Source organism: Odontesthes bonariensis, chromosome 13 (assembly GCF_027942865.1).
Source record: "Odontesthes bonariensis isolate fOdoBon6 chromosome 13, fOdoBon6.hap1, whole genome shotgun sequence".
In the NCBI taxonomy this organism is placed as follows: domain Eukaryota; kingdom Metazoa; phylum Chordata; class Actinopteri; order Atheriniformes; family Atherinopsidae; genus Odontesthes; species Odontesthes bonariensis.
In genome coordinates, this window is record NC_134518.1 from 36,519,898 (window position 1) to 36,639,837 (window position 119,940).

At 41.3% G+C, this 119,940-nt stretch overlaps 5 protein-coding genes across 6 annotated transcripts in view; 2 read left to right on the forward strand and 3 right to left on the reverse strand.

The window, feature by feature from the left end:
• The window catches only part of LOC142398124 (tripartite motif-containing protein 16-like), a 29,980-nt gene extending 26,241 nt beyond the window's left edge, over positions 1 to 3,739 (reverse strand). The window contains exon 1 of the mRNA XM_075482105.1: positions 2,482 to 3,739. Within this exon, the coding sequence (XP_075338220.1) occupies positions 2,482 to 3,739 (1,258 nt within the window). The remainder of the gene's footprint in view (positions 1 to 2,481) is intronic.
• The window catches only part of mtnr1al (melatonin receptor type 1A like), a 56,589-nt gene extending 41,846 nt beyond the window's left edge, over positions 1 to 14,743 (forward strand). The window contains 1 exon segment of the mRNA XM_075482016.1: positions 13,820 to 14,743. Within this exon segment, the coding sequence (XP_075338131.1) occupies positions 13,820 to 14,589 (770 nt within the window). The 3' untranslated portion in view covers positions 14,590 to 14,743.
• LOC142398125 (E3 ubiquitin/ISG15 ligase TRIM25-like) lies at positions 4,032 to 7,227 on the reverse strand. The gene is made up of 2 exons (XM_075482106.1): positions 5,766 to 7,227; positions 4,032 to 4,069 (listed from the first exon to the last, which is right to left on the reverse strand). The coding sequence occupies exons 1-2, from the start codon at positions 7,225 to 7,227 to the stop codon at positions 4,032 to 4,034; spliced, it is 1,500 nt and encodes a 499-aa protein (XP_075338221.1).
• A 5,648-nt stretch (positions 14,744 to 20,391) lies between the features above and the next one.
• On the forward strand, positions 20,392 to 92,803 carry atox1 (antioxidant 1 copper chaperone). The gene is made up of 5 exons (XM_075482017.1): positions 20,392 to 20,396; positions 87,571 to 87,660; positions 88,829 to 88,904; positions 90,337 to 90,485; positions 92,032 to 92,803. The coding sequence occupies exons 2-4, from the start codon at positions 87,655 to 87,657 to the stop codon at positions 90,459 to 90,461; spliced, it is 207 nt and encodes a 68-aa protein (XP_075338132.1). The 5' UTR covers positions 20,392 to 20,396; positions 87,571 to 87,654; the 3' UTR covers positions 90,462 to 90,485; positions 92,032 to 92,803.
• On the reverse strand, positions 31,641 to 86,047 carry slc36a1 (solute carrier family 36 member 1). 2 transcript variants are annotated; one of them, XM_075482015.1, is made up of 12 exons: positions 85,815 to 86,047; positions 81,219 to 81,360; positions 76,920 to 77,034; positions 76,745 to 76,835; positions 75,562 to 75,650; positions 69,811 to 69,900; positions 66,930 to 67,014; positions 64,083 to 64,310; positions 61,705 to 61,803; positions 59,171 to 59,337; positions 55,820 to 55,989; positions 31,641 to 32,935 (listed from the first exon to the last, which is right to left on the reverse strand). In XM_075482015.1, the coding sequence occupies exons 2-12, from the start codon at positions 81,250 to 81,252 to the stop codon at positions 32,661 to 32,663; spliced, it is 1,443 nt and encodes a 480-aa protein (XP_075338130.1). In that variant the 5' UTR covers positions 81,253 to 81,360; positions 85,815 to 86,047; the 3' UTR covers positions 31,641 to 32,660. The 2 variants fall into 2 exon arrangements, with proteins under 2 accessions (XP_075338130.1, XP_075338129.1); XM_075482014.1 differs by lacking the exon at positions 85,815 to 86,047 and adding an exon at positions 85,455 to 85,561.
• Positions 92,804 to 119,940: the final 27,137 nt, after the last annotated feature.

Genomic DNA, 119,940 nt, shown 5'->3' on the forward strand with positions numbered 1-119,940 from the left:
CCTGGTCTCATTCTCACCTGTTTCCTGGTCTCAGTTTCACCTGTTTCCTGGTCTCATTCTCACCTGTTTCCTGGTCTCATTCTCACCTGTTTCCTGGTCTCATTCTCACATGTTTCCTGGTTTCAGTCTCACCTGTTTCCTGGTTTCAGTCTCACCTGTTTCCTGGTCTCATTCTCACCTGTTTCCTGGTCTCATTCTCACATGTTTCCTGGTCTCGTTCTCACCTGTTTCCTGGTCTTATTTTCACCTGTTTCCTGGTCTCATTCTCACCTGTTTCCTGGTCTCAGTCTCACCTGTTTCCTGTTCTCATTCTCACCTGTTTCCTGGTCTCATTCTCACCTGTTTCCTGGTCTCATTCTCACCTGTTTTTTGGTCTCATTCTCACCTGTTTCCTGGTCTCATTCTCACCTGTTTCCTGTTCTCTGTCTCACCTGTTTCCTGGTCTTATTCTCACCTGTTTCCTGGTCTCATTCTCACCTGTTTCCTGGTCTCATTCTCACCTGTTTCCTGGTCTCATTCTCACCTGTTTCCTGGTCTCAGTGTCACCTGTTTCCTGGTCTCATTCTCACCTGTTTCCTGTTCTCAGTCTCACCTGTTTCCTGGTCTCATTCTCACCTGTTTCCTGGTCTCAGTCTCACCTGTTTCCTGGTCTTATTCTCACCTGTTTCCTGGTCTTATTCTCACCTGTTTCCTGGTCTCAGTCTCACCTGTTTCCTGGTCTCAATTTCACCTGTTTCCTGGTCTTATTCTCATCTGTTTCCTGGTCTCATTCTCACCTGTTTCCTGGTCTCATTCTCACCTGTTTCCTGGTCTCATTCTCACCTGTTTCCTGGTCTCAGTGTCACCTGTTTCCTGGTCTCATTCTCACCTGTTTCCTGTTCTCAGTCTCACCTGTTTCCTGGTCTCATTCTCACCTGTTTCCTGGTCTCAGTCTCACCTGTTTCCTGGTCTTATTCTCACCTCTTTCCTGTTCTCATTCTCACCTGTTTCCTGGTCTCAGTCTCACCTGTTTCCTGGTCTTATTCTCACCTGTTTCCTGGTCCTATTCTTACCTGTTTCCTGGTCTCATTCTCACCTGTTTCCTGGTCTCATTCTCACCTGTTTCCTGGTCTCAGTGTCACCTGTTTCCTGGTCTCATTCTCACCTGTTTCCTGTTCTCAGTCTCACCTGTTTCCTGGTCTCATTCTCACCTGTTTCCTGGTCTCATTCTCACCTGTTTCCTGGTCCTATTCTTACCTGTTTCCTGGTCTCATTCTCACCTGTTTCCTGGTCTCATTCTCACCTGTTTCCTGGTCTCAGTGTCACCTGTTTCCTGGTCTCATTCTCACCTGTTTCCTGTTCTCAGTCTCACCTGTTTCCTGGTCTCATTCTCACCTGTTTCCTGGTCTCAGTCTCACCTGTTTCCTGGTCTTATTCTCACCTGTTTCCTGGTCTTATTCTCACCTGTTTCCTGGTCTCATTTTCACCTGTTTCCTGATAATAATGTTTCTTGTTAAAGAAGAAATATCCGAACAACAGAGCTCCCAGAATAATAACTGATCATCTGAAGCTTGTTGATCAGATCCAATCAAAGAAAACTGGACTCGTTTCTCTGTGATGAAGCTGTTTTATTAAAGGAAGTCAAAAGGACAAATACTTTTGCTCTGAACACAAACTCTGGACTTTGTGCTGTTACAGGAAAACTGCGTATCTGAAAAGAGTCTGTGATAAAGGAAGGTCTGCTGATTCCTCTGCTGGGCTCTATGAAGTGGAAGAGAAACAACAACATACAGACACGTCAACACCAGGATCCGACTGATATTTAGAGCTCAGAGAAGTTTAGATTTTAATATTTCTGTGAATCAAACTCCTCATCAGCAGTGATATCCTCCATGGCTGCACAGACACAGGAAACAGCAGCAAATAAACAGCAGAACAGCAGAGACATCACAGCAACCAGCTGACTAAATACATTTATTCCACTTTACACAAACTCAGCTGAGGATCCATAATTATAAATCCTGATCCCAGCACAGAGCGGCTGAGTGAATGTGGTCTGGACTCTGCGGAGGAGAGTCATGGTTCCAGAGACGCTGTAGAAGGACAGAATACCTGCTCTGTGATCCAGGTACACTCCCACTCTGGAGGCCCGAGGACCTGAGATGGAGGTTAAGATGCTGTTGTATATAAATGTATAACTGTCTGAGAAACAATATAATGCCCAAGATTTGTCATTAAATCCAAATGCACATTCAGTTGCTCTTCCTGCTCTGCTGATGTTCTTGTATGCGACTGCTACAGCACCAACTCCTTCTCCTCCCATCTCCACCTCCCAGTAACAACGTCCAGTCAGACTCTCTCTGCTCAGGACCTGAAACCTGTTAGTGAATCTGTCTGGATGACCAGAATAAGGCTGATGTTTTCTCATAAATGTCACTTTTCTGTTCCCCTCTGACAGTAACAGCTGTCTGTGTGCTGTGTTTGGATCCAGTGTGATTTCACCTGAATATCTTAAGAATCCAGCTCTGCTCGTTGGTTCTTGTTCTGGTTCTGTTTCTGGTTCTGGTTCTGGTTCTGGTTCAGGTTCAGGTTCAGGTTCAGGTTCAGGTTCTGGTTCAGGTTCTGGTTCTGGTTCTGGTTCTGGTTCTGGCTGTGACAGTAAAACATCCACTTCAGCGACTCTCAGTGAGATGTTGGCCCATTCCTCTCTCAGGATGTCCTGTAGTTTCTCTCTGAGCTCTGACACAGCTGCTGTCACATCCTCAAAGTGCCTCAGAGGACGGATCTGGATGCTGGATGAGTGTGTAGCCCCCCTGAGTGCTGCCACTGAGGGGCAGCTGTGCAGAAACTGGCTGTGATCCTCTGTGTGTGAGAGCTGCTTCAGCTCAGCATCTTTCCTCTTCAGCTCAGTGATCTCCTGCTCCAGCTTCTCCTGAAGCTCTTTGACTCGACTCCCTTCGGCTTCCTGCTGGGATCTGATCTGCTGCTTCACATCAGAGCTTCTTTTCTGGAGGAGACGGATCAGCTGGCTGAAGATCTTCTGGCTGTGCTCCTCTGTTTTATCAGCAGAGCGATGGATGGCCTCCAGCTGCTGCTGAAGCAGCTTCACATCTTTCTCTGCGTCCTGGATTCTCTGCTGGATCTGCTGCCGACTCCCCTCCAGCTCTCTCTGCCTCTCAGTCCTTTCTGCTGCAGCTGACACTGTGTCGTGGCCTTTATGTTCCTCCACAGAGCAGAGATAACAGATGCACTTCTGATCGGTACGGCAGAACATCTTCATCACCTCATCGTGATCAGAGCAGATGTTCTCCTGGAGCTTGTTGGAGGGCTCCACCAGCTTGTGTTTCCTGAGTGGAGCTGAATCATAATGAGGCTGAAGGTGTTCCTCACAGTAAGAGGCCAGGCAGGATAAACAGGACTTGGTGGCTTTCAGCTTCCTCCCAGAGCAGACATCACAGGCCACATCTTCAGCTCCAGCATAGCAGTGATCAGCAGGAGCAGCACGGAGTCCAGTCTTCTTCAGCTGCTCCACTAAATCAGCTAACATGGTGCTTTTCCCCAGGACAGGCCTCGGTTTGAAGGTTTTCCTGCACTGAGGGCAGCTGTGGATCCCCTTCTGATCCTCTCCATCCCAGTGGGCTTTAATACAGCTCCTGCAGTAGCTGTGTCCACAGGCGATAGTCACCGGATCCTTCAGCAGATCCAGGCAGATCGAACAGGAGAAGCTTTCTCCGTCCAGCTGAACTCCTTTCTGAGCCATTTCTCCTCTCAGATCAGCCACTGAGTCGTCTGTTCCTGCTATAAAGGACTCCTCACAGCTAGTACTCTGAACACTTTGGACTTTAACTGGTGTCATCAGGCTCTAATCTTTCCAGGAGGAGAAACTTGAGATAATATCCAGTAAGTAATAAAAACTGGGTGGTTTTATTCATCATGAAGACATTAAAACAGCACAAAGTCCAGCTTAATGTGTCGTTTGGATCTGATTTCAGAGAATGAACTGATAAACTTCTCTGAGATGATTAACAGGGCAGAAAACAGAGCCGGCAGGTTCACTTCCTGTTGGTTACACCCATCATGAGCTGCAGATCTGAAGGGGAGGGAACCAGGAAACATGTGGGCCGAGCGGAGCTGCTGTGAGTGAGCAGGAAGTGAGTCCAAGCTGTTTCCCAGCAGGTTCATGGTTAAAACACGGGTCGGTTCTTCTTTTAATCCCTTTGGAAAGAAGCTTCACTTATACAGTGAATGCAGCAGAGTTTTGAGCCTGAAAAATCAGGAAGAACATTTAGAAACTAGGGCTGGGCAACGATTAAAATGTTTAATCTCATTAATCACATGATTTCCCTGATTAATCGCATTTGTACGCAGAATCCAAAAATGAATCCAAAAGTAGCGTATAGCTTTTAGCATTTAGCTTTATTTTAAATGTGCTGCCATATGAATGAAAGTGCCATAACATTTGTTGTGCAAACACACTTTTAACATCAGCATCTTTCTGTAGTTTTTATGTAGAAGCCTCGCTCCACTGTCTGTTTCCTTGAATGACTTGCTGCTATCAGTTGTGTGTTTTGCCTTTAAGTGATATTTTAGACTGGAACTACTACACTGAGAAGACAATTCAACTTGGCAGAGTTTACAGATGACTTTGGTTCTGTCGACTCCGCCGTCTGGAAGAACTTTAACATGAAAATGGCCGAGTAAAAGTTCCGTACCCTTCTCCATGTTTGGTGGATCCGCCGATTACTTTCTTTTCCTGTTCCACAGCAGACAGCAGCAGACTTTTTCAAAATAAAAGCCTGTGAGCAACAGACTTTTACACAATAAAAGCATGTGAGCAACAGACTTTTACAATAATAAAATAAATAATAAGCTGCAGCTGGCCCCGGTTCCAGTCCCACATCGGACGGCCCTGTGCTGCATGTTGTTCCCCCTCTCTCTGAACTTTCCATTAAAGGCACAATAGCCACCCAAATTTTTTTTTTTAAATGCGTTAATGTGCGATAAAATATTTATCGGCGTTAAATAACTAACGCGTTAACGCGATAATAACGAGTTAACAGCTGCACTGATTCACTGAAACATGGTCAAACATGAATATAAACACAGAATATGAGACAGAAACGGAGCTTTAAAGTGAATATTTGGCCTGAGCGCCTTTATTCTCAAACACAGCCTGAACAAAATCAAAGTCAGCGTAACTCCAGGATTATTTTCCCATTTCCAAAGTGATGAGATCTGAAAAGAGTCTGTGATAAAGGAAGGTCTGCTGACTCCTCTGCTGGGCTCCATGAAGTGGAAGAGAAACAACAACATACAGACACGTCAACACCAGGATCCGGCTGATATTTAGAGCTCAGAGAAGTTTAGATTTTCATATTTCTGTGAATCAAACTCCTCATCAGCAGTGATATCCTCCATGGCTGCACAGACACAGGAAACAGCAGCAAATAAACAGCAGAACAGCAGCAGAGACATCACAGCAACCAGCTGACTAAATACATTTATTCCACTTTACACAAACTCTGCTGTGGATCCATAAGGATAACACATCCTGATCCCAGCACAGAGCGGCTGAGTGAATGTGGTCTGGACTCTGTGGAGGAGAGTCATGGTTCCAGAGACGCTGTAGAAGGACAGAATACCTGCTCTGTGATCCAGGTACACTCCCACTCTGGAGGGCACAGGACCTGAGATGGAGGTTTCCATGCTGTTGTATATAAATGTATAACTGTCTGGGTAATTATATAATGCCCAAGATTTGTCATTAAATCCAAATAAACATTCACTCCCATCTCCTGCTCTCCTGATGTTCTTGTATGCGACTGCTACAGCACCAACTCCTTCTCCTCCCATCTCCACCTCCCAGTAACAACGTCCAGTCAGACTCTCTCTGCTCAGGACCTGAAACCTGTTAGTGAATCTGTCTGGATGACCAGAATAAGGCTGATGTTTTCTCATAAATGTCACTTTTCTGTTCCTCTCTGACAGTAACAGCTGTGTTTGTGCTGTGTTTGGATCCAGTGTGATTTCACCTGAATATCTTAATAATCCAGCTCTGCTCTCAGGTTCAGGTTCAGGTTCTGGTTCTGGTCCTGGTTCTGGTTCTGGTTCCGGTTCAGGTTCTGGTTCTGGTCCTGGCTGTGACAGTAAAACATCCACTTCAGCGACTCTCAGTGAGATGTTGGCCCATTCCTCTCTCAGGATGTCCTGTAGTTTCTCTCTGAGCTCTGACACAGCTGCTGTCACATCCTCAAAGTGCCTCAGAGGACGGATCTGGATGCTGGATGAGTGTGTAGCCCCCCTGAGTGCTGCCACTGAGGGGCAGCTGTGCAGAAACTGGCTGTGATCCTCTGTGTGTGAGAGCTGCTGCAGCTCAGCATCTTTCCTCTTCAGCTCAGTGATCTCCTGCTCCAGCTTCTCCTGAAGCTCTTTGACTCGACTCCCTTCGGCTTCCTGCTGGGATCTGATCTGCTGCTTCACATCAGAGCTTCTTTTCTGGAGGAGACGGATCAGCTGGCTGAAGATCTTCTGGCTGTGCTCCTCTGTTTTATCAGCAGACTGATGGATGGCCTCCAGCTGCTGCTGAAGCAGCTTCACATCTTTCTCTGCGTCCTGGATTCTCTGCTGGATCTGCTGCCGACTCCCCTCCAGCTCTCTCTGCCTCTCAGTCCTTTCTGCTGCAGCTGACACTGTGTCGTGGCCTTTATGTTCCTCCACAGAGCAGAGATAACAGATGCACTTCTGATCGGTACGGCAGAACATCTTCATCACCTCATCGTGATCAGAGCAGATGTTCTCCTGGAGCTTCTTGGAGGGCTCCACCAGCTTGTGTTTCCTGAATGGAGCTGAATCATAATGAGGCTGAAGGTGTTCCTCACAGTAAGAGGCCAGGCAGACTAAACAGGACTTGGTGGCTTTCAGCTTCCTCCCAGAGCAGAAATCACAGGCCACATCTTCAGCTCCAGCATAGCAGTGATCAGCAGGAGCAGCACGGAGTCCAGTCTTCTTCAGCTGCTCCACTAAAGCAGCTAACATGGTGCTTTTCCCCAGGACAGGCCTCGGTATGAAGGTTTTCCTGCACTGAGGGCAGCTGTGGATTCCCTTCTGATCCTCTCCATCCCAGTGGGCTTTAATACAGTTCATGCAGTAGCTGTGTCCACAGGAAATAGCCACCGGATCCTTCAGCAGATCCAAACAGATCGAACAGGAGAAGCTTTCTCCGTCCAGCTGAACTCCTTTCTGCGCCATTTCTCCTCTCAGAACAGCGACTCAGTGAGTTTCTCTTCCTGAAAACTGAAACCAGTCTGAGCTCTGATCTACAAATCATGTGTCTGTGCAGAGAACAGAGCCGGCCGGTTCACTTTCTGTTGGTTACACCCATCATGAGCTGCAGATCTGAAGGGGAGGGAACCAGGAAATAGAGCCCTGCACTCCCGCGAATGTGAGATGTGAACTCCGAGGTACTTGAAACTCTCTGCTCTGTCCAGGTGTGAGAGGGTTATTTCCAGGGTTATTTGTGGGAGGAGCAATAACTAGCACATGCACACAGACTGCAGCTTGTCCACACGACACTTAGAAGTTTTTATTTTCTTTCTTTCTCCTCTGTCTGCCAGAGAATTTTTTTAATTCATTTTTATTTTTTATTTTTTTAAAAACAACCGTTTTGGATTTCAGGACTTCAGGAATATTTCTGGAATTCAAAACAGAGTAAAGAAACATTTTGGACAATCTGTTCTGATACTTCAAAAGGAGAAAACCCAGAAAAATGTGAATTAAGACTGACAATAAAAACACATTTTCCCCAAAGATGAGAAATAGTCATTAAAAGAAGGAGCAACTTCTCTTAAAATGTTGTTTCTATTCACTCAATGTTGTGGGAAGATGATTAAAACATCCAATTATGAACAATTCATCTTTAAATTGTACATCAAACAGGAAGTATTTTAGCTGGCAATATGAATAGATTTTAATGAATGAAAGAGGTTTTTATGGGATTCTAAGATGTATGATATGGTTGATTTCCCACACAATACGATGTTATTAAGGTGTACAATGTGGTAATTGCCTCTACTTGTATATGACTCTAACACTTACAGTTGAATATGAGTTTCAGCTGGTACCTTGAGAGCTAAGCAGTAGTATTATAGAGAATACAGAGGCGACAGAAAGGGTTGTGTGGAGCGGGTGGGTGACGGCATCGTCTGTAGACCGGTTGGGGCGGTACGCAAACTGGAGTGGGTCCATGGATGCAGGCAGTGCAGAAGTGATGAAGTCTCTCACCGGTGTTTCAAAGCACTTCATCACCACTGATGTGAGGGCTACTGGGCGATAGTCCTTAGCCCCTTTCACACTGAGGAAGAACCCGCGTTTAATCCGCGAATTTAGCGTGTCCGCTGTTCCTTTCACACTGACGACCCGGGCTGGCGTGTCAACTCGACTCGCCTTTCGACCCGCGTCGGACCCTAGTCTTTTTGCCGAGCCGAGTTTGGTGTGAAAGCAATTGACGTGGGGTGGACGTGGGCGTGGCGTGACGTGAGGGGAGGAGTTTAAAAGACAGAATGGACAGCTGATTCAGAACAACAGCGACAGCATACCACCACAAAGCAATTGCAAGTTTGAGACGTGGTTCCAGTGGTTGTCGAAAGTTTGTTACCTTGCGCATCACATGTGACTCAACAAGTTCCACAACAAAGTCAAAGGTTTGCCGCGACATCCGAAAATGCTTTCTCCACTCGTCGTCGTCAAAACTGTTCAGAGCATTGGACCGAAACACCAACCCTTGTGGTCTTGCCATCTTCCACACTCTTCTTGCAGACACACGTGTGTTCAGAGCCATGACAGCTAAATGTCTTCGTCGATTGCGTTAACGCTGTTCGCGTTCTTCTGCTTCAAATTGTCGATGGATTTCCTCAACTTGGACACTATAGTGCTCTTGTATTCTCCGCATATGTTCTTCGGCGGCATCCCACGTTGTGACCACCCATACCCCGTAAAATAACATCTCCATGAACTGCATACACACTTGCAAAAACAAGTCCTCAAGGTGTCCCGCCATCGTTGGTTTAAAAAATTTGATGCAGACAGTTGTATTTAACCCTACCTCCGACGCATGGCTTGTGCCTACGTCATTGTACACGCCCAGCATTTTATGTGTTTCGTGTGACGCTCTGCCACTAGGTCCTGCTGCCTTCCTGGTATTCACTCCCTTAAACACTCTCCGTACATCTCTTTCTGTGATGGTGAAGGGCAGGGCCGGCCCAAGCCTTTATGGGGCCTTAAGCAGAATTTCATTTGGGGCCCCCCTACCACCACCTCAGCTCCAGATGCCTCATTATTCCATAGGCTACACTGTTATGTGTGTAACGGACCCACAATCATTAGCATTATTTGTAATCATCTAACATTATACAGGTGTCATTCTTGTTTTTAACCTTAAAGGGATAGCAAACTCATAAATATGGTTTAATTAACTCCTACATAAAGAGTGATGTATAAGTATGGCTCATTAATTTAACTATTTGAAAGTAACATCAGCAGGCTGGAGACTGCATTTATAGTAAACACGTTAAATAGTTTAATTTCTTTCAGATGTGCAATGCTGTGCAAAATGTTCAAAATACAAATACAAAATAGAATCAAATGACATTCACATTATCTTACAGAAAAATAAAGTTGTAGTCAAAATTAAATACTTAAATAATAAATACAATACTTAAATAATTTTGCCCAACGGTGGCAGCAGCCAACAGGAGGCATAAATTAACCAAGTATTAGTATTTTGTCAAAATTATTATTATTTTTTTTCTGGTGCAATACAATTTCGTTTAAATTATTCAATGTTATTTTAATTTCATGTATATATTTACTTTTTTATCACAACGTCTCGGTGCTCTCTGGGGCCCCCTGGTGGCGTGGGGGCCCTAAGCGACCGCATAGTTGGCATATGCCTTGAGCCGGCTCTGGTGAAGGGACTCTCCTCCTCAGCAGCACCATTAGCACCGTTAGTGTGATTAACGCTGTTAGCGCCATTAGCACTGCTAACCGCAGCCTCGAAACGAGCATAGAAGGTGTTTAGCTCGTTCGCCAGAGATGAGTCCGCACTCTCCGGTCTGCAGGGTGGGCTCTTGTAATCTGTTATTGTTCTTAGTCCTTGCCACAGGTCCCTAGAATCACCGTGCTGGAATTGTGACTCTAGTTTCCTTCCGTAGCGCCGCTTCGCCTCTTTTACCGCTTTGCCTCTTTTACCGCTTTGCGCACTCTGTATGACGCAGCCTCGTAGTCGTCCATGTTCCCGCTGATAAGATGACTTTGGTTCTGTCGACTCCGCCGTCTGGAAGAACTTTAAAATGAAAATGGCCGAGTAAAAGTTCCGTACCCTTCTCCATGTTTGGTGGATCCGCCGATTACTTTCTTTTCCTGTTCCACAGCAGACAGCAGCAGACTTTTACAAAATAAAAGCCTGTGAGCAGCAGACTTTTACAAAATAAAAGCCTGTGAGCAGCAGACTTTTTACAGAATAAAATAAATAATAAAACAGGGGGGGTCCGTGGCGTAGTGGGCTGAGCAGCCGCCCCATGTACAGAGGCTATAGTCCTCGCTGCCTCATCGGACGGCCCTGTGCTGCGTGTCGTTCCCCCTCTCTCTGCCCCCTGCTTCCTGTCTCTCTGAACTTTCATATCCATTAAAGGCACAAAAGCCCTAAAAAAATGTTTTTGTTTTTAATTTAAATTATTATTTTTTTAAAATAAAATAATAAAACATGCGTTAATGCGCGATAAAATATTTATCGGCGTTAAATAATGAATGCGTAAACGCGATAATAACGAGTTAACTCGCCCAGCCCTATTAGAAACACTTTGTCCCTCTGATTAATATCCTTTTACTTTGGTGTTGATGCACCGAGTGGCAGCACATTCTTAACATGAACTTGTAGGTTTTCCTCCTGAGAATGAAGATTAAAATCATATCCTGAGCAAACACTTTCAGATCCTGTTCATCTGCTGTAGATAGTTCTTTAGGCCTGACACTTCTTCTTTTGTCCTCCACTTCTAGACTTCCGCTTCTAGATTATTCATTTCTGGTGGCATAAAACAGTTTAATCATTTCATTTATATGAATTGTTCCATAATTAGTCATTAGATTATATCTTATATTCCTTTTTTAAGCTTTAAAATTAATCTTATTTACATTTTCTTGATGTTGAATAACATATAATTCTTATTATTGTCTGTTTTTTTCCTACTTTTCTACTTTTAGACGTGATAACGTTAATTTTTTTGGGATTAGGATTTTTTTAAACTGAATTTCTTATATTAATTTGACTCTTTTGGTAACTGAAAGCAGTTTTAACATAAATGTACAAAAAAGTTGAAACTATGAAGCTGTTTTTCAGATGCAGCTAAAGAAATGGGAACAGATGGTGTGTCTTTTGGACGAGTGCATGACAACACAATTACATATGGTCTGTTGTTTGTCATATGCATAGCAATGGTTCTTCCCTGGAGTTAGGAGCCTTTTATAAGCTGAGATGCTAAAAACAAAAGAACTACTCAGGTGGTGAACCCACAGCTCTCAGTAGCAGGCAGTGAAGTGTCTATAACTATTCCCATCAAATTTCCAAGAAAATCTCTTTCATGTATTTGTTTCTCTTCAATAAACTGGAAAAAAAATAAAAGATTTATAATTACATACAGTCCCACACTGGAAAAATCTGAGACGTTTGATGTTTTTGCACAATAAAGATTAAAACATTTACTAAATTTTCAGCTTACTTCACAAGTGTTTGATGGTGATATTATTCAAACTGCTTTCTGAGAGAAAGTGAAGTGAGAGCGATTTCAAGCAGCTTTCAGTTCTTTTAATCATTTCACCGGTGAAAATCCTTCTGCAGAGGCGTGAAATGTTTTTCAAAGAAGGAACTCTTTTGTGTTTCTGCCGTGTCCAGAAGCTGAAGCTCATCTCACTGACGGCAGCTTTCTGTAAACTGAGTTTCATGAGCAAAAACAAGCAGACACTAGGGGTGGGTATTGGCAAAGAAGTCACGATTCGATTTGAATCACGATTCACATGCCACGATGCGATACTATCACGATGCATCATGATACTTGAATTATTGCGATGCATTGCGATATTTTCACTGAACATACTTTAAAAAAAAATACAGCCATTACCAGTCATCACAAAAACTGCATAGGATTTATAAAACTTAAAATAACAAAATAAGGATGATCAGTACAGACAAAAAAAAAGTGCATAGGCTTTATAAAACTATAAAAAATATATACATATATTGCAAACATCCCTTGCAGCAAAATGCATCAATTGCATGGGTCCTATCATTGAAGGCATAAAAAAAAAATAATAATAATTTATTTATTTTTTTTTTTTTAAATAATCGATACTTGCCATCAAGAATCGATGCAGTAGATCGCGAAAATTAGAATCTCGATACATCGTCATGACGATTATTTTGCTCACCCCTAGCAGACACGTTCACACATTCTCCCCTAATCTGCAGATTTATCTTTGATTGACTTCTTTTCTTCATATAATTACTAATAATGTGAAAAAAGAACATGATGAAGCTGACATTCAGCCGACAGCTCATTATTTTCTCCTGTTGAGTAAGTGATTTGCGGGCGGTTTTAAAAAAAGATTCTGTAAAACTTATTTTCTTTCTTGTATAATAATTCATCTGATAATTTACACTTTATTTCTTTTTGTTTTGTGGATATGAAACGCTTATTTTAAAGTTACACCAATCTGGCTCATTTCTTCTGCTCGTCGGCTCCCCCTACAGTTGTGGGGTGGAACGCCACTTTCATTTAAACTAGGGCTGGGCAACGATTAAAATGTTTAATCTAATTAATCACATGATTTCCCTGATTAATCACGATTAATCTCATTTGTACGCAGAATCCAAACATGAATCCAAAAGTAGCGTATAGCTTTTAGCATTTAGCTTTATTTTAAATGTGCTGCCATATGAATGAAAGTGCCATAACATTTGTTGTGCAAACACACTTTTAACATCAGCATCTTTCTGTAGTTTTTATGTAGAAGCCTCGCTCCACTGTCTGTTTCCTTGAATGACTTGCTGCTATCAGTTGTGTGTTTTGCCTTTAAGTGATATTTTAGACTGGAACTACTACGCTGAGAAGACAATTCAACTTGGCAGTGTTTACAGATGACTTTGGTTCTGTCGACTCCGCCGTCTGGAAGAACTTTAACATGAAAATGGCCGAGTAAAAGTTCCGTACCCTTCTCCATGTTTGGTGGATCCGCCGATTACTTTCTTTTCCTGTTCCACAGCAGACAGCAGCAGACTTTTACAAAATAAAAGCCTGTGAGCAGCAGACTTTTACAAAATAAAAGCCTGTGAGCGACAGACTTTTACAATAATAAAATAAATAATAAAACCTGCGTTAATGCGCAATAAAATATTTGTCGGCGTTAAATAATTAACGAGTTAACGTGATAATAACGAGTTAACTCGCCCGGCCCTAATTTAAACAAATCTTTGATGCAGGGCTGGAAACCAAAGCAGTGAACTTCTGTATCTCAGCCAATTTCCAAAGTAAGTGTACTGCAAAACAAGGCAGAAGCGCAAAGTTTTAAGGTTCAAAAACTTCTCGTGTTACTATTTCAAACTGATAAACATCTGTCTCAGTTTTCTAAATGTCGGTGGTGAGCATGTAGTTCGCATCTTTTTTAATGGGGTTGTTGATCTAAGTTAACCGAATGTGGTTCTTGCAGGAAGATGTTTGGATTATATATGATTATATGCATATGTGACATATACATGTCCACTGTGCTCACAGCTTCTCCTCTTGATCTGCAGGAAACGCCTTCGTGGTCAGCCTGGCCTTCGCTGACTTGGTGGTTGCCATCTACCCGTACCCGCTGGTCCTCACCGCCATCTTTAACGACGGCTGGATTGCAGGTTACATCCACTGCCAGATCAGCGGCTTCCTCATGGGCCTCAGCGTCATCGGCTCCATTTTCAACATAACCGGCATCGCCATCAACCGCTACTGCTACATCTGCCACAACCTCAAGTACGACAAGGTGTTCTCCAGCAGCAACACCATGTGCTACGTCGTGCTGGTGTGGGCGCTCACCGTCCTCGCCATCGTGCCCAACTGGTTCGTGGAGTCCCTGCAGTACGACCCGCGGGTTTACTCCTGTACCTTCGCGCAGTCCGTCAGCTCGCTGTACACCATCACGGTGGTGGTGGTTCACTTCATCCTGCCGATCGGCATCGTCAGCTATTGCTACCTGCGCATCTGGGTTCTGGTGATCCAGGTGAGGCGGAGGGTCAAACCGGACTCGCGGCCCAAAATCAAACCGCACGATCTCCGCAACTTCCTCACCATGTTCGTGGTGTTCGTGCTCTTCGCCGTCTGCTGGGCGCCGCTGAACCTGATCGGCCTGGCGGTGGCGCTGGACTCCAGGCTGAGCCGGGCCATACCGGAGTGGCTGTTCACGGCCAGCTACTTCATGGCGTACTTCAACAGCTGCCTCAACGCCGTCGTCTACGGTGCGCTGAACCACAACTTCAGGAAGGAGTACAAGAGGATCGTCTTGATCGTCTTCAAGTTCCACTGCTGAGATGAAACACTGGGAGCCGGCGCAAAGTATAAGGGTTAAAAAACCATCAAAAAGCCATGAGGAAAAGGAAAAAGAAGAGCCCAGCGAAATGAAAAAAGCAGGACTAATGAGGGGGAAAGAAAAGAAACAAGGTGCTGTGGAAGGAAAAAGCATGAACACTTAGCGGAGAAAAATGGCTGAACTTTAATAGCCTGAGGAGGTGAAGTGGAGGGGGGTGATGAAGTAAAATAAATGATGCCACACAGAGAGTTATCAGGGACACTGATAGACTTTGAAAATGTGGAGAAGCAGAGTTTAGAAGTAGCTCCTGACTTAGTAATGTTTCCTCATGAGTGTCTTTGGTAAATGACTCATGAACTGAACTAAATGTTGAAAGTAAAAAAAAAAAAAAACTTTTTAAGAGGTTCATGCTTAATGTTGATGCCGACATGAGAAAATAATGTGATCATTTTAACAGTCTGTAGTAAAAAAAATGCGAGCTTATGGTTGGAATAACAGCAAAACGAGATTGTTCTCCACACCGTCCGTGTTTTTGGTGGATTTTCTGCTTCAGCTTTGGAACCTGCTCACGTCTTTACTGTCGCTATTCCACCGTTTCCTTTCATAGTGCTGATTTATAGAAACACTTTCGATGTGCCACACTCTCAGCAGGGACGCCTTTGGGAAAGCAACAGATCTGCTTCATGCCCACTCCGATAACCCCATCTCCTCCTGACCACCTTTGGAAAAGCCTCGATTTATCCATAAAAACAAGCAAATTACTCTCAAACAAATCATTACAGTCTGAATTACTGATTCTAGCATCTCTGTTATGTCTGCTGGAGGTTAATCTGGAGATAATTGCTTTAAATACTTGGATAAAAACCTCTGTTTGGCTGATAATTGGCAACTGTACACAACGAAAGCCCAGTTTACATGACGAATTTTAAGGGGATATTTTATGTTTAAGAGACACAGGACCAATTAACTATTTGTTATTAGTCTGACCAACACCAAACTTAACTAAATCAAAGCTCTAAAAGCAGACTAAGACTCCCAGATAATGTGTTTGGGGCTGAATCACTCCTGTAAATCAAATCAAATTTATTTGTAGCACATTTCATGTACAAAACAGTTCAAAGTGCTTCACCTGAAATAAAAGCATTGCAGCAGGGAGTGGAAGAAGCATTAAAAGTACATAAAAGAACATAAAGAGAAACAAATAGAATTATTTAAATGATTAAAAACCAGCAACAGTCCAGATAAGTTCAAAGATAGCGTGCAGATTTCATGCATAGACACATGAGAACAGAAATGTTTTTAACCTGGATTTAAAAATGTCTCCATTTGGTGAAAGTTTAATCTCCACTGGCAGTTTGTTCCACTTGTTTGCAGCATAACAGCTAAATGCTGCTTCTCCATGTTTAGTCTGGACTCTGGACTGGACCAGCTGACCTGAGTCCTTGGATCTCAGAGCTCTGCTGGCTTTATATTCTCTGAACACATCACAGATGTAAACCATCAGCAGGCTTTTAAAATCTATTCTGTGACTGACTGGAAGCCAGAGTAAAGATTTTAAAGCTGCTGTGATGTGTTCAGATCTCTATTTTCTCTCCCTTCGTATCACTGCCTGCTGTGCAGACCGAGCAGCAAACAGCGTAACAGGCGCGGCTGTCGGCAGGCGGCAGTGATACGAAGGGAGAGAAAATAGGGCCAAGAGATTGTGAGGTCTGACTTTTTCCTGGAGAACCATTTTGTGATGCAAATGTATTACTCTGTTGAACGCATATTGTTCTGAGAAGCAAAACGCTTTATTTTTTAAACCCCAGCCAACTAGCCGGACTACCTTCATCAGCACCAAAACGAGGCTGGAACTCTGCTCACAGGACGCAGCAGGGGGTAAGAAGATGTTCAGAAATGATGTTGCTGATATGGGATGTTACACAGCTTCATGTTAAAAGAGGCGAACTATCCCTTTAAAGAGGCAAACTGTCCCTTTAAGTCTGGTGGAAACTCTGTGTGACCTCCTGTAGTCTAACGTGAACCCACAATGACTTCCAAACCTCCACTGACGCGGGACAGCGTGTCGTTTTAAAAAGCCCAAACTGGTCCTTACATTTACCCATTTACCTCTGCCACTGAACTGCATCATTTCCCACATTGATCAGACATGTCGTCAGTAACAGGGTGTCTCTGTTGTTTGGGACAACAATGAATACTTAAACTGTGGAAAACAACATTTAGCCTCTTACGACGGGTGCAATGAAAGAACATCTCCAGCTGTTTGGATTTGACACACAGACATTTTTATAGTCTTAACTTTTATAAGCACTGAAAATGGTCTAATTTAATATAAACATCGCTGCTTAACCCTCATACCTGATTTAAAACACAACTTAATTTATGAAAAGGGACATTTTTGTCCCCCTTTAAAACAACTTAAAAACATCATATGTTAATATTTGTTCCGCTTTTTTCCCGTAGATCTTTTATTCCACTTCAGTTCGGATCATAACTACCAAGTTTTCAATTTTTTACAAAAAATTAACCCTTCCAATATTGGTTTATATGATGTAAATGACAATTTCTGTAAAAAAAAAACTAAAAAAACACAAAAACTGCTATATTTTCAATATATAGAATGCAAAGTGGAATTGTTGAGTTGGAATAATTATGGTCTGGGATATGTCAATGTTCAGCAACAACATTGATTTTTAGGGATTTTTTATTTTTTTGCTATGTCTGATTTAAAAAAAAAACTGCTTAATTTCTGCAAAGGGACATTTTTGTCCCCTTTTAAAACGACCTAAAAACATCATATATTAATATTTTTTTCCACTTTTTTTTCATAAATTCCACTTCAGTTCTGATCATAACCAGCAAGTTTTCAATTGTTTTAAAAAAATTAACTGAACTTCAGAACTGAAGTGGAAGAAAATATTTATGAAAAAAACATATAGTATTTTGGGGATCATTTTAGAAGGGGACAAAAATGTTTTTTTTTTTTTAAATCAGGCATAACAAAAAAATTAAAAATCCCTAAAAATCAATGTTGTTGCTAATCATTGACATATCCCAGACCATAATTATTCCTACTAAATAATTCCACTTTACATTCCATATTTTGAAAATACTGGCACCTAAAGGCTTCAAATTTGGGCTAAAAAGTTCAAATTGGCATCTAAAGGATTAATTTTTTGAAAATAATTGCAAACTTATTATGATCAGAACTGAAGTGGAATAAAAGATTTATGGAAAAAAAATGGAAAAAAATATTAATATATGATGTTTTAAGGTCGTTTTTAAAGGGGACAAAAATGTCCCTTTTCAGAAATTAAGGAGGTTTTTTCTACACAATGAAAAATTGCATTGTATATGATGTGTGTTTGAAATTCCAAAAAATTGTCAAAAAATGCACAACTGGACCAAATATGATGAGTATCACTATCTACAGTGTAAAATTAGAGGAGAAAGTTCACCCCAAGTTGAGAAAAATGTCGCCTATCAGGGATTAGGGTTAAAGTTTTTGTTTTAACTAGTTAATTTAAACTAGTCTGCACACATTAAACTGATCATTAAACCACTCAAACACACGCGCTGTGCTCAGCGTCCACATCAACTCTCCCAACAGTAAGAACATTTGTTCCACACTAGAAATCTGAGTGTTAGATGTGATAATTAATTAGAAACATGAGTAATTAAACTGTGGTTGTTCTGTATTCTGACCACATCACTGTGTTCCACACAAAGAGGAGGATGAATGTTGCATATGTATGAAGCTGAGCAGTGTTTCTGCCGTGCTAATCCGCCTGCTTCAGTCCCATTTTAATGAGCTCGCTGTGTGGGTGGATCCAGCTGCTCTGGGACCAGTTCTTCCCAAACTTAAAGGTCCGATAAGGATGCTGAAATTCGGCAAACTGGTGTGTTTTACGCATGCTGCCTGAGTCTAAAATTAAACTAATCAAACCAGCTGTTTGCTGTTGACAGCGGTATCAATCTTCTCCTTTATGTCGGCAACAAGTTGTTCATTTTTCCTGATGGACTGAGTTATCAACATGGAAATTCCATCGGGTCTTAATGTTTGTCTTGTTATGTTTTTAAAGTGAAGTGTCGTGGCTTTTTGATGAGTGGCTTAGTGAAGCTTGAGGCTGAAGGTGATTAGCTTGAAGGAAACCTCGAAAATCTGACAAAATACCGGCTATTTACCGGCTTTTATCATAGGGAAAGCCATTACCATACAATTGGTGCTTTTGTTTTGAAAACAGGAAGTGAACCTACCCTCGTTGTAGCTAGCTTGAAACTGTCGTTTTGACAGGAAATGATGATCGGCGACGTCAAGTTACGTTGCATCTTGGGTAGTTTGAGTATGAGTAGTAACCTCATGATGCATACTCAACATTTAGGAGAATCTAGTATGCATCCAGGAACTTCTGCTTACTCAAACTCGCATACTAACTCAGAAAGTTAGTAGGAGAAGTATGCGGTTTGGAACACAGCCTGTGTGAAGCTCACGGAGCTAACCGGCGCTACTTCCTGTTTTACTCGTTTCAACATAAAAGCACGTATTTCAAAATAATTTTTTTTTTAAACTTCTGCATTTACAGCCAAGTTGAATTGTCTTCTCAGCGTAGTAGTTCCAGTCTAAAATATCACTTAAAGGCAAAACACACAACTGATAGCAGCAAGTCATTCAAGGAAACAGACAGTGGAGCGAGGCTTCTACATAAAAACTACAGAAAGATGCTGATGTTAAAAGTGTGTTTGCACAACAAATGTTATGGCACTTTCATTCATATGGCAGCACATTTAAAATAAAGCTAAATGCTAAAAGCTATACACTACTTTTGGATTCATTTTTGGATTCTGCATACAAATGCGATTAATCGTGATTAATTAGATTAAAAGAAATTTAATCGTTGCCCGGCCCTAACTAGAAAGAAAAGTGGCTTTCCAACCTGTTCTCAGTCTGGTGGGATCACAAACTGACATTTTGTCAGAGCCTCTTTATGTCAGTTTTCAACATGCTGGACAAAAGTAGCACATTTTTACATCATTATCAGATTCAGAATGATATAATTAAGCTATACAGGTGATTTAGTGCCTAAAACTAACTTGGGTTTATTGTTTCTAAGCTAACAGACTCACCAAAACAAAAAGCATAATATGTACATTTGTCCACGTGTCCAACATGTTGTAATGTCACAATCCATCCATGTAAACTGAGACGTGTAACATCTGCTGTCGTTTTCTGTCAGGCCGTGTTCACGTGACTCACGCGAGTCGTAAACATGTCGATTTTGTAACTGTTTAACCACACATATGCAGATCTAATCATGTAGATTAATCCTGCTTCTAACCATGTTCTGTTAAAGCTGAACCCAGACGATCCGAAGGGGAGAGTGCAGTAGAAATGTGAGCTAACATGAATGAATATATCGCATAAAACGGGTAACTGCATAGGGATCTCATGCACAAAAATCTAATCCAATCCACTTTATTTATAAAGCACAGTTTAAATAAACACAAAGGTTTCCATAGTGCTGTACAATAAAACATAATAAATATATAGACTGTCCACCCCACCCCAAATAAAATGTGAACATAAAATCAACAGTGTCAAAAATGACACAAAGGACCATAGTTTAGCACCTCCTGCTGTGTCCTCCTTCCTCATCTTCAGCATTTTGTGTTCAAGTAAAAGTGAATCAGATGTGGAAAGTGGGCGCCATCATGTTGCAGGATGTTGACGGGCTGACAAATCATAACTTAACCTGCAACTAAATATGGGAACAAGGGAAAGAAAACTTAGTAATTCTATCATTTTTAGCATTTATTGACCAACTTTTGTCCAACATATGTAGCTATTTCATGTTTTGTCATGAGACCAGACACTTTTTCATGAGTCTCCACTCCAGAATGATGTTTTTTTGCATTTCCTGTTTGAGTCTGATGCTGCTCTGCCATTGCATCACCAAAGGTCACCTGGTGCACGCCTCTGTGAGACCACAGGCTGTGACAAAACGGCAGCATTTTACACCCTGGGAATGAGAACAGGTTGGATTCATTAAAGGAACTTAGATTAGAAAAGAAGGAGAAGAAGAAGCCTCATGAGTTCAGGCAGAAATAAAGTCAATGCCGTCCAAAACCACGTAGCTTTCATTAATTCTGCCAACGAAATGTAAGACAATATTGTTCCCTTCAGGCAAAGCCGGGTGAGCTGCATCCAGTGCTCGTGCTAAGCTAAGTTAAGCTAAGTTAAGCTAAGTTAAGCTAAGTTAAGCTACTGTAACAAGATGCAGGCTACAGCTTCATATTTGATCTCACAGAGCAAATACGCCTTTCCCAAAATGTCAGTTTCAATTGCATCTTATGAAGCTAAACATCGAACGAAGCAATATGTCGATGAAGGAGATATATTGATCCAAAGGATCAACCGTGCTATCCCTGAGGTCTGCAAAGCAGGAGCTCGTGCAGGTGGAAAACATTCCATGGCCGGCATGTTGGCTTAATCAGACCAAATAAAGGACTGAGCTCAACCTTCCTGCTGCACATAGATTTTTATTTTATCCGTGGATGCTGCAGTGAGTGAGTGGACCAGAGAAGCCTAATGAGGACGGAAGCTAGTTTAATTGGGCTGCTGAGGATGAAAAAGAAAAATGCAGAATCAGCATCTTATCAGCCATGTACAGAAGATCTATTATTTTATTTTCTTGTGCTAAAATCGATGCATTGAACTCTGCTTGATGTTATTTATGCGTTTGGAGCGGCTGAAAAAAAAAGAGGCTAAAGTCCCGCCGGCTGCTGTGGAAGCTAACAGTTAACCGTATGAGAATGTAGCCGTTTCCCTTTCATAACGCTGTCTTTGCACATCGCCGTGGAGAATGTTTCCTCTGAATGTCTGTGATGTGTGAGACAAAAGAAAACCCTCCAGCCCTGGAAAACATGTCTTAATAAAGGAACGTTCACTGTGAGATGCCTCCCTGGTGCTTTTTTTAACACTGTTTAATGTGGAAAAACAATATTTTCTGCATATTTCTGTGCCTAAAACCTCCATCATTAGAAGAACTGGACTTTTTTTTAAGAACTTTCACTTGTTTTCTCTCCATAAATGCAAAATCATCCACTCAGAATGAGCAGATTGGTTTGTCTACCCACCAAAACATGTCAAAGAGGTTGGAAACATGAGCAAGAACCCACCTCTCTTTTGTGTTTTCTGTTATTTTAGTCAACGGAGATGTGACAGCTGTCTGGTTTCTCTTCAGCTAAACACACACACCTGCACAGAGATACATCCCCTCTGTGTCTTCTGTGGTCTGAAGGTGGTTGCTGCGGTAACGGGAGGATCTGACAGGCGAGCCGTCGCCGGGAGCAACGCTGCCAGTCAACCACCGTCTCTGCCAGGAGGAGAGGGGAGGCAAAGACATCAGAAGGAAGACGAGGAGTGAGATAAAGAGAGGAGAGGAACCGATAGAACAAGCAAACGGGATTTTATGGAAGATTAAAATGTCTTTATGAAAGCTCCTCATCGGAAAGAAGACAAATAATCTGCTCTGTCACTTCTGAACATTAGAATCAGATCAGATCAAAGAGCAGACATTTATATCTTCAATTAAACAGGACAAAATCTCAATTTTACTCATTAACTAAGCAGTTTGTGTTGAAGTTTGGCTGAGGAGCAACGTTTCTCCAACAGTCAGAGACGTTTTTTATGATTTCAGAGCCCTGTTTGAAAGCCCTGATTAAAATGTTTAATCTAATTAATCCCATGATTTCCCTGATTAATCACGATTAATCGCATTTGTACACAGAATCCAAAAATGAATCCAAAAGTAGCGTATAGCTTTTAGCATTTAGCTTTATTTTAAATGTGCTGCCATACAAATGAAAGTGCCATAACATTTGTTGTCCAATCATAAAAAAACTAGGGCTGGTCGAGTTAACTCTTTATAATCGCATTAACTCGTTGATTTTTTCCTCTTTTTGGACCCGGGGCCAGCTGCAGCGAGGACTGTAGCCTCTGTACATGGGGCGCCTGCTCAGCCCACTACGCCACGGACCCCCCCTGTTTTATTATTTATTTTATTATTGTGAAAGTCTGCTGCTCACAGGCTTTTATTTTGTAAAAGTCTGCTGCTCACAGGCTTTTATTTTGTAAAAGTCTGCTGCTGTCTGCTGTGGAACAGGAAAAGAAAGTAATCGGCGGATCCACCAAACATGGAGAAGGGTACGGAACTTTTTCTCGGCCATTTTCATTTTAAAGTTCTTCCAGACGGCGGAGTGGACAGAACCAAAGTCATCTGTAAACACAGCCAAGTTGAATTGTCTTCTCAGCGTAGTAGTTCCAGTCTAAAATATCACTTAAAGGCAAAACACACAACTGATAGCAGCAAGTCATTCAAGGAAACAGACAGTGGAGCGAGGCTTCTACATAAAAACTACAGAAAGATGCTGATGTTAAAAGTGTGTTTGCACAACAAATGTTATGGCACTTTCATTCATATGGCAGCACATTTAAAATAAAGCTAAATGCTGAAAGCTATACACTACTTTTGGATTCATTTTTGGATTCTGCGTACAAATGCGATTAATCGTGATTAATCAGGGAAATCGTGTGATTAATTAGATTAAACATTTTAATCTTAATGTTTGTGAAACATTCTTTATGATCAGTTTGGCATTTTGAATGTGAGATTTCTCCTTTCCCACAGCTACTTTCTTTTTCTTTCTTTCATCTTCACCTTGCTCCTCGTTCCTTCACCGTTTCCTCACCTCGGTGCTCTGCTCCTCCTCCTCATTTCAGCGACTGCTGCTTTCATCTCTGTTGCAGCTCTGCTCTGTGCAGCGTTGCATCAAAAGCTGCCTGCTGGGACTCACAGTGTCCTGCAGCGTGATCTCTCTCAGGAGCTTTTCATCCCCCGACCGACATGCAGAACCCTGTTCCTGATGCTGTATTCATGCTTCTTCCCTTTGTGATGCTTGGCTGTCTTCAGGAGCCTGTTAAAGATCTGACAGCTGAATTTATCTCACATTTATCTCAGAATATGCATCTAAGATTAAAGTTTGGATCCTACATGTCAGGTACTCGCTGAGATGTCAGTCTGGATCTTTGTTATCTCGGGATAACGACACATTCAACCTGCTATGACTACAGAAAGATAATAATCTTTTTCACTTCCCCCGGCCGGTCTGTGGCCTGATGGTTGGAAATTAATATTAATAATATTAAGAGATAACAGTTCAAATAATGATTGACTTAATTATAATTCTAATATACAGATTTAGGGGTGCTTGGGCACCCTTGAGAGGCAGTTGTGTGTAACTCCACCAGGAAACTCTCTGACTCTGATATGATATTTTAGATGTTTTCACCTCTTAAACCTGCTAATCACTCAGTTAGTAGTGAGACTGTTCCCCTGCAGTTATTTCTGTTTCCATGTGCCCCCCCCCCCCCCCCCCCCCCCCCCAAAAAAAAAGCAGATTCAGGCCCCAGAACATGAATCGGTTGATAACATTTAGCGACAGTTTTAAAAAAATTTAAAAAAATGTTTATATATGTTTATTAAATTTTAAAAAGACAAAACAGAAATACACACATTTGGCTCACATACACATCCAAATTCAGATTTAAATTTATACAGGCGAGAGGTTCAGGAGTCATCCCGTGTAAATAAGATAAACCAGGTGTGCACTGCCATGCATGATACATTCACATGATCAAAGAAAGGTACACAGAAACAAAAACACATCAATTAAATGGTTGGGTGGCATTTAGCAGAGCATTCTCAGCTATGATACAATGAGATATTTAAACCAATATATGACAGAAAGAGTCCCCATGTTTTACAGAAAGCATCTTTGCTGTAATTTACACATCAGATAGTCCAAAGCAACATATTCCAGTATCACCCTGTGCCACTGAGCCTCAGATGGGGCTTTATCCATTATCCAAATTCAAAAGAATACACTTTCCAGCACAGAAAGCAAGTGTTTGGTGAAGTTTTCTCTTAAATCTGTCAGTAATGGACAAAGCAGCAGATATGAGGCGTCATTATTTCTATTAGTGGACAGAATCTAATTCATTTCTTGCTCAATGACCCACCAGAACTGCTGGACTTTTTCCACAGTGCCACAAACAATGTGTAAGACTACCGGTTTCTGTTTTCCACTCGGGGCACAGCGGAGATGAGTTAGGGTTGGACTTACTGTATGATGTTGAGAGGGAGATATGTGGGCCCTACACTGGAAAAAATCAAAGTCTTACCAAGTATATTTGTCTCATTTCAAGTCAAAATATCTCATTACACTTAATATCAGACACAACTGCCTAACAAGCACCATTTCAGCCAGATATAGGGACTTGTTTTAATACAATACATCTGGAATATCTTGTAAAATGAAAAAGTCTTGAAAACAAATTGTTTTGAGTCACATTTCACATGAAACAAGCTTTTTTTTACATTTGAAGAGGTTTTTAAGCTAATTTCAAGATCACTTTTATCTCAAAAGTCCTAAATATCACATTTTATTTCAAGAAATCTGGACAAGCTGATTTTCACTAGTTCCATTGGCAGATTTTTTTGCTTATTTCAAGCAAAAACATCTTTTATTTGTTGTTTTTCTTACTTATTTTTGGAGGGGCATTTTCTCCAGTGTATGCAGGAGCTTTAGTTGCACGGCTCTCACTTGATTGCATACACTCAACGTTTTGGCATTCTTCCACACATCGTTCCAGCCTTCATCCATTATCTTAACATTGAGTTATTTTTCCCAGAAGCTTTTCAGGGAAATAACAGCTCGACTTTCTTATAAAAGTGAACATTTTTTCAATGGAAACGGTTTCTTTAGTTATAAAAAACTAAAACTAAGAAATATATGGTGGGTGAGACTTTCTATCCATCCTTCTTCCCTTCCAAAGATCCGGGTCGACAATTTAGGTTGGAACAGCTCGACTTTCTTATAAAGTCACTCCCACAGTGCCGCAAACGATGTGTAAGACTTCCGGTTTCTGTTTTCCACTCGGGGCACAGCGGAGATGAGTTAGGGTTGGACTTATGACGTTCAGAGGGAGATATATGGAAGTTTTTCTGTGCCATCAGAGTTTGAATACGAATTTCTAATATTGAATTTTTACAGCATCAAAATCAGACTTTGAATTTGAAAAACCAAGAGTGTGAAAAAAAATTTAAATTCTAAAAACAAAAATCAGTATAAAAAAATTCAACATCTAAAAAAAAATTCAGTGGAAAAAAATTCAACTTCAAAAAATTCAGTGGAAAAAGAACCAGACTCAACATCCGGGTAAACAGGGAGAAGCAATCGATCCCGGTCCTCGATTCATCCAACAGCAGCCAATCAAGTTACGCTTGAAGTTGAATTTTTTTACACTCTTGGTTTTTCAAATTCAAAGTCTGATTTTGATGCTGTATTCAAACTGATGGCACAGAAAAACTTCCATAGAGATATGTGGGCCCTATGCACGGCTCTCACTCTGTTGCATACGCTCAACGTTTTGGCGTTCTTCCACACATCGTTCCAGTTTTGAGTCTTTAAGACTTTAAACATCCACTAACCGCTGCCCAGTGATCATGAAGCTCTGAGCAGCACCAGATCTCTGAGTGTTCAGGCAAACATCCCACCATCGATAACTAGATTCCCCACTCAGTGCCTTCCCAGTCAGCTGATTCTGATCTAATTCGTTTTTAATTAACAGTTGTTCGCTAACAGGTCTAATGGGAGTTCTTTTCAGAATTAATATGAATTTTCTGACTCATTGAATCCACTCGCTGCTTTACAGGGAGGCCTGAAAATAAAATTTAAATATGCATTTAAACATATATTACCTATTAAATGCTCCTTAAATATTCTCGGTGTGGCTCATGCTTATCAGTCAGAGAGAAACTGGCCCTCTGTTGGATCAAACCACCCAACAGTTCAGAAGAAAATGCTCATCCTGTTACACAGAATGAGTCTACGCTCATTTTGAAATAGGAAACAGCGTTCTGAAGACTGAAAATGAAACAGGATGGGAGTCTTTTAAGCCGAGTGTGCACAGGAAGCTCTCCTTATCGCCCTGTTCTCAGCGAACGCTCGTCCTGACAGAGCTGCTGCTCACCAAACTTCAAAATGTTGCAGCTCCGTCCCAAACACCGTCTTAGAGGAGTTCGGGCGAGCAGCAGGAGCCGCGCTCGTCCTCGTACGGTCAACCAAAAGCTCCTGGAGTGAGAACTTGTGCTTTTGCCAGGACTTTTTGAAGTGTGACACTGATGCTGGTAAACACTTCTCAGGACATGGATGAAAATATATTTTTGCTTTATTTGAAATTCAGTGTAAAGAAATTAATTTACAACACTTGGATTTACTGCCAGTTTCTACAGAGATGAGCTCCCTTTGATGCAAAAAGAAGAGTTTTAGAACCTTAAGACTTTAAGGGTTTCCTTACAGGATCTGCAGTTAACTCTGCAGTTAACTACAGTTAACTCTGCAGTTAACTTTACAGTTAACTTTGTAGTTAACTTTGTAGTTAACTATGCAGTTAACTTTACAGTTATCTTTGTAGTTAACTATGTAGTTAACTCTACAGTTAACTCTACAGTTAACTTTGCAGTTTATTCAGTAGTTAACTCTACAGTTAACTCTACAGTTAACTTTACAGTTAACTTTACAGTTAACTTTGCAGTTAACTGAGTAGTTAACTCGGTTAATGCAGTGTTCTGTGTCAGATTGTGTCTACAATCAGAGACGGACTGGACAGAGCTGATCCACACAGGAACCATGTTGGAAAAAGATTTGTACATTTAAAACCCAAACTGTGTGAAGGAGAAATGTGAACATTTGCACCTCGCTGAATCAGACTTTCCACTCCCTGAAAAACATGTGCATGTGTGGTCTGAAGTCTGTGTGAGTTACGCACATCTCACCGTTTATTTTAGGGTTTACAGCCTCCCTCTCCTCCGTCTGGCTCCACCTTCCAGGGGCTTTGGCACTGATGCTCTCCACCCGTGGCTCATTATCTGCTCACTTTTAAGCCTTGGGCTGCAGTCAGATAGTCTATTTTGCTGAGGAACTTTCCGAATTGAGTGAAATGAAGCATCTGTGTGGCAGCCAAGATGAGAGCCGTTCAAACTACTAAGGAAATAAGCTTCAGTGCTTCTTTAATTAAGTCCTTTAACACAGGATATTCTGGTCCTCCTAAATAAAGTATTTTTTCACTCCATTTTTATTTAATTTCATATGATGTATATCATATGAAATCATTTTCATGTAACAATGTGATGAGGTTGCAGTAGATGATGCATCTAATCCACTTCTTGTAGAATATTTACTGAACATTTGTAGTTTCAGTGTTTCAGAGGCACATCACAGCTCAGTGCACGTGAGGTTGAATTCATCTTTTCCAACCAAAAATTGTACTCAAGTAAAAGTACTGTTACTTCAGAATATAGCAATATAAAGCAATATAGAGACAACCGCGCAAGGGCTTGAGTTTTGTCTTGCGTTACCGACTATAAACCAGGCTTAAGACAATTCAAGGTAATTGAATTGTCTTAGGGTAAAGACAATAATATATTTTACTCAAGTAAAAGTAAAAAGTATTCATCCAAATAATTCCTTGAGTAAGAGTAAAAAAGTGCTCGGTGAAAAAACTACTCAAGTACTGAGTAAATGTTGAGTAACGTCTGATTTATTTGTTAACACAAGCATTCAATCAGACAGACAAAAATACTAAATAATCATCTTTAGGCAAATTAGAGTTCATCCAATTGATAAAATAAATTAAAATGAATGAATTAATTACAAAATAGCTTAAATTAAAATAATCCAGGTAAATGTGGCAGATCGGTGCTCAATTTAAAGTTTTCTTTTCTAGAAGAGGGACCTCCAGGAAGAGAGATCAGCGGCCTCTCCTGAAGGGATGTTTCTGAGGATTTTCCAACATCTCTAATCAGTGCGGGGGACCGTAAATAATGAGGCTTCAGTGCAGGGGTTGAGCAGTGATTTAAATTTGTGGGGGGGCACATGAGCGCCACTTCAAGCCCAGAGACACGACGCTGAAGTTGGCATCCGATTTGCCAATTAAATGGATGGGCATAAAGGGCATTTCACTGCATTTTTGCATTTTGATCACCCCAAACTAGGTCCTGTATGGAAACTACAATAGTTAGACTGCTCAAATCTGGATGGAATTATTCTAAAGAGGCTATAGATTCATTAAAACCTTGTTTGGGATTTGTGAAACCTTTTCCTGATTTGCGAAAATGCAGAACAGGGCCATTTTACTGCTTTTTTTTGTATTCTCATCACCCTAAACCAAATCCTGTATGGAATCAGGGTCATCGCTGTGTTCTCCATCTTGTTTTAATTGTCGACAGCGAGCTTAGAAACCGGTCAGTTCCAAAGGAAGAAGAGCAGTATCTGTGTCCATCACAAACACAAAAGACCATTTTCTGCACGAGGCTGAATGCAAACATGCGCAGGGTCCATATCACGGAGCTCATCTGAGATGCACGGCGCCGCTGCCTGAATACATCAGTCTGCATTAGTGAGTCCCCCCCGCTCCCACTCGGGTTAATGAAATTCCATTTCTGGCTGACCGTAAGTGCAACGTGGAAAACCCCAACAGACCTTTTCCTCCCCCAAACCAACCGGCCTTCCTCTCATTGGTATTAATTAAGTAGTGAGGATTACGTTGGCTGCTTATCGCCTCTGAGACACGGACCTACAGGAAAATGAAACAAGCAGCAAAGCTCACAAACTCAGCACCAAGGCCATTCATTTGGCCTGAATCATGTTCTGCAGATGGGAAGTTCTCACGTCTTATATTAACCCTTTGTACGGTCTTAACATTGTGTTTACTCCCCTTGTCCTATGGGTAAAAAATGACCAAAATAAAGCAACTTAATAGAATTTTAAATCCAAAATCTATTTAGTATGATGAAACCACCTGTTATTTATCTATTCAACTCAATTCAATACATTTTTCATCATGTATTTTTTGTTACACAATACAAAAAGACAATCACCAGTTTTCAGGATTACACTTTTTTTTTTTTTGGTCAGTTGGACCAACAGTTTTCTTGTTTTCTCAGTTTTCTTTTACATAATAAAGGTTTATTATTGCTATTATATAAATGCGAAGTAATTACTTCTGAATTAATTATATTGAAAGAGAAAAAAAAACAGTGAACTTTTTTCTGGTGTTTAAATGTTTTTATAATTCACGGGTCAAAAATGACCCATAAGACAATCTTTGTACCCTAGTGGTGTACAGCCCACATGGAAACATAAACAAAAATAAAGTGTGACTTTTTCTAATGATGGGGTCCCTTATTAAAAGAAAATGCCACATATGAATAACCCCTTCTACACATCCTGTTCATCTAAACGCAGTCTTACAAACTCCTGACGCACGGCTTTTTGTTCTGTGTGGACTCAGAAGTCTTTAAACTTCAATAACTTTAAAACTAGGCCTGGGCAACGATTAAAATGTTTAATCTAATTAATCACATGATTTCCCTGATTAATCACGATTAATCGCATTTGTACGCAGAATCCAAAAATGAATCCAAAAGTAGTGTATAGCTTTTAGCATTTAGCTTTATTTTAAATGTGCTGCCATATGAATGAAAGTGCCATAACATTTGTTGTGCAAACACACTTTTAACATCAGCATCTTTCTGTAGTTTTTATGTAGAAGCCTCGCTCCACTGTCTGTTTCCTTGAATGACTTGCTGCTATCAGTTGTGTGTTTTGCCTTTAAGTGATATTTTAGACTGGAACTACTACGCTGAGAAGACAATTCAACTTGGCAGTGTTTACAGATGACTTTGGTTCTGTCGACTCCGCCGTCTGGAAGAACTTTAACATGAAAATGGCCGAGTAAAAGTTCCGTACCCTTCTCCATGTTTGGTGGATCCGCCGATTACTTTCTTTTCCTGTTCCACAGCAGACAGCAGCAGACTTTTACAGAATAAAAGCCTGTGAGCAGCAGACTTTTACAAAATAAAAGCCTGTGAGCCACAGACTTTTACAAAATAAAAGCCTGTGAGCAACAGACTTTCACAATATTAAAACCTGCGTTAATGCGCGATAAAATATTTATCGGCGTTAAATAATTAACAAGTTAACTCGCCCAGCCCTATTTAAAACAAATAATTATCAGATCGTAGGTCCATGAAACAGGGAGTCTGAAGAAGATCATCTATGAGAGTGCAGCTGGGGAAAATAAGTGAGAAAACTGAAAAGAATTTGAGGAATTAGAGTGAGAGTAACCATCTCTGTGGGCTGTTGCCGGGCAGAAGAAGCTGCAGGAACGATCTTTAAAGGAACTTCCGTTTGAAAAAAAGGAACCAACACATTTCACACTTTCAATGTTATTTATTCTGAGAAAAGGAATGAAGTTTGATCAAATAAAAATGTGTTTTATCTGTTTTTTTACGTGAACAAAGAGCATCTAAAGGGTCCAGCCTGTACAGTCAGTTTGTCCCAATGAAACGGTTTATCATCAGTTTTTTTTCTTCTTCTTCTTCTCGGCCCGAACTGAACAAAACAGAATCTGTGAAGCACTACATGAAAGCATCTGTTTCTGGGAAGCTGCACGTGGACGTCCACGTGTGGGAATAATATCATTTAAAAAGTTTTTTTCTCAGTTAGTGTGCAAACATTTACATGTGCAACAGATTTAAACACACACACACAAAGAGCTTGAAATGCTGTGAAACACATAAGGCCCGCGGATTTCTCTCTTTCTCTCATTATTTCCACCTTAAAAGCGCTCGTCTGTCGGATGTTTCCACTCTGAAGATAGATGGAGTTCCATCCATAGCCGTTACATACATGTTACATGTGCTACGTTACATACATGTTACGTGTGTTAACCGACACGCAGCTGCAGAACTGTGCAGGTTTTTAAAAACGCATGCTGCTGTTTGAATAAAAAAAAGAGAAACGTATGTAAGAAAAAGCAGAGAACCGGTCATTCATGCAGCAAATAACACAAAGAAAGGCATTAAAAAATAAAGTTTAAAAAAAATAAAACTCTTCCAGATGTCGTTCAGAGGAACAGAAACACTCTGCCGGCTGCACGGCTTCTTCTCTGGTTTCATTCTTTGTGGCAGTTTTTAAAAAGCGGAGCATCTTGCCCTCTGGTCCCGCCGCCTTCTGCCCTCCGTACCTACGTTTATTTTACCCCACAACACGGGGGTAAATCACCAGGAGGGAAGCTGAAAGCGTGACGGGACACAGCGTTTCTGCTTCTGGAGATTCTGCTCAACAGAAGCAACGCGAGGACGGCAGAACCGGAGCTAAAGCGGGTCGCAGTGACGTCTGATTATATGCTGTCAGAGCAGATTTTATATTTTAAACAACAGATTCATGATCAAGAACGACCAAAGTTCTGAAGCCGTGACGGATGGAGTTTATACGGCCGTTAGGAGTCTGTCTCAGGACCGAGCCAGCTGCTATATGTGGAGAGAAATCACACCTGATCAGCCGATCAGTTTCTCCAATCAGCCGATCAGCGGATCAGTTTCTCCAATCAGCTCCTGGAACTGAACTTCTTAGTTTGATGGCAGCAGAATCTTTAACTCGTTCTCTCTACAGTTTGTAAATTGCGTCGCTCAAAGCTGCCGAAGCAGAGCGGCGCTTCTCTCAATAAGGCATAAATCAAAGTGCAAATTTTCTTTTTTTCCTTTTTTCTCAACGAGACGGCGGGCGGCTGTGAAGCTACTCAAAGCTGTTGGGGGTCGAGGGTCAAAAAGTCCATAAAATGTCAGCAACAACGTTGGATCTGGGTGTTAAAACCGATGCCAGTTATTGAGGTAGTAGCTTGATTTCTGACCGAAGCGTTCAGAAGACGAACGTTTCCAGCCTGTAAATATGATAAATTACCTCTAAAACTCCTCTAATCTCTCCATCGAGCCGTTACTACGGTTACTAAACTGCCGGACTTGATTAACTGTGACGGGACACAAAGTGTGACATAATGAAATGAGCATCCGTGTCCAAGAGCAGCAAATTAGAAGAACAGAAATACAAATGTGCCCTAAAACGGTTTCAAATGTCTCGGGTGGGCGGCCCCCCCCCGCCGGCCCCCCTCACTGCACCATGAAGGCGGAGAGCGTCTCTTCGTGTTTGAGCGCGTTCCGGGCGATGATCTCCCCGATGGCGACGTAGGTTCCCGTGAGGAAGCCCACCAGCCCCACCACGCTGATGATCACGTTCTTGGCGGTTACCAGCGGCGACAGGCCCTCCGTGTGGAACGCCAGGAGCTGCAGGATGGGCGGGAAGATGAGCGCCAGGAAGCTGCTGCTGACCGAGCCCACCAGCGAGATGACCAGGTCCAGCTCCGGGATCATGATGGCGAGGGCGCCTGGAAGAGAAAGAGAGGCGGCGTGAGATGGGGGAGGTCTCAGATCAACAGAACTACAGCTGATCCCGATACTGGATCCATATCAGACTTCACTTATGGATCAGAACTCCAGAGTTGGATATAAAAAGTGGAAGTTTGAGCTCACAGAGAAAATAAAATGCAACTTATATTTCTCACAGTCTGAACATGGAGGCAGAAAACCTGATTCCACTGAGTGAGAAGTCTGTGATTTAAGGTGAACAAAAATAAAATGGACCAGAGTGAATAATTCCCTTTAATATAGACCAGTGAGCAGAGCTGACCAACATGTCATCAGGCGGGAACCTCCTTTCATCAGAGTTTCGTCAAGTTGGGCCCACGACACCTCCAGGAGGCTAGAGAGTGGCTGCGTTCCAAACCGCATACTTCTCCTACTTCTCCTACTAACTTTCTGAGTTAGTATGTGAGTTTGAGTAAGCGAGTTCCCGGATGCATACTAGATTCTCCTAAATGTTGGGTATGCATCATGAGGTTACTACTCATACTCAAACTACCCAAGATGCAACGTAACGTGACGTCGCCGATCGTCATTTCCTGTCAAAACGGCAGTTTCAAGCTAGCTACAACGAGGGTAGGTTCACTTCCTGTTTTCAAAACAAAAGCACCAATTGTATGGTAATGGCTTTCCCTGTGATAAAAGGCAACGGGTATTTTATTTTGTGAAAATAACAGGAAGTGCGTTGAAAGCATGTTCTCATCAGTCCCCACAGTTTTTAGGCTCCTTGTTTTCTCACAGTCAGGGTGAGATCTTTGCACCTTAAGTGTTTTCATGTATTGCCAAGTCATGTTCTTTGTTTCGTTTAGGGTTAGTCATGTTTTGTTTTAGTTTTGTCATTCGGCTCAGCCGCGTTTTATGTTAACCTCGTTCTCTTTTTGAAAATAAATCAAGTTTTGTTTTGAAAGTCTGCATCCGTGTCCTTACGCCTCGCACCGCACGCATCATAACAAAATATCTGTGGAGCTGAAAATTCAGGATTTCCAGCCAAAGACGGCAAAGAACCTTTTCAACTACGGCGCTCTGTGGAGTTAATCACCTGCTCGTGATTAGAAACGGGTCAGTTTGCTGGCGGCCGCCCACTAATTCGTGGCGTCTTGATGAGCTCGTGTGGTCATTACTGAAACGAGCTGCATCTGTCCTCACCAACGAGTGCAAAGTGATTAGTTCTCCAGCAGAACCTGCGCCTCCGATCAGCTGTTTATGCGTCCCGGCCTCTCTGAGCGAATCAGAGCCTCGCTGCCGTTTCTAACTGGAAAAAAAGTGCAGGAAAATAAAAGAGCAGCACTTAGGTGGGCGGGGAGCCATGTTCAAACTCCAACATGTGTCACGCTTTAAGTGAACGTGTCACATCTGTCCAGAGGAAAAACCACCTTTTTGCATTTTGTCTGTCAGGTGTGATTTCAGAGTAGTTTCAAACGCTCACGCTGACAACCGCCTCTCAGTGTAAAAAGCTTCATAAGTGGTGGAGTTTGGTTTAACCCTTTGATGCGCAACATATGCACAGTAATATAAAAACTACTTTTGTTTATAAAGTATGAATGTAAACATGAAAATAATGATCAGCGGTAATCAAAAACAAGATATTTAAAGAATACTTGGAATATTCAATCATAAAATCAATTGATTTCAAAAGATGGAACAAAGAGAAACTCATGAAATAAACTCATTTTTGACCCATGTTGTGCATTAGAGGGGTAGTGATACCAAAAAGGGTTTTTATTCAAAAAGTAAGAAAGGAAAAAAATAAAATGAGGATGCATGATGATTAAAACAAGTTAATTGAGGAATACCTTGAATATTGAATGATTAAGTTAATTTATTGCAAAGATATGGAAAATGAAAAGTCAGCCGGTTCACTTTTGACCCATGTTGCGCATCAAAGGTTTAAGTTTAATTCGGTTTTTTTATGGACAAATGGCCACTACAGGAAGGTTAAAGGAGGAGTAAAGAAGCAGAAAAGAGGGTCTGACATGACTGTGGATGCTGGGATTATTTTCCATGAGACCACGCTGCTAAAATGCTAAAATCATCAGGAACGAACGCCGCCTCGCTCAGTTGCTACGGAGACGGGCACAACCGGCAAAGGCCAGCCTGCTTTCAGGCCTCAGGTGGGAGTTTCTGCTTCTGCTCACAGCATGAAATGTCTGAGTGTTTTACACGTGCACCTGGGAATAAAAGAGGCTTCTCCTCCACAAACGCACTCTGCCTGCTGCCATCCACGAGTCGGGTGTTCTCTGTACGTCAGCCACACATCACCGTCGTCTGATAAAAGCCTCTTTCAACCATAATCAATCGCTTTGCTACTGCATGTTCAAGTCTGTCAAATTAACCTCCAGGGACATGGGCAAGGTCGAACATTCCTGTGAGAAGTACGCTGAGAGCATCCCTGTGAAGGTAAACCTGTCACTGGTGGGGATGGGCGGGTGCAGAGTGCTCTTCCAACTGGATCTGAAGCTTTCCAAGCCATCAAACAGGGCCGGCGCTGCTGAGTTAGGGGGGGTGGGGGAGGCAGGACCAACTTAAAGAATATGCTGCACAGCAAATAAACCACGAGGCTGCAGCTGAAAGGCTCGCTGCCGTCCCCCCGAGAGAGAAGCAGAAGGCGGATCATTAATGGAGCTTCAAAGGGCTGAGGATGAAACGCTCCGAGCACGCTAATTTGGCCGAGCAACCTCCGATCTTACAGAAACAAAGCAAAAAAACGCTCAGTTTTCCTTCCGCTGGCTGCGGCGTTGGTATGCCGGGGAGCGTTCTGCACACTGCGCCTGTAAGACGGCGCAGAGGGAAAAGACGTGAGCGCCAAGATGAGGGTTTAAGGACGGGGGGTACAAGTCAGGAGCGAGGAGAATAATCTGTTATTTCAGAGCTTTAGATGGAGAGTAAAGACAAACAGAAACACTGAAAACAGTGGACTTAAAGGGACAGTTCGCCTCTTCTGACATGAAGCTGTGTAACATCCCATATCAGCAGCATCATTTCTGAACATCTTCTTACCCCCTGCTGCGTCCTGTGAGCAGAGTTCCAGCCTCGTTTTGGTGTTGATGAAGGTAGTCCGGCTAGTTGGCTGGGGTTTAAAAAATAAAGCGTTTTGCTTCTCAAAACAATATGCGTTCAACAGAGTAATACATTTGCATCACAAAATGGTTCTCCAGGAAAAAGTCAGACCTCACAATCGCTTGGCCCTATTTTCTCTCCCTTCGTATCACTGCCTACTGTGTAGACCGTGCAGACCGAGCAGTCAGGAGAGAAAATAGGGCCAAGAGATTGTGAGGTCTGACCATTTTGTGATGCAAATGTATTACTCTGTTGAACGCATATTGTTCTGAGAAGCAAGACGCTTTATTTTTTAAACCCCAGCCAACTAGCCGGACTACCTTCATCAACACCAAAACGAGGCTGGAACTCTGCTCACAGGACGCAGCCGGGGGTAAGTCACTCAGTGGGGTCACATGGCCCTGAAAGGATCGGATTATTGGCTAAATCACAATCAGACTGAGTTATTAAGTGCATGTAGACACCTTAATCTGACTAAGAACTGGATCGGATGGGATTCAGACCCGAGATAACTGGGTTGAAAGTCACTCTAAACCTGCTTGTAGACGCTGAAGCTCGTGGTGAATCAGACTTTGCGTTCTGCGCATGCTCCAGATGTTTTCCCGGGGTCGTGACCCAGAAGTCAAAGGAGACGATATTCCTGTTGTTGTCGCCGTCAGAAAGAAACAAACAACGCGATGGAGAATGCTCCGTTGGGCATCGAGTTTGTGCAACAAGCAGCTCATCACAGACCAAATGTAGAGGGACGTAGCTTCATCTGGCTCTGCGTTCTCCATCTTTCTCCAATGCCTGAGTTTGTTGTTGTTGTTGGTGGTGAAGAGGTCAACAGGAAGTGGCTCTATTAGCAACAGCTGGAATGGGTACAGCGCCACCTATCATACCGGGGTATGACACGCTTTGTGCCTCTGATCCCATTCATTCACCGCCAGATATCCAAGGAGAATTACCCTTAATAACTCATTTTTATTGTAATTTAGCCAATAATCTGATCCTTTCAGAGCCATGTGACCCCACTGACTGTTCATAAACGATATTGCTAGTATGGGATGTCATACAGCTTCATGTCAAAAGAGCCGAACTGTCCCTTTAAAGGGAGAAAATAAATCTAATTAATCAGATTAACACTGAGAGAAAGAAAGAAAGTGGCCCTAAACACACGTGTGGATGAGCTTCAGGTTGTAGGTGAAACACTTTGGCCTGATCGCTAACACACTCTGGCTTTAAGTGGCTGTGACAGCGACTTCATGGAGCCAATTAAGGACTTTACAACACCTTCAGCCCGATTCTAGGTATCTGAGTCAAATAAATCGCTTTCTCTTATTACAACCATGTGAGCAAAGCCTCTGAGAACAGAGAGCTCTGTGGAGCGAGCAGCCTGTCACCAAGACGCATCCTTGGTTCTCCTTTCTTCAGCTGGATCCATGAAGGATAGAAATCTACGGAAAAAGATGATGAATCCCAAACAGCTGCTGGCTGAATGTGTGTCCTCAAAACAAGGGAACAAAAGGCAGCCCACATCCAAAGAAGAGCTTTGGGATGTCCTTCAAGAAGTCTGGAGAACTATTCCTGAAGACCCCTTAAAGAGAGGACAGAAAGCTCGTCTGAGAGGGTTCAGGCTGTGCTGGAGGAGAAAGGAGCTCAGAGCAGATATTCACTTTAAAGCTGCTCAGAACTGAACTAACTCTGGTTCTGCCTCAGATTCTGGGTTTATGTTCATGTTGGAACATGTTTCAGTGAATCTCTGCAGCTGTTGCCATGGAAACATCTGCAGATATTCACTTTAAAGCTGCTCAGAACTGAACTAACTCTGGTTCTGCCTCAGATTCTGGGTTTATGTTCATGTTGGAACATGTTTCAGTGAATCTCTGCAGCTGTTACCATGGAAACATCTGCAGATATTCACTTTAAAGCTGCTCAGAACTGAACTAACTCTGGTTCTGCCTCAGATTCTGGGTTTATGTTCATGTTGGAACATGTTTCAGTGAATCTATGCAGCTGTTGCCATGGAAACATCTGCAGATATTCACTTTAAAGCTGCTCAGAACTGAACTAACTCTGGTTCTGCCTCAGATTCTGGGTTTATGTTCATGTTGGAACATGTTTCAGTGAATCTCTGCAGCTGTTGCCATGGAAACATCTGCAGATATTCACTTTAAAGCTGCTCAGAACTGAACTAACTCTGGTTCTGCCTCAGATTCTGGGTTTATGTTCATGTTGGAACATGTTTCAGTGAATCTCTGCAGCTGTTACCATGGAAACATCTGCAGATATTCACTTTAAAGCTGCTCAGAACTGAACTAACTCTGGTTCTGCCTCAGATTCTGGGTTTATGTTCATGTTGGAACATGTTTCAGTGAATCTCTGCAGCTGTTACCATGGAAACATCTGCAGATATTCACTTTAAAGCTGCTCAGAACTGAACTAACTCTGGTTCTGCCTCAGATTCTGGGTTTATGTTCATGTTGGAACACGTTTCCAGAAGCTGTAACTTTCCTGGCAATATGTAGAGAAACGAGGGATGGCTCCTGACCTTTGTTCACAAGTGTATTTAGTCAAATCTGTAAGTAAATTCAATAGGAAATAGGATGGAAATTAAATGCAGTTGAGAGAACGGTTTGTACATGAAAAAAGGACATTTTTTAGTCATAAACTATAATATTTGGTTATTAACAGGAGTCACACATCCTGGGTTAGAAGGTAAAATAAATCATAAATCACATTTAAGATGACACCCTATTCAACAAGTAGAAACCCTGGGGCTTCTGCCTCTTCAGCAGAAACAGAAATAAGGCAGGAAGAAGGAAAAGAAAGGGCCGAGTCTGTGGGAAGGAGAGAAGTGGGAACCTGGCAGCTTTCTGAACCGAGCCCACAGCTTTTTAATCTGCTGAGAGGGACACTTCAGCAACACAGAGCCAATTATCTCCAGAGCTACAAAGCTGTGGCCGGCAGTGGGGCTGGATTAAAGAGCCGAGGAGAGGCCCCCAGCTTCCTTTGCTCCAGAGGCAACAGAAAAGTACCAGAGGCTCATTTCTTCACCAGCAAACACCAGAAAACACCACCCAGGGAGGAGCCATGAGACCGGGCTGGAGGAAACCGTTCCAGAGTCCGTATTGTAGAGATTTCAGTTTCTAGAATACGATACAAACAATTAGTGAGTAAATATGTTGGGCGGGACCCGTACCTCATGAAGATGAGTGAATTTTCTGGAGAATATAAGGATTTGCCGACCGTCGAGGCTGTGGACATAACCAACTATCTGGTCCTTCAAACATCATGCTACACAAAACAACAAATGAAGGCCTACAAAAGTATGGAGGCGTATAATTTTTCTGTAAGCGGATGGGTCCACAACCTTGGTACTAAACGGCTCCACGACGGATATGGTTTGGTCTTCGCCAGGGTGAGTTATTTGTTGTTATATTATTTTATGTGTTAAGATGCAAGCAGTAACCCGGCTATACATGTAATGTAACCATAGCAACGCATCTTAACGACGCCTAAAAAGTCACAATGAAGCCCATATTAGACTACCGGAAACTTAATAATCATTACTAAGTAAATGAGTATTTAACAACACCCCAATGCTATATAAACACAGCCACAAAAACAAAGTTAGCAGTTAGCTAACATACCTCTGACGACATAAACAGACTCTGCTCCTCCCGACTGCAGACGGAGGTTTGAAATCCATTTTTTACAGCGTTGTTCTGTTAGCTTTTTACATTTCTCACCTTTGTGTACGACAACCTTTGGTATTTCTTTTTCACGGGTAGAACTGTTGGAGCAGCCGTAAACAGCACAAAACACGGGCATCTTGATTGTTTTACACAGCAGTTCTATGGGCAGACTTCACTTCCTGACATCCATCTGAATTTCGCCCGTTCGCGATGCAGCACTGTGACGTCACGAGAAACCAAGCTAATTAGCTCAGGGTGGGTTTGCTGAGCACAGAGCCATCAGCCCTAATCTCCCACTCACACAGCAACATTTGGTGTTTATGCTGGAAACTCTAACCTGTTGCCATCAGAACAGCCTTTCTGACATCTTGCTTTGGAACTGGATCTGATATTAACATTATCGGAGGAATAAGAAGTACATTTGCAAAGTGAGCCGGAGCAAATTTCCCCCAGACAGCGACCACCTAAATGTAAAGTGCGCTCCGTCTGGCTCCGACAGACAAAGTAAGCAGACGTAAAGCACCAGGGAGGGGGAACTAATTTCAACATTTGAACAACGGCGTGAGTTGTTGAGTGAGAAATGAGCAGCTGAGTGGGCGGGGAGCTGAGTTTAACAGGCCCGAACATGGCCTGAAACACAGCTTTCCATCACCAGGATGGACCTGAATATGGAGTTAATCATGGTTACAGCCTGACGAGCAAAGCTGGGTCATGTTATATCGTCTAAATTAGTGATGGGAATTGATAAGATTTTTATGATTCCAATTCCATTTTCGATCCTGCTTAACGATTCGGTTCTTTGTCGGTTCCCTTATCGATTCTCATTTGGAGAAAAAGGACAACAAACCGGTCGATTAGCATCAACTTTGTTTAGTTTAGAAGTAACACGAGTCATGAGCTCACAAACCCAACAACGGTGAGGTCCACATTGGTCTATCCTGGCCTGGGTAATTTAACTCTTCCTGCTCTGGTGAAAGGAGAAGCTGGAGGTAGAGGTGAACTGGGGGTAGTACCACCAGCCTCTGGCTCTGAGCCAGTCAGGCTCTGTCTCTCATGATTTCATCTAAATGTAATGCCTGAGAAGGCATTCATTTAACCTTAACCGTTACTAACAGCAGCTTTTACAATCAGGCAAATGGTGCTAACATGATAGGCAGTGTTTGTTAGTTAGTTACCTGCAGTGTTAGCCGAGGACATGCTAACGTTGCTAACGTTGCTAACGTTGCTGGGTTCAGATTCACCAACGTTAATCATTCATTCATAGTTATTGCATGTTGGTAGTATTTCCTCCCTTTGGTGAAATATTCACTTTGCAAGTTGCCCTGTTGTCGTCTTTTTTAGGGATGTGTAATCAAACTTTCGAGCGATTGTACCGCTTGGGCGCCATGTTTACTGTTGGCTGCTGGCTGCGCCGGACTCGCCACGCAACGCTGCGTGGTGACGTCATTCGCGCCCACTGGGATCGATAAGGGAATCGTTTGCAAAATGGCCAAACGATTCCAAGGAATTAAAACACTGAGAACCGGTTCTCAACAAGAACCGGTTCTCGATTCCCATCCCTACTCTGAATGCACACACATTAGGACCGCTGACGGACAGCTGGTATCATTCCATCATGTAGAACTCTGGTTATACTTCAAACTGAAGTCCTGTTGGCTGCAGGTCTCCTAAAAGGAACGAGTTCATTAGCTGTGGAAGGTCCTCCGCCGAGCAGACGTGGACATGTTGCACCATACGAAGTGTCAAAGTGTTCAAACCACGAGCTAAGTGCACTAATCCATAAACTACAGCGATAAAAGTCTTAAATATGCTGAGAAGCTGCTTCTCTGCAGACGTCATCACTGAAATAAACAGCCTGATCTCTGCATTAAACTCCTCTGAAATGCGTTCTCCCCCTTTTATCTCCCATATGTGCATAAACATGACCTGCAGCTCACCCCCCCGCTTCCTCAGTCAGCGATCGGCTTTTTCTCCTCGACCCGACGACCTGACCGAGGGGTTAAAACTCGCTCTCAGGATCAATCTGCTGCTCTGAGGAGCAACGTTTCAGCTGCATTAAAGATGAGGACGCAACTCCTAAATGACTTCTTAAAACATCTGTCCAAAGAGAAGAGCTATGTGGTGGTTTATGTGGAGAACTGTGAGGAAACTTTTATATTTTGAATAGGGCTGGGTAAGTTAACTCGTTAATTATTTAACGCTGATAAATATTTTACATTTTATCGCGCATTAACGCAGTTTTTTATTTATTTATTTTAGGGCTGGGCAACAATTAAAATATAACAAAATCGATTAAGATGAAATAGATACCACTGGGTATTAAAAGCAATCCTAAATAAATAGGTTTTTACTAGGGCTGGGCAACGATTAAAATGTTTAATCTAATTAATCACATGATTTCCCTGATTAATCACGATTAATCGCATTTGTACGCAGAATCCAAAAATGAATCCAAAAGTAGTGTATAGCTTTTAGCATTTAGCTTTATTTTAAATGTGCTGCCATATGAATGAAAGTGCCATAACATTTGTTGTGCAAACACACTTTTAACATCAGCATCTTTCTGTAGTTTTTATGTAGAAGCCTCGCTCCACTGTCTGTTTCCTTGAATGACTTGCTGCTATCAGTTGTGTGTTTTGCCTTTAAGTGATATTTTAGACTGGAACTACTACGCTGAGAAGACAATTCAACTTGGCAGTGTTTACAGATGACTTTGGTTCTGTCGACTCCGCCGTCTGGAAGAACTTTAAAATGAAAATGGCTGAGTAAAAGTTCCGTACCCTTCTCCATGTTTGGTGGATCCGCCGATTACTTTCTTTTCCTGTTCCACAGCAGCAGACTTTTACAAAATAAAAGCCTGTGAGCTACAGACTTTTACAAAATAAAAGCCTGTGAGCAACAGACTTTAAAAATAAAAAATAAATAATTAAACAGGGGTGGTCCGTGGCGTAGTGAGTTGAGCAGGCGATAAATATTTATCGACATTAAATAATTAACGAGTTAACTCGCCCAGCACTAATTTATTTATATAAATTATTTTTGGGGGCCTTTGTGCCTTTAATGGATAGGAAATGATGAAACCCGTAAATCGGCCTTGTCCGAGTGATTGTAGGAATATTCTCCAAGTGTCTGCCTCCCTCACCCTCCATCCTTTCGTCCTGGATGTCCCCGCCAGCCTTTGCCATCAACCTGCCTGCTCGTCCCGCCGCCGACTCGGATCCCAAACCAACCCAGCAGCGCCCCCCCCCCCCTCCTTCACGGACTTCCTCCTTCTCATGAGTCAGCAGTATTTACTCCATTCGGATTTTTCTCCCACCATTAGAGGTTCACTCCCAGTTGTCTGGATCCTTCCTCCAACTATCCCCCACAGCTGGTCCAATAAATCCTTTCACCCATTTCTCATAGACTCAGTCAGAGTCAGCAGCTGAGTTTCCGTATTCTTGACAAATCCAGGTTCAGATTTTAGGCTCGATAACCTAGTCACCGACAAATATCAGAGGCTGGAGACAAATGACTCGGGTCTGAGGAAGCTTGGATCTGGATCTGTGATTTTTCAATCGTCTGAACACCTGAAGGAAGCGATTTGTGCCGCTCACGGACGCATCAGTCGGCCTGAGAGGAGCTTCAACCAGCGGGGAGCATAGAGGACGGGTCAGTGGACACGAGAAAGGCAAAACAAGCCAAACATGACGGGGAAGAAACTACTATAAAGACTTTTATAGTAGTTTTATAGTGGGTGGGGCTTAGCAGCGGAGGTGGAGTCTAAACAAGACTCTTCGGGATTAATAAAGTATCCATCTATCTATCTAAACTGAAAACAGTTTCAAACAAAGGGTAACAGGAAGCAGGGATTTTTTCAGGATTCGTCTCCTTTAAATGAAACCCAACCGGAGTGAAGTGTGTTGTTCTAACATGTTTGTATCTCAGGCTCCGAGATGTTTACTTTCTGTGGCAGAGGTGGTAACTCTGGAGCATGATTGCTCTAAATTGTACAGCTGTGCAGGACATTATGATGAATGAGGTGCGTGCTGCCTGAGTCTGGTTTCAGGGGAAAATACATATCCGTCTGCCTCTAAGAACTATAATTTGGAAATAACTCGATTCATCTCGAGGAAAAATAAAAAAGGTTTACGGAGGAGGAAGGATTTCAGATCACGAGTACAAAACGGTCACATTCAGATACCAGGTGAAAGGTTCTCCTGTTTCTCTGCCTTCATCTTTTAAAGTATAGTGAAAACAAACAAACAAATGGATCTCAGTCAAACCGAAAGTCTGGGATTCATGAAAGGAGGGAAAGCACCTGAATAAAATCCCACGACATTCTCAGACATGGTTCAAAGCCGCCATTGTTTGAAAATGTCATCAACAGACCTTTCAAGCCTGCCATGTTGTCTGTGGGAAATTAAGAATTTCATTGTGTGACACCTGCAAGATGCCAAAGAATGAAACGAGCTCAGAAAGCTGTGCCGGAGTCGTTCAAAGAGCAATTACAAGTCAGGCAGTCGGAGGCTGCCATGTTAACGAGGCCTGAATATAAAAGAGGGAAACATTTACCTTTCTGTAGCTCCAGCAATTAGTGCACGTGTAAAAGCTGCGTGGAGACACTAAAACGTTTATACGCTCGGTATACTGTCACAGAACGAGCGAATAATGACTTTTCCAACACAGATGTGAGCATTTTTGGACAGGAAGCAAAGCAGGAGTGACGGGTCAGGACTAAGGCTGTGTTCGAAACTACATACTGCATACTGCATACTACATACTGCATACTGCATACTACATACTGCATACTGCATACTGCATACTACATACTGCATACTACATACTGCATACTGCATACTGCATACTGCATACTGTATACTACATACTGCATACTGTATACTACATACTGCATACTGCATACTGCATACTGCATACTACATACTGCATACTACATACTGCATACTACATACTGCATACTACATACTACATACTGCATACTGTATACTGCATACTGCATACTGCATACTTCCATACTACATTCTACATACTACATACTGCATACTTCCATACTACATACTAAATACTTCCATACTAAATATGACATACTGCATACTGATCGATCAGACAGTATGCAGAGCGTTTACCCACAATGCATTTCGCTCCTGCCCGAGCTGAAATCAGCCGGCCTGAAGCTGATTTCTCTTAAGCTCTAAACTCTGTAAACTTTAGCAACATTTGAAACATTTTCAGGAGAGAAAGTAGTCGTTTAGATCCCCAACGTGTTGAAAACCTGACAAAATACCGGCTGTTTACCATTTTGTTCCCACGAATTTGGCGCTACTAAAGCTAGCCGCAGTGAGCAACACACTTCCTGTTATTTTCACAAAATAAAATACCCGTTGCCTTTTATCATAGGGAAAACCATTAGGATACAATTGGTGCTTTTGTTTTGAATACAGGAAGTGAACCTACCCTCGTTGTAGCTAGCTTGAAACTGCCGTTTTGACAGGAAATGACGATCGGCGACGTCACGTTACGTTGCATCTTGGGTAGTTTGAGTATGAGTAGTAACCTCATGATGCATACCCAACATTTCAGAGAATCTAGTATGCATCCGGGAACTTCTCGCTGACTCAAACTCGCATACTAACTCAGAACGTTAGTGTGAGTAGTAGGAGAAGTAGGAGAAGTATGCGGTTTCGAACACAGCCGATGTTCAGGACTTAAATGTCATGAGAGAAGATGGACGTCAGTCTGTTTTGGAACGAGTCCCTCGTCACTACGGACGGTGTTGCAGTTGGACATCCTCCTGAAGCCAAGTTTATCGCTTCTTTTCTTAAAATAAATGGCAGCGCAGTGTCACAGCGTGACGGTCGCATCCTGAATCTGAGCAAACCTGAAACCCAGACGTGTGCATCGCTCCCTGACACAAGACATCTGTTGGTTAGACACTGAGTGGCGTTGGATTTAATCTGTTTCTTTGAATAGAAATATGAAAACGGATTTAATTCGGTTTAATTGTCTCCCCACTCATAGATTGAATTATAGCTTTTGTTGCAGTGGCATTTAGACTTTCCGAATAAACAGATGTCTGAGGCTTTCTCTCACCAACAGCAGAACATTTGGACGAGCTGAGACATCATGACCACACAGCAAAGGCCAAAGCGGCAGAGGTGAGTCTGCTCCACCGGACGTAAAGGTGCATGTGCTCTGCACACGTCACGTTTCTGCGAGGCTCGAAGGAAAATCTGACAACGCTGCAGTCCAACAACACGGAGCAGGCTTTCCTGATGGCCCGTCACCTTTGGGCCGCAGGGCTCCGGCAGGAATACAGAAAGAAGAAGAAGAAAGAGACATCCTCACGTCCTCTCCTGTTCACATCAACAGCTTAAGAACGCATGCAAGCTGCTCAGCTGCAAAGAGACTCAGAGAGAGAATGAAATGACCAGTGAAGACACCACAGAGCTCTGAAGAAGGTCTGTGGGTGAGAAAGGTGTTTAAAGTTACATTAATGAGCTGCACACACTGCATCTCCTCTAAGAGGTCCTCATGTGGGGAGAATTTCTACAAGATTGGCACATAAACTCACTCCGATGGCAATCTGGAAACATGTAATAATAAGGGCTGGGCCACGCTTAAAATCTAATTAATCACATGATTTCCCTGATTAATTAGCCTGGCTGACGCGTCCACATCTGGATGAGATGGTGGTCTGGGAACTAGGTGTGCATTTTCTCGTATTTGAGGCGTGGTTTATGAATGCCTAGAGCCGTTTATTGGGCGCTACGAATGTCTATCAAATGGCGTCTGGTTCTTCCCATGCTGCTTTGCGCGCGATTCATAGCCGACTGTATCACTTATACCAGATGACGTATGTAGAGCGACAGAAATTCGACGAGCAAATACATCCTTCTTGGCAATGAAATCTTTCAACGCCAAACGTTGCTCTTTTTTAAAAGTAAACTTGCGTTCTAAGCTACTTAAAACACTTTCTAAGGCTGCATCCAACGGTAACGTTGTGTCCGCTGCCATGTTGGATTAACACTCTACAAGCTTCGGTGTCGCGCATAGACGTCTTCCTGGAGAACGATTTTGTGATGCAAATGTATTACTCTGTTGAACGCATATTGTTTTGAGAAGCAAAACGCTTTATTTTTTAAACCCCAGCCAACTAGCCGGACTACCTTCATCAGCACCAAAACGAGGCTGGTACTCTGCTCACAGGACGCAGCAGGGGGTAAGAAGATGTTCAGAAATGATGTTGCTGATATGGGATGTTACACAGCTTCATGTCAGAAGAGGCGAACTGTGCCTTTTAAATACATCACGAGGAGGATCAGCAGCGAGTTAATGAGTTGTAGGAGCATCGTGTTGAACATAAAAATGTTTTGTTTATGGCTGTGACAGCACGGAGGCTGATGTTAGAGACGTTAAACTCCCGTAGAGGCGGATCTTTGGACCCCTGGTTTGGAGCAGGTGGTTCAGACACATGTTGGTGAGCTCCAGCTCACGGTTTTCATTTTATTCTGGCAAACCTCCTGTTTCGGTTCATCTTTTCAGCGTTGCGTCGAGCAGAAGCAGAAATGGAAAATTCTCAGGGAAAAAAGACCAGACAGAAAGCAAAAAAACATGAACGGAAACAGCAGTTTTGTCATATTTTATCCATTTTTTTGGTCCCAAACAGCAGCTGAAAGCCTTGGGCTGGTTGCTGTCAGACCCCGTCACATGACAGCATCATGGATACCACCAAAGCCACGCAGCAATCCCACCGCTGCCACTCAGAGGCTCTTTGATTCCACCCGGCATCAGTAAAGCTCCTCCGCCCCATCGCTGCTAAATTAGAATAGAGTGCACACTTCAGAAGAAATCTCAGTGCATTGAAATGAAGTGACCTTTGGAGTGGGAGTACAAGTCAAAGTGGAGCTCAGCAGAGGAGGGGAGACTTTGCCCCGGGCAGTCCTCTCGTTTACCTCTCATCTGGCTGTTTGAGCTCAAACTGAGACAAACGGCGGTGGAAGGAGAGGCTTTGTTGTCGTGGGAACCAGTAACACCGAGGTCTGTTCTACAGCTTCGCCACTTAAAAGACATCTTGGAGAAGAGAATAAATTTGCACTTCCTGTGACATTTCCCATCATCTGAAAGATTATCTGCCGGCCGGCCGACTCTCACATTAAATAAAGCTGTTTGTTGTTTAACATTTTCAGTTAATAAAACCCCAAAAACTCTAATTTCAGTCTGAGTTGTGTTTCACTCACATAAACGTCTGCTCTGTTAGCGAAAACAACAACTTTTCTCATGAAACATCCTCCCAGCGTGGAACCATTCAGAGCTGCAGTTTCACCGTTTCTATCAGCTTTAAGATGCGGGTTAGGGTTAGTACTTTAGGGTTAGTACTTTAGTGTTAGTACTTTAGGGTTAGTACTTTAGGGTTAGGGTTAGTACTTTAGGGTTAGTACGTTAGGGTTAGTACTTTAGGGTTAGTACTTTAGGGTTAGGGTTAGTACGTTAGGGTTAGTACATTAGGGTTAGTACTTTAGGGTTAGGGTTAGTACGTTAGGGTTAGTACGTTAGGGTTAGTACATTAGGGTTAGTACTTTAGGGTTAGGGTTAGTACGTTAGGGTTAGGGTTAGTACGTTAGGGTTAGTACTTTAGGGTTAGTACTTTAGGGTTAGTACGTTAGGGTTAGTACTTTAGGGTTAGGGTTAGTACGTTAGGGTTAGTACTTTAGGGTTAGTACGTTAGGGTTAGTACTTTAGGGTTAGTACTTTAGGGTTAGTACTTTAGGGTTAGGGTTAGTACTTTTGGGTTAGTACGTTAGGGTTAGTACTTTAGGGTTAGGGTTAGTACTTTTGGGTTAGGGTTAGTACTTTAGGGTTAGTACGGGATGTACTTTTCTTTATCTCAGTGACATTTAGAGGAAAATCTGAAGCTAAATTTTAGGAACTGCTCAGGAGATTTGTCCTTTTTTTCCCCCCTTTGCTATTCACATGTAACTATTCCACGTAAAGAAATCCCTAAAGTGTGCCGTCAGCAGAACGAGTCCATCCACCACATCCCAAAGCAGCAACCTCAGGGAAAAACTACAGCTCGAGTGTCATGTGCAACCCACCCCGTCCCTTTTTCATTTGAGCGTCAGAGTTTTCTTGCTGCTGCACCACGTCCACATTCTCAGCCTCCAAAAGGCATGCTGTGGCATACATGAGCTGGCACATACACGCATGTTTCCCCTTTAATCAGCTGATCAGCATGCATGTGCAGCAACCTGTACAGGAAGGCAAACTCATCTCCATGATTCTCCACAGGCCCTAATCACAACTAATATCAGAAATGAAGATGAATGACACACAGGGAGGAGGGAACAGCAGTCAACTGGGACTGGATATTTTTCTTGGAGGGATATACTTCCCTGCATCCCTTAATCATAAGGCTGCCCGATGAAAAATGCACAACATAAAGCAGATTCTCCATCACACTCAGCTCCAGATCTCAATATTCATCTGCAACATTATGAATGAATTTAAATATCCCCACAAGCTGGTGAGATCCACCGACCAGTGGAAGGTTTTATGCAAAGCACTGAACATCTCCAGGGAGGGAAGCATGCGCCATACTGTTCAAGTTACAAATTAAGTTTCCATGACGGCGGCCCAGGATCCAGTGGATCTTACTGTGATAGGAAGGCTGTTTACAGGCCGTTTGATGCAAAAATGCAGGCTGTTTTGATGTCGGTGGATCCTCAACTACAATCCCAAAAAAGTTGAGACATGTTGCTCACTGAAATCAAGATGATTAAATCTTTTTCACGAAATCGTAAAAATCTCTCACTTTTAGCACTTTATGCTTTCTTTGGATTGTGCGAATCAAACGCTGGTTTGTGGGATTTTTATTCACATTTGACCCCGTGTCCCATCTTTTATGGAATCGGGGTTGTACTTGTGAGAGCCAGTTATCGATGATCTTACCTCCAGAAGAATGTACACTCAGCTATCAGCATGTTTCTAACCAAAGTGCCACATATTCAGCCCCTTAAAGGAGCTTTAAAACTAGGCGAGTTAACTTGTTATTATCGCGATAATTTAACGCCGATAAAATATTTTATCGCGCATTAACGCAGGTTTTATTATTTATTTTATTATTGTAAAAGTCTGTTGCTCACAGGCTTTTATTTTGTAAAAGTCTGTTGCTCACAGGCTTTTATTTTGTAATAGTCTGTTGCTCACAGGCTTTTATTTTGTAATAGTCTGTAGCTCACAGGCTTTTATTTTGTAAAAGTCTGTTGCTGTCTGCTGTGGAACAGGAAAAGAAAGTAATCGGTGGATCCACCAAACATGGAGAAGGGTACGGAACTTTTACTCGGCCATTTTCATGTTAAAGTTCTTCCAGACGGCGGAGTCGACAGAACCAAAGTCATCTGTAAACACTGCCAAGTTGAATTGTCTTCTCAGCGTAGTAGTTCCAGTCTAAAATATCACTTAAAGGCAAAACACACAACTGATAGCAGCAAGTCATTCAAGGAAACAGACAGTGGAGCGAGGCTTCTACATAAAAACTACAGAAAGATGCTGATGTTAAAAGTGTGTTTGCACAACAAATGTTATGGCACTTTCATTCATATGGCAGCACATTTAAAATAAAGCTAAATGCTAAAGGCTATACACTACTTTTGGATTCATTTTTGGATTCTGCGTACAAATGCGATTAATCGTGATTAATCAGGGAAATCATGTGATTAATTAGATTAAACATGTTAATCGTTGCCCAGCCCCATTTAAAACCAAAAGAAAAGCCACATTTCCTTCAGAAACGAGCAGGTTGAGATCATTTCATCATTGCAAACCGTTTCGTGCAGCTCAGAGGGAGACACTTTAGGATGCAAATGTTTGATGAATTACCTGTAAACTTTAATGTATTTATCACATGGTTGCATCGTGTTAACTGCCATCTTTGTCCTTACAAAAGGGAAATAAAAGGTTAAAGAAAAAATATTTAGAGATATTCTAGGTATTATACTTAATAATAGAAAGTAAAACGGTGTTAATGAAATTGAAAAAGTCAGGACACAAAGTTTAAATAACACAATAAATATATAAACCAGTACAAACCAGTGCTGCTGCAGTGGTGAACTGGACTGTTTTAAAGTAAGATAAAGACGATAATTTCATGGAAAAAGTTTCCTTAAAGAAATCTCTGCTTAGGTTTAATAATAATAACATTAAATAGCATACTTGGTTAGTAGCTAATTTGTTTCTCTGTGCTGTGATCCGACACCCAGACCTCCAGATAAACTCATTTAAACGCAACGAGACGTGGACCTGCGCTTCCATTCTGCTCGGGAAGATTGGCCATCGATTTTACAAGGCCTGCTGCACACTCTATTACTTCTTCACTTCCTGGTTTCTGACAAAGTAAGCTGTTTTGAAGGCCTCGTTTGGCCTGCAGCTCCATCAATAACAGTGAAGTCTCTCTGAAATTTAAATCAGTTCAAACTGCTTGGTGCAGAGTTTAATAAACACCATCAATCACAGGTTGCTACAGTATGTGATAAGAACAAATAAGGCCAAGATTGTCAACTGGATTAAGTGGTTTTTGGGGGCCATTTTGGAAGCAGTATCTATCCGTTTCTTTTCCAATGCATTGATTTGTACTGCCTCCTGTGGTTCATGGAAGAAGGAGGCCCTAAATGTTTATTGTGCATCCGTATTTGGAGGCAATTCCTTTGCAAGATGTTTTAGTCGCTGCGCTGGACCTGCTGACCAGTTCAACCAGCCAGGTTTCACCAGTTTCACTGGTGGATTCCACAGAGTATGGTCGTGTTGCCCTCCAGCCCCGACATAACTGGAGCTAGTTACAGCCCATCAAGGTAGCACCCGGGGTTCTAACAAGCACGCCATTTCGTGTAAGCGTTCCAGAAGAGAGTCTAAGGCTGTGTTCAAAAACGCATACTTCTCCTACTACTCATACTAACTTTCTGAGTTAGTATGCGAGTTTGAGTAAGCGAGAAGTTCCCGGATGCATACTAGATTCTCTGAAATGTTGGGTATGCATCATGAGGTTACTACTCATACTCAAACTACCCAAGATGCAACGTAACGTGACGTCGCCGATCGTCATTTCCTGTCAAAACGGCAGTTTCAAGCTAGCTACAACGAGGGTAGGTTCACTTCCTGTTTTCAAAACAAAAGCACCAATTGTATGGTAATGGCTTTCCCTATGATAAAAGGCAACGGGTATTTTATTTTGTGAAAATAACAGGAAGTGCGTTGCTCGCTGCTGCTAACCTGTGGATATATTTATATGTGTGTGTAGGAGAAATAACAAATCAACTGATACAGTTGAACCTTTTCCTACGAAAGAGTGGAAAAAGCGCAATACGAGTGGCTGCTTCAGAGCATTCTGAACATTATGACAAAGAGTAATATCTAACATCTTCAGTTTGCTGCTATCTCACACAGATAGTGTAGCATGCCCCCCCCCCCGTCGACCTCAAGCTGCCTCATCATCTCCAGAATGAACCCAAGAAATCAGACTGCAGAGGCACAGAATCAGCAGTCCTGGCAAGATGGGAATCAATAGCAACTGGAGAAGTATGGCTACAATTACAAAGTCATTACAGGGAAGTCTGTGCTGCTGCCTGAATGTGGGACAGGGATGAGAACTGATGGGGGGATGCATGTCTCTGAGGCTGTTAGGACACTGGACTTCATTTCCATCGACTACCACCTGTCCTATCAAGGCCTGAGAGTATATGTTGCACACACACACCAGCTTCTGGAGATGCACAATCCCGTGTTTCTGCACAAACAGAAATACTTTAAGTGTTGCCTCTTACTAGAGATGGGACCAAGTCACACATGTGCAAGTCTCAAGTCATTTTTTCAAGTCAAGTCACCTTATTTTTGCAATGTTACCTGCAGAATCTGATCTTAATAAAGTGAAAACACAAAGATATAAGTAACTGTCAGTAAACATCATTGGCCAATGTGTCCAACCTGTCCACCCCGTATCATATCAAGCTAACGTTAGCTAACTACCGACTAGGCTAACAGGACATTATTAGCTAATTTGACAGCACTTACTGGTCAGAATGGATCTTCAAATGACGAACAAAGTTGGAAGTTATGCTAGAAGCTTAACACTCAAGTCATTCAAGTCATCGTGTCTCAAGTCAAGTGCCGAGTCTTTAACTTCCAAGTCCGAGTCGAGTCTCAAGATTTCTTGAAATAAAATGTGATATTTGGGACTTTTGAGTTAAACGTGATCTTGAAATTAGCTTAAAAACCTCTTCAAATGAAGAAAAAAAGCTTGTTTCATGTGAAATATGACTCAAAACAAGATGTTTTCAAGACTTTTTCACTTAACAAGATATTCCAGATGTATTGTATTAAAACAAGTCCCTATATCTGGCTGAAATGGTGCTTGTTAGGCAATTGTGTCTTCTATCAAGTGTAATGAGATAGTCAATGAGACAAATATACTTGATAAGATTGAGATCTTTTCCAGTGTTGAATTTACTTCGGGATCAATAAAGTATCTATCTATCTATCTATCTATCTATCCAACAGGTGTGTGTCTCTGCTCTCACAAACTGATGCACAACACTCCCACTTCTCTGGAAACGGTCCCACAGTTTCAGACAGCAAGGCATCTTACTCACAGAGCTGTCCCTAAAACACATCTGTGACCAGTTAAAGTTGGATTAATGGCTTCCCAGTGAGCCCAAATAGAAGGAATTACACTCTGATACAAACCTATTGGAACAAAAAAAAAAGAGGGAAAACACAAAAAGAACCTTTTCATCATCCATCCTCAGCCACATCAGTTGTTTAAGCCATTATCTGATTAATTTGCCTTATCTTCATCGCTGAAGTGGAAACACGGGCAGGAATGTTCCAGGAACCGCGGACCTGTGGCGGTTCCCGGAGCTAATTAGCTGCAAAGGGCTGCTGAAGGCGCTCGATAGTTCAGCGGGGGACCGGCTGCCTCTTTGTTTGGACCGTCTGCTTTAACTGAACAACCAAAATCAGCACAAACAACCTCGCCCTCACGCATTTCCCCTGGTGCATTACCTCACCTGCCTCTTCCTTCCCCACGAGCCTCTCAGGGAGGATAAAAAGCCGAAGCAGACCCTAAAAGCTTCTCAAAGCAGATCCTCTCATCGCGTTGCTTTAAAGTGAACGCCGGGCCGTCTGCTCCTATTCTGTTCAAATGAACCCGATGGACAATACGACAAAAGAAAGAATGAACAGACGTGCCTCCAAAAGCATTAAAGGGATAGTTCGCCTCTTTTGATATGAAGCTGTATGACATCCCATATCAGCAACATCATTTATGAACATCTTCTTACCCCCTGCTGCGTCCTGTGAGCAGAGTTATTGTGCGAGAGTGAGAAACAGCAGCTACATTATGTGTCTTCTGTGTCAACCAAAACAAACGCACATTTCAGCAGAAACTCAACATCTAACTTGAGGAAACATGTAGCGGTAAGTTTCCTAAACTCGTTTTCCCCCCATGGATAGGTGAATGTTTGTTTTTTAGGTTACATATGGGTTACATATGTTTTAAACATTTCCTAAGTCTCTTTTATTTTTTATTGAAGTTCTTGAATTTACCTGGATTAATTTAATTTAAGCTATTTTGTAATTAATGAATTCATTTTAATTTATTTTATCAATTGGATGAACTCTAATTTGCCTAAAGATGATTATTTAGTATTTTTGTCTGTCTGATTGAATGCTTGTGTTAACAAATAAATCAGACGTTACTCAACAGTTACTCAGTACTCGAGTAGTTTTTTCACCAAGCACTTTTTTACTCTTACTCAAGTAATTATTTGGATGACTACTTTTTACTTTTACTTGAGTCACATTATTCCAAAGTAACAGTACTTTTACTTGAGTACAATTTTTGGCTGCTCTATCCACCTCTACCATGCGCGTAATTTCGTGGAAGCGTTTCAGAAGTGGCGCGCTACGAGAGTCTATATTTGATGGAGGCCTGGTGGAGTGCTTGACCCATGAAGCAGCTCAAACACAGAAAAAACATAGAATCCAGCTAGTTTTGAACGCATATTGTTCTGAGGAGCAAAACACTTTATATTTTAAACCCCAGCCAACTAGCCGGACTACCTTTATCAACACCAAAACGAGGCTGGAACTCTGCTCACAGGACGCAGCAGGGGGTAAGAAGATGTTCAGAAATGATGTTGCTGATATGGGATGTTACACAGCTTCATGTCAAAAGAGGCGAACTGTCCCTTTAAGGCAGTGAGGAAGGAGACGCAAACTGAAAAACAGGTTCCACTGAACCTCACAACATCAGAACACGTGACAAACGGAGGTCAGAGACATCTATGGCAGAATCCTGCTCAGAGTTGTTTTTTTTCTCTCTCATTCATCCATTTGTTGTTTTATCCTGATAAGATACATTTAATTTTGTTTATGTATCTTAATGGTGAGGTTCACTGGAAAAAATGTAAGTCTTACCAAGTATATTTGTCTTATTTCTAGTCAAAATATCTCATTACACTTAATATAATACACAACTGCCTCACAAGCACCATTTCAGCCAGATATAGGGACTTGTTTGAAGACAATATATCTTGTAAATATATCTTGTTAAATGAAAAAGTCTTGAAAACATCTTGTTTTTAGTCGGATTTCACATGAAACAAGCTTTTTTTTTTTTACATTTGAAGAGATTTTTAAGCTAATTTTAAGATCACTTTTATCTCAAAAGTCCTAAATATCACATCTTATTTCAAGAAATCTTGACAAGCTGATTTTCACTAGTTCCATTGGCAGATTTTTTTTGCTTATTTCAAGCAACAACGTCTTTTATTTGTTGTTTTTTAAACTTTTTAACTAATAAGCCCTCCCAGGGTTTATAACCTCTCCAGCACTGATTCATTGCAGCTTATCATTTATTATCTATTGTATATATATTTATTTATCTATTTTATTCTATATCTTTCTTTTATGTGATATACTCTTGTTTGTAATGTTTTATTAAAGTGCAAACAAACAAACAATAAATAAATGAATAAAAATACCAGCGGTGAAACTGGGCTGGTTAAAGTTCTACCGAGGGGAGCCACGCCCCCGTAGGACTGATGTGGGCGGGTCGGTGTTTCTTACATGTGAAGATGACGAGGACCGTGCGGAGCAGCAGGTCGACGGGCGTCTCCCACCTCTCCGGCACGCGAGCCACCACAGGAGGTATGAGGATCTCTGCTGGGACGTAGAACTGCAGGGCGTAGGTGATGAAGATGCCGAAGCAGTAGAGCAGCTTCACCGCCTGGTACGTCCTGTGAGTAGGGATGGGAATTAATAAGATTTTTACGATTCCAATTCCATTTTCGATTCTGCTTAACGATTCGGTTCTTTGTCGGTTCCCTTATCGATTCTCATTTGGAGAAAAAGGACAACAAACCGGTCGATTAGCATCAACTTTGTTTAGTTTAGAAGTAACACGAGTCATGACCTCACAAACCCAACAACGGTGAGGTCCACATTGGTCTATCCTGGCCTGGGTAATTTAACTCTTCCTGCTCTGGTGAAAGGAGAAGCTGGAGGTAGAGGTGAACTGGGGGTAGCACCACCAGCCTCTGGCTCTGAGCCAGTCAGGCTCTGTCTCTCATGATTTCATCTAAATGTAATGCCTGAGAAGGCATTCATTTAACCTTAACCGTTACTAACAGCAGCTTTTACAATCAGGCAAATGGTGCTAACATGATAGGCAGTGTTTGTTAGTTAGTTACCTGCAGTGTTAGCCGAGGACATGCTAACGTTGCTAACGTTGCTGGGTTCAGATTCACCAACGTTAGTCCGGAGCGGATCGAAAACGCGACATTCATTCATAGTTATTGCATGTTGGTAGTATTTCCTCCCTTTGGTGAAATATTCACTTTGCAAGTTGCCCTGTTGTCGTCTTTTTTAGGGATGTGTAACCAAACTTTCGAGAGTTTGTACCGCTTGGGCGCCATGTTTACTGTTGGCTGCTGGCTGCGCTGGACTCGCCACGCAACGTTGCGTGGTGACGTCATTCGCGCCCAGAGCCGGCCCAAGGCATATGCCAACTATGCGGTCGCTTAGGGCCCCCACGCCACCAGGGGGCCCCAAGAGCAATTTTGAATTTAATTTTGATTACAACTTTATTTTTCTGTAAGATAATGTGAATGTCATTTGATTCTATTTTGTATTTGGATTTTGAACATTTTGCACACCATTGCACATCTGAAAGAAATTAAACTATTTAACGTGTTTACTATAAATGCAGTCTCCAGCCTGCTGATGTTACTTTCAAATAGTTAAATTAATGAGCCATACTTACACATCACTCTTTATGTAGAAGTTAATTAAACCATATTTATGAGTTTGCTATCCCTTTAAGGTTAAAAACAAGAATGACACCTGTATAATGTAAGAGGATTACAAATAATGCTAATGATTGTGGGTCCGTTACACACAGAACAGTGTAGCCTATGGAATAATGAGGCATCTGGAGCTGAGGTGGTGGTAGGGGGGCCCCAAATGAAATTCTGCTTAAGGCCCCATAAAGGCTTGGGCCGGCCCTGTTCGCGCCCACTGGAACCGATAAGGGAATCGTTTGCAAAATCGCCAAACGATTCCAAGGATACTGAAAACTGGGAACCGGTTCTCAACAAGAACCGGTTTTCGATTCCCATCCCTAACGAGGATGCAGGCCGAGACCGAGTGAAGGAAAAGCCAAAAAAGGACGGAAAGCAGCACGAGGCCGGCTCCTTCATTAAAAGAGACTCTCCCATCCACCAGAGTCCTGGTAAAACTAACAGCAAACATTCACTGCTGAGATGCTACTAATTACAGTCTTTGAAGTTTCAGCCTCACTGAAGATCCAATCTGTGCCACTAATAAGCCACAAAGCTCTCCTGCAGCTGTGGTGATAGCAGCGAGCACGATGGGGTCTGCAGATCATCTCCCTCACTAACTTTAGTTAAAACGACTCCAGATTTATCACCGGCTTCATGTTATTATGAGCTGAGCTCCGTAGAGTCGGTGAAAAAGTTTAAACAAAAAGAGTATTTATCAGAAAGGTTATTACATGAGAATAAACACCTGCATATCCTGTACACCAGGGCTGTTCAATTATAAATTCAGCTGGGCCAGATTTTAAACCCGAGACCTTAAGCTGGGCCGGACATTTTCAGCGCTCAGTAAGGAGGAGGTGATGACAAATATAATTAAATAACGTGATGTTTATTCATCATTTCCCCTCTTCGTATTTTTGTAAAAATACGAATTTATTTGTTTCTCTTTATATTCTTTTATGTATTTTTAATGCTTCTTCCACTCCCTGCTGCAATGCTTTTATTTTATGTGAAGCACTTTGAATTGTTTGTGAATGAAATGTGCTACAAATAAATTTGATTTAATTTTGGTTTGATAAAACGTATTTCAAAACTTTTAAATGAACTGAGGTAGTCTTAATACTCTGACTCCTGGAATAACCCGGGCATTAAAACAGAAAGTGCACATCCATGGTGAGGAAACAGTTTTCCCTTTTGAAATGAAATAAACACGTCTGACATAAGAACATCAGAAAGTGCGTTAAAAACGTCTCTAAATAAATAAAACCTGAGGTAACAGCGATGCTATTTTTCACTTTAAAATACTAAAAAAGAATATTTTGTCTCCCTTTTTTAAATGAAATCAAAGCAACATCCTGGTCATATCTGACCGTAGCGCATCACGAGGTGCGTTTAGCCGGATAAAAAAGAACCGTGTGGAGTTGGTGGTAAAATAAAACGGCGTCCGTCCGCCCAGGCAGGGTTGAAACCACGGTTTTCATCGTCAGTTTTTCCTTTGAGGGTTGAGAGAGACAAACTTTTCCAGTTGGAGCTGAGCTGCTAACATGGTTCTATCAGTAACTTTCAAAACAACGCGCTGCCTGTTGCTAGGCTACGTGGAGTGTTTCTAAACTCTGTAAACTTTAGCAACATTTGAAACATTTTCAGGAGAGAAAGTAGTCGTTTAGATCCCCAACGTGTTGAAAACCTGACAAAATACCGGCTGTTTACAATTTTGTTCCCACGAATTCGGCGCTACTAAAGCTAGCCGCAGTGAGCAACGCACTTCCGGTTATTTTCACAAAATAAAATACCCGTTGCCTTTTATCATAGGGAAAGCCATTACCATACAATTGGTGCTTTTGTTTTGAAAACAGGAAGTGAACCTACCCTCGTTGTAGCTAGCTTGAAACTGCCGTTTTGACAGGAAATGACGATCGGCGACGTCACGTTACGTTGCATCTTGGGTAGTTTGAGTATGAGTAGTAACCTCATGATGCATACCCAACATTTAGGAGAATCTAGTATGCATCCGGGAACTTCTCGCTTACTCAAACTCGCATACTAACTCAGAAAGTTAGTAGGAGTAGTAGGAGAAGTAGGAGAAGTAGGCGGTTTGGAACACAGCCGGTGCCACATTCACAGTTTGGCGTTTACTCACCAGCAGTTTGGCAGGTTGAGGGTGATGCTCCCACCTATGTGCTCCCCAAAGCACATGTAGCCTATCGTACCGAGGCTGATGTAGAGGAAGGTGACGATGCCCATCCCCGAATACAGAACCAGGTTGAAACTCTGAGGCCTGTGCATCTTATTTTCCAGAGGAAGGACCTAACGGTGCAACAAGACAAGATGTTTAAATGTCAAACAAAAACCATTCAGACATTTAAACAGGATTATTTCAACTTTCAAACGGTGTACAAGTAAGTACACCCCCATGATACAATGTCTGCAGAGTCTGAGATGTAGCTCTTGGGTTTCTGACCTTGGGGTGACCTTTAACCTTTAACATGCTGACTGAGGCCTGCAGAGTCTGAGATGTAGCTCTTGGGTTTCTGACCTTGGGGTGACGTTGCTGGGACGTCCACTCCTGGGCAGACTGACAGCTGTCCTGAATGTTTTCCACTTGTGAATAATCTTTCTCTCTGTGGAACGATGGACTCCAGATAGTTTGGAAACGGCCTTATAACCTTATTTAGTTAAAGTTTACGTTAAAGCTTCCTGCTTCCTCGCGTCAGTTGTTCATTAAAAATGAACCTTTAGCTTTATTTTGGCATCTGGACACTACAGCTAAGACTAAATCCGTGCTGACATTTCAGCAAAAGACCAAAGCTTTCTCGCTCTGCGCTCAAAATATTGAGAAGTGTGACGTTCACTCCACCCCAGGCTGGTGTCCAATGAATACCAACGAAGCCTTTGTTTCTGCCGGTGGGATCAGTGTTCCCGACACAGAAGGTAAAGATCCCATTCCTGTCTGTAATCTCTGCTTCAACAATCTGATAAATGAGCCACCGTGTTCATCTTTAACTCAGCTCACTGCGCACTGAAGCTAAATGTTAGTTATAGGAGACTGGAATCACCATTTTTTGGTCTGCATACATGTTTATTTGGCATCCTCTCTGAACACGACAAGGAAGCTTAAAGATCTAAAGCACCGCTTAACGAACGAGGTTTACTCTCATTCCCAAAAAGCTGCTGTGGACACCAGCGGCCGGATGCAGGAAGCTGTGTGCGCTGAAAGGCGGGAACGTGCAAATCCAGGGCCGGTTTTTGCTATGGGCAATGTGGGCGACCGCCCAGGGCGCACTCTATGTGGAACACACAAGAGCCCTCAAGAAAAATAAAATAAAATAATAATAATAATAATAATAATAAAAAAATAATAATAATAATAATTAAAAAATTTTGAAAAAATTAAATACAATTAAAAAAAGATTTTTTTTTTTAAAAATTGCCAGTTTTCTAGAGCAGTGTTTCCCAACCGGGGGTACGCGTACCCTTAGTGGTACGCGGAGGTACTGCAGGGAGTATGCGGCACACGGGGAGTTTTTTTTATTTATTTATTAAGGCGTCACACTTTTATGGAGGACTGTTTATGAAGGAGACTCCAGTTTTGTGATGAATGTTACATGAGTTAGGCCTGTTCATGTATTCTTAAAAAGAGAGAGAAATGAGTTATGTTCATGTAAAAAAAAAAAAAGAGAAATGTTTCTTGTTTAAGTTAGATAACAAAGGAAGATTATTTTGATTTAGTATTTATACTATTTTGGTTAATTATTTATATTTCAAGAAAATGTTTTTTATTCTTATGTTGAATTCAACTGAGGTTAAAAAAAAAGAGAGAGAAAGCCTGAGAATTTTATGTTCAAGTTAAGGATATTAAATAAAATGATTTTCATGTAATAACCACTGTGTTGCTCTACTTTTGGAGAATCTTCGCACGCGTTGTACGTGTGAGGGGGTACTCAGGCCAAAAAAGGTTGGGAAACACTGTTCTAGAGTACCGCTCATTTCCATGTCAAGTTAGTGGAGTGGGCTCGGGGCGCCAGGTTGTGTGTGTCAGAAGAAGCAAAGGGGGGGGGCACAGACTGATCCCAGGCCACAACACAAACTGCTTCCAATCCAAATAAACTGCATTTCATTCATAAAATAAACATAAACCAAATACCTTCATGTAATTTACTGGGTTATGTGAAAAATGTAAAAAAGAATAAAAATTGTGAATGTGTTTACGTCCCGTGACTCCGGTTGATTGACGGGTGAACGGACGGCGTTAATGGGAAAAGCAAAGGTACTAATGTGGAGTCATCATGGATCATCATCATGGTGAAAGACCAAAGAAGCCATCAGGTGCCCAGTTTAGTTTTGAAGACCAGTTTCGGTGCAATCTGTTGGTTTCCTTAGCTGGGAAATTGTTTTTAAATTGGCTCTATATGAATGAATTGGATTATTTTTTAAATTGAATTCCAATTGGCTTGAATTGGACTTTATTATTTAAGTGCCTTGAGATGAAATTTGTTGTATTTGGCGCCATATAAATAAAACTGAATTGAATTGAACAGAAACATTCGCTCAGATGTTGAACCTGAATCCCTTCCTCAGCAAACTACCCTAAAACCCAAAGATGCAGATGGTGGGAAAGCCTCAGAAGCTCCTGATTAGATTCATTACAAACAGTGGAAGAAGACAGTTACATACCACTCCGATCCCTTCAAAGGCAAAGATGGCCGTCCCAAAAAAGAGAGGGTAGTCTTTAAGCCTGCCGACCTTTGGTAGGATGGAGGGGTTCGTGATGTTCTGTGGGGGGAGGAAAAACAGAGCTGTATCAGGTCATCTATTATAACAATTTAATCATTTGTTACGGCTAAACAGCGTTTCATATCCAAGCAAATATAATCTGAAGTCAGGAGGTCTTCTCCACGGATAATTAGCAATCACATTAAATGAGACGTCGCCCCACCTCGGGCCCGTTGAACCCGTTTACCGTCCAAAGTTTGCAAATGAGCACGGCCTGCAGCGATGCTCGAATAAAATCTGTAGGTAGCTGAGCCGTCGTTTCGTGCAGAATAAAAGGAAGCAGGAAGATTAAAGGTAATGGGAGCCATTAAAATCAGCCAAGGTGTTCAAAGGACGTCCTTCAGGTAACCAGCGACTTTTAGTCTGAAATGTGCAAATATAATTCCTTTGAATGGACTCGTTTCATCCAACTGTCCAAACGAAGGTCAGCGGGACGAGACAAAAGCTTAAAATCAGGATGTGGAGCCATTAGATCTTAGATCTTCTGTACAATACTGTAGTGCAAATATGTACAATAATGTACAATATCACCTCGACACTTTAACCACAATGTCACATTTTTTATTGTCACTTTAATTACATTGTCATTTTAATATAATCGACGCCTTATTTTATTTATTTACTAAATATTTTATTTTATTTTATTTCTTTTTTATTTTATTTTATTTTATTTTTATTTTTCATTATTTATTTTTTATTTTTTGTCACCCCCTTCTGTGTTTTATTTTCTTTATGATTCCATTTTCTTGTTCTTCTTTTAATGGACCGCTCTTCGCCCTTCTAATTGCCCTTCGTGGATAAATAAAGTTTTTTCTGATTCTGATTCTGATTAAACATGAAACCGGGGGGGAGGTGTTGTCGTGCATTTAAAAACGCAGAGCTGGGCGTAGACATGTGATCCACACCGGTTTGCTTTGCATGCTCCAGTTTTCCAAAAAGTTGTTCGTCAGCCACCAAACGGCTCTGTGAGCTTTCTGGTGCAACAAATTGCTTCGTTTCATCTGCAGATCGCAGAGGCTGCAGGATGAAACGCTGCCCAGCTGGGAAACTTAGTCTCCACCTGTTGTCCTGTTATCCATAACAATGCCAGAATCCAATCTCCTGTTTGAGCCGAGCGGGCTCACAGACGGAGCGAGGCGAGAGGGAAACGTGAGGCTTTAAGCTGGCTGGATGAGAGTCTCCACAAAGGAAAGATCACATCGGATTACCGACTCATTCATTTCCTCTGTGGTCTCAGAGATAAGAGATGAAGCACACTCAGAGGTGGGTAGTAACCGGTTACATTTACTTTTAATTACACTTCTAGGAGTAGTTTTAAATCTCTATACTTTTTACTTTTACTTGAGTAGATGTGTGCAGCAGAAACTGTCCTCTTACTCCGCTACATTAGGCTACAATGAGCTGGTTACTTTTCTTCTTACCTCTTTGGTATTCTACGCCTCATTATTTTTATCCGCCCGCGTACGCCTCATTTTAATGTTTTATTCTGACATGTTTACCTTACAAAGAGTGAGAAACAGCAGCTACATTATGTGTCTTCTGTGTCAACCAAAACAAACGCACATTTCAGCAGAAACTCAACATCTAACTTGAGGAAACATGTAGCGCTAAGTTTCCTAAACTCGTTTTCCCCCATGGATAGATGAATGTTTGTTTTTTAGGTTACATATGGGTTACATATGTTTTAAACATTTCCTAAGTCTCTTTTATTTTTTATTGAAGTTCTTAAATTTACCTGGATTATTTTAATTTAAGCTATTTTGTAATTAATTAACTAGTTTTAATTTATTTTATCAAGGTAGAGATGTTGGATTTCATCCAGAAAAAGGTACATTTCCTTCTGTAAAGCCAGAGGAGGAGAGTAAGAATTCGGAGTGCAGTTAAAGCACATTACTGCCTTACTTTAGAACACTGAGGAACTTTTATTTGCTTATTTGTTGACATGCCTGCAGGTATTTCAGGTTTTTTATATTAGACATTGTTGCACTAAACTACAACCTGAAGAATTTGTTTATTACTTGATTAATTAAATGATTAAATTAATAAAACTAATAAACATTTCAAACGATAAAGCTAATTAAATCAGTTAAATGATAAAATAAGTGAATAAAAAATAAAATAAAAAATCAGGGACGTCCTGGATCTGTTTCTTCGCCGTTCTTCATTTTTTTTAATGTACTGTAGAAGTATCGGATCGGGACAAAATCAAATGACTCTGGGGCAAAAAAACCTGATCGGGACATCCTCCCTAATAAATAACACACTGATGCTGCGGTTACCGTGAGCGAGTAGAAGTAGATGAGAACCAGACTGGCAGTCATGACCAGGTTGGCGATGAGTGAGAGGGGAGCCAGGTATTTCAGGTTGGGGGTGTAAACCAGCAGGATGAAGGCGGGCAGGAAGCAGAGCATGTAGAGACGGGAGTCGAAGCTGGGAACCAGCACCTGGGTCTGGTTGGAGTAGTTCATTTGGCAGCTGAAGGTGGTGGCGTTGGCTGCTTCCACCACCTGGAAAAAGCAGGTGAAGAAGAGGCAAGGCAGGTTTATCAATACAGGAAGGTGATTCAAAGTACTTTACAGAGACATTAAAACAGTAGAGATAAAAAGCAGGATTTAAATTTTAAACAAAAAAAGAAAGAAATAAGAACAATAGATAAAATCGGGAGTTAAAATGTGATTAAGTTTGGAAACTCAAGCTTCAGATTTGGAGCTTTATTCAGACGCAGCTGAAAATACAGTAGGTGCGTCTTCAACCTAAGTGTTTCAGCTGATCTGAGGCTTTCTGGGAGTTTGTTCCAGACATGTGGAGCATAGAAGCTGAGTGCAGCTCCTCCATGTCTGGTTCTCACTGGAAAAAATGCCCCTCCAAAAATAAGTAAGAAAAACAACAAATAAAAGACGTTTTTGCTTGAAATAAGCAAAAAAAAAATCTGCTAATGGAACTAGTGAAAATCAGCTTGTCAAGATTTCTTGAAATAAGATGTGATATTTAGGACTTTTGAGATAAAAGTGATCTTGAAATTAGCTTAAAAACCTCTTCAAATGTAAAAAAAAAAAGCTTGTTTCATATGAAATCTGACTCAAAACAATTAGTTTTCAAGACTTTTTCATTTAACAAGATATTCCAGATGTATTGTATTAAAACAAGTCCCTATATCTGGCTGAAATGGTGCTTGTTAGGCAGTTGTGTCTCATATTAAGTGTAATGAGATATTTTAACTAGAAATGAGACAAATATACTTGGTAAGACTTTGATTTTTTCCAGTTCAAGAGAAGTCAGAGAAATCAGCCTGAGGAAAAGCAGATAATCACTTTCAAAACAAACTGAAAGAAGAAAAAAAGCCTGTTGAACCTCCAATAAATGACACTTTACAACACTCCAGCCTGATCTGGGATGTTTCTGCAGACAAACAGGAGGTCAGAGCCGTTATCCTGGAAGATGAACATAAATGTCACACCAAACAGAGGCATGCTTATCATCCTCTGCACCACTTTCATTGCATCCTAGCTTAGCTCTTTGGTTTTGGAAGGAAATGAACTTATGATTTCTTGTGACCTGAAGTTCTTTTGCCTACCGATGTGGAACACACACTGGAAAAAAATCTGTCTTACCAAGTATATTTGTCTCATTTCTAGTCAAAATATCTCATTACACTTAATATAAGACACAACTGCCTAACAAGCAGCATTTCAGCCAGATATAGGGACTTGTTTGAAGACAATACATCTGGAATATCTTGTTAAATGAAAAAGTCTTGAAAACAAATTGTTTTGAGTCACATTTCATATGAAACAAGCTTTTTTTTACATTTGAAGAGGTTTTTAAGCTAATTTCAAGATCACTTTTATCTCAAAAGTCCTAAATGTCACATCTTATTTCAAGAAATCTTGACAAGCTGATTTTCACTAGTTCCATTGGCAGATTTGTTTGCTTATTTCAAGCAAAAACGTCTTTTATTTGTTGTTAACTTACTTATTTTTGAAGGGGCATTTTTTTCCAGTGTTTCCTTTTCAACCTGTTCTATCATTCATCCCACTCTTTCTTACACTCTTAATCTTCTGTGTTGCATTTTCAGAGCAAACTCTGCCGTTTAAACGGATTCTGGAGAGTTTGAACACAAACGTGTCGTATTGAGCTTCTGCCTAGCACCGATAAGCAGAACGGTGCTGCCACCTGGTGGCAGGAAGCTGCACTGCACCAACGGAAACCTTTACAGAAGCCGATCGTTTCCACGGGGCTGCACTTCAAACGCACATCGAGGAAATTACATCGCAGTCTGTTTGAGGAATCAATTAAAAAGAGCAAAAGATCAATAGGTATTAAAGAGTTTCAGGGTCAAAAGTCCCCCAACATTCCTGCGACAGCCACCAACGGTTGGGGAGGGAGATAAATATACAGAAATGAAACGTTGCATCAAATTCAGTTGATGATATTCAGATGTTTTCGGTTTAATTTGATCCCATAACGGCCTGAAGCGCCTTCTAAATGAGCGGGTAAAGCAATGTGTTGCATCAGGAGGCGCTTCCTGGAGCTTTCTACCATTTACAGTTACTTTCACCTAAAATCTTTGTTGCCTCAAAACAAAAAAAAAACTAATTAAAAACACATCAGTGACACAAAGTTCAAATAAAAATGCTGCGTCTGAGCTCTTTTTTCCGCCACATGAGCAGCTGCTTGGTGTAAATATTGGAAAACTCCAGACTGTTTATTGACCTTTTTACGACTATCTCTGCAGATATTTGTACTTTGAGAGCATTCACATATATCGTCCTGCTCTTACATAACCACGGAAACTTCCATAGAAGCTAAAAAAAACCTTAATGTGATCAGTCTAGTCTACGGGCTGCCGTTTGTGGCCTTTTCATCCATCTCTGAAATGATTTACGACGTGGTTTTATTCTGCTCTGCAGGGCTGTGAGGGTGAAAGGTCGGGACACCGTAACCTGAAAGTCAGGCTGACACAGCAAACAGTCTGCAGCACTCAGATATATGTGTGTGTGTGTGTGTGTGTGTGCGTGTGTGTGTGTGTGTGTGCGTGTGTGTGTGTGTGTGCGTGTGTGTGTGTGTGTGTGCGTGTGTGTGTGTGTGTGCGTGTGTGTGTGTGTGTGTGCGTGCGTGAGCAGTACCTGCTTCACGTTGTCACTGAGGAAGACGAAGTAGACGCAGCAGAAGCCCATCTGGGTGATGATGAGGAACAGATTCACTGTTCGCCTGAAACAGAAAGGAGAGAGATGGGAGCTGAACGGCTCAAACTTACATTTTTATTGAGTTTTCACATGTATAGATATGTATATATATATATATATATATATATATATATATATATATATATATATATATTAGGGCTGGGCAACGATTAAAATGTTTAATCTAATTAATCACATGATTTCCCTGATTAATCACGATTAATCTCATTTGTACGCAGAATCCAAAAATGAATCCAAAAGTAGTGTATAGCTTTTAGCATTTAGCTTTATTTTAAATGTGCTGCCATATGAATGAAAGTGCCATAACATTTGTTGTGCAAACACACTTTTAACATCAGCATCTTTCTGTAGTTTTTATGTAGAAGCCTCGCTCCACTGTCTGTTTCCTTGAATGACTTGCTGCTATCAGTTGTGTGTTTTGCCTTTAAGTGATATTTTAGACTGGAACTACTACGCAGAGAAGACAATTCAACTTGGCTGTGTTTACAGATGACTTTGGTTCTGTCGACTCCGAAAAAAAAACAATTTGGTTAAAATATATATATGTTTAATTGTTAAAATTTGTAAAAATAAATAAATAAATGTTAAAAAATAAAAATAAATAAAACCTGCATTAATACGCAATAAAATATTTATCGCCGTTAAATAATTAGCGAGTTAACGCGATTTCAAGCTTTTTCCCAAATTAAAACATAATTTCTGTTTGAGAATTTAAAGGGACTGAATGCAAACATCATGCTGCAGAGCACCCAGAAAAAGGTGAAGTCTTAGGGGTTTCAATGAAAATGGCCGAGTAAAAGTTCCGTACCCTTCTCCATGTTTGGTGGATCCGCCGATTACTTTCTACATAAAAACTACAGAAAGATGCTGATGTTAAAAGTGTGTTTGCACAACAAATGTTATGGCACTTTCATTCATATGGCAGCACATTTAAAATAAAGCTAAATGCTAAAAGCTATACACTACTTTTGGATTCATTTTTGGATTCTGCGTACAAATGCGATTAATCGTGATTAATCAGGGAAATCATGAGATTAATTAGATTAAACATGTTAATCGTTGCCAAGCCCTAATATATATATATATAAACTTTGGGGATTTAGGAAAAAGACTGAAATATTTAACACATTTTAACTATGATTTCAGTGTGATTAGAACATATTAAAGTCTAAAAGTCTTATCAGTTGTTGTCGGGTTCCTTTTAAAGTCCTCTGACTCTACATCACAGGTGATTTAACATTAAACATTTAACCAATCAGGCTGTCACAAAAGGATGACGCAGGATGACCCCAGAAATTAAGAGGAGAACAGCTTAAAAAGCTCTGTAACAGCTCAGCAATGACTCAGAACGGTTCAGTTCAACGGGAAAACGTTCTTTTCTGGCTCAGAACGGTGTGATTTCTCTGCTCTGAACTCTGACCGTCCTGTTTCTTCCTGTTTCCTGAGGTTTGAATGTCTGAGCGCGGCGCCAACTGTGACAAACAACCTGCGGCTGAGCTTGTTCTCAGGTTTACTGGAAACCACTAAGAGCTACTCAGAGGGAACAGAGCGAACAGAGCGGTTTCAGCACACGAGCCGATGCTGGAGAGCTCACAGCTGTTCGCCATGTCTGCGCTCTCTGAAAATCTTTAAAAAATGTTTGAACTTTGACACAGAAGTGGCGCTCGACTCTCAGCTTTTCGATCCCTCATCTTCATCTTCGTCACAGAGCAGTAACGCTGTTAAAGCTCCATCTATCTGTCCCGGTCGATGCTCGGCCAGAGGCTGGACACCCTGCACACGCTGCCAGGGAACGAGGAAACACTCTTGGACGACTTATTTAGAAAACCCAAGAAACCAAACACGCATGTCTGCACGGTGAGAGGATCAATAAGGATTCCAAAGCGGTGTCTTTAGTGGCTGCATCCATCTTTTATAAGCTCTATGGCTGTGTTCGAAACCGCATACTACATACTGCATACTGATCGTTGAGCGTTTACCCACAATGCATTTCGCTCCTGCCCGAGCTGAAATCAGCCGGCCTGAAGCTGATTTCTCTTAAGCTCTAAACTCTGTAAACTTTAGCAACATTTGAAACATTTTCAGGTGAGAAAGTAGTCGTTTAGATCCCCAACGTGTTGAAAACCTGACAAAATACCGGCTGTTTACAATTTTGTTCCCACGAATTCGGCGCTACTAAAGCTAGCCGCAGTGAGCTAACGCACTTCCTGTTATTTTCACAAAATAAAATACCCGTTGCCTTTTATCATAGGGAAAGCCATTACCATACAATTGGTGCTTTTGTTTTGAAAACAGGAAGTGAACCTACCCTCGTTGTAGCTAGCTTGAAACTGCCGTTTTGACAGGAAATGACGATCGGCCACGTCACGTTACGTTGCATCTTGGGTAGTTTGAGTATGAGTAGTAACCTCATGATGCATACCCAACATTTCAGAGAATCTAGTATGCATCCGGGAACTTCTCGCTTACTCAAACTCGCATACTAACTCAGAAAGTTAGCATGAGTAGTAGGAGTAGTATGCGGTTTCGAACACAGCCCATGTTCATGTTGTAGACTGATGAGTTTCTTCTTTAAACTTTCACTTAGAAGCTAAGACAACCAGCAGCTGGAGGGAGAATTCTGGCAGATCTTTTTAAATGTTTGCATAAATTAAAATACTCCCAGATTGGAGTAGTTGGATAGATCACTCCTTGAAATGAATAACTCTTTAACAGCTCTTCATGTTAATGTGTAGAATATCACCATTAAACCAGCTTTTACAGTGTTTTTCCTCATAAAGAGGTGCTGAACATTCCTTACCTTCCCCACTGTGAATGTCTCCTGAGCCACGAAATGTTCTCCATCCCGTACTGCATCACCTCACCGTAGCTCATAGACGGCCTGTTCATCCTGAAAGACATTTACAGAAAAGCTGGTCAGCAGCAGGAAGGTGACAAAATTAAGTGAACCCCTGATCCAGCAGCTGGTAGCAGCAGCAGCTTCAGCTCATTGAGGTTTGCAGCGTTGGTTTCTGCACAGCTAACTGAGGCCCGCAGAGTCTGAGATGTAGCTCTTTGGGTTTCTGACCTTGGGGTGACCTTGGCATCGTGTTTACACACACCTGAACGCTGCAGAGCAGCAGACTGGGCACATATTTGCACAGCGCTTGTGTATTTTGGCTCCATTTTTTTGTTGACTAACTAACGACAGTTTGATGTGTCACGGGACATCTTATCTATAACAGGAAGCGGTGACTGTGACTCTGTAATAAAATGTCTCTAAAACAGGAAGAGCTGCATTTTTCTCACGGGAACTTGTGAGCTTCTCTTGCATTTCTAAGCCTGCTGCGTGACCGTTTGTGCAGAAGCTATTCTTGTTGTAGAAGACCTTCATTCATACTCTCGATCTGCTTAATCCTCTTCAACGTGGCCGGGTGGGGCTGCAGGAGAGCCCCATGTGAGCCCCGTGGACGCCTGGGTTAACGGTCAGAGGCAGAGGGTGTTCTGTGTAATCAGACAGCCGTAAAGCAGATAATAATCACACAGCGCGCTTCAGTTTAATAATTTAATGGTTGGAACTGGAGAGGGGACAACATCCTCTGCAGCAAAGCACCATGTCGGACTGGCCACATTCACACACATGCTGTGTTCGAAACCGCATACTTCTCCTACTACTCCTACTAACTTTTTGAGTTAGTAAGCGAGTTTGAGTATGCAGTATGCAGTATGCAGTATGCAGTATGCAGTATGCAGTATGTAGTATGTAGTATGGCAGTATGCAGTATGCAGTATGTAGTATGGCAGTATGCAGTATGCAGTATGTAGTATGTAGTATGTAGTATGTAGTATGCAGTATGCAGTATGCAGTATGGAAGTATGCAGTATGTAGTATGTAGTATGTAGTATGTAGTATGCAGTATGGCAGTATGCAGTATGCAGTATGGAAGTATGCAGTATGCAGTATGCAGTATGTAGTATGTAGTATGTAGTATGCAGTATGCAGTATGTAGTATGGAAGTATGCAGTATGTAGTATGTAGTATGGCAGTATGCAGTATGCAGTATGGAAGTATGCAGTATGCAGTATGCAGTATGTAGTATGCAGTATGCAGTATGTAGTATGTAATATGCAGTATGCAGTATGTAGTATGCAGTATGCAGTATGCAGTATGTAGTATGCAGTATGTAAGTATGTAGTATGGATGTATGTAGTATGTAGTATGCAGTATGCAGTATGCAGTATGTAGTATGTAGTATGCAGTATGCAGTATGTAGTATGCAGTATGTAGTATGCAGTATGCAGTATGTAGTATGCAGTATGTAGTATGCAGTATGCAGTATGTAGTATGTAGTATGTAGTATGCAGTATGTAGTATGCAGTATGTAGTATGCAGTATGGAAGTATGTAGTATGGAAGTATGTAGTATGTAGTATGCAGTATGCAGTATGTAGTATATAGTATGTAGTATGTAGCATGCAGTATGGAAGTATGTAGTATGGAAGTATGTAGTATGTAGTATGTAGTATGTAGTATGTAGTATGCAGTATGGAAGTATGTAGTATGTAGTATGTAGTATGGCAGTATGTAGTATGTAGTATGCAGTATGCAGTATGCAGTATGTAGTATGTAGTATGCAGTATGGAAGTATGTAGTATGGAAGTATGTAGTATGCAGTATGCAGTATGGAAGTATGTAGTATGTAGTATGCAGTATGCAGTATGCAGTATGTAGTATGTAGTTTGCAGTATGGAAGTATGTAGTATGGAAGTATGTAGTATGTAGTATGCAGTATGCAGTATGCAGTATGGAAGTATGTAGTATGTAGTATGCAGTATGCAGTATGTAGTATGTAGTATGCAGTATGGAAGTATGTAGTATGTAGTATGCAGTATGCAGTATGGAAGTATGTAGTATGTAGTATGCAGTATGCAGTATGCAGTATGTAGTATGTAGTATGTAGTATGCAGTATGGAAGTATGTAGTATGGAAGTATGTAGTATGTAGTATGTAGTATGCAGTATGCAGTATGGAAGTATGTAGTATGGAAGTATGTAGTATGGAAGTATGCAGTATGTAGTATGCAGTATGGAAGTATGTAGTATGGAAGTATGTAGTATGTAGTATGCAGTATGCAGTATGCAGTATGGAAGTATGTAGTATGTAGTATGCAGTATGTAGTATGTAGTATGGAAGTATGTAGTATGCAGTATGCAGTATGGAAGTATGTAGTATGTAGTATGCAGTATGCAGTATGCAGTATGTAGTATGTAGTATGCAGTATGGAAGTATGTAGTATGGAAGTATGTAGTATGTAGTATGCAGTATGCAGTATGCAGTATGGAAGTATGTAGTATGGAAGTATGTAGTATGGAAGTATGTAGTATGTAGTATGCAGTATGCAGTATGCAGTATGGAAGTATGTGGTATGTAGTATGCAGTATGTAGTATGTAGTATGGAAGTATGTAGTATGTAGTATGTAGTATGGAAGTATGTAGTATGCAGTATGCAGTATGGAAGTATGTAGTATGTAGTATGCAGTATGCAGTATGCAGTATGTAGTATGTAGTATGCAGTATGGAAGTATGTAGTATGGAAGTATGTAGTATGTAGTATGCAGTATGTAGTATGTAGTATGGAAGTATGTAGTATGCAGTATGCAGTATGGAAGTATGTAGTATGTAGTATGCAGTATGCAGTATGCAGTATGAAGTATGTAGTATGCAGTATGGAAGTATGTAGTATGGAAGTATGTAGTATGTAGTATGCAGTATGCAGTATGCAGTATGGAAGTATGTAGTATGGAAGTATGCAGTATGTAGTATGCAGTATGGAAGTATGTAGTATGGAAGTATGTAGTATGTAGTATGTAGTATGCAGTATGCAGTATGCAGTATGGAAGTATGTGGTATGTAGTATGCAGTATGTAGTATGTAGTATGGAAGTATGTAGTATGCGGTTTTGAACACAGCCCATGTCTGGTTCTGCCTGCTGGAGCTGATGGACGTCTCAGTGGGTGCTCTCCAAGCTGCCAACACGCCTCTGATTACCGAGCAGAAAATAGAGACTTAATGGAGAGTAATCTGTCAGCCAGCAACAGCAAACACACTGTGGCTGGCACAGCTGATATCTGAGGGAACAAGAGACAACAAAACTCCAACTTTATATCAGTCCAACTGATATAAAGTTGGAGTTTTGTATAATATAACTTGGTATTATTGGCTAAATTACAATCAGACTGAGTTATTAAGTGCATGTAAACACCTTAATCTGACTAAGAACTGGATCAGATCGGATTCAGACCCCGAGATAACTGGGTTGAAAGTCACTCTAAACCTGCTTGTAGACGCTGAAGCACGTGGTGAATCAGACTTTGCGTTCTGCGCATGCTCCAGATGTTTTCCCGGGGTCGTGACCAGGTTTAGTGAGACTTTCAACCCAGTTATCTCGGGGTCTTAATCCGATCCGATCCAATTCTTAATCAGATTAAGGTGTCTACATGCACTTAATAACTCAGTCTGATTGTAATTTAGCCAATAATCCGATCCTTTCAGTCCCATGTGACCCCACTGAGTGAATGTCCCGTCCTGCTCTGCAACTCAGACACCAAACGGTTCCTCAAACGGTTCCTCAAACGGTTCCTCAAACGGTTCCTCAAACGGTTCCTCAAACGTTTTGAGGTTTCATCAAATCTGCTGATTGTGTACTTTGTCCAGCGGTAAAGAACCGCAGATGTAGAAGGAAGCAAATCTCCTAAAGTGTACCTTCACCCGCAGCTCTGAGCCTGAGGCTGGAGTCACGGTTTCCACGCCTGAAAGCACAAAGTGTTTGGGAGCAGATGTGCACACGGTCCTGCAGATTCTGCCCTTTGACTCAGCCGTGCTGAAGTTTCCACATTTCATGTGATCACATGGACGGTAAAACTCTTTAAACAAGAGTCTGTGCTGGCAGATCGGAGACCGATCCGAGCTCAGGATGGTCAGCGTGTGTGTTCGAACGGTTTTAAATATCTGGACTGCACGCATTCATATTATGTAGTTATGTAGCTAACTACACCCAGATGATGAAACCAGCATCAAACAGGCCTCATCCACGGCAACATTTTAAAAACAGCAAGGGAGGAAAGGCTCAGAGGGGAACGAGTGATGACTGATGGTGGCGGCAGACCTTGGCTGTGTTCGAAACCACATACTTCTCCTACTAACTTTCTGAGTTAGTATGCGAGTTTGAGTAAGCAGAAGTTCCCGGATGCATACTAGATTCTCCGAAATGTTGAGTATGCATCATGAGGTTACTACTCATACTCAAACTACCCAAGATGCAACGTAACGTGACGTCGCCGATCGTCATTTCCTGTCAAAACGGCAGTTTCAAGCTAGCTACAACGAGGGTAGGTTCACTTCCTGTTTTCAAAACAAAAGCACCAATTGTATGGTAATGGCTTTCCCTATGATAAAAGGCAACGGGTATTTTATTTTGTGAAAATAACAGGAAGTGCGTTAGCTCACTGTGGCTAGCTTTAGTAGCGCCGAATTTGTGGGAACAAAATTGTAAACAGCCGGTATTTTGTCAGGTTTTCAACACGTTGGGGATCTAAACGACTACTTTCTCTCCTGAAAATGTTTCAAATGTTGCTAAAGTTTACAGAGTTTAGAGCTTAAGGGAAATCAGCTTCAGGCCGGCTGATTTCGGCTCGGGCAGGAGCGAAATGCATTGTGGGTAAACGCTCTGCATACTGTCTGATTGATGAGTATGCAGTATGGAAGTATGCAGTGTGCAGTTTCGAACACAGCCCTTGTGACCGTAAAAAGTAATAATAATTATGAGAATAAGCCCAAAACAAGCAGCTGGGGTCTAAAAACTACCTCAAACCCAACTGACACTCTGTGAGAGACACAAGCTCAGATCTCATCATGTCTCACATCTGTTGGGAAGGAATAAGTGAAGGTATTTTCCTCAGTTCCACAGCAACAACACGGTGGGAAAATACTCGCTGACAGAACTTCTGCAGATATAACATAAACAGTTCATCGTGTTTAACTTTTAGTTTATTGTTTATTGTTCGTGACGCAGAAAAAAACAAAACGGTCACTTCGATGTCAGCGTTGAGCTGGAAACCGTAGCATCATATCATTCAATTTACAGTTTAAGTGTCCCAAATATCTCCAACTGTAAACTAAATGGTATGATTCTAAGGTTTTATAGTGTCCCAAATATCTTTAACTGTAATTAAATGATATGATTCTACGGTTTCCAAGTGGTCTTACAGTTTTAAAGTGTCCCAAATATCTTTAACTGTAATTAAATGATATGATTCTACGGTTTCCAAGTGGTCTTACGGTTTGAAAGTGTCCCAAATATCTTTAACTGTAATTAAATGATATGATTATATGGTTTTCCAAGTGGTCTTATGGTTTTAAAGTGTCCCAAATATCTCCAACATCCACCCGACTGTTAAAGGAGTGAAAATAAAGTCTCTGCTTTGCTTTGAAACATGATATTTGTCCTGAAATGTGCCGTTTCTGCAGCTGGCTGAGCATGAGAGGGATGCAGGTGAGATGCAGCTTTACTTACTTGGCGCTGAGGTGGTGGGAACATTTGACCAGCAGCCGCATGCAGTGCACGGCGATGACGCCCATAACCAGCAGGCTGACGGGTCCCAGCTGCACACACAGACAACACACCTATGTTTGTCCTGGATTACTTACAAGCAGGCTTCTTCCAACAGTCACATGCACTGACCACACCTGCCCGGCAGGAGGATCTTTATCTTTATCTACAAAGCTGTTCCTCCTGAGCTCTCATCTCTCTGCTCCCAGGACCGATGCCTTCCGGCTGTCCTAATATCCTACATTACAATTGGACAAATGGGATTTAAATATTCTGCTCCCTAAAAAACAGGGAATCTGAGGAAACCAGCTTATCAAGATGATAAAGTCTTTTTTTAATGATGGAAGCTTGGAACTTCCATGTTTGTTTAGCAAAATATTCTATAATCTTCGGGTATAACTGAGTATTACTGTGAGTATAACGGGAAGATGCTCCAACTTCAACAGAATATTTCCAGCTTTGTTTCTAAGTTAACATAAGGTAAGATAACATATTAACATCTCATTCAGTCCGCCTGCTCTGGATCTGTTCAGGATTAAGCTCAATTTTACATGAATTTCCATGCAAATCAGACCAGTTTGCAGCTGTAAAAGTGATTCGAAGCAACAGATACGGGATCTTTTAGTGTCTGAAAGTGCCCACATTCCACTTTCCAGAGGATTTTTAAGTGAAATCACCAACTTAGAGCAGAGCTGAGACACAGATGCTGCCTCTGATTATCTGTGAGGCTCCAGCCGTGCACGTGGCTCCAAACACTGCAGCCACTTTGGTGTCACGAGGTCCATAAATTAGCTTTATGGAGTTGGACTCCAGTCAAACCGCATGTGTGCTTATCTATTCCTTCATCATCATCAGGTGTGTTCACAGGTGTACTAAATCAATAAAGGATTAATTACACAACAGAAGTTTAAAGGGCAGATATAAAACCTGTTCTTAAACATAAAATAACTCCACCACCACAGCTGTAAACTGCTTATAGCTCAGCTGAAACCTCTTGTTCTGTCCCTGCTGCACATCCTCCTGATAAAATTAAATCTAATTTACTGCAGCGCCTGCTCTGCCCCGTCTGTCCTTCTTCATGAATCAGAGGGCAGAATCTAATTTTGTGAGCCCTTCACGTGGCCTGTAAAGATGAGATGATGCTCACCACCAGCCCGGCGTTCTTCACAGCCAGCGGCAGCCCCAGCAGGCCGGTCCCGATGTTCCCCTTCAGCAGGTGGATCAGCGTCTGACAGAAGCTGGGCACAAAGAGAAGCAACAGCTCATTTTCTGACGCTTCCACACACACTTTGGAGCTTATCTTTGGGTTTTAGGACACTCACGAGGTTCCCGTCTGGCCCCCGATCCTCTCGTAGTTTCTCTGCGGTCTGGAGGGTCCCGGAGGGGATGGGCACAGAGCGTCCATTTCTGAGGGATTCTGGTCCGAAAACAGGGAACCTGCGGCAGGGAGAGAGGACGCTCAGCTCACATGGAGACTCTTTTATCTGCAGAAAAGCTTCGGGTATGCAGCTTTTCTCTTAAAGGGACAGTTCGCCTCTTCTGACATGAAGCTGTGTGACATCCCATATCAGCAGCATCATTTCTGAACATCTTCTTACCCCCTGCTGCGTCCTGTGAGCAGAGTTCCAGCCTCGTTTTGGTGTTGATGAAGGTAGTCCGGCTAGTTGGCTGGGGTTTAAAAAATAAAGCGTTTTGCTTCTCAGAACAATATGCGTTGAACAGAGTAATACATTTGCATCACAAAATGGTTCTCCAGGAAAAAGTCAGACCTCACAATCGCTTGGCCCTATTTTCTCTCCCTTCGTATCACTGCCTGCTGCCGACAGCCGCACCTGTTACGCTGTTTGCTGCTCGGTCTGCACAGCAGGCAGCAACAAAAGGAAAGGAAAGACAAGTAAAGGAAAAGAAAGGAAACGAAAGGAAAGAGAAGGAAAGGAAAGGAAACAAAAGGAAACGAAAGGAAAGGAAAGAGAAGGAAAGAGAAGGAAAGGAAACAAAAGGAAAGGAAAGGAAAGGAAACAAAAGGAAAGGAAAGGAAACAAAAGGAAAGGAAAGGAAAGGAAAGGAAAGGAAAGGAAAGGAAAGGAAAGGAAAAGAAACAAAAGGAAAGGAAAGGAAAGGAAAGGAAAGGTAAGGAAAGGTAAGGAAAGGAAAGGAAAGGAAAGGAAAGGAAAGGAAAGGAAAAGAAACAAAAGGAAAGGAAAGGAAAGGAAAGGAAAGGTAAGGAAAGGAAAGGAAACAAAAGGAAAGGAAAGGAAAAGAAACAAAAGGAAAGGAAAGGAAAGGAAAGGAAAGGAAAGGAAAGGAAAGGAAACAAAAGGAAAGGAAAGGAAAGGAAAGGAAAGGAAACAAAAGGAAAGGAAAGGAAAGGAAAGGAAAGGAAAGGAAAGGAAAGGAAAAGAAACAAAAGGAAAGGAAAGGAAAGGAAAGGAAAGGAAAGGAAAGGAAAGGAAAGGAAAGGAAAGGAAAGGAAAGGAAACTAAGACTGCTCGGTCTGCACAGTTTACACAGCCTGTAGTGATACGAAGGAAGAGAAAATAGGGCCAAGTGATTGTGAGCTCTGACTTTTTCCTGTTGAATCATTTTGTGATGCAAATGTATTACTCAACACCAAAACGAGGCTGGAACTCTGCTCACAGGACGCAGCAGGGGGTAAGAAGATGTTCAGAAATGATGTTGCTGATATGGGATGTTACACAGCTTCATGTCAGAAGAGGCGAACTGTCCCTTTAACATGCAATAAGAGAAGGGAACATACAGTATGTGCTCCAGGTTTGGCACAGCTCAGCAAAACCGCAGCAGACTTAATCTTTAACCCAACACTTTACAGCGTAATTTAACACCACACTCTGTTCTTTTGCCCCATTCTCAAGCAAAAACAACCCAATTTACCCCTGAAACGGGTCTGATGCGGTCAGCATTTCAGCTTTAAAAGCTGCAGAGTGTGTTCGTTCATCAGGTGGAAGGATGCTCGTTAGAATGCTATCTGCTGGAAATGGAAGTAAGCCACATGTTTGCCTCTTTAGCTGCTAAACGTGTCCGACGCCTCGTCTGTAACTGCTTCCTGTTTTCCATCTGACGGAGAAGTGGCTTTAATCGCCATAAGCAACGGGATCCAGGGGTCATGTGACAGAGACAAAAGTTGTACTCAAGTAAAAGTAATGTGTAAAACATATGTAACCCATATGTAACTTAAAAAACAAACATTCACCTATCCATGGGGGAAAACCGCTACATGTTTTCTAAGGTTAGATGTTGAGTTTCTGCTGAAATGTGCGTTTGTTTTGGTTGACACAGAAGACACATAATGTAGCTGCTGTTTCTCACTCTTTGTAAGGTAAACATGCTTTCAGGTAAGAAGAAAAGTAACCAGCTCATTGTAGCCTAATGTAGCGGAGTAAGAGGACAGTTTCTGCTGCACACATCTACTCAAGGAAAAGTAAAAAGTATAGAGATTTAAAACTACTCCCAGAAGTATAATCTTTCAAAACTTACTCCAGTAAATGTAACTGGTTACCACCCACCTCTGGTTTTAATGGTGATGGAACAGAAAGCTGGTCTGATATCCACAGAGGAAGCAATAAAAAGAAAAGTCACCAGATCTCAGCTTAATAGCTTAATTCAGAGATTGCTCTCTTCTGTAAAGCAGCTGACTGCAAACACCGGATCTCAGTTCTTTGCTGTAATTGTTCATCATGAGGGGGAAAGTATTCTTACATAATCCAACGTGCATTTAATCATCTCTGAAAGGTCCGTACTGTTGTCCACACTGAAGGAAACCAGCCTGATTTTTACCCTGAACGCTCACACCACAAACACATTCAGAGCAGATGTGAACACATCCATCAGCAGGAGGAACCAGGCCTCAGCTTAGGCTTAAATATTAAGCCGCAATTTTATTTTCCTACGTTTTTTAGAAATGGTTGAACCGAAAAATTGCGATTTAAAAACATTTCTAGACTCCGTAGTAGCCTCCTCTCTCACTTTGCCTAAAATACGATCACACCGACAGACGTAGCGTGCAATAAAAATGTCAACAAACAGAGATGAAGAAGAACTACTTCCTAAAAATGGTTCCACTTCAGTTGTATGGCAGTGGTTCGGGTACAATACATATATATATAGATATATATATATATATCTATATATATAACAAAACAAGAGCTACAGTCGCAGAGCAGCTGCAAAACATCGTTTATTATTATTATTATTATTGCCTGATTTTAAATTCATTTAAATGATTTTATTTGTTTCTCTTTATATTCTTTTATGTATTTTTAATGCTTCTTGCACTCCCTGCTGCAATGCTTTTATTTTATGTAAAGCACTTTGAACTGTTTGTACATGAAATGTGCTACAAATAAATTTGATTTGATTTGATTTGACTTTCAGGGATGGCCTACAAGAGATTTTTTTTTTTCAGTTTGAAATTTTTGCACATTAATGACAGCCAACTGGTGCTGTTTTTAATTCATTTTTTGTTTTTTTTTATTCTTGAACTGATTTGTTCACATAGACCTAGACTACTTGGTAATCTCATTTGTCATTATGTAATCTCAATTGTGTCAATAAAGAAAATATGTATTTAAGTTTTGCCTTGGTCTGGTTTGTTTAGAGAAAAACAGAAAAAAAACAGAAAAAAAAAATCGAGGTTTAAATCGAAAATCGTCCATTAGTTATATAAAAAAAAAAAATATATATATATATATATATATATATAAATAATAATAATAAATAAATAAATAAAAATCGAGATTTTTTTTTATGTTTAGGCCCAGAATCCATCTGTGATATGTTCAGAGAATATAAAGCCAGCAGAGCTCTGAGATCCAAGGACTCAGGTCAGCTGGTCCAGTCCAGAGTCCAGACTAAACATGGAGAAGCAGCATTTAGCTGTTATGCTGCAAACAAGTGGAACAAACTGCCAGTGGAGATTAAACTTTCACCAAATGGAGACATTTTTAAATCCAGGTTAAAAACATTTCTGTTCTCATGTGTCTATGCATGAAATCTGCACGCTATCTTTGAACTTATCTGGACTGTTGCTGGTTTTTAAATTCATTTAAATTACTTTATTTGTTTCTCTTTATATTCTTTTAATTAATTTAAACTACTTTATTTGTTTCTCTTTATATTCTTTTAATAATTTTATTTGTTTCTCTTTATGTTCTTTTATGTATTTTAATGCTTCTTCCACTCCCTGCTGCAATGCTTTTATTTTATGTGAAGCACTTTGAACTGTTTTGTACATGAAATGTGCTATATAAATAAATTTGATTTGCTTTGATTTGATTATTTTAGGCCAAATCGCCCAGCCCTACCTCGGCTCTGAAATGAAACTGAGTCTGCACAGCCAGTACTGACATCAAGCTTTAAAGCCCGGTGTGCGATGCTAAAGAAGAGACGCAGACACAGCTTAAAGCAACAGAAAATCACAACAAATCTTCACCAAAGAGATGAAAGTTGGATTAAATGTTGTGAGGAGAACAAACAGAACTCGGAGGCCATCACATGTGATCTGTCGGCCGGTACCGACCCGCTTTATCCTCACTGAATAGCTCATCTTTACGCTTGTGATCCAACACCAGCAGAAAAAGAGCGTCTTTGATTTATTTTCCTACCGTCGGCTCTGTTGTCCACGTCGCTGGAGGTCATTATGGCGGGTCCGAGGGTCCGAGGGTTCTCACGGCCGGGTGGCGTCTCTCCCAGCCTCACAGATCCTGGTGAAGGGTGGACGCCGAGTCCGGCATCGACAGCTTCCAACTGGGGAAAAGGAAGAGAGGCGCTCCCTTAGAGATGACCACCGACTCCACAGGGAAGGAAAAGTGAGGAAAATTACTGTCTGACAAACAAGAATTAAAGCGCTTTCAGCTCGATTCTCCTGATAAAAAGGCTAAAAAGCCGTTTAAAAGGCTCTTTCTGCTGTGAGTGGAGTTCAGCTCACACATCAGGGGGTGCAAACTGAACCCCTGTGCTGTATTCTTGCCTTATTAACTGATAGTTAACAACCAGGCGAGATACAGAAGCGTCTCGGAGAATTCTCACGGTAGTGCGAGTCCGGGACAGTGAGTTGGGCCCCAGCCTGATACAGAGCTGTGAGAATCTGTTCTTAATTCAAACGTCTGTATGATAAAAGACACGAAGAGGAGCGTTCATCTGCATCCGTTACAGGACCCAGAACTCTGAAACTAAAAGGGAAATCATCTCATTTCCACAGAGAAACCACGATGCTTTTAGAATTCATTTGAACTTCTGGAGAAACAAACTCTCTGAATCAACCTGCTCATCGTCATCCTTTAGCTTCGACAGCTTCCTTCTAGATAAAAGTGGTTAAAATGGTGTAAAATAGCTCTGTTAACCAGACATTTCTGAACTGAATACAGACAGCAGAGAGGCAGTTTCTAGGTGCCATCGAGGTCGTTTTAGTAGCATCTTCACGAGTAAACTCACTTTCAGTCCAGGACTTAAAACCGAGAAAAATTAGAACTAAATGGCAGATTTATGGGAAATAATCCTTATTTTCCAAAGCAAAAGGAAATGTTAATAATTTCTCACCATCTTCCATCACTTTATAGATTAAACAACTGAATAAATGAGAAATAAATGGCAGATTTATGGGAAATAATCCTTATTTTCCAAAGCAAAAGGAAATGTTAATCATTTCTCACGATCTTCCATCACTTTATAGATTAAACAACTGAATAAATGAGAAATAAATGGCAGATGTATGGTAAATAATCCTTATTTTCATAGCAAAAGAAGATGTTAATCATTATTTATTATAATACAGCTGAGATGAGCACATCTTCTTGGGAATGCAGCTGCTCACGAAGGTGGAATATTTCACAAATGACTTGACACCAGGACAAGAAATCCTCACCTTGCACGACACTGACCACCACAGACTGAAAACTCTTCCTGTCTAATGAAACCCTTCAGAGTTTCCTCAGCTCTCTGTCGCCCTTTGAGAAAAGGCTCCGGGGCCACTAAGCTCCGGTCGTTATGTAAGAGTGCTTCAAACGCGACATCTTTATAATCTGCTGCCTCCTCGCTCACGTGTGAAGCCTTTCCAGGAGGATGTGAAAACAGGGAAGTCTGGAGAATAAATGCGTCACTTTCATTCAACGAAACTCTTTCTCTTTCTGCTGCTTCACAAACCCGATCTGTTGTTTCTGTTCTGAACTGAAAGAGTAAAACAACTGGAAACACTTCTCCTGACGAGCTGATGTTCAGCAGCGTTACTCACACGCCGAAATTATGAGCCACTCGGCTGTTTTTTCGACAAGTCGAAACTGAGCCGGTGAGCGCTTAGAAACTCTGAGAAGTTAGCAGAATCCTTCTGCTGCAGAGCAGCGGCACATGCTGATTACTTACTGACCAGAACCAGTGGTGGAGGAAGTACTGAAGTGTAGTACTTAAGTAAAAGTATAAATACCCAGCAAAATATATACTTAAGTAAAAGTCATAAGTACTGACTTTTAAATTTACTTTAAGTATTAAAAGTAAAAGTACTCGCGCTATTGGTTGTCTTTCAATGTTTAGGCCATTTTGATGAAGAATGCAGGTGTAGCTACTGGTAATACTTAAGCCTCTACAGAAGTCACTGTTAGTAAAAAATATAAGCAACATTGAAGCTGACAGAGCCACCTGATTGGTTTAAACATATTTTTGTGTAGCAGGGTGTATTCAGGTATAAACAAGTTAAATTTAAGACTTTTTAAGACCTTTTAATACCACTTCTAAATGAAATTTAAGACCAAACGTACGATGGAAACACCAAGTAAACACACTGACAGTATGGTAAAATGACGGTTGAGTTTAAGAACATCGGCTAAATGTGTGTCATGCGAAAAGATCACAAAAGTGTCATCACTGTCCTAAATTAAATTTATTACAATATTTTCAGAACATTTAAGTCCCATGAACAAATGCTTATAAAATCAGGTAAATATATTCAAAAAATAAATAAATACTGTTCCTTTAGAGCAAAAAGAAAAATACACAAATATTTAAGACTCATGCAATCTGAATTTAAGACAATTTAATACTTTTTAAGGTCTTATTTTCAGGAAAATTGATTTACGACTTTTTAAGACTTTTTAAGGACCCGCGGCCACCCTGTGAAGGCAACGTTATGGCGAAACTGCATTTATAAAATGTAACGAGTAACAACACATATTGTAGAAATGTAGTGGAGTAGAAAGTATAGATAATAGCTGCAAAATGTAATGGAGTAAAAGTCGAAAGTATGCATTATTATTTTTACTTAAGTAAAGTACAAATACGGAAAAATTTACTTATGTACAGTAACGAAGTAAAAATACTCCGTTACATTCCACCACTGACGAGAACATGCAAAATCATGAAAGGCCAGAGTCCTAACTCCTTTAGAATAAATCTGTTTGTTCTGCACGCTTTATCTGTCTCGTCACAGTTTGATACACGTTTTTAATCTCACCGCAGAGCTGGTGTAAACAGAGTTAAGGTGTAGCGTGATTCCATATAAAAAACTCTTCACACAACACACAAAAGAAGTATTAATTACTTTAATTTTATCACTAAGGTGTGTTTTAAGTTGTATTTAATAAACATATAGCTCCCAAACGGTTGAGCACGTTCTTTTTCATAAATGTTGACTGTATTTTTGTCTTTTTTTTGTTTATAAAATGGCTCGTGCTGCATGTCGTTAGCTAACCTAGACTTTCATTTCACAGTTTTCAGATGTGTGTGTGTGTGAGAGGAAACCGGGACTGACTGTCTTAATTCCCCACCAGAAATAAAAAGGAAAGTTTGTCTTCTTCAGTGATAAACACAACGAAACACAGAGTAAAAAGCTGCTACACTAGTTCACCACATACTGTAAATCTCTCTTACTTTTCAGATAAAACGCAACAAATCATCCCATTTAAGAGGCTGGAGCCTGTAAATCATCTGCATTTCACCTGACAAGTGACTGCAAACTGTTATTAGCTGCAACTGAACAACTGAATAAATGAGAAATAAATGGCAGATTTATGGTAAATAATCCTTATTTTCCAAAGCAAAAGGAAATGTTAACCATTTCCAGAGATGTATAGTAACGAAGTAGAACTACTTCACTACTGAAGGGTGGGTCGCGAAATCTTTGGTTGATTAGACGATTTTTAACATTTATTTATTTATTTATTTATTTTTTTTAAACAGTTTTTTCTCACAAATTGTGTGCAAACGTGTGCCACCCACAGATGGTTTGAGGATTCATTGTCCCATCTACATGCATGTTTAAAGTTAAAATCTGTGGATTATTTGAATAGCTCAGTGTTGTATGCAAGATGTTTGTTTATAAATGGCACAGCCACCTTGCACATGTTTAAAATAAAAACATGAATATATTAACCTGTGTATTATTTGAATAGCTTAGTATTGAATGTACAATAACAGAGCAGCTATGTTTATACACGGCACTAGGCCCTGAAAACGTTGAAGAACCCTGATATAAACAATTTGATTTTCAAACTTTCGACTGATTTCTTTAATAACTACACTACACAATACTTTTACTTTTACTTTCAGTACTTGAGTAGTAATTTTAAAAATAAACTACTTGCAATACTTAAGTACAAAACATGTTTAATACTTTAGTACTTCCACTTAAGTACGGTGCTTAAAGAGCACTTCTACTTTTTTGATAGAGTACTTGTACTTCTACTCAAGTCTGAATCGCTAGTACTTTATACATGTATACAAGTGTTTGTCCTTTCATGACAGCACACACCCAGCACGCGCACACACCCAGCACGCGCGCACGCACGCAGACACCCTGCAAGACCAATCAGATCAACACGGTTAATCGCATTAATAATAATAATAATAACTACCGGTAATCTTTGGTCGGGACAGAGGGATATTTCTGGTTGTCTTCGGCCGGCTAACGACACCATCTACCCGGCTTGTGATTGATGCTGCCGGGCTAAAAAAAAAAAAAAAAAGGCTGAAAAACAGCGCGCGTGAAAAGCCGCCGACAGGAAGGAGCCTCACATCTACCCGCTTTAGATCAGTTATCTTCATAAAAAATCATCAACAAGGGGGCAGTTAAACGCCCAGTTATTGTGTTTCACGGGCACCGCGGAGCCGCCACAGCTAGCTCAGTTAGCCGCTAGCTGCGGGCTCCGATGCCATCTTTGTGGGTAAAAACACCAAAAACACCCGCAGCTCGGCCCGCCGGAGCACCAGCCTACCTCCGAGATGCCGTTAGGAGTCCGTCCTCTCCTCTCCTTTACTCTCCTCTCCTCTCTTCTATTCTCCGGGGCTGGTTTTTTATCGGGCTGTCCTCGCCGCAGACCTCTTATTTTCGTATCGCTGTCATATCAAGTGGAGTGCGGTGCGGCGGCGCGGCGACGCGGCACAGATTGAGAGCGGAACAAGACGCGGGCGGCTCCACGGTCAGAGCCCAAGCGGTGTGGTCACGTGACCGAGCCGAAGACGTGGGTCGCGCCCCGTGCCACTACGCTGCGTCGTTGCCATAGAGACAGACTTCACACGTTCCCAACAGTTAAATTAAGGAAGAAAAAAAAAGAAGAAGAACGTTGTGTCGGTGCCTGTTGTTTTTCTATTTATTTATTTATTAAAGAAAAAAAAATTAAATACAACTTTATTTTGCTTTAGAAGATACAAATACAGTGCAAAAACATGACAAGTATCATTAATAATAAATGAAGAACAAATAAGCATACCAAAATAAATACATACATAAGTAGTTTAAATAATAAATGAAGAGAGAGAGAGAGAGAATATACCAGAGGACATGAACAATGAGGATTACACTGAGTTAAAGATTTCAAGACTAATAGTTTTGATAGCTTTCTTGTTATTAGAGGAGGAAATTGACTTGAAATACATCTGGAGTTCTATCATGAAAGCACAAAATTTGGGTTTCACTTTGGCAAATTTACATTTGTGGATGTAATACTTAGCAAGAATTAAATGAGATTAATTAAAAAATATAATTATTTTTCAGCGGGAGCATCACTCTTTATAAAAAACAAAAATGACATTTTGCAGAAGGAGCTTAATATTATCTAAAATAAACGAATATACAAATACAAATATCTTGCCACAGCTTACGGGTATATTCACATTCCCAACACAGATGAATAATGGTCTCAGTATGAGTGTCGCAAAAGGCACACTTCAGATCGAGATCAACAAAATTGAATTTGATAAAGAATGATTTAACCGGGTAACATCTATGAATAATTTTGAATGACACTTCTTTAACCTTATTAAGCACAAATAATTTTTGAGGAAGAGACCAAATTTTATCCCAGCATAAATCATTTACACAACTATTCCAGTGAAAAATGGAAATGAGTGAAATGGCGTCAAAACACACGACAGTTAACTTTGATGTTTTAATACGTTTCAGCGTGTTGAAATTAGTGCATTTTCAATGGTCAAATTTTAAGGAGAGACACCATCGGTTTTACTTCAGGAAAAGCTTTTATTTTGGAGAAAAATGTGAGTCCGGGGGCGCTTGATTTGCTCACCCGGATGGTCAGATTGTAGAGAAATTGGTGTTTTCGGGTTGTTTATGGAGGAATTCTTGAAAAACTTGATTAAATAATTAAAGGCAAATTGACTTTATATATAAGACTTCTTAAAGATGTGACATGACTTGACATTTTGGACTTTTTTCAGTTAAAAAAAAAACATCTTGACAAAATTATAAAGCGGAAGTGACAGGGAATATATTTGTTTTTCTGATTTGAGTTTTGTTACACACTTTATTTTCTCTCTCTCTCTCTCTCTCTATCTCTCTCTCTCTCTTTCTTTTTCTGTATACTGTATTAACGCATTTTAATCTTTTAAAATAAAAGTATTTCCGGGGACTTTGATGAAACCGGAAATCCGGTTGAGTCTGGGACGGACGCTAGCTTAGCAGCTGCCAGCGGAGCAGGTAGTCAACATTTTTTGCAGCAACTTGCTAGCCTGGGAAGCAACTTGCAAGAATTACACGTCGTTCAAAGGCAAAAGTCCACCACTGGTTCAGTCACCTGGTTGCAACAAGTCACTACAAGCATGACCGTAAGTTGTCGCAGAATGTTTTTTTCATTTGTGATTAATTTTAGTGCGTTGTTACTTCACGTAGCGTTTAGTTTTGCAGTAGCCTGTAAGCTAGCCTGTAAGCTAACCTTTAAACTTGCTCATTTATGATAATACTCTTCATTGTTCCCACCGGATAAAGGACGCCATGTAGCAGCAAACCTAATCTGTTATACGGTTTGATTTAATTAATAGAAATTAATTTAGCAGCTAATTTGTTACAGCTAAGTTATACCGGTGAAAGAGTTTTTTTGTTTGTTTTTTAAGTATATTTTTTATTCAAGAAAGCACAAAGTAAGATTAATTTAAATACAATATCTTGAATTGGTTTTGTTTTCTTTTTAACAAACAGACCCCACCCACCCACAACACCCATATACTGCTGTAAAGGGAAAAAAAAACACATATAAGCATAAAGAGCAAAGTTAAATAAATTAACAATGCAATAAATTAAATAAATAAATAAAGGGAAAACAGTAATAATGATAGTAGTAATGCCAGTAAGAATTAAAGTGTCCATACAGTGATGAGAAAATTGAGATAAATAAATAGATAAACAATAATAATAATAAAAATAATAATAATAATGACAGACCATGGGGGCATTACATATTCAAGTACATGTCAATAGTTAAGCAAGATCAAATATATATCTCAGGGCTCCATACGCTTATGGAAGGGTCTTGAGATTTTTAAAGTACTCAATTAGAGGGTCCCACATCTTGTGAAATTGTCTTGTTGAGCCTCGAGAAAAGTATTTAATTTTCTCTAATTTCAAGAAAAACATTAATTCAGTGAGCCAGACAGACACTTTGGGTGGTTCAGGGGATTTCCAATGGAAAACTATATTTCTACGGGCTGCCAAAGATGCCCAGGCAAACGCGTTCATCTTGTCAATGGGTAGCATGTGCTCATCAACCAACACTCCAAAGATGGCCGTATCTGCAGACGGTTTGACTTTGGTGTTAAATGCATCATTTAGTATTTTACAGAGTTTCTGTAAGATAACTGGAGATAATGCTAATAACTAACATTGAATGTCATCTTCATCACGACTGATCTTATTGTAAGCTGCATGTACTTCAGTAATTTTAAACCAGCTCATCATAAATATGAGATTTTTTACTAAAGTGAATCAAATCTGTCACAGAAGCACGAGTTTGAAGTGGCCATGACGTGTGAAGGATGCTCAGGAGCCGTTACCAGAGTCCTGAACAAGCTGGGAGGTGAGAGACTGACACAGGCTACGGCTACACGAAAACGAAACGAGGGTTTTTTTGAAAAAGGCAGCCGTGGCCTAGTGGTTAGGGAGGTGGTCTTAAGATCAGAGGGTTGCAAGTTCAAATCCCGCCATTACCTCTCCCTACACCTCTATCCATGGCTGAAGTGCCCTTGAGCAAGGCACCTAACCCCACATTGCTCCAGGGGCTGTAACCAATACCCTGTATCTAAATAGCTGTAAGTCGCTTTGGATAAAAAGCTAAGTGTAATGTAATGTAATGAAAAGGGGTACGAAAATTATTGCGACCACACGGGGAAGCTTCTGTGTCCAGATGGAAACGATCAAAACGATGCAGTACACACGCCACACCTCTAGGTGCGCTGTAAGCCTCCCCCACCGGTTACACTTGTTCTGGTCACTGATGTATGTGTATACGTCACTGGCGTTAGCCATGTGGCTGTGACGCAGGTGTAAACGAATCCGTTTTAGCTGTAACTATGGAAACGAAACGACGCCGTTCTCAGATCTTCCCACTCTGGAACCCGTTCTCAAAAACTATCGTTTTGGGGTAGTGGGAACGCCGGCTCCGTGTGGCCGCGACAGCCAAACGATAAGAAAAAGTATCGTTTACAGTGAAAAACCTTTTCGTGTAGCCGTAGCCTGACACATTAGATGCTTTCAGCCGGGGATTTTACCCAAAGGGACACATCAGGGTCAGAGTGGGGCTCTGTGTAAGAGTCAAAGGGTTGGGGTGAGATGATGTTCCACATGTGTGAGTCTGCTGCTCTGCAACCATCTGCTACCAAACCCAAAGATGAACACTTTTCAGTAAAATTCTCGTCTCATTTCCACCACACATTCTTTTGACATGAAGCTGTATAACATCCCATATCAGCAACATCTTTTATGAACATCTTCTTAAGAAAATGCTGATATGGGATGTCATACAGCTTCATGTCAAAAGAGGCGAACTATCCCTTTAATGTTTATATTTTCTGAGAAGCTGCCCCAGATTAATCACATATTTAATTTGGGGCTGGAATCTTTCTGTAACGGAGTGTTTTAAACACGTTCAGCTTTCATCTCATGAATGAATCCTGTCGAGTGTTTCTGCTAAAGAAGAAGAAGAAGAAGAAGAAGAAGAAGGAGGATTTTTAACGTCTAAAGGCAGCTTGCATCACAGCCACCCCGTGACTTTCCGGCTCCGAGTGATGAGTCAGCCGGCGTGTCACCCGATGCTCGTGTGCCTTCTTGTTTTACTGAGTCATTAAATTTGTGGAGGCCAAGTATCACTTCTGTTTTTTGTTCAAAACATTCAGCTTTCCCAGCTGTGACATCAATACATTTCTGAGATAAAAACCCCTCGAACGTTTCTGAGGAAAAAGTGTTTATTTGGTGGAACCAGAAGCAGAATCTTTTGCTCTCTCTGCTCTCAGATGTGAAGTTTGAGATCGACCTGCCCAACAAACTGGTTTGGATCGAGTCCGACAAAGATGTGGAGCTTCTGATGGAGACGCTGAAGAAGTGTGGAAAAGAGGTGAAATACAACGGCACCAAGTGAAGGAATCCGCTTCCTGTGCAACAGGTGACCGACCGCCCGCCTGCTGATAAAAGTGTTAAAGTCCACTTTTTCCTGCTGCTTCAACTCATTGATTCATGTTTATGATCCGTGTGAAATCTAGTTTTATTACTTTTACTGACCTGAACGGTTTGACCATGAAAAACAGGAAAAAAACTTTGAATTTGATACAAGGTTGGAATGAAATGAACTTATTTTGCACATCAGACGTGGGTTTAACCCATTTAGGCCTAAAAGGCCTGGAAAAGAATGCCTGTAAAACCTATGGGCGATTTCAGAAAGACCCCCTAAAACCTGAAGTTTTTCTGGAAATTCAGCAATTGTGTCAACGCCTACTAAATGATTGATTTCTCAGCCTCTGTAGCAGATAGAAACAAAATTCAAAAAGTATTTGAGAGCGTACGTCTGTGGCTTTCTTTGGAAATTGAGTTTATTTACATACACCTTCACGAAAATAGAAAATGTAAAAAGTAAAGTGCAGGAACAGCGCTATTTTCAATTAGAAAACAGTAATAAAATAAAATTTAATTTTATATTTAAATTATTTATTTATCTATTTATTTTATCGCATTTATTTTAATCTCTTCGTACTGGCAGCACAAGGAGCCCCATGCCCATACACATTCCAATAAACGTTTCCATCTCCGGCACAGTTGCGTGTGACCACCTCACCATCTTTGCTCGAGCTGGAGTCTGAAGTACCTGCTCACTGTATCTGTTCGTCTCAGAAACGAGATGCGCCCAAAGCTCCTCAGTAAAAATATGATTAAATGCCTGCAACAGTGTGGCATCTGCAGGTAAATCCACTTTCACCCCTGGTGTGCAGTTGAAATATCTCCCTCGATTACGGTGGTAATTGTCAGTCTTCCACTCACATTCAAACCCTTCAAAATCATCCTCAAACATATGTGCTCGCCATAAATCTCCATCAATTGGGTCAGCACATTCATCAGCATCAAAGCCAAGAAACTCCTCACAACCGTCTGACATGTCTTCCCACTGAAAGTCCTCCATGCTTGGTTCGATATAACTTAACTTTTTTTTTTTTTTTTTTCGATGTAACTTAACTTAAAAACAATGACACGAGGAATATGACGACACTCTCACGTGTCCATTATAATGCATTTAATTGCCGCAGAGGTCAATAATTGGTGCAAAACAACCTTATACATGAAAAAAGACGTGTACGCTTTCCCGGCCTTAAAGGTAGAATAACACAACAGCGCCTCCGGCTTTAAAGGTAGAAATGCGGCAATGCTTTCCCGGCCTCAATGGGTTAATATTACATTTAATTCCTCCACAACGATCAGCTGATGAGCCCGTCTGCTGATAAAAGTGTTAAAGTCCACTTTTTCCTGCTGCTTGAACTCATTGATTCATGTTTATGATCCGTGTGAAATCTATAGTTTTATTACTTTTACTGACTTAAAAGGTTTGACCCTGAAAAACAGGAAAAAAACTTTGAAATGAATTTATTTTGCAGCACGTGGGTTTAATATTGCATTTAATTCCTGCACAACGATCAGCTGATGTTTGTTTTTAACTCCCACAGTTTGGTCTCCTGCTGCTCGTGCAAAGTGAACTCCAGTTGTCACCTTCCTGCAGGCCTCAGTCCTCTCCAGCACAACCTTTCCAGCAGAAGGACGACACATAAATTATGGCGCGATCGCTTACTTTCTCTGAAAAAAAAGATCTGAAATTTAGTCACTAATGCCTCATTTCAGACTTTCTGATGCTCCCCTATAACTCACCTGCCGGCTGCTGTTAATGGCTTCACACGATCATCTTTTTTTTTGTGATTCTCAGTCTGATTTTAGGAGAAACGGCATCAGAAATCCCTTTTTATCCCTGTTATGCGTGTCAGGCTTTTCTCTCTGATTTCTTTCTGTGATCAGCAGCTTAAAGCTGGTCTCTGAGGCCAAATCAAACAGTCTGAAGCATTAGTAAGATGTTATAATCCTAAGTTAAGTACATTCCCTGGATCCTTGTAAAACTGGTGGAATATGTTACACATGCCTGAGCCTTGACTTTGAGCTGTTCCAGCTGGATGATGCAGATCTGCTGCAGGAGGGGAAGCCTGTCGGGGACCATCGGCCGGACTTTAATTTGGCTTCTTTTTTTAGCCTCGTCACAGTTTACACTACAACCTCTTCACCACACCCGTATCATGATTATTTAGCTTATTTAGGGCAGAAATCTCTGTTTTTGTACTGTAATTTGTTCCTTTTTGGAATCGAGGGGAAAAGTCTCTGGACTTTTCAGATGAATCCTGTGAACTGATGTGTTGTTTACGCTCAAAGGAAATAAAAATCAATCATGCTTCACACTTTGATTTTCCTTCCATTCTCAGAATCTTAGTAAAAGGTTGTTGTGTTTTGCCACATTTCAGTTTTTAACACTTTTACATACAGCCTTTACATTTATATATCTTCATTCAGCTTCCATACAAAAAGTCGCTGCATCTGTTTAAAACCCTCCTGTTGTCCTGCGGGTCAAAAGTGAGCCACCACCATGTTTAGCTGTAGAAGAAATACCTTAAACTATCTTTTTCCTTTTCCTAAAGGGACCCCATCATTAGAAAAAGTCACACTTTATTTTTGTTTATGTTTCCATGTGGGCTGTACACCACTAGGGTACAAAGATTGTCTTTTGGGTCATTTTTGACCCGTGAATTATAAAAACATTTAAACACCAGAAAAAAGTTCACTGTTTTTTTCCCTTTGAATATAATTAATTCAGAAGTAATTACTTCACATTTATATAATAGCAATAATAAACCTTTATTATGTAAAAGAAAACTGAGAAAACAAGAAAACTGTTGGTCCCACTGACCAAAAAAAAAAAAAGTGTAATCCTGAAAACTGGTGATTGTCTTTTTGTATTGTGTAACAAAAAATACATGATAAAAAATGTATTGAGTTGAGTTGAATAGATAAATAACAGGTGGTTTCATCATAAAAAATAGATTTTGGATTTAAAATTCAATTAAGTTGCTTTATTTTGACCCATAGGACAAGGGGAGTAAACACAATGTTAAGACCGCACAAAGGGTTAAAGACAAGTAAAAGTAAAACAAAACATAACACTCAAAACAAGGTGATAATCTATCTACAAACAAGTATTATTAATAAATGCAAAATAAGACATAAATATAGAGAAAACATACAAATCTTATAAGGTCAGGATCTGCACAAAGATTAGTCATCTATTAAAGTCCTTAATGTAGCTGATGAAAGGGCTCCACATGTCTTTAATATGTAAGTTATTCTCTCTAATGGAAGGCTTGCTAACATCTGTCTTATCCACTGAGTAGTACTCGGTCTGCAGATCTTTTTCCACAATAATGCAACACATTTCTTAGCATAAAGCAAGCTGAGGTCTCTAAATGCCCGCTCATTCCTGCTATAAATCAAATCAAATTTATTTATATAGCTCATTTCATGTACAAACAATTCAAAGTGCTTCACATAAAATAAAAGCATTGCAGCAGGGAGTGGAAGAAGCATTAAAATACATAAAAGAATATAAAGAGAAACAAATAAAATCATTTAAATGAATCTAAAAACAAGCAACAGTCCAGATAAGTTCAAAGATATCGTGCAGATTTCATGCATAGACACATGAGAACAGAAATGTTTTTAACCTGGATTTAAAAATGTCCACATTTGGTGAAAGTTTAATCTCCACTGGCAGTTTGTTATGTTTCTCTGGGTATATGCTCAACAAAAAAAGTTTGGGGTCCAATACGATTTGTTTTGAAATAATCTTCTCGACTGTAGCTCTTACCTCTTCCCAGAATGTTTTAATCTTTCTGCGTTGCCAAATGCAGTGAAATAGAGTTCCTCTGGATCCCGTACATCTGGTACATTTAGTAAAAGGTGTTTTTACATCAGATTAAAGTCTCCTTTTTCCAGATGAGTCATATCAGGAAAGCCATTGATGATCAAGTTGTTTGTGTGGAAAGTCTTTAAAGCGAGTTCAGACACGATCCAGCGTCATGATATTCCAACACCAACCACCAGGGGGTGCTGTGGGATCAACATATTTCACTTTCATCAGAGCTTTGATGGAGAAAAAAACCTTTCAGGTGCAAAGGATTTACTTCCCTGAGGGACACGGCCATAGATGGGGGAAAAAGCGGGTCACAAGTGGACATTTTAAGAAAAAAAGTGTTAAAAAGTATGCCAGGAAGACGAGATGTTTGGATGTTTAATATCTAAAACTTCCAGCCTGGAATCATGTCAGACGGGACTTCAGCTGCTGGATTTTCTCACGTAAAGAGTTTGTAGTGAGGCTGGATTCCAGCACAGGAAGCAGCTGTTTGAGTTCTGGGCCAGATTAAAATGTTTAACATGTCGGTGTTTGAAGGTTTTCATGAAGAGCTTAAAGGACAAGTTCGTGTTTCTTTTTGTTTTTTTTAAACCTGGACCTTATTTATGGCATAAAACACGTTCATCTACTCACCGATAACAGTTTGCTGAAAGTCGGCGTCCTTCAGTGCGTCCAGTGGGATGATGTAATCATACTACATACTGCATACTACATACTACATACTGCATACTGCATACTACATACTGCATACCGCATACTGCATACTACATACTGCATACTGCATACTACATACTGCATACTACATACTGCATACTACATACTACATACTACATACTGCATACTGCATACTGCATACTGCATACTGCATACTGCATACTACATACTGCATACTACATACTACATACTACATACTGCATACTGCATACTACATACTGCATACTGCATACTGCATACTACATACTGCATACTACATACTGCATACTACATACTACATACTACATACTGCATACTGCATACTACATACTGCATACTACATACTGCATACTGCATACTACATACTGCATACTGCATACTACATAATGCATACTACATACTACATACTGCATACTACATACTGCATACTGCATACTACATACTACATACTGCATACTGCATACTACATACTGCATACTACATACTGCATACTGCATACTGCATACTACATAATGCATACTACATACTACATACTGCATACTACATACTGCATACTGCATACTACATACTACATACTGCATACTGTATACTGCATACTACATACTGCATACTACATACTGCATACTGCATACTACATACTACATACTGCATACTACATACTACATAATGCATACTACATACTGCATACTGCATACTTCCATACTGCATACTACATACTGCATACTACATACTGCATACTGCATACTACATACTACATACTACATACTGCATACTGAATACTCCATACTACATACTACATACTGCATACTGCATACTACACAATGAAGCTGATTTCCCTTAAGCTCTAAACTCTGTAAACTTTAGCAACATTTGAAACATTTTCAGGTGAGAAAGTAGTCGTTTAGATCCCCAACATGTTGAAAACCTGACAAAATACCGGCTGTTTACCATTTTGTTCCCACGAATTCGGCGCTACTAAAGCTAGCTGCAGTTAGCAACGCACTTCCGGTTATTTTCACAAAATAAAATACCCGTTGCCTTTTATCATAGGGAAAGCCATTACCATACAATTGGTGCTTTTGTTTTGAAAACAGGAAGTGAACCTACCCTCGTTGTAGCTAGCTTGAAACTGCCGTTTTGACAGGAAATGACGATCGGCGACGTCACGTTACGTTGCATCTTGGGTAGTTTGAGTATGAGTAGTAACCTCATGATGCATACCCAACATTTAGGAGAATCTAGTATGCATCCGGGAACTTAAAAAAGTTAAAGTAAGTAGGAGTAGTAGGAGTAGTAGGAGAAGTAGGCGGATTCAAACACAGCCAATAACAAAAACAACAACACGGCAGCTCTGAGCTAACAGTGCAATAGTACGCGTTCATTCATTCATTGGTCTTAAAGTATAGGTGAAGTAAAGACAGATAATGCCTTATTTAGAGGCTGTATTGTCTCTGCCCTGTTCTCTCCTGTTATACGGATAAACACCAATCTCCAGGTATCTAAATATCTTCCGAAGGATGCCGACTTTCACCAAACTGTTACCATCACTTCTCTAAAAATGTAAACTCGTATGTTTAATTCTCCTTAACTCTGAAAGATTCTCACGTAGCAGAAACTCCTTAATAAACAGAATTCATTTGAGCCCATGACGTCCAACAGATGCTAACCCGGCCAGGCAGCTGGAGAAGCCCCTGCAGACAGCGCAGAGGGCAAAGAGGCCCTCTGTCCTCAGGCTGAACCGGGCAAACAGAGAGTCTTTGTCTTTGTGTGAAGCTCAAACAACACAGATAACAGGGCCGTCAGCTTTGTTTCAGAGGTCCTCACATCACCCTCAGACTCTCTCTGCTGAGCCTTTGCTGCTCTGTTATATTCACATTTGGAGCCCCGGAGCCTATATTAATGCAATTATCAGTAACAGGTGTGTTCGTTGACATCTACAAGCAGTTTTCTACCTCCACAAACAGAACACTACCCTGGTCCGCCCTCTGAGGACATCACCTGTTTGGTCCCAGCTCCTTACGCACTTATTGTTTCCTAAATTGTCTTTGTGTTCTAAATTATCTTCCCATGTGTCTCGGTACCCAACTTACCGCACTTACTCTAGCACTAGTTATGCTCTTAGCTGTTTGGTTTTGGAAGGAAATGCACTTATGATTTCTTGTGACCTGAAGTACAATTCAATTCATTTTTATTTTTATTTATATAGCGCCAAATACAACAAATATCATCTCAAGGCACTTAGATAATAAAGTCCAATTCAAGCCAATTGGAATTCAATTCATTGTAATAATAATTATTCATAAAATAATCAAATTTGTTCATATATAGCCAATTCAAAAACAATTTCCTAGCTAAGGAAACCAACAGATTGCACCGAAACTTGTCTTCAGTCCAATCTCCCGTCCTGAGGGTGCCTGAGGCGACTGTGGAGAGAAAGTTCTTTTGCCTACCGATGTGGAACACACTTATTGTAAGTCGCTTTGGATAAAAGCGTCTGCAGAATGACCGTGATGGAATGTAACACTAGTTATCTTTTATGTATTTCTCTTAATGAGGACTGAAATGCACCATAACACAAACAGCATCTATTCACTGACAGATACAGGCTTGTGTTGTTGATGCATCCAATGCAAAATATTCAAGCAAATGCTGCCTTTAATTGTGCTCATTAAGTGTTTCGCACAATTAAAGCAAATTACGGAGTTATTGTTGGGCAGCTGAAGTAATCTTAATTGAAATCTCTTTTCTAATGACAGACAGCAAAGCTTCAGCTGATGGAAAAACGATCAGAATACAGAGTAAATTACACTCTGCTGTGTTCTGCCTGAGCTGCTGTAAATAAATCATCTTCAACCTTTAATTTGATTATTTTGCCATTTCTATGCCCAAAAGCAGCAGCAGCAAACCTTTTAGTAAATGTAAATATACTTTATTTATCCTGCCCTTTACAGACGATCCTTACGGTGTACCAAAGTGCTTTACAGCAGGTGATAAATAAAGAAAAGAAGAAGTAAAAACAAATAAAAGAACAGTGAAAACAATAAAATACAACAAAATCAATTAAGATAAAAGTGCCATCATACTACTGGGTATTAAAAGCAATCCTAAATAAGTAGGTTTTTAGCCTAGATCTGAAGAAAAAACAACAACAAAAAAACCTTTTAGTAACAAACATGCGATGGCATTTGACTTTGCGTTGTTCCCAACTAACTCTGAGGTTGTTTTAGCTTCATTAAAAAGGATTTTGTGAGGATTAAATTAACTGGCCGGCTGCTGAATCGCTCCACATTTAGCACAAAACTCGCTGTTTTCCGCTACATGAGGGCGACGCCTTAACCTGACCGAGAGGTTTAAAGAGAGAAACAAAAGCAAATAAAGAAAGTTCCAGAGGAAAATCAGGCCTCCTGGTTCCTGACCTTTAAAACGTTTGGGTGCAATCTGTTGCTTTTAGCTAGGAAATTGTTTTTTTAATTGGCTCTATATGAACGAATTGGATTATTTTATGAATAATTATGATTACAATTAATTGAATTCCAATTGGCTTGAATTGGACTTTATTATCTAAGTGCCTTGAGATGACATTTGTTGTATTTGGCGCTATGTAAATAAAACTGAATTGAATTGAATTAAAACAGGGAAACATTAAATGCCGCGAGGCCTAATCCCTGAATGCAGTTTGGAATCAGTCGATTAAAGTTTCAGAGTTTCACCAACATCAATGAGATGGAGTTGGTGAAAATCACAGCTTAAACCAGCATTTATCTGTCTTATCACGTTCTTTGGGTCAGGTGTGTGTGTTCTGGACGGAGGTGGGATGGCTTCACATCCTGTCCGGTGTCCCAGAACAAACACACCTGCCATCAGGCTACAGTCACGCAGGCAAATGTGCAGTTTGACCGACGAGAGCAAACGTCCAGTCGAGCCTGCGGCTTCGCGTCTGTCTGGAAGTTTCTGTTTCCTCGCTGTTGGGAGGATAAACACGAGGATCTTTGGGAAATGTTCTTCCTGCTGCTCTGTTAGGAACTGCAGGAAAACTCTGCTGAATGTGGTTTTATTCTCTGTTTTTAGGACGCGTCAGGCTCAGCTTTATGTCGACTGTGTAAAATCACTCCTGTGATTGGAAGAAGAAGTCTGTGTAAAAGTGATAAATTACTTTTAGCTTTTATTAGGACCTCAGTTGGAATGAATTTCTAATTTTACATTCTCGTGTTTGCATGATTTCTGTTGAATGAAATGTAAGTTTTCAGGGTTTACACTCAGTGGGGTCACATGGCACTGAAAGGATCGGATTATTGGCTAAATTACAATCAGACTGAGCTGAGTAAGGGTAATTCTCCTTGGATATATGTCGGTGAATGAATGGGATCAGAGGCACAAAGCGTGTCATACCCCGGTATGATAGGTGGCGCTGTACCCATTCCAGCTGTTGCTAATAGAGCCACTTCCTGTTGACCTCTTCACCACCAACAACAACAACAAACTCAGGCATTGGAGAAAGATGGAGAACGCAGAGCAAGATGAGTTATCTCGGGGTCTTAATCCGATCCGATCCAATTTCTTGTCAGATTAAGGTGTCTACATGCACTTAATAACTCAGTCTGATTGTAATTTAGCCAATAATCCGATCCTTTCAGAGCCATGTGACCCCACTGAGTGTAAAGTAACTAAATAAGTCTAATTGTCTGATTAATTGGTAGAATAGGAGGAAATGAATAACCCTCTGAAAGGCCTGACTGTTATGCTGGGGGGCCACAGGGGTCCAGGTTTAAGAGTGTCGTGGCCACCCCTGACCCCCCCTTGGCTCCGCCCCTGCTAAGCTGGTCCTGAAGAACAAAGTGTTCTTTTGTTGTTTGAGAAGTTTAATCTTAATTGCTACTCTTCAGTCTATATGGAAAAATGATCCCAGGATGAACATTTAGTCAATAATAGCTTTTCTGAGAACTTTCCAGTTTTAACAGATTAATAAATGCCCTTAAACTCCTAATCTAATTTACCTTGAGTTACCAGAAGGGGGATGTGGAACATTAAAAAGACATGTTGCCTGCCAGCTTCTTTGCATTAACACACAGTGACCACAGGTTTCTCTGGGATCATCTCACACATTAAAGCTCCAGTTAATTTAAATCTTATTTAAATTCAGAACAGGTGCAACAGTAACAGAGTAAAGCGCGAGCAGGTAGAATAACCCCTGAGCAGGTAGAATAACCCCTGAGCAGGTAGAATAACTCCTGAGCAGGTAGAATAACCCCTGAGCGGGTAGAATAACCCCTGAGCAGGTAGAATAACCCCTGAGCAGGTAGAATAACCCCTGAGCGGGTAGAATAACCCCTGAGCAGGTAGAATAACTCCTGAGCAGGTAGAATAACCCCTGAGCAGGTAGAATAACCCCTGAGCAGGTAGAATAACCCCTGAACAGGTAGAATAACCCCTGAACAGGTAGAATAACCCCTGAGCGGGTAGAATAACCCCTGAGCAGGTAGAATAACCCCTGAGCAGGTAGAATAACCCCTGAGCGGGTAGAATAACCCCTGAACAGGTAGAATAACCCCTGAGCGGGTAGAATAACCCCTGAGCAGGTAGAATAACCCCTGAACAGGTAGAATAACCCCTGAGCGGGTAGAATAACCCCTGAGCAGGTAGAATAACCCCTGAACAGGTAGAATAACTCCTGAGCAGGTAGAATAACTCCTGAGCAGGTAGAATAACCCCTGAGCAGGTAGAATAACCCCTGAGCAGGTAGAATAACCCCTGAGCGGGTAGAATAACCCCTGAGCAGGTAGAATAACCCCTGAGCGGGTAGAATAACCCCTGAACAGGTAGAATAACCCCTGAGCGGGTAGAATAACCCGTGAGCAGGTAGAATAACCCCTGAGCGGGTAGAATAACCCCTGAGCGGGTAGAATAACCCCTGAGCAGGTAGAATAACCCCTGAGCGGGTGTACTCTGTGGGCAGACTGGACCCAGCGGCTGCTTTCCGCTGAGCCGTGCAGGCTTTGTTGCTGCTGCCTTGTTTTGACGGCTGACGTCAGATCAAAGATGGAGACTTCAGAGTTCCCCTGATCCGGACCAGATAACTCTGAACAGAGAACAGTAACCCAGATCAGAATGTGATACCAGTTATCTGGAATTCCTGCTTCTAACGGGAGCTCGTGTTTGATTGTGATCTGAAAAATGATTCATGTAACACACACACGAACACACGAACACTCAGGACCAGAAAAAGAGGAAAAACAGAGTACCGCCCCAGCTGGCTCCTTACTACCTAGCTGGCTCCTGCTTCCTACCTGGCTCTTCCTACCTAGCTCCTTCCTACCGAGCTGCCTCCTGCTTCCTACCTGGCTCTTCCTACCTGGCTCCTTCCTACCGAGCTGCCTCCTGCTTCCTACCTGGCTCCTTCCTACCTAGCTCCTTCCTACCGAGCTGCCTCCTGCTTCCTACCTGGCTCCTTCCTACCGAGCTGCCTCCTGCTTCCTACCTGGCTCCTTCCTACCTAGCTCCTTCCTACCGAGCTGCCTCCTGCTTCCTACCTGGCTCCTTCCTACCTAGCTGGCTCCTGCTTCCTACCTGGCTCCTTCCTACCTGGCTCCTTCCTACCTGGCTCCTTCCTACCTCGCTGGCTCCTGCTTCCTACCTGGCTCCTTCCTACCTAGCTGGCTCCTGCTTCCTACCTGGCTCTTCCTACCTAGCTGGCTCCTGCTTCCTACCTGGCTCCTTCCTACCTAGCTCCTTCCTACCGAGCTGCCTCCTGCTTCCTACCTGGCTCCTTCCTACCTAGCTGGCTCCTGCTTCCTACCTGGCTCCTTCCTACCTAGCTCCTTCCTACCTAGCTCCTTCCTACCGAGCTGGCTCCTGCTTCCTACCTGGCTCCTTCCTACCTAGCTCCTTCCTACCTAGCTGGCTCCTGCTTCCTACCTGGCTCCTTCCTACCTAGCTGGCTCGTGATTCCTACCTGGCTCCTTCCTACCTGGCTCCTTACTACCTAGCTGGCTCCTGCTTCCTACCTGGCTCCTTCCTACCTAGCTCCTTCCTACCTCGCTGGCTCCTGCTTCCTACCTGGCTCCTTCCTACCTAGCTGGCTCCTGCTTCCTACCTGGCTCCTTCCTACCGAGCTGCCTCCTGCTTCCTACCTGGCTCCTTCCTACCGAGCTGGCTCCTGCTTCCTACCTGGCTCCTTCCTTCCTAGCTCCTTCCTACCTGGCTCCTTCCTACCGAGCTGCCTCCTGCTTCCTACCTGGCTCCTTCCTACCGAGCTGGCTCCTGCTTCCTACCTGGCTCCTTCCTTCCTAGCTCCTTCCTACCGAGCTGGCTCCTGCTTCCTACCTGGCTCCTTCCTTCCTAGCTCCTTCCTACCTGGCTCCTCCCTCCCTAACATTTATCCTCCCAGCTCCAGTGTCTGCTCTCGGGTCGGAGCTCTTCTGAGGCGTGACGGCAGCCTTTCTGTGATGGCTGGAGGCTTCATTACACTGATGAGTCCTTAGAGGAGCCTATCATGTCAGGTTTAGCTGTGGGCTGATGTTGGTCAGTCGAGATTAATGAAAATTGCATCAGCAGCTCTGAATGCGCTCAATGGTGTGAACGTAATGCTGGTGAAAGTTCACATCGGTTCTGTCTCCACAGAACTTAAATATTGTGACATTTAACAGCCTGTTGGCATTCAGCAGCAGCCCTCGAGCTCCTGTGTGTCTGCTGCAATAAGCTCAGGCATTTACAGTATTAGCGGTTCTTATTAACATTCAGAGAAGCATGCATGAACCTGTGAGGAGCATGTTGCTTCTGAACATGGCTGTTCAGAAGCATTCTGCAACCAATTCCACTTCTTTACTTAAAGAAACTAACAAAAAGCCCTGAGGGGTGTTTATTCAGGCCTTTTATTACACTATGAAATGTGAGTTAAATATCAGCTGTTTGCTGCCATGTCTTGTTACATTGCTTGTAAGGATTAAAGCACCGTGTTTATGTTGGAGCGTTTCTGTGAATCAGATCATATCTGCAGGCACTGTCCTGACATGTGGGGCCCCTTTGGGTTCTGCTTCTCAGTCGAGCCACATCATTTTCTGTTGTTTTTAACAGAACCTGCTGGGTCACAAATCAGAACACAAGGCAGGCTTTAGCATTTGATTTCAGTGCAGCAGGTATGTGATGAGAAGTGGCAGCTGGTTGCATGGCTGGAACTGTCAGACTGTATTCTGTAACCGTGGACCTTACCGGGGACATCAAATCTAAGTATTTACAGCTGAGAGTCGGGTAGAAAAGCAGGAAAAGGAAGATGCTGTGTGCCTCAAAGTGCTTTAAGATGACATGTGCTGTAATTTGGTGCTATAAGAATATAAATTAATTGAATATAATTGAGTAATTATTGAAATAGCGCCTCAAATGCAGAAATTTCCCAAAAATCTTCAGCGTCACAAAGAGCCAAAGGTTATGTCCGTCTCATTTTAGGTCTGTTCTTTCTGTCCTGATGTTCTTTTGTGCAGGACATTTAAAAGCTCTGAATGTTTTTTGACTTCTGATGCTGCGTTGATTCAGAGTTTTTGCTCTGCTTTTGTCTTCCTGCTGCAGATGATCTCTTATTATTTGTCTTGTTTACAGTGTTTCCACTCAGGATAAACATCTTTTCTGCTTGATTCACGTTTATTTTTCTAAGCTCATGTGTGGTCTGCAACCTAGAAATGTAGTGGAATGTTTTGGTAAATAAATAGATTGGATTAATCTGAATATGTTTTTCCTAAGTGGAAAGGAGCATTTTGTGTTCTAATGTTCCGTCTCTCTTTGGCGTCTCAGATACATCGAGCTACTTGGGTTTTATCTGATGATGTAAACCGAATCTGAGAAGCTGAACCACCAACTTAAATGGACATCTTTATCGTTTTCATCTGATTGGAGCAAAAGAAAACAGTTTTATGTTAATTATCACAATCAAAAAGTTGTTTTACATTGTTTCATCCTTTAAAATCAGCCCTCATCACTCATGTTTACGGACCTTTATGTTGAAGGAAGCTGATGTATTCTCAGAACAATAAAGGTCTGCTCTCCATCCATCTGCACCTGGTCATAAAAAGGGATTTTGTGTTTTTACTAGGGCTGGGCGTGTTAACTCGTTATTATCGCGTTAACTCGTTAATTATTTAACGCCGACAAATATTGTATCGCGCATTAACGCAGGTTTTATTTTTATTTTATTATTGTAAAAGTCTGCTGCTCATAGGCTTTTATTCTGTAAAAGTCTGCTGCTCACAGGCTTTTATTTTGTAAAAGTCTGTTGCTCACTGGCTTTTATTCTGTAAAAGTCTGCTGCTCACAGGCTTTTATTCTGTAAAAGTCTGCTGCTCACAGGCTTTTATTTTGTAAAAGTCTGCTGCTCACAGGCTTTTATTTTGTAAAAGTTTGTTGCTCACAGGCTTTTATTTTGTAAAAGTCTGTTGCTCACAGGCTTTTATTTTGTAAAAGTCTGCTGCTCACAGGCTTTTATTCTGTAAAAGTCTGCTGCTGTCTGCTGTGGAACAGGAAAAGAAAGTAATCTTTGGATCCACCAAACATGGAGAAGGGTACGGAACTTTTACTCGGCCATTTTCATGTTAAAGTTCTTCCAGACGGCGGAGTCGACAGAACCAAAGTCATCTGTAAACACTGCCAAGTTGAATTGTCTTCTCAGCGTAGTAGTTCCAGTCTAAAATATCACTTAAAGGCAAAACACACAACTGATAGCAGCAAGTCATTCAAGGAAACAGACAGTGGAGCGAGGCTTCTACATAAAAACTACAGAAAGATGCTGATGTTAAAAGTGTGTTTGCACAACAAATGTTATGGCACTTTCATTCATATGGCAGCACATTTAAAATAAAGCTAAATGCTAAAAGCTATACGCTACTTTTGGATTCATTTTTGGATTCTGCGTACAAATGCGATTAATCGTGATTAATCAGATTAAACATTTTAATCGTTGCCCAGCCCTGGTTGTAACCTGTTGATGCCTGAAGGTGGGTTGGCTTTGTTCCTCTGATATGTTCAGACAGACTGAGGCAGAGATTCAGAGGGAACCTGATGTCAGAGCCCATGTGGTCCAGCTTTGGTTTAACTCTGGTTTACACGTCACCAAACAGTCTGCAGCTGCTGACGTCTGCTGGGTTGACTCAGCGTCCAGGGTTTAGTCCTTCGAGCCATAAAATCCCTCTCTGTCTGACAGAAGCAGATCCGCCTCGTCCCGACTTTCCTTTGAGGCCGTTCGAGGTTTTAAATCAAAGCAGTTTTCACAGATAAAACATGGAAATAATTTGGAGAAGGTGTGGTCAGTGACTGTTCTTTAACATTTCAAACTTTCCACGTTCTCTCACTGGCTGCACCTCATGCATTTGTGATAACTTGGAAATTTCCACAAGTATTCAAAATGAAGCCAACCAAAGATGGCCACTGGTCCATGTGGTTTATTAATCCAGCTCCTCCTCATAGTCCGTTTTCAGCTGACCGATTAACTGCCGAAACAAAACAGATGACAGATAATAAAGCTTGCAACAAATCTAATGCTAACCCATGTGGTGATTTTCTGCTGTTACCAGCTTCTTCTTCTTCTTCTTCTGGATCAAAGATGGGAAATGTGGAGCATGTGGAGAACTGCCAGTTCAAGTGAAGTTGAATGAATCCAACTTTCCGTCTCATGATGTATTACACCAACTTTAGAAAGTTTGATTTAGCATCCCTTCAGTCAGACTCAGTTTAAATAAGATATAATGACTTAAGATAAGAGTTTTTTTCCAATGTTTCCCAACTTAATGTAAACGACTGCAAATAACAGAAAAACTATAAATAAACATTAATTGTGAGCTAATGAAGCCAAAAATTATAGGAAATAAAATCTCTGTGCTCTCTATTGACTTGAAGTCACTCAGTGGGGTCACATGGCTCTGAAAGGATCGGATTATTGGCTAAATCACAATCAGACTGAGTTATTAAGTGCATGTAGACACCTTAATCTGACTAAGAACTGGATCGGATGGGATTCAGACCCCGAGATAACTGGGCTGAAAGTCACTCTAAACCTGCTTGTAGACGCTGAAGCACGTGGTGAATCAGACTTTGCGTTCTGCGCATGCTCCAGATGTTTTCCCGGGGTCGTGACCCGGAAGTCAAAGGAGACGATATTCCTGTTGTTGTCGCCGTCAGAAAGAAACAAACAGCGCGATGGAGAACGCTCCGTTGGGCATCGAGTTTGTGCAACAAGCAGCTCATCACAGAGCAAATGTAGAGGGACGTAGCTTCATCTGGCTCTGCGTTCTCCATCTTTCTCCAACGCCTGAGTTTGTTGTTGTTGTTGGTGGTGCAGAGGTCAACAGGAAGTGGCTCTATTAGCAACAGCTGGAATGGGTACAGCGCCACCTATCATACCGGGGTATGACACGCTTTGTGCCTCTGATCCCATTCATTCACCGCCACATATCCAAGGAGAATTACCCTTGCTCAGCTCAGTCTGATTGTAATTTAGCCAATAATCTGATCCTTTCAGAGCCATGTGACCCCGTCTACAGAGTCTGAACTCAACAGGTCTGTGGAAGACAACTTTACAGGCTGGTTCAAAGCCAGTTGCACAAGTTAACATCAAGCTGCACCTCTGTTCCCCACAGCCACATCATTCCAAAGAGTGGGCTACAGATTATTCCTAAGTGGTTGGATGGATGACACCAGGCTGTATGCCAGGACATGGTGACACATCGACTCACTGATTCGACTCACTCACACAATGTGGTCGAGTTAATCCAAGAGATCACAACTGAAGGGGTTGCACTACTGGAGGGCAACATGGTGGATGCAAAGAAAAGCTACATAGCTAAAAAAGCTACGCCATATATCCAAGGAGAATTACCCTTGCTCAGCTCATTCTTATTGTAATTTAGCCAATTATCTGATCCTTTCAGACCAGAGGTCTGTGAGGTCTGACTTTTTCCTGGAGAACCATTTTGTGATGCAAATGTATTACTCTGTTGAACGCATATTGTTCTGAGAAGCAAAACGCTTTATTTTTTAAACCCCAGCCAACTAGCCGGACTACCTTCATCAACACCAAAACGAGGCTTTAACTCTGCTCACAGAACGCAGCAGGGGGTAAGAAGATGTTCATAAATGATGTTGCTGATATGGGATGTTACACAGCTTCATGTCAGAAGAGGCAAACTATCTATTTTCTTTTGATATTTGATTTTTTTATTCTGTATGGATTGTACATCTGAATCTGTATTTTTGAACCATATAGGTACAATAGCGAAATAATATGGGCTTATTCTTGACAAGATAGAGAAACGTTTATTGTTCTGGTTGTTGTTGTTTCTTTTCTTTTCTTTTTGTTTTGTTTTTTGTTTTTTGTTTTTATACTTGTACTAAGTGTTGCTCTATATTGTCTCATAAATATCTGACTTGCAAGGAAGGACAATTTGAATGTTGGATAATAACTTTGCCCCTGATGTCTCCTTGGATATGAGAGCACTCTTATTTCTGAATATATCACTATACTGAACAATGAAAATAAACGCAGTTTCAGATCATCGTGAGGTTACAGGTTAGTAACCACACGTGCTGTAATCTGCTTCCAGGCATCGTAAACACGTTCCATCATCAGCCCAACAAAGCCGTCTCCAGATTATGTTTGTCTGTCCACTCGGGCGGGTTCCCGACTCATTTTGTGGGCGACAGGATGTCCTTTACGAATCCTTAAAGAACTGGACTGCAGTCTGAGGGATGAGCTCATCCGCTGTCCGCTGTGTTGGTGTAATTACAGCCTCTAACCCTCCATCAGGCCTCTGCTCAACCAGACTGTTTTGAGGAAAAAAACTAAATGACAGAGCTCCTCTGAACACACGAACGCTCTGCTGCAGTTTCAGCATTCACCCAGATGCAGAACAAACATCACATTACGGCTGGACTCCCTTCAGATGTAAAGCAATCAAATAATCCAGCTGCAGCCTCTGAATTCATGTTCCGACTCGGGCTGCAAACACGCCATCAACACCTCCACATATAAGTGGAAAATACTCCTGAACAAAGACCTAGGCTGAGTTCGAAACCGCCTACTACTCCTACTAACTTTAACTTTTTTAAGTTCCCGGATGCATACTAGATTCGCCGAAATGTTGAGTATTCATCATGAGGTTACTTGTTTGTTGTTTGTTTGCTACGACTGCTAATGCTAAAGCTAACCCGTCCTGCCGCTGAGATTGAGTATGGTCACATGACCAGACTGCACGGCTACGTCTGATTGGTGAAACACAGTCAGGTGGTAGAGCCTTTGGCGGAAGTCTCTGGCTGTGTTCGAGACCACATACTTCTCCTACTACTCATACTAACGTTCTGAGTTAGTAAGCGAGTTTGAGTCAGCGAGAAGTTCCCGGATGCATACTAGATTCTCCTAAATGTTGGGTATGCATCATGAGGTTACTACTCATACTCAAACTACCCAAGATGCAACGTAACGTAACGTCGCCGATCGTCGTTTCCTGTCAAAACGGCAGTTTCAAGCTAGCTACAACGAGGGTAGGTTCACTTCCTGTTTTCAAAACAAAAGCACCAATTGTATGGTAATGGCTTTCCCTGTGATAAAAGGCAACGGGTATTTTATTTTGGGAAAATAACCGGAAGTGCGTTGCTCACTGCGGCTAGCTTTAGTAGCGCCGAATTCGTGGGAACAAAATAGTAAACAGCCGGTATTTTGTCAGGTTTTCAACACGTTGGGGATCTAAACGACTACTTTCTCACCTGAAAATGTTTCAAATGTTGCTAAAGTTTACAGAGTTTAGAGCTTAAGAGAAATCAGCTTCAGGCCGGCTGATTTCAGCTCGGGCAGGAGCGAAATGCATTGTGGGTAAACGCTCTGCATACTGTCTGATCGATGAGTATGCAGTATGCAGTATGTAGTATGCAGTATGTAGTATGCAGTATGTAGTATGCAGTATGTAGTATGTAGTATGTAGTATGCAGTATGTAGTATGCAGTATGTAGTATGCAGTATGTAGTATGTAGTATGTAGTATGCAGTATGTAGTATGCAGTATGTAGTATGCAGTATGTAGTATGTAGTATGTAGTATGCAGTATGTAGTATGTAGTATGCAGTATGTAGTATGTAGTAGGCGGTTTCGAACACAGCCCTATACTTTCATTTGGGTGTGCATCTGTGGCGCTGAGCGTTTCTGCAGCAGGAGGACGGCGAGGAATAAGAGGCCGAGTCTGACTAAAGGTGCAGGGGAAAGGCCTCCCGCCCGTTGGCAAACAGTAGCGATCGTTTTAAGAGCCGGTGGGATTTTATGGAGGAAATAGTGGTTAAAAAGCTGCTTTGATGCTCGTTGCCGCCCTCATCTCACCCGTCTCTCCCAGTTCACTTCACACAAACACATCTCAAATTAAACGTTAAAATGTTTAAACACTCAGCTGCACGGCTAAGTATAACTTACAAAGCTTCAACTTTACAAAAGAGAATCATAACCGAGTTACATTTGAATATAAATGCATATGAGTAAGTCTTTTCAAGTTTAACATTTTAGTTAATTTCCTAAAATTGATATAGACTTATTCCTTTACTTAAACATTTCACTTCTACATCTGGACACCTTGAAATGAGACAAATTCATTTCTGCTGTTGTTTATAATGTCCGTTCATTTCTACTTTGTTCTTTTCTTTCTCGACTTTTGGAAGTCTCAGACCATCAGTGTTTCAGTCAGCTTATTCTATCCCTCTGCTTTCTTTCTGTTTTTACCTTTTATTCAGTTATTCTGAAGGGAAACCAATAGGGCTGGGCGAGTTAACTCGTTCAATATTTTATCGCGCATTCACGCAGGTTTTATTATTTATTTTGTTATTGTAAAAGTCTGTTGCTCACAGGCTTTTATTTTGTTAAAGTCTATTGCTCACAGGCTTTTATTATTGTAAAAGTCTGTTGCTCACAGGCTTTTATTTTGTGAAAGTCTGTTGCTCACAGGCTTTTATTTTGTAAAAGTCTGTTGCTCACAGGCTTTTATTATTGTAAAAGTCTGTTGCTCATAGGCTTTTATTTTGTAAAAGTCTGTTGCTCACAGGCTTTTATTTTGTTAAAGTCTGTTGCTCACATGCTTTTATTTTGTAAAATTCTGTTGCTCACATGCTTTTATTTTGTAAAATTCTGTTGCTCACAGGCTTTTATTATTGTAAAAGTCTGTTGCTCACAGGCTTTTATTTTGTTAAAGTCTGTTGCTCACAGGCTTTTATTTTGTTAAAGCCTATTGCTCACAGGCTTTTATTTTGTTAAAGTCTGTTGCTCACAGGCTTTTATTTTGTTAAAGCCTATTGCTCACAGGCTTTTATTTTGTAAAAGTATGTTGCTCACAGGCTTTTGTTTTGTTAAAGTCTGTTGCTCACAGGCTTTTATTTTGTAAAAGTCTGTTGCTTACAGGCTTTTATTTTGTAAAAGTCTGTTGCTCACAGGCTTTTATTCTGTAAAAGTCTGTTGCTCACAGGCTTTTATTTTGTAAAAGTCTGCTGCTGTCTGCTGTGCAACAGGAAAAGAAAGTAATCGGCGGATCCACCAAACATGGAGAAGGGTACGGAACTTTTACTCGGCCATTTTCATTTTAAAGTTCTTCCAGACGGCGGAGTGGACAGAACCAAAGTCATCTGTAAACACAGCCAAGTTGAATTGTCTTCTCAGCGTAGTAGTTCCAGTCTAAATATCACTTAAAGGCAAAACACAGGTTTGCAGGCAGGTGTGAGAAGTTGAGGCTCTGGAATGACAAATATTAAACCAGGAGGCACCATTTCTTTTCTTTTGCTCAGGACTCGTTTCCGTGTCTCAGGATGAAAAGCACAAGTTTCACATAAATAAAACAAATGTTGGCCACGTTCCATTTAGTTTCTGCTCGTTTCCTCATCACCTCACTGGGACCACTGAACAGGGCCGCGATCCTCATGTTGTTGCTAATAATTTAATCTCATTAAAAATGTAATTAAATTTAATTTTTAATCAAATTTACATTTATTTATCAACATTTTAAAATTACAATTAATTTAATTGAATTATTTTTAAAATTAAATAAAAATAAATCTAATTAAATAATTATTTAAATTTATTTATTAAAATTAACATTTTTAAATTACAAGTCATTTAATTGAATTATTATAAATCAAAAATTAAATCTTATTAAAAAATTAAAATGTATTTATTTAAATTTTAAAATTACAATTAATTTAATTGAATTATTTTTTTTATTAATTTCAAAATTCAAAATTTTTAAAATTCATTTATTAAATTATTAATTTTAAAATTGCAATTAATTTAATTGTAATTTTACTTTGCCTGAGACGATAAAATAAGACACTTTTCTAAGTTGATAAGTGTGATTTTTTAAGAAAATCTCCATGTTTTTATTGCCGATATAAGTGTTTACATGCAGTAAACTATGTTTGTCTGAAATGTAATGTAGCAAAGTTATTTTCAGATGGCTTTATTAAAGCCTAAACCTTATATTCCACATACAATATGCATGATTTCAGTAAACCAGCCACCATTAGCCAATCCCTAGAGGTTAAAACAACGCCGCCCCTCAGGTTCTGAGGGTGGGGAGCCATCCAAGCTGCCATCCAGCACTCAGCACCTGCATGTACAAGTTAAACAGTAGCAGAGATTCATCTGGTTTTCCTCAAGCTCCTTTTCAGACACCCAGATGTGTGTCTGTGTGCCTGAGACGGCATCACGGTGCTGAATAATGAGCCGTAAACTGCAGTGATATTTCCATCTTTTAGATCTGAACATGCTTCAGCCTGCAGAGCTGCAGACGGATCATTTAGCAGAGAGAGAAAAGGAGCATAATTGCAGTTCTTTGCTAAATCTCCCCTCAAATACACAAACAGCTGCCACGTTTACAGTCGGAGGGCGAGGAGGGCTGAGGGAACAGGGTGTGAGAGGAGAGGGAGGAAAATAAAAGGGAGGCTCGCCTCGCAGCGACACCTCCTCCCTCCTCTGCACCATCAGCTGGACTTCCAGGCAGAATGGAAACTGCCACGTTGCATCGCAGCTTTTCTGCTCCCTCCCTCCCTCCCTCCCTCCTACTGTCCAGCTGTTTATCACATCAGCACTGGCCTGCACTGTGGGAACAGACAGGAGCAGCCCCCCCCCACCCACCCAGGAACGAAGCAAACAGAAAAGCTGAACCCGGAGCGAAGGTGGTGAGGAATGCGGGTGGATCTGGACCGCCTCTGTCCGTCAGAGGACGGCAGGTGTTTGAGCACCGCTTCATGAATCCGGGCTGCGGTGAACTGAATGTTCCACAGGCTGAAAGTTTGCTGTGAACTCCCCAGAGGACTGAATGTCCTCGCCGAGTTCCCGTAAAGCTGTGTGAGCTGCAGGTTAAGGACTGAACTTTCAGGGGTCAAACACACACGGGAGGAAACGTAAAGAATCCAAAAGAGTTGGAACATAAGCCGAGGTCTCTGATCTCTGATCTGTACCTGAGCGCTTTCTCATATAAACCCAACTTACACACTATCTTTCTCATGTAAACCCAACTTACACACTATCTTTCTCATATAAACCCATCTTACACACTATCTTTCTCATATAAACCCAACTTACACACTACCTTTCTCATATAAACCCAACTTACACACTATCTTTCTCATGTAAACCCATCTTACACACTATCTTTCTCATATAAACCCATCTTACACACTATCTTTCTCATATAAACCCAACTTACACACTACCTTTCTCATATAAACCCAACTTACACACTATCTTTCTCATATAAACCCATCTTACACACTATCTTTCTCATATAAACCCATCTTACACACTATCTTTCTCATATAAACCCAACTTACACTCTATCTTTCTCATATAAACCCAACTTACACTCTATCTTTCTCATATAAACCCAACTTAAACTCTAACTTTCTCATATAAACCCAACTTACACACTATGTTTCTCATATAAACCCATCTTACACACTATCTTTCTCATATAAACCCAACTTACACACTATCTTTCTCATGTAAACCCAACTTACACACTATCTTTCTCATATAAACCCATCTTACACACTATCTTTCTCATATAAACCCATCTTACACACTATCTTTCTCATATAAACCCAACTTACACACTACCTTTCTCATATAAACCCAACTTACACACTATCTTTCTCATGTAAACCCAACTTACACACTATCTTTCTCATATAAACCCATCTTACACACTATCTTTCTCATATAAACCCATCTTACACACTATCTTTCTCATATAAACCCAACTTACACTCTATCTTTCTCATATAAACCCAACTTACACTCTATCTTTCTCATATAAACCCAACTTAAACTCTAACTTTCTCATATAAACCCAACTTACACACTATGTTTCTCATATAAACCCATCTTACACACTATCTTTCTCATATAAAACCCATCTTACACACTATCTTTCTCATATAAACCCATCTTACACACTATCTTTCTGATATAAAACCCAACTTACACACTATCTTTCTCATATAAACCCATCTTACACACTATCTTTCTGATATAAAACCCAACTTACACACTATCTTTCTCATATAAACCCATCTTACACACTATCTTTCTTATATAAACCCATCTTACACACTATCTTTCTCATATAAACCCATCTTACACACTATCTTTCTTATATAAACCCAACTTACACTCTATCTTTCTCATATAAACTCAACTTGCACTCTATCTTTCTCATATATACCCAACTTACACTCTATCTTTCTCATATAAACCCAACTTGCACTCTTTCTGTCTCATATAAACCCATCTTACACACTATCTTTCTCATATAAACCCATCTTACACACTATGAGTTCACTGGATTTATGGTCCAATCATAATAAACTCTACTCCAGAGTCCAGACTAAACATGGAGAAGCAGCATTTAGCTGTTATGCTGCAAACAAGTGGAACAAACTGCCAGTGGAGATTAAACTTTCACCAAATGGAGACATTTTTAAATCCAGGTTAAAAACATTTCTGTTCTCATGTGTCTATGCATGAAATCTGCACGCTATCTTTGAACTTATCTGGACCGTTGCTTGTTTTTAATCATTTTAATTATTTTATTTGTTTCTCTTTATGTTATTCTATGTATTTTTAATGCTTCTTACACTCCCCGCTGCAATGCTTTTATTTTATGTGAAGCACTTTGAATTGTTTGTACATGAAATGTGCTACAAATAAACTTGATTTGATTTTATTTGATTTTTATGTATGTCTGCTGGGAAAAGGAATGACCTGATGGATGTTTTGCTGTCCGGGTCCGACAAAACGTGGCCGAAGAGCTTAATCCCCACATCAGCATAACAGGACAGAACTCAGAAAGCAATAAGTTGCAGCAATAAGTTGCATTGTGTTAGATAAAACAGATTAAGGGAAGGATTCGATGCTGCTAAAGAGTAGTGGAAAAAAAATATAAAAATGTATTTATTAAAATTTTAAATTCAAAATTACAATTAATTTAATAGAATTTATTTTAGCAGGAGATTGACAGACGGATCGGTGCGGCGTCTGCAGTGATGCGGGCTCTGCACCGGCCCGTCGTGGTGAAGAAGGAGCTGAGCCAGAAGGAGAAGCTCTCGATTTACCGGTCAGTCTATGTTCCTACCCTCACCTATGGTCACGAGCTGTGGGTAGTGACCGAAAGAACGAGATCCTACCCTCACCTATGGTCACGAGCTGTGGGTAGTGACCGAAAGAACGAGATCCTACCCTCACCTATGGCCACGAGCTGTGGGTAGTGACCGAAAGAACGAGTTCCTACCCTCACCTGTGGTCACGAGCTGTGGGTAGTGACCGAAAGAACGAGATCCTACCCTCACCTATGGCCACGAGCTATGGGTAGTGACCGAAAGAACGAGATCCTACCCTCACCTGTGGTCACGAGCTGTGGGTAGGGACCGAAAGAACGAGATCCTACCCTCACCTATGGCCACGAGCTGTGGGTAGTGACCGAAAGAACGAGTTCCTACCCTCACCTGTGGTCACGAGCTGTGGGTAGTGACCGAAAGAACGAGATCCTACCCTCACCTATGGCCACGAGCTATGGGTAGTGACCGAAAGAACGAGATCCTACCCTCACCTGTGGTCACGAGCTGTGGGTAGGGACCGAAAGAACGAGATCCTACCCTCACCTATGGCCACGAGCTGTGGGTAGGGACCGAAAGAACGAGATCCTACCCTCACCTGTGGCCACGAGCTGTGGGTAGTGACCGAAAGAACGAGATCCTACCCTCACCTGTGGTCACGAGCTATGGGTAGTGACCGAAAGAACGAGATCCTACCCTCACCTGTGGTCACGAGCTGTGGGTAGTGACCGAAAGAACGAGATCCTACCCTCACCTATGGCCACGAGCTGTGGGTAGTGACCGAAAGAACGAGATCCTACCCTCACCTGTGGTCACGAGCTGTGAGTAGTGACCGAAAGAACGAGATCCTACCCTCACCTATGGTCACGAGCTGTGGGTAGTGACCGAAAGAACGAGATCCTACCCTCACCTGTGGTCACGAGCTGTGAGTAGTGACCGAAAGAACGAGATCCTACCCTCACCTATGGTCACGAGCTGTGGGTAGGGACCGAAAGAACGAGATCCTACCCTCACCTATGGCCACGAGCTGTGGGTAGTGACCGAAAGAACGAGATCCTACCCTCACCTGTGGTCACGAGCTGTGGGTAGTGACCGAAAGAACGAGATCCTACCCTCACCTATGGCCACGAGCTGTGGGTAGTGACCGAAAGAACGAGATCCTACCCTCACCTGTGGTCACGAGCTGTGGGTAGTGACCGAAAGAACGAGATCCTACCCTCACCTGTGGTCACGAGCTGTGGGTAGGGACCGAAAGAACGAGATCGCGAATACAAGCGGCCGAAATGAGTTTCCTCCGCAGGGTGTCTGGGCTCTCCCTTAGAGATAGGGTGAGAAGCTCGGTCATCCGGGAGGGGCTCGGAGTAGAACCGCTGCTCCTCCGCATCTAGAGGAATCAGATGAGGTGGCTCGGGCATCTGGTTAGGATGCCTCCTGGGGCATCTGGTTAGGATGTCTCCTGGGGTATCTGGTTAGGATGCCTCCTGGGGCATCTGGTTAGGACGCCTCCTGGGGCATCTGGTGAGGATGCCTCCTGGGGCATCTGGTTAGGATGCCTCCTGGGGCATCTGGTTAGGAGGCCTCCTGGGGCATCTGGTTGGGACGCCTCCTGGACGCCTCCCTGGTGAGGTGTTCCGGGCCCGTCCCACTGGGAGGAGGCCCCGGGGAAGACCCAGGACACGTTGGAGAGACTATGTCTCTCGGCTGGCCTGGGAACGCCTCGGGGTCCCCCCAGAAGAGCTGGAGGAAGTGGCCGGGGACAGGGACGTCTGGGTCTCTTTGCTCAAGCTGCTGCCCCCGCGACCCGATCCCCGGAGAAGCGGAAGATAGTGGATGGATGGATGGATGGAATTATTTTTATAATTAAATTCAAAATGAAATCTAATTAAAACAATATTAAAATGTATTTATTAAAATTTTTATTTTAAAATTACAATTAATTTAATTGAATTATTTTTATAATTAAATTCAAAATTAAATCTAATTAAAAAAATATTTAAATTGATTTATTAAAATTACAATTTTAAAATTACAATTAATTCAATTGTAATTTTACTTTGCCTGAGGCCGATGAAATAAGACACTTTTCTTAGTTGATAAGTGTGATTTTATAAGAAAATGTCCTTGTTTTAAGTGCTAATATAAGTGTTTACATGCAGTAAACTATGTTTGTCTGAAGTGTAAAGTAGCAAAGTTATTTTCGACAAAACGTGGCCAAAGAGCTTAATGTCCCCACATAAGCATCATGGGACAGAACTCAGAAAGCAATAAGTTGCAGCAATAAGTTGCATCATGTTGAGGAAGGATTCGATGCTGCTGAAGAGTGGTGGAAAAAATAATGAATATATTGTGAGGTGCACTGTTAAGATGAAAAGCACTGAGGCAGGTTTATAGAATACTCTGTGTCAGAGCTACACTCTGACGTACAGTTTCAGTTAGTTTCTTATTGTAGGCCAAGGCATCTTTATTTATACAGCGCATTTCATACCACAGGCAACTAACTCAATGTGCTTTACATAAAGACAAGGCATTTAAAAGAACAGCCTAAAAACAAGCAATTTAAAGAGAAAAAATTAAAATTAAAACACCTGAACACAGGAGAAGGAATAAAATGTCCACGTATGCAAGCTAACCTCTGTGTATCTGCTTTCTGCAGCTGCAGAACCAGACGGCCTTGATGCGCCGGACGGCCTCGTTGAAGAGTGCAAAACAGAATGAACAATGAATAAAATAAATGATTTACTGGAATATCTTGTGCCTGAGAAATGAAGGCCAAGTCTCACAAGTAATGTAAACACGATGAGACACAAGCATGAGGCTAAATAAAGGGTTTCATTGCTAAAGTTAGCCAGCAAAGCCAGTGGCATCGACCATCTAACATGCACAGTTCCATGCACGGTTGACTTACAGCTGGACTTTGCCATTTAATCTATATGGAGTAGTCATGCAGGGGAACGACTGCATCCGAGTCTGAATCTGGTTCATGGTGCAGGGTGCAGGAGGGATTCATTATCTGAGTTTTTAGAAGCTCCATTTTGTATCATTTTGGTTGGAAAAACACAATAATTCTTCTTTCTTGTGTCGTGCTATTAAACTCTTAGGCTGTGTTCGAAACCGCATACTTCTCCTACTACTCCTACTAACTTTAACTTTTTTTCAGTTCCCGGATGCATACTAGATTCTCTGAAATGTTGGGTATGCATCATGAGGTTACTACTCATACTCAAACTACCCAAGATGCAACGTAACGTGACGTCGCCGATCGTCATTTCCTGTCAAAACGGCAGTTTCAAGCTAGCTACAACGAGGGTAGGTTCACTTCCTGTTTTCAAAACAAAAGCACCAATTGTATGGTAATGGCTTTCCCTATGATAAAAGGCAACGGGTGTTTTATTTTGTGAAAATAACAGGAAGTGCGTTAGCTCACTGCGGCTAGCTTTAGTAGCGCCAAATTCGTGGGAACAAAATTGTAAACAGCCGGTATTTTGTCAGGTTTTCAACACGTTGGGGATCTAAACGACTACTTTCTCACCTGAAAATGTTTCAAATGTTGCTAAAGTTTACAGAGTTTAGAGCTTAAGTGAAATCAGCTTCAGGCCGGCTGATTTCAGCTCGGGCAGGAGCGAAATGCATTGTGGGTAAACGCTCTGCATACTGTCTGATCGATGAGTATGTAGTATGTAGTATGCAGTATGCAGTATGCAGTATGCAGTATGTAGTATGGAAGTATGCGGTTTTCGAACACAGCCTTTATAAGAGCTCAGGCTGGAGGCTGGAAGATGTGATGCAAGATGTTTCCACTCCAGAAAGGATGGTGGACAAAGTTCCCCATTCATCCGTCACAATGAACCGTTTGCACTGCACGTCTTCAGCTTTGAGAGCGAGGAGGAAAGAAAAAGAGGCAAACAGAAGTGACAGTGAAACTGTTAACAGCATGCAGAACATAAATAAACACCTGCTTTCATATGTCTGCTCTGCTCTTATAGTCTTTTCTTAAGCAGCTTTCCTTGAGCTCATTAGAAAAGTGTCATGAATTTAAGGGAAAAATAGAAGCGGGAACTTTTGGAAAAGACAGCTGTGCTTTAAATGGCCACATTCACACTGAGCTGTGATACTGAAACTGTTCTTCAGGTATTTGGGTCGAATAGGTTCTTATCGCATAGTTTCAGCTCTGAGGATGAACTACAAGTACGATAAGATATAAGATGTTAAGATACAGATTCCTCACAAAAAGAAAGAAAAGATATTGTCTGTAGGGCTGGGCGAGTGAACTCGTTATTGTCGCGTTAACTTGTTAATTATTTAACGCCGATAAATGTTTTATCGCGCATTAACGCAGCTTTTATTGTTATAAAAGTCTGTTGCTCACAGGCTTTTATTTTGTAAAAGTCTGCTGCTGTCTGCTGTGGAACAGGAAAAGAAAGTAATCGGCAGATCCACCAAACATGGAGAAGGGTACGGAACTTTAACTCGGCCATTTTCATGTTAAAGTTCTTCCAGACGATTTTTAAAATTATTTTTTGGGGCTTTTGTGCCTTTAATGGATAGGAAAGTTCAGAGAGACAGGAAGCAGGGGGCAGAGAGAGGGGGAACAACACGCAGCACAGGGCCAGCTGATACGGGACTCGAACCAGGTTTTTAATTTTGTAAAAGTCTGTTGCTCACAGGCTTTTCTTTTGTAAAAGTCTGTTGCTCACAGGCTTTTATTCTGTAAAAGTCTGCTGTTCACAGGCTTTTATTTTGTAAAAGTCTGCTGCTGTCTGCTGTGGAACAGGAAAAGAAAGTAATCGGCGGATCCACCAAACATGGAGAAGGGTACGGAACTTTTACTCGGCCATTTTCATGTTAAAGTTCTTCCAGACGGCGGAGTCGACAGAACCAAAGTCATCTGTAAACTCTGCCAAGTTGAATTGTCTTCTCACCGTAGTAGTTCCAGTCTAAAATATCACTTAAAGGCAAAACACACAACTGATAGCAGCAAGTCATTCAAGGAAACAGACAGTGGAGCGAGGCTTCTACATAAAAACTACAGAAAGATGCTGATGTTAAAAGTGTGTTTGCACAACAAATGTTATGGCACTTTCATTCATATGGCAGCACATTTAAAATAAAGCTAAATGCTAAAAGCTATACGCTACTTTTGGATTCATTTTTGGATTCTGCGTACAAATGCAATTAATCGTGATTAATCAGGGAAATCATGTGATTAATTAGATTAAATATTTTAATCGTTGCCCGGCCCTTATTGTCTGTCTTCATGCTGCATGAAGCTCCACTTTGAAAGGAGTTCTGGGACAGAATTATAAAGGATGCTTCAGTGTTTATCACAA

What these genes read in the sequence shown, in the direction of transcription:
- LOC142398125 (XM_075482106.1), bottom strand. Translation starts at nt 7,227, where the DNA reads ATGGCGCAGAAAGGAGTTCAGCTGGACGGAGAAAGCTTCTCCTGTTCG. An exon ending in CAGGAGAGCAGGAGATGGGA is followed by an intron (nt 4,070 to 5,765) that starts GTGAATGTTTAT and finishes CCTCCCCTTCAG; the next exon opens with ATCTGCAGCTCATGATGGGT.
- atox1 (XM_075482017.1), top strand. An exon ending in AGTCCTGAACAAGCTGGGAG is followed by an intron (nt 88,905 to 90,336) that starts GTGAGAGACTGA and finishes CTCTGCTCTCAG; the next exon opens with ATGTGAAGTTTGAGATCGAC.
- slc36a1 (XM_075482014.1), bottom strand. Translation starts at nt 85,517, where the DNA reads ATGGTGTCGTTAGCCGGCCGAAGACAACCAGAAATATCCCTCTGTCCC. An exon ending in GTCCCGACCAAAGATTACCG is followed by an intron (nt 81,361 to 85,454) that starts GTAGTTATTATT and finishes CCTTTTCCCCAG; the next exon opens with TTGGAAGCTGTCGATGCCGG. An exon ending in TCCCACCACCTCAGCGCCAA is followed by an intron (nt 69,901 to 75,561) that starts GTAAGTAAAGCT and finishes AATGTCTTTCAG; the next exon opens with GATGAACAGGCCGTCTATGA.